This window comes from Lampetra fluviatilis, chromosome 40 (genome assembly GCF_964198595.1).
Source record: "Lampetra fluviatilis chromosome 40, kcLamFluv1.1, whole genome shotgun sequence".
NCBI lineage: Eukaryota > Metazoa > Chordata > Hyperoartia > Petromyzontiformes > Petromyzontidae > Lampetra > Lampetra fluviatilis.
In genome coordinates this window covers 1,528,160-1,672,338 of record NC_136314.1, presented here as the reverse complement: position 1 = coordinate 1,672,338, position 144,179 = coordinate 1,528,160, and the positions used below count along the sequence as shown (strand labels likewise).

Here is a 144,179-nt window from a genome sequence, read left to right as displayed (position 1 = left end):
ACACGAAAGGCCCTCTGAAATGATGTGGTGCCCCCTAGTGCGCCTTAGTGTTTACTCGAAGCGTTGACCTTTGAATTAAATCTGCAACCAGCAATGAGTTCAGAATTATAAATATGTTTTTTGTTGTTGTTGTTTCTTAATCAGCTTCGGTGCCACCGTGGTTAGGAGTGCTTGACTCAAATCCTGGCTGTTAATTAACTTAGCCTATAATCCCCCTGGGGCCCAAACACCACCAACTCTGCTGAATGTTGACAGTGGTTATCCTATATATCTATTACCCCACCCGCCATAGTAATATGGAATTGGCACCGTTGGCTCAGGCTTGCCAACAGAGATGATCATTTACCCATTATTTTCTTGGAACGTTGAAACACTTTTGAGTTGATTACATGTTTTGTTGTTGTTGTTTTATTACTCGAACAGACGCAACAAATGAATGCACGACGACCTTTGTGTGTTTACATTTGCAGTTTGTAACTCGAAGACTTAATCCAAGCATGGTCGGATTAACGCAGCAGAGGGCTTAATGGGGCTGTAGTCCCACATCTCGGATTTTGAGCACCAGCCCCCCTCCCCCTAGGTAAAGAAAACAAAGACAAAGACCCCCCGTAAAGCCTTAACATACTTTAGGGGCAAGTGCTGTTAGCGAGCACGTAGGAAGGCCGGAACGGTACACGAGGTGGTGGGTGGCCAGCACCACGCTCGACTGCCTTTGTCTCCCCAGTAGCGATGTTTACTACACACCGCACAAAGTACTCATTTGAGGCTGAGTCGACCTAGGGGAGGCCCAGGACCGGTTCAGATAATCGTCACCAGGGTTGGCTGTGAGCGGGAATCAAACTCGGATCGCCAGGTTCTTAGCGCAGCGCGCTAACCACTACACTACCACTCCCCACTACCCCCCCCCACACACACAAACATTACTGGTTTACAATGGTTGACTGACAATACCAAATGAACTGATCATTCCTATTGGCGATGTGACATTTAATGCCAGTTACGTGCCAATATTCAAATCGTTGTTTTGTTTTGAGTTCAATTTAGATTCACAACCCATATTCATCCCATTGAAAAAAACTCCAGCTGACAGGGCTAAGGTGGTCAATAGCGGTGGAGTGTTTGGCATCGTCGGGCATGGGCTCGCGGTAAAACGGTAAATAATGTCTATTGTAATCGCTTCGTTCATGCAAAACTGCATCTCACAAAGCTGTACAAGACAACAGCAATACAACAAAATTAAAATCCTTACCCTTTACGACAGGCGGCAAAGGGTAAGGATTTTTTTTCTCAATTTTGTTTTATTCCACATCCTCCCTCACGTCATACATTGCAACATCCTGACATTCTGGACGGCATTACCAGTTGCATCGACGGTATCAGGCACCACACCTGACTCATCAGAGCAGGCGATGGTGGGGGGGGGCAGGTCATTGCCGTTCTGGGCTTAGGTATTTTAGACTGTTCTCAGGTTTAGGAATGGACCCCATGCACGTGCCGTGTTCTTCTTCCTTGTCTCTGAGCTCAAAGCTCAGATGCTGCAGTGCTGTATCCACCGTGGTCTCGTTTGTTGCTGCTGCTGCTGTTGTTGTTGTTGCTGCTGCTGTTGTTGTTGTTGCTGCTGTTGTTGTGTTTGCGCAACGTGCTTGGCGTTTCCCTCCCAGCGCGCGGATCGCTTCATTAACGGCACGTGCCGATGACGCGTGCCGATGACGCGCCAATGGTCGCCCACCGCGGGCATACGCGGGGGACCGGCAAAGAGGGCCCCTCCCGCAGGGACACCACCTATGACGTCGACGCGCGGCCCGTGCGGCGGAAGAAGACCGGTGGCGTTTTACCAAAAAAACCACTGCGCATCCCCCGCACCGCCACCGCTAACGGCTGTCCCCAAAGGCCACGCCGAAAGACGACGGACAGGGGACTTGCATTGCAAATCCCTGCCCGCACCCCCCGCCCCTCTTACAGTGCACATCCATCGCGTTCTCGTAGCAAAGTCAAGCGGCAAAAAACCCAGCGCGCAAAACTCCGGTCAACCTCGCAGCAGCAGCAGAAGCAGTGGCAGCGGCGGCGGCTTGCGGGTCACCGTCGAACAAAAGGCGGCGGCCAACCGCATCGCGCGCGGTCAGATGCGCGCTTCTGCGGGCCGTCTGGAACGCTCTTTTTTTCCGAAAAAAAGGAAGCCGCTGGAGCTATGCGCACTTAAATGTAGACTGAAAACGCATTTATTTGCAACTGCTTTGTGTGCTCCTCTGCTTGCCAGAACCACAGGGAGCGCTTTGAGTTCGGGCTTACCATGCTCTTGTGAAATATATATTTTTTAAACGAATGAAATGGTGTGTGTTTAGTTTGTTGTCTTTTCCCCACACCCCCGATTGGCACGGTTGCCTACGTACGATGCGAAAGAAGTCCAACGTGCGTACGTCACACAGGCGGCGACGTCATTCTTTGACAGCGGCAGTCATAGATCAAGAGCAAGGCAAAGCAAACAGCATGCCACCTGAAAGCTCCCCCCAAATTCGGCCCACCATTCTCCCCGTACCCTCACCACGAAAGTGATTCCGCTCAGCGTCACGCACAGGGAGGATGAGCGCGAGTTATTGCACGCGAGATGGCGAGACGGCGATTTAACGTGGACTTTTTGTTTGCCGTCGTTGTGCGTTCAATTGTAACCCACCGCGTGAGGATAGAGTTCGAAATGAGCCTTGCCCAGGACTCAAATGAACACGTGTTAGAAGCTCACGCACTTGGTGAACTCAATTATCGACCGACGCTTGTGCGTCCTTAAATCGACTGCGCATTTGACGTCGCTGTGCTAATACAAGTTTTACGAATTCTAAATAGAAAACTTATTTTACGCACAAAATTAACGGACATGTTACCATCATTTGTCATTTTTAAATGTAAAAAAAAATCACTCAATCCGGCTATAGCGAGAGTGAGTTTCCTTGTGCGTGTCTGTGTTGCTCATGGCCAACACAAGTGACGATTGTGTGAATCGGTCCTGGGCCTCCCCTACGTCAACTCAGCCTCAAATGACCACCGGGTGTGACGTATCAGCATTGGTATTTGGAGACAAAGGCCGCCAGGCGTGGCGCTGACCACCCACCCCCTCGTGTGCCGTGATGCCCTTCACAGGTGCTACTCCGCTAACAGCACTTGCCCTTACAGTCCGTGAAGGCTTTAGAGGGGGGGATCTCTGTCTTTGTTTGGAAACACAAACACTGCGAAGGTAAATCACCTGGCCGTGGTGCCGGCCACACCACACACCCCGTGGTGCGCCATTCCTTAAACTTAAGTCATTGGTGTAAATTGTACACATCGCCACACGGGAGACAAAGGCAGCCGGGCGTGGTGTTTGACACACAACACCTTCGTGTGCTGTGCGGGTCTTAGAAAAGTAATCTCAAACAGCACTAACAACCAGCCACCAAAGGTGGATATTTGTTTTTTTGGTAAAATATCGGTGAGCGTCCATGCACATTACGCGACAAAAACCCAGAGAGTTGAGTTCCGTTACCAGACGTGGAAATGCCGGTGGCGAGTGAAAACTGATTTTGCCCTGGACCTCCCTGCGGGTTAACTCAGCAGCCTGCGACGATGAAGACATTGATCGTCGTGCAGGGTGAAATGGCTGGGCTATTTAAGAGCGCGTTCGCTGCATGCCGCAAACGTCCGTGGTTCGAACACCGTGGCTACCCTGGTTAATACTACATATCTGTCAACCCCGTACCAGTGCCTAACTTATTACTGACCAATTCAGACTGTATTGGTCACCCCGTGCCTGATACATCTCTACGTTCATCCTGCAAAGTCCTACCACAAGGAAGAAACACAAAATAGACGTAAAATCTGTTACTAAATAAAAACAGTGTGATGTATCCATTTTAATAATTGGTGTCAATGATGCAACTTATGCTATTGTATGTGATCTTGCATGCTGATGCTGCTGTTGCTGCTTGCTTGATACGGGGATCCCTACTCACCACAGTAAAAAAACAAAAAGCTGTCCCTCGACTTTTTTATATTTGACCGTACCATTCTTTTTGTTGCCCGTATTGAAACGGCTGTACTCCGTATAGAGCTGACAACTCAATGTCCCTGTACAAGAATACGGGCTGTAAACCGTGTGGGTTGACAACGTGCACATAGCCTGGCACAAGCGCCGTGGTGACGTCGCCGCCACTTAGTGGCGAATGGCGGTTGTTGTTGTTGTTTTTGGAGGCGGGGGGGGATTGTGGAAACAGGTACCCCAAATTGCTCACTTGGGAAAAGGACATCGCAATGAGCATCATGGCTAGCAGAACCCCTCCTTAACAAGTGTCTCGAGACCCTTGTGGGTAATTACTCAGTGTAAGCGTAATTACGTAGGCAGCGGGAGTAATGATAACCTGCACAAGGATACATCTCTGCAACCTGGGCTAAGCGAGCACCCCCTGCTGGAGCAAAGCCAACCTCACGGACAGATGCCTTTGTGAGCTCGCAAATCCCTCTCGCTTCGATGCCGACCTTCGTCTAGCCTTAAAGAGAACTCTAAAGAATGACAATATGACGTGGTTGTTTTTTTTTGTTGGGGTGGGGGATGTACAAGAAAATACACTGAAGCTAGCTTGCAAAGAAAAATCTATATACAGGATGTCATTTTTATAAGTTCATGTTTTAGTTTTGTTTGTTATTCAAGGTTGCTGAAATGTTTTGTTGTTGAAAACAAGAGGACACGTGTTTGATCTAGTCTGCGTGCAAAAAAAAAATCGCTGCAATCAAAATGTGTTTCATCTGAGAGGGCACTAGCAACCTTTACAGTAATCATTACGTATTTTCAGTTCTGCCAAATCGACGCCTCAAGCCAAGCTGCTATCACACTTAAGAGCTGAGATGGCTTATTTGGTAGCACGGCATTACCTTACTGCCTGCTACAAGCAACCCCCTACACCACAATGCCCTGGCATGCCCACGCGACTCAGGATAATAAATCATACTTTTAATGCAGGCGCAAAGCTATAGACATTACAGAGAGGATGACTGCGCTCCAATGTGTTCTTCTCTCGAGGGATTATACCTCCCCGTGGCTTGAGAGCACACGGGCCCACACCGCTATCATCCGAAACAGGTGCGATGCACATTAGTCTAAGCAGATATGAATGGGCATTCCGAGGTCAAGGGAACTGGTGCGCGCATGATTAATGGCGCTGTGCTTCACGAAGAAATAAATAAAATGCAAACGTGGTGGGTGCCGCGGACACAAATCGTGCACGTGGAAGAAAAGTGGGCAACATCGTTCCAGCCCGTTACGGATTATGTTACACGTTGGAACATGTAATTAACGTGTTTTTTGTTGTTGTTGGTGCAGCTAAGAGCAAATCCAAAGGGCGTTTTGTCCAAGTTTACATTTTTCACCCCTCACAAAAAACGCAAATAAAATTAATGGTAAAACAATTATAATAGAGCAATATGATATTGGAGTGTGCAATTTTGGTGTAAAGTCACATCAGGCATCATTAGACCTCCTTTGCCAGTACCAAAATATAATAATATGGGTTTTCCCCTTTTTTATGGCAACAAAACTAAAACCTTTTTACAAGGATTCATGTCTGCATTAAGCACAATACTTGCAGTCAAAATGCACACAAAGACATACTATGATAATATATGCATTGTCCTTGAAACTGATTGGTCCACACCAATATTATCATAGTAATATTATCATAGTATGTTTTTTATTTGCATTTTGACTGCAAGTATTGTGGTTAATGCAGACATGAATCCTTGTAAAAAGGTTTCAGTTTTGTTGCCAGAAAAAAGGGGGAAAACCCTATTATTATATTTTGGTACTGGCAAAGGAGGTCTAATGATGTAGATGCTCACCCCGAGCCCTCATTACTTTGATAGTGCAGCATTGTCTTTGAGCTGTACGCCTTTTGGCGTCCTCTGGTCGAGCACCAATTGAGTCGAGGCTCAAAAGAAAGCCGTCCCTTGGTGTGGACCAATCAATTTCAAGGACAATGCCACTATATTATCATAGTGTGTTTTTTGTTGGCATTTTGACTGCAAGTATTGTGGTTAATGCAGACATGAATCCTCGTAAAAAGGTTTCAGTTTTGTTGCCAGAAAAAGGGGAAAACCCCTATTAATCATGTCAGGTATTTTGGACTTCGATAAACTTTCGCTTGAAACATTACAGCCGCGCAAGGAAAACTTTAACTTTTTTGCCGACTGAATTAGAAATGTCAGCACTGCAAAACAGTTTACATGAGGAATCTCTCGGCGATGACGAATGCAACTCGCAACAGACTCAATTTATATCAAATCCTTCCAGGAATTTTTTTTCTTCTCCTATTTTTTCAAGCCGTGACAAGGTCAACACGCAGGGTCGTGGCATTCAAATTCCAAAAGAAAGTGGAAATCAATAAGGCACATTCCCAGCCGCCCTCAAGTTTCCGTTATCAAGATGGCTTCAGTGACCACACATCGTCTCGGCCATGGAAGGAAAAGCTATCCATCATCTTTTTTTCGTCTGAGCCAGCCACTGCTTCAACAGCAGGAGCAGATTTATCGCCACAATGCAGCCTTTTGTGCTAAAAGCTTCTACTGGAGATTTCTAACGCGACAAAAATAAATGCTCCTGTCATTGCAAATGCGTACCTACCTCTTGTTAAAATTGTATGCCTTACGTGTTAAGCGATACATTTGCAAAGGGGTGGTCACAACTGCCTTAAGAAGTGACATCATCATCATTGTAGTCGTCGTCAGGCCGTTCCATCCACCAGCGCAATCAGACTATCCTGTCATTACAAGATCCTTCACACTGGCATATGGAAACTGATCTCATGTATTACAAAGTGCATTTTATATGTTGCTCTCATTATTATAGTTTTGCTTTCACATTTGAGGCGTCTTGAAAAGATATCATAACCTATACACACAAACACACACGTATATAAATAAGATAATCCATGCCGCCTTCATAAGGAAACTTCACAATCTACTTTTGATAGTTGGCATTGTATTTTCTCTCCAAATGTGGCCACACATTAAACCGAACAATTCACCTTTTTTTGCAGACTTCATCCACTTTTCTCAAACAACAACAACATCGGAACTTTTCAAACAAAATCCTACTTTTCCGGAACAATGCTATTCCGTCCGTCATGGAGTTTCTTCACTGCAGCGTCGATGGCAATGCAATGTACTGTGTATCCCTCTTGGAAGTTAGCGCAATACGCGTTGTGCACATTCGCTCATCGCCAAATTCGGTTCACGGCCGTGGTGGAAAAAAAAAACATTAACGGCCATTAGCTTCTTCCACCTGTCCTGAACCCACTGTCACCAGCCGGTGAAGCATGGTGACAGTGGGCTTGAACCCACTGGCTATGAAAAATCGTCATTGTCTTTGCAGTCAAACGTGGTTTTCTTTCTTAAATTAGCGTTGATGTGTGGTGCCCTTCTCCGATTTGTCAGCGCTGAGGAAGTGATAGGAAAACAACGTTCCAATTGTGGGCGAAGAGTCCATCAAATAGACAAGCTCTGTTAACTTCCTCACACAGTGGCACTCATTATATCGAATCAGAGGGATGATGATGATGATGGACTGATTCAACCCCCAAACCAGGATTTGAATTCACGACCTTACAATTTGCGAGCCGCTGCCTCTACTGTTGAGCCTTCTGGCAGGTTATGATTAAACCAACAGAGGTACGTAAGAATATCTGTAATATAAATTCCGATTTAAAGCTTCGTGACTGCAGGGATTCATCTTCTTGGTTCTTTCGGTAAAGTCACGTAGAAGGGAAGTAATAAAATAATAAAAATAAAACATAATAAAATAATTCTCACGACGTTTCGGCCACAACGCAAGCAGCCGTCCTCAGGTGAAGACCAGGTCTGTCGGGGAGAATTATTTTATTATGTTTTATTTTTATTATTTTATTACTTCCCTTCTACGTGACTTTACCGAAAGAACCAAGAAGATGAATATAAATCCCCTAAATTATTTGACTTCCTTTCATTTTTTTGCTCTCCGATAATGCTCTCCGATTTTACACGGCTGGCTACGTACGGTGCGAAAGAAGTTCAACATACATACGCTATCATAAATGTGCTACATATATACTTAGTTACCTATATCATGCTCCAAGGAGCAGGTAAGACACTGCACAACTATTCTATCGAAGGGCTCTGTGAGCTCTATGCCACTTTACCGTTATACAACCGATGACTTGCACGTGAAACAAGTCCTGTAATTAAACAGCAGAGACCTCTCTCCACACATCCCTGAATGATAATCAGCAGGTGCCCAGTGCCCTCTCTAAACACCGTCCAGCTTCTACTAAAACAACGCGGCTCGAATATGACAAGGGAATATCAAATCAAAACCTCGCACCTCAGACCGACATATTTGTTACAATATCACTGTTGTGTTGCTGTGAAGTTAGCAAGCCTCATTCGAGCTCCCTGTCTCCCCCCCCCCCCCCCCACAAAGACAAAGATCCCTCGTGTAGCCTTTACAGACTGTTGGGGCAGGTGCTGTTAGCGAGCACCTATGAGGGCCGGCACGGTGCTAATAGGGGGTGGGTGGGCCAGCACCACGCCTGGCCGCCTTTGTCTCTTCAGTGATGATCTTTTGACACTCCACACCAGGTAATCATTTGAGGCTGAGTCGACCTAGGGGAGGCCCACCACTGGTTCAGATATAATCGTCGCTGTTTCCAGTAGCCGTGAGTGGGAATCGAACCCGGGTGGCCTGGTTCGTAGCGCAGCGCGCTAACCGTTACGCCACCGCTCCTCACACAAACCAGACAAAGATCCCCCATGTAAACTTCCACACTGTTGAGGCAGGTCCTGTCAGCGAACACCTATTAAGCCCGAGGAGGTGGTGTTGCCGGCAATACATCGTGTCGTCGTCGCCTCTCGAGTGTGGACGAATAGAAATCGCACCAGTTACTCACTTGAGGCTTCGTTGGCCCGTTTGGAGGCACAGGACAAATCCCGAAACGTGGCTTAAAATAAACCTCATGTCACTGGGTTCCTAGCGCAGCGTGCTAACCACTGCAATCCTTCTACCCACCCGCTCCAACACACAATCTATTTTCCAAGCCAGCCCTCGCAGTGTTAACCTACTGTTCGGGGAAGAGCTGTGAGCGAGCACCTGTGAAGGCCATCGTTGTACACGTGAGGGTGGGTGGTCAGCACCACGCCCGACCACTGTTGTTCTCCAAGTGGCGGTGTTTACACATATAACGCGCCAGGTACTCATTTGTGGCTGAGTCGACCTAGGGGAGACCGATTCAGATATTCGCCACTGGTGTTGGCCGTGAGTGGTAATCTAACGATGGTGGCCTGGGTTTGTAGCGCAGTGCGCCAAACCGCTACACACCAACGCATGCACACACGAACATTAGCCAACTTTTAATATTGGATTCTGTGTCCGAGATTGCACATGCTAGCTGGAGACTGTTTTATCCCAAAGGTGTGCCGCACATGCTGACCAACCTGCCTCATTGATGATAACCTAATAGAGTTCTGGCAACGGAATCTATTTAAAAAAAAAGATGAAAAATCAATCTGGCATCGTACTGTCTGAGCATCTTGGCTTCACAATAGGACAGCGGCATTGTTTAAAGGCCCCGCTTCCCTCCTCCAGTGAAAGGCCACCATCTGCCTCGTCCACATTCTAAGGAATATACAATTTGACGGTGTATGAATTATTATTTTTTATTATTACTGAGCTAGGCTAAGACCGCTCTTAGTTTTTAATATGTGATGCAGACCAAATTCGAAATTGATGAAATTAATTTTGGCGATATGAACCGAAGTCATTTTTTTTCATAACTCTCAAGTCGAGTCTCTTATGGCTGTCATTTAAACATTCCACGAAAAGGGCAGAGATTGGGAACCGACTTTAAAGGTCATAATTTCATCGCGGAAGCGAGCACCTTTTATGCGAATCCTGAATAAAAACCAATCCGTCTTAGGGAATCGCACATTTCTGCACTGGTAGCAAACAAAGAGAGCGGGGATGCACGGCCAAAGCTGATGAAAATAATTATAAAAAAACTTCCCTGCCTTTTGTGCAAGGCTGCATCATAGTCAACTTCCCCATGGGGATCGGGGTATAAGGGCCAGATGTTGCTATGGTAACCGCCCCTCTGGGATACATTGTAAGCCATGAATTGAGGTAGGCTGCTTTGGCTCGCCTGGTGAGAGAGGCATGAAGTATACAGTAATTTTTACATTTTAGAAATTATTGCATTACCTTTCATTAAGGTTAGACTTTTTTTTAGTCTATTTTTTCCTTTTTTTCTCACGTGCATATTACATAAAAATGAATGTAATGCTGCGACTGAATGGTAAGCATCTGAAATGCCTCTATTATATATTATTATTATTAATAATGTACTGCCCTTTGTCCATCCTCTGCTGAATAAATGACTCCCCACACTCAGTTATGGGTGTTGTTTGACCACACTTTATGCTTGAAATTGTGTTGACGAGTGCGGAGCCCAGATCCTGTTTAAATATCACTCGCCACTGATGATAGCCATGGCTGGGAGCAGAACTCGGGTTGCCGGGTTGGTAGTGCAGTGCGGGAACCACTGCGTCAATGCATCTCCACCCATATCATTATTTTTGACACTTTGAAAATCATTGTTTTGAGTTGAGTAGAAAATACTTCATCGCAAGGTAACGTTTTAATAATCTCTGATTAACTGTTCATTTGTGTTCTTTCCCCGGTAACGCAGGTGTGCTGATATACGTCATCTCTACTGCTTGTTCCAGTGTCAGTCGGAGAAGAAGAAAAGGGGAACCACATTTGTTTGAATGATCTTGTCATAGTTTGTAATTGGCTTCCAATATCGAGGGTTCTTTTATGGTTTTTGACAACGATGATAGCTCCATCGTTGGGGTGTCAGGGAATCATACGTGATTTGCATAATTACTGTCTGCTTCATTATGAGCTCCTGTTACAAGTCAGTGGGCACCCATTAAAACGTATTAAGAATTTTAGCAACTGAATCGAATAAATTAATACATTGCAGCAGGCTCCATTAAATTAATCGCCTCACTTCTTGCGGGCGTACGAGAGATGCAATCACATCGATGGCACATATTACGTTCCAAACGCCGAAGTGAACTTGTCGAGATGAAGATTTAATGGGGGAGGGAAAAAAGCATCTGGTTTTTTTGTGTTCAACATTATGTTGCATTTCCAATGGTTAGTTACATTTGTATTGAAATAAAAAAAAGTAGGGACTATTAAGAGGTAATTTGAGTTGTGGTTTGCAGCTGCTTCTAAAATGTACGTTTCAATTATGACATGGATAGTGAGATATATATGTTAGTTGGTTAATGATAACTGCATTTTAATAAAAAAAAATTACCTCGTATGTGGGCATTTTTTTGAGATATTCAAACGTTTCAGATTTAACGCCCACTGCCTACGATGAATTGTATGAGAAGATGTTTTCCATTAATTAGATTGGGGAAGCCACGGCATTAACATGTACACGAGGAAAGCATTATCCAGTCGCTCTATATCGTCCGATTGATTGAACCACGAGTATATATCAGCAGAGGTGTAGAAGCTGGTTGTGCTCGGTGCAACTGGGGACAAAACAAAAACCACGTACAACACGTTCACTGAACAATCCGAGAAACCATACTTCGCCGTGCTGGTTACTGCTGGTTGGTGAAGTGTTGGGAGGACTAGCACCGGTTTAGGTATTGCTCATGAATGATGTGAGCTGTGGGCAGAGATTTGGACCGAGTTTCCTGGTTTTAACTGACCTTCATCCAACATTGGATAGATCTCGATTTAAAGCTTGTGTGACTGCAGGGATTCATCTTCTTGGTTCTTTCGGTAAAGTCACGTAGAAGGGAAATAAAAAAATAATAAAAAAATTACATAATACAATAATTCTATTATGTAAAAAAATAATTATATTATATTTAATTTTTATTATTTGATTATTTCCCTTCTACGTGACTTTACCGAAAGAACCAAGAAGATTGGATAGATCGTCGATGGATGTTGAGGATGATCTGGATGTATGAGAAGCAGCAACTTCAAGTGTTTAGCATTATTCACTGTCACCCCCGGCCTACAACCCATTGTTTAATATCTCAAACTCACTGCAAGTTGATTCGGCAAAATAATGAATGGTCTGTTCTGTAAAAGTGCAAATATTTCAAGTTAATGTCAATATAGTTGAAGTAAAAATGTCAACGGATTACAGCTAAACGTTCAACTGTCATTTTGTCACACGTTCAACTCAAACCCATTAAATATCTCAAAGCAGTCAACATCTGTACGCTTCAGCCCTGCAATCGCTTGCTCGTTCTTCTGCTACCAGCACGGCCTCCACAAGCGGGGGTGCCTTAGAGAGCTCCTACAGAGGGCACTTGACCCCCACTTCCACACTGACAACGCATCTTGGAAGAGGTGGCCGTACCCACACTTCACCCCGCTGCACGTGACGCCGCTGATCGGCTCTTCTGGCTGTACAGAGGCGGGATTTGATGAACCTGACCGCGTTATTTTAACTACCACGCCAGGAGATAGAATCGAAACCCGACGATCTCTGCATTGTTCCAAACCAGCACCACCACGGCATTACAGTATTTGAAATGTAAAAAAGAAAGCTACCACGATGCTTCGAAACCATTATGGGATGAAGATGGAAAAAAAAACACCGGAGCCAGCTTACATTTAACGTAGAGCGTGTACTGTATGTCTTACACACCACTCACAAGTGCAACGGAATAAACCAAACAAACAAGCAAATAACCACACTGATGGTAGCGAAGGTATTTATAGATTAGTGTTTGATAATGGGTGCAATGCGGTGTTTCCTGTGCGGGTTTATAAAGGCAGCGCGTATTCTATGCCGGAATCGTCAGGAATGCTGTTCCTGGAATAATGTTGGCAAGCCACGTCACCTAGAATTATTTTGTCCTCCAACCATCCATAGGCTTGTAGCAATACAGGATACAATAACGTTTGATTTGTATGGGTAGGCGTACCGTGTGGTCTAGTGGCAGTGCCCTTCGCCGATAATTATCCGCATTCCAGCCTCGCATCATTCCGGAAACTATGGGGTGAACAATGTAAGCCTTTCATGCAGCACAAACTCTACAATTGCGTGATTGATCTCTTCTCCGATAACGTTTTGCACGATAGTGAATTAGTCTTCATATTCATGGTCGAAAACGCCTCCCCGATCCATTCATCACCAGCGCTTGAACAATGAGACAAGAGCGAGTGAGTGTGTGTGTGTGTCCAAAGCTTTCTTCAACTATGCATTTCATATGATTGTTTTCGTCGTGTTAGTATAAATAAACGCGTGGACAAGTTGCGCCGTTTAGCTATTTTCCCGACTTAATTACAGTTAACATATGTGTCCGTGTGCTTATTTTAAATATGCAGTACAGTATTTATGCTGTGTGTGTTCCCATTGAGATACATACAAAAAAAATATTTACAGAGATGTCTGGCTCCCATAAGTAGCACACGCATTAAATATATTTACCACGTCGCGAAATGTGTCAAAGCAATGATCTCGATGACTTGTAAGTGGGATTATCGGATGCAACGCTAACACCCTGCACTTATCAAACGCCGGCGAGTGATGTTGAATGTCTACAAGGCATCCCCCGGACCTGGCTTAGTTGTCTCATCATCACAAGTACAGGCACCTCCTACAGATTCGTGCCCTTTAAAAACACACCGAGACAGCTCAACTCATGCCAAGACGGTAGAGTATCCCGTGGCGAGTATTTGATGTTGTTCATGCACAGCGACCTGGCTTAAACCAACAACAACAACACAAATGTATTGCTGTGGTTGTCACACCTGATGAAGATTCATCTTCTTGGTTCTTTCGGTAACGTCACGTAGAAGGGAAATAATAAAATAATAATAAAAACATTAGCCAGTATTTATGCTTTCTATTATGTTTTATTTTTATTATTTTATTACTTTCCTTCGACGTGACTTTACCGAAAGAACCAAGAAGACGAATCCCTGCAGTCACGAAAGCTTTAAATCGAAATTTAACTGATGAAGAGTGTTTGTGTTGCAATCAAAACGTCGTGATATGTTTTATTTTATTTTATTTCTAACTACGCTACTTTACCGAAAGAACCAAAGAGTATGGATTCCTGCAGTCACGAAAGCTTCAAATCAAGATTCAACAACAACAACAACAAGTTTGGCGCTCTCACCGGGGACATTGGATTGATCGACGTTGGGTCGCCTTGCTCATGACATTTGTTGCGGAGTCTCCGCATAACGGGGTGGGCCCTCGCGAGAAGGCTGCAGAAGCCAACCCGCTCACGAGCGGAACAAGTCGACGACTCTGCCTCGTGTGCGACCGCGGCTACGGACTCCATAGCACGCATTCATTCTAGATTCGAAGTTTGCGTGACTGCAAGGATTCGTGCTCTTTGTTTTTTTCGGCAAAGTCACGTAGGTAAAACATTTTAATAAATTAAATCACGACGTTTCGGGCGCAACACAAGCGTCCTTCTTCAGGTGGGGACAACTTAGCGAAAGCACAACCGCACTGCCCCCAAAATGCAAACTTGAAAGGCGCCCCGGGATGGGTGGGTGCATTTGCAATTCATCGACTCTCAGGCATAGCAAACTGAACACGCGATTTCACTCAAAAAGTCACCCTGTAATAGTTGCTCTCTTCGTAGGCCACGTGTGTGAAGAGGTGAAAACCTCCGGCACGGGAACACTTTTCTTCTTTGGAGGGTGACTCCCTGACCGTTGGAATAGCCAGGTGTGTCCGCAGATATTTCTCGCATTCCAGATTTCACGTCTAGCTGCAGGGTGGTGCTTGACCGTGAGCGTGCGCGAAATTCAAACTGCAGGCTGAGTTCACCGCCCCGCTGTGGGCGAATTCGCGACGGAGGGCCGGCCCCAGAGCGTCTCTTGTCCCGCTTGCCGAGGAAATTGCGTCGTTTAAAAGGGCGATCCCATCTCAACTACCTTTCCCCAAAAATGATAGGCCTTAGAACAAGCGAGAGTGGTTTTGGGTGGGATAGAGAGGGAGCATGGGCAATGTGACCGTAACCACAGGGCATATCATTTGAGCACTTGAGAGAGCACATCATCGGGCGAGGGTGGAGCGGTGGCCCAACGGTGAGTGGATTGTGCTATGAATCCGGATACCTGAGTTTTCATCACTGGCCATGGGCTAACACCGGTGGCGAGCGGTATCTTCAAAGTTCAAAGTTTATTTATTAGGTATAGCCCTGTGAGCCACTCGGCTCTTGAATCGGGTGCAACCGCAACAAACAAACAAAAAACATGAACAAGAAAACATCTTAAAGTGACTATGTGCAAACAGAAAATCCAAGAAAAGACAGCAAAAATTGCAGAAAAAATCACCGTACACCAACCCTGTGCAAATATGTCAGTGGGATGCAAGTCAAACAACAACCACAAGACAACTTAAATTAAGGCCATGAGTCTAACTCACCAGTTCCACCAGCACCCCCCGAACCCAACCCCAAGGCACCCCTCGCCCCCCCCCCCTTTTCCTCACAGCCGTAACTCGTACAATGCCCATCCTCGACCTGCGAGCTTGTACACGCATCCCGCCCGGAACCCAGCCTTGGCTTCCTTCGGCATCCCAGCGCACGTAGCCAAACCGCCACTCCCGCAGCACGGCACACAGTTCTCACGCGTGAGACTCACGGGGGGATTTAGGTGCCAAAGTGACATCGACGCAGGATGTCTCACGGACGCAGAGGGGCACATCGTACAATGAGGGGGGGGGGGTTAGGGGGGGGGGACGAGGGGGGGTGGATGACGTCACTTGCCATTGAAATGTACTCGGGAGATCGGTTGTCACTTTTGATTCATGTACACTTTCAACGACCAAGGTATATCTTAAGGGTGGAGCATGGCTGGCAAATATGCACCTCGTGAGCAATGCATCAGCGACGCAATTGTATCGCCGCCGGCAACAGAATGGTCGAATATGTATAATAATGACGATATTGATTTGATTTTATTATTTACCGTAAGTCGTACCAATTGCACCTCCGCACGTGACAGGAATTGAAGCGGGCACAGAAATGTCAGACGGAGGCGCCGAAGTCCACCGACAAGAAGCAATGCAGCCAGAACCGGTTTGCCGACAAATTGCCCAAGCTCCCGTGCTCCTATTGTGGAAGGTTTGCCCAACTCCATTATTGAGAATGTGTGGGAGGGAAACGCCGCACCAAGGAGAAAACTCACGCGTGCCAGGAGGGTAACACATACATGTCCGTCCGATACATATCGGACGGACATGTACGTGTTACCCTCCTGTATTCATATCGGATGGACATTTAAAAATATAAACATCAATCTCTATGCAGGCAGTGCCGCGACGATCATTACACAGTCATGTGACAGAGAAGCAGGCTTCAAAGGGGGCTTCACTTTTCCCGTTCGCTTAAAACGAAATTCTACATCTGCCCATCACAGCATCTCCAAAACTAGCCAGGGAATAGATGCGGGAAGGCAAAAAAAAAATTGTGAACAAAAAAAATAGACGCAAACCGAGAGAGCCAGAACAAAATTGGGAAATGTAGTGCAGTGGCAGACGGATGCAACAGATTGTAACGCCAAGCAAGCAGACATCTGCAGATGCCCTCCTGGTAGACTCTAATATCAGCCAAGGTAATCCTATATCTACCACAACAGTGCCTGCTGAAAAGCATTGCAAGCACTTTCGCAGTGAAACATGCATCTCGAAGCCAGGGTGCCCTTAATGAATGTGGGTTTTTTTTATTTTCCCGCACAGTATGCATTGCATGTATGACGGATGAAAATGTAGTATAATTGCATCTCGTCTGCGGCATTCTTAACTCTTTAGGTGTGCGTGCACGCGCATGTGTGTTCGGTCAGCTTTCACACGTCTTGGTGGATAGTGGCTGTAGAGTTGTTCGTGCACTGTGCTACGATCCTGGTGACCTCAAAATCAGAATATGTATTTACACCGGATAAACCCGATGAGCTATAAAGCTATTTTTCACAGATGTCCAGTAGAGGCAGGTCAGAACGTTACACCAATGGGTTCAATTTTCTAGCCCTACACAACATCAGTGGTAAGTAGTTGCTGCACCTGCCCTGGTCTTTACAAAGGTCAACTCAGCATTGAAATGTGCACCTGATCTGGTGTGCCACCACCACTGAAGAAGCAGAGGAAGACAAAGGTGGCTGAAGTATGGTGTTGGCAACACCACAAGCCAGTCTGAGTAAGTCGTCACGCACAGCATTTGGTCATATTTTGTCGATTCAAACATTTCTTGAATATTATATGAAACCATCTTGGTATTGATTGTGCAGCATCATAGTTTGCTGTGCATAAACTAACTGGAAAATACAGGTAAAAATATATCAAACAACCATATCTCCAAAAACTGTAGCTCCAATCATAGCGTCAACAACCATAGCTCTAACATAGCTCCAACAACCATTGCTCCAATCATAGCTTCAACAACCATAGCTTCAACAACCATAGCTTCCGCAACAATGGCTTCAACAACAATAGCTTCAACAACCATAGCTCCAACAACCATAGCTTCAACAACAATAGCTTCAACAACAATAGCTTCCGCAACAATGGCTTCAACAACAATAGCTTCAACAATCATAGCTTCAACAACAATAGCTTCAACAACAATAGCTCCAACAACCATAGCTTCCCATATTGATGCAGACTAGCAAGGTTGGCTACGAACGGTGCGAAATAAGTTTAACCTACATACAAACCTATAGGCTAGCGAACATGCCATTTTGCTGAACTGCTCCGCACACACTGTAGGATGCTAAGTTTCAAAGGCAACACCGCACACTTATAGAGTAGCAGCAGCCATTCAAACCAGTGGGGTGTGCGGGAACCTTTCAGAGGGGGGTTGCAGGCCGCAGCACGGATTTGGCGCAGGAGAAATTCTGAACATCTGCCTCACATCGCCGGGCCACACAATCCACGAAAACATGAAATAAACGCCTCGCAGACATGGTGTTGACGAAATGCATTGATGTCATCTCTCTGTGTATTGTGTCATTAGTAACCTGGAGTGGGTTGGGAGGAAGTGCAGTGGCTGGGAGAATTCAGGATCCAAACTATACTGAGAACCACTGTTGTACTGCCATGTGACCTTTTGTTCATCACTGCTATTTTGACCACTTCATATACCATGGACTTTCAGGCAGAACCGTGTGAACTATGAGACGTGACCGTGTATCCAACCGGCCAAAACAATCCAGCACGGAGGATTAGACGAGCCCATTGTCCCGCATTACTTAAAATGTACGTCAGATTGGGAACAAAAATAATGAATACTTCGGCGCTGTTATATTTAATTTCAACGAACATATTGTGACATGGAAAAATTAGATTTCACTTAAACCAGGAGCACCGTAGTGAAGTTACAAATGATAAAGCACTCTTCACATGTAGATTTTTTTTCAAGATTTAACGATTGGCAGTGGTTTTCCAAGGAAGTAAGTACCAAACTAATTAAAAATTAAAAATGTTTTACAAGTGAACCTATTTGTCATTTTTAGTCTTCAGATCTCTCGCTAAGGCTCACATTTTTGAAACCGTAATACCCCTCACCTTTGTGTAATATGGCCATTCCTGCACTCTGGCTTATCGAAACGATTCCAATTAAGTGTCCTCATTTACAGGGAAATTCAAATTGCCTGCGCAGTGAAATGACTGGTGTGTTTTACCGTTCCTGTACAGTGATGTGCGAAATCTCATTACAATGAATGGATTTTTTTTTTCCCTTGTAGAGAGCGAAACAACAGCCTGGGTGTTAGTGATCTTAATTGTGTTCGTAATGAGTCACAGACTTTTTCTGCTTGACAACTTTAGCGAGAGAGAGAGGGGAGAGAGGAGGAGTGGGGGGGGTGAGAAGATTGGGACACGTAACTGTGGTTAAGGTCATCCTGAAGCCACACTTGGATGCGCTGTAACAGGCTGTACACTTGTTATCGTAATTGTGCCATCCCCACTCCCACACCCCCTGCATCCACTCACCCCTTCTCTCTCTCTCTCACCTCCGCCCCCCCCCCAACTCATTCTGTAAATACAAACGATTGGGTTCTATCTTGACTTAAAGTTTTCGTGACTGCGGGAATTAATATTCTTGTGTCTTTTGGTAAAGTCACGTAGATAGGTTCAAAGAAAATAACAAGAAAATAACAAAAAAACTACGACGTTTCGATCGCAAAACAAGCGATCGTCACCAGGAAAAAAACACACACACAAATGTGACCCTTAGGATGTAGCTGTCATTGTAGAGTTTTACAAAAATGTATATAATTGGGGCCTCTGTGAGGATCATTACTGATGTGGTTTTGCGAAGCAAGTCGAAGGATGTGTCACATCTTCACAGTTCATAATTACCCAAAGAGGAGGTTGTTTAATTCATTATTTTAACTCTTTACACAAAAACGCCAAAACTACTAATAAGCACACACACGGACATGTTATTTTTAATATTATATATTTGCTAAATATTTCACAGAAACCTCAGCAAGGCTTTCCTGGGTAATGTGGTGAGATGTTATCTTCCTTGCCTGGTATCCAGGATGCCGGCACTGACTCCCACCCATTCCAAGATGCCATGGGCCAAGGCGAGGAGTCAGGCCAAAATATCCTCTTAGAGGGGACGGGGTAAGGGGGGGGGGGCTCTCTAAAACTACCTCTGGAGGCGAACCCAACCCGATCCTCAGCCATTGCATATAATCAAATAATTGCAATTTTATGCGGATGAACACATAGGTAAGGGGCCGTCCATAAATGACGTCACTCACCTAGGGGGGGGGGGTCAGACATTTGTGACGCCGTGTGACGAAGGGGGGGAGGGGGTCGAAAAATCGTCCAAAATCGCGTGACGTCATTTATGGATGGCCCCTAATGAGTCCACCAGCTCCGCTCCAAATCTCACCAGCAAGTGCCCCGATCGCCCCGCCTCCCCCCGAGACATCACCCCCCCCTCCTCCTCCTGGGCGTTCCCTCTCCTCTCTCATGCCCCGCCTTCTCTTTGTTTAAGTCCGTGACGTCATCGCTGACAATAATCTGGGATCCTTTGGGCATTTCAACCCCAGGATCGCGTAAGCATTAAAACTACACACATATAGGGGACCCTTTACTTACGAACATTTCACTTATGAACTTTCAGAAATACGATCAAACCTGTCCCAGTTCGTCCAGTTGCCTGTTCGAACCGAGAGTGTTAAGTTGAACCGCCGCGCAATAGATGGTGGTGGTGCAATCTACATCAGCAGGACATGAACAATCGGGTGGCATCTACAGCTACAGGAGATGATACAACTTTTAAAGCCACCCCCCGTGTTTAGTGTAGATGCCGTACAACACGTTTGGAATCGACAGGCGTAAAGTTGGACTTACAATCAATATCGACTTACGAACAGACCTCTGGAACCTAATTCTAGATTTGAAGCTTTCGTGACTGCAAGGATTCATATTCTTAGGTTTTTTCGGTAAAGTCACGTAGGTAAAAAATTAAAATTAAAATTAATAAAAGTAAAATAAAAATAAAATAAAAATCACGACGTTTCGGAGGCAACACAAGCCTCCGTCTTCAGGTGGAACCGTCACAGCACGATAGCTGTATCAAGTAAGAGAAATTCCAAGAAAACAGTCCTTGTATATATACTGGTTGAGGGTGGAAGGAGCCAAGGTAGGCCCTGAATATTATTATTGTGAGGCTGAAGCACGCTGTTAGGAATGAGCCTTTGTTGTGTAGACTGGTTGAAAAGAGTTGTTAAGGTGAGGCTGATGTAAAGGTGCGTGTAAATGGGACTGAGCCTTTTGTTATGTAGAGGTGGTGAGGCTGAGACCGCTGCCAGGAATGAGTCTTTGTTGTGTAGACTGGTTGAACTGGGAGGTTCTAAGAGTTGTTAAGGTGCGGCTGATGTGGAACCTAACTCATTCGTAAGTAGTCCCCGTACGCGCAAGTCGCGTGCGTGTGTGTGTGTGAGCAACATACACAGGCGTGCGAAGCGTGTTGTTTTAGTTAGCACGGTGTGGCAGGTGTGGCATTTGGAATTGCTGACCCACAGTGGCACGCGAGCTGATTAACAGTTATGATGGCGTACCTCGATGGGATGGGAGGGGGTGATTTGGCTCCTCGTGAGCTGCCCACCAGAAAAGGTTGCACTCGCGGCTTCAGCTGATTAACACCTCCCGTGCATTAATCATCGTTTCTGCTTCGCGCCCCGAGGGCCACGGGGAAAGTTGACGTCGCGTGGAATGCGACCGTTTAAATTGCCATTATGGGTGGCAGCCGCCAACGAAAGGTGCGGCATAGGGTGTGTGTGTGGTTCGAGCGGCCAAACACAAAACGCGACAAAAAAAAATACAAATACACAAATCAACGAAGACACTATATTTCCTTGAGTAAAAACCGAAACGGGCTAAGTGGGTGCGAAAACTGTTTTTTACGTGGCCAAAAAAAACATCTTCTATTACCAAGAGCGAAAGCGTTTAAAAAAAAAAACAGAGACAGTGCATTTATCCGTATGACAGCTTGCAGCCAATGTGTTGAATAGACTGGACTCTTAAAGCAGTGGCGCAGTACATCAAAATGATTGCCCATCACTCACGACGCGTTGTTGCTGGCTCGTCGAAAAAGGTACGGTGGGTCATTAGCAAGAGTACCACCGTCAAGCCCCGCAGCATTGTGCCAGGTGTCGTCTCGCACAGCCCACGCTCACATTGCCGCGTGCGTTTATTTAAAATGGCTCTTCAACGTGTGTTTACTGACGTGCGTTGCGGTGAACGACGATGCAATTAAATCCAAAAGAGCGCGCGACAAGTTCCCATTTGATCATTATTATTATATACGCCGGGATGAAACGTTATGACGAGTGAACAGCGAAGACACTGATGTGTTTCATCAGTTGCCTACCTCGTGTGAGTTTTTTTTTGTCACGAGCGGACCACTGTTTGATGCAACTTTTCGGCTCGTGTTTGAAACAAAGAGAATGTGTTGTGATGTGCGTGGCTTAGCATGTGCCATGCACTTTTGCACTGAAATTTCCCAAAGTTATCTTAACAAGTACGTGTCCACCTGCTAACAATATTAAATAATGACAACTCATTATTCGGGAAGGCCTCACTTGGTCTAAATTTTTATGAGGGTCCAGAATTTAGAAGTTTGGCCAATATCGTGGATGAATGTTGGGTATCATGTGGAAAGAACATGGGTACCCATGCATAGACGAGAATGTCTTCAAACTGGAAGAACCCGATGAGCTATGGAGTAAATTAATGAGATAGATAACTAAATTAATCATACATAGACTCGAACAAAACTAAATAATTAAAAAAGACAAAAATATATCACAGCAATTGTCACATTATATATACACATTTACTGGTAGGAACCCACTGGTTCCACCAGCCCACAGGGGATTATTGTGTCCGTCCGTCGTGCAGGGAGGGGCTGGGTGGGGAGGGAGGGGCTGGGTGAGGAGGGGAGGGTGGGGAGGGTGAGGCTGGGTGGGGAGGGTGGGGAGGGGCTAGGTGGGGAGGGTGGGGCTGGGTGGGGCGGGGCTGGTCACCCCGTGGTGCCCTTATAAAACTCAACGTTTAACCTACTCACGCCGGCTTGTGCCAGCCCTCACAGTCGGCCATATTTGCGGAATACACCACGCCGCCGTTGACCCTGGCCATTGACCGAGCAACACAACGTTCCTACCAGCTCCCTCCGCAGGAATGTGTTAGAAGGGATACGTTGCACATGCAACTTCATATCACAGATTGCAGGTCACAGTTGCGAGTCACAGTTGCAAGTGTGCCTGCAGTTGCCATCAACAGTCGGTGCTGCAACAGAGATTCCCAAGAGGGAGTTGGCAATGAGCATTGTCATCACCTGGCCACGTGACATGGCCCCACGCCTACAACGCTGGGAAATTAGCGGTGACCACCCATCCACGTACTCACCAGGGTCAACCCTGCTTCACGTCTGCGACCTGAACACACTAGATGAGGGTACGCTGAGCGTGATCATGTGCTAATTTATAAGTTCACGTTACGAGTATTTCCTTCCTGCTAAGTTGCAATATATAAAATGTCGAAGAATTCAATCTCCCTTATCCATCTTGCAGCAGCTGTGACCTGATGGCGAACAGTGAAAGATAAATGGATTTGGAGAGAAAAAAAAACGATTTTCTCTTCGTCAAACTTGCGAGTGGTTACAGGCATCAGATGGACTGTCATTAGCAAACCACAAGGCTTCATCAGCGTACAGTGTAATTATACGAGCCATTTGTTGTTGGCAAGGCGAAATGAATGTTTAACCTATTAAGCACGTTCGTTTGCAATTCACACACGTTATAACCACCGTCAATTTCTGATTATAGAACACATGCTGCAGTTGCGACCTACGAAGACCGTTCATATATATACAAACATGCTCAGTTAATTTCGTCTAGCATTAAACATGAAAAACACAACATTGTTATTTTGTTATGGTGGTAGTTTGTCACGCAGCATAATATAATGTGGATCATAACTGCGTGTAATATTTTTTTATCTCCATACAACTGACATTTAACTTAGCATTCATGAACAGGTCTACTTGTACATATGCAGTTTATATATCCTATGTGAACACTCTAATTTGTGTAATATATCAATGCATTTATCTTTTTTTTTTAACATACAACATAGATTGTATTGTCTCTACTCTATGCCCTATAGTACAGCACATTGAGAGAAGGAGAGAGAATATTAATGCAATGTTGCCCTCTATGGGAACGGTGGCAAAATGCATGGGCGGTTACACTGGTAGGAACCTCCTGGTTACACCAGCCCACAGGGTATTATTGTGTCCGTCCGTCCGTCGTGAATCCAAAAATGGGAGGGGTGGGGCTGGGTGGAGAGGGGAGGGTGGGGAGGGGCTGTGTGGGGAGGGTGGGGCTGGGTGGGGAGGGGCTGGGTGGGGAGGGTCTGGTCACCCCGTGGTGCCCTTATAAAACTCAACGTTTAACCTACATACGCCGGCTTGTGCCCACCCTCACAGTCGGCCATTTTTGCGGAATACACCACGCCGCCGTTGACCCTGGCCATTGACCGAGCAACCCAAAGTTCCTACCAGTTTCCTCCGCAGGAATGTGTTCTTGCGTAAGAGAGAAACACGTGTCAACAATTAGGAAATCTGCATTGATAAGGTCCAATGCAGGTTTCCTAATTGAAGCAAGTCTGCCAAGTTTTGTTACTCAAATATTATCTGCGCTTGTCAAACGTATTGCATCTCACTAATATGTGTAGTACAGTTATGGTAAAGCTATTCATTCTAATAATGCAAAACAATGCGTGCTAACCGCTTACCTGCAATGCGAATTGGGGACAGTGTAGTGCACACACACCGTACTTAGTGCCGGATGAAGCAAGTGAGGGGCCTGTAGCAAATGTTATAAAGGAGCCCTAAATACAAAGCGAGGGAAATGCAATGCCTTTGCCGATGGCTACAATTTGAACGAATTCACCTGTGCAAAATTGAGGGGCTACAAAAATAATAAAGAAGAGGAAGAAAAAGCAGCAATATGTTGCTCTGCAGAGCAGTGATGTGGTTGCTCATCTCCTGGCGCTGAGCCAGTGGTGGGCAATTCTTCATTCATCTGGCAGAGGCGAGTCTCCACAGAACAGCCAGTGTTTGACTTCATGACAAAGCGATACCTATTTTTGTTCAACCCCAGAGGCACGATGGGCTCAGTAAACCCCCACCCCACCGCCAACTAGGATTTAAACTCACATCCCTTCCGATTGCGAGCCGCTCATTTCTACAGCCGAGCCACCCGACCGCTTGATTCATAAATTGCGAGCGTGGCCACAGTCACAAAGAGACGTTGAATAGAGTGCATTTATTGAAATGTCAACATTGCTTTTACGGCAAGCGTCTTAATCAATATGCATGCGTGCCTTTCGTTAGTGATTGAGACTGCTGTAGGCACGCCAACCAATAATTGCCACAGATCACGGGCCCTCTCTCTCTCTGTCTCAATTGCCACGGAGTTTAGAGTGCAGGGCTTGGATTTTTCCAGCAGGCAAACAACAGATGGGACCGCACAATGTCGAGGACAAATTAGCTCTATCTTGAAAAACCCACAGTTGTGCACAAAGTGCCAATAGGTAGAGCGATAATGTAAAAATTATACCATGCTGTTATGATTTTTTTTGTATATATATGACTCATCGCAATGGGATTGAATCACGGTGTTATGCGAAGCGTGTCAGCTACGAGACGTGTGTTCAGTTTCTATTTTATTCGTAACGCATGGAAAGTGCCACGGTGAAGTTCATTTTAAAGTTGCTTAAAAGGCATATTTAATATTGAAATACGACCGCTAAAGTTCGCACGTTTCTCCCTGCTGCGTTTGAAAGCGAGATCTGGGGTCACGCATCTTATACTTGAGGTGTGTGTGTATCATCCGGTAGGTGTGTGTGTGCGTAATCAGGTAGGTGTGAGTGTGAAATCCGGTTGATGTGTGTGTGTGTGTAATCTGGAAGGTTTGTGTGAAATCCGGTAGATGTGTGTGTAATCCGGTAGGTGTGTGTGTGATCTAGTAGGTGTGTGTGTGTGTGTAATCTGGTAGGTGTGTGTGTAATTGGTTATATGTTTGTGTAATTGGTTAGATGTGTGTGTGTCTGTGTGTAATCTGGTAGGTGTGCGTGTAATCTTGTAGGTGTGCGTGTAATTTGTTAGATGTGTGTGTGTGTGTAATCCTGTAGGCGTGCGTGTGTGATCTAGTAGGTGTGCGTGTGTTATCCGTCTCAATCGTCAGTGAATAATAACTAAATAGTTGCCCAAGTTGCACTTGTTTTTGTCCCAATAATACTGTTTTATGATTTAAACAACCGTATGTTGAATTGGAAACGCCGCAACGTCACGGTATTCTCTGTTTTATCACCAACTATGTTTCTCTGTGTTCTAAAGTAACAGTTCGCAGTGAGTCCGATAATCCGCTATCTGTGTGCGCGAGTGATACCAGACTTGTGTAACTTTATTGACACCGGGCACCCGCTTGGGATGTGTCTTACATTCCACAGTGTCTTATAAGCCGGAGAATGTGGTAAACCTGATGGTGTAATTTTTTGCTCGTTCGTAATTAAAATCTAAATATGAATAAAATATAACTATTTCGTAAAAAATCACGAACGACTGAGATGAACAAACGTCAACAAATCACGTCTTTGCAAAGACTTTGTGAGGAGAAAAAAAAAACCCATCCGCTTTGTTATTTATGAAATAAGTTATTAATTTTTTTTATTAAAGTCAGTAAGTGCTGCATTTAATTGCAACAGGAGATTGCAGATCTAAATAACTCAAGGGACCCTGACAAAATTACACTCGTGGGATGCAGACTGACAAACAAACGAGACGTGGCTTTGGCACGGGATGCAACAAAACAGACGAGTTCACATTTAGTTATCGTAACAACATTCGGCCTCACACGGCTACATTTTATATTCTATCGGACACAAAGGCGACCTTGACACACGCTGTTAATTCAATTGCACACGAGGAGGCTGAACGCTAACACACTTTACAGAAACAATCGCAGAATTATACCTGCATTCGCTAAAGAACAATAACAAACTCAATAAAGAGGCCAAGGAGAAAGTGTATATATGGCTACGTAATTGTTGATGCTTTGGCTAATGGACGTCCTTCATAGCAGAGAGACAGGGAAGTCAGGTGAATGGAGTGCGTCATAGTCGGAGACTCCAATATACATCATGCGGCCCTGATAATACATTATCTTTGAATAATCTTTCTAGATGAACTTAACTTCAAGTGCACGTGAAAAGTTGCCCAATAGTAAACAAACCCGTACAATTGTCAAAAACTTTAGAGCGGACACTCATTTGCCGGAAGAGTACAATTCTCTGAATTTGTTGACACATTGAACTCTGGGTGCCCATGACGTGTTATGGTATCTTATTGCAGATAGGCCCATTGTACAATTAGTGATGCATTCCTGATGCCAAGCCACCATTATCATCAGCCATGGTTAAGCCACTGCTGGATGAAGGCCTTACCAAATCCGTCGCTACTTTTCACGATCTTGCATCATAATAATCGACCGTGCACCTGTGCACAAACCTAATTTCATCACTTCATCTCCTCAGTGGAACGAGTCATACCGAACATATTAGTTGGCCAAATTATTTGAGGGAAAAAAACGTACAGTCCACTAAATATCCCACCACAAATTACACTTTTTTTTGGATGACTCATTGCAGTCACATTTCCCGCACCTCCAATAAGCACGGTGTGTGAAAGAAGTTCAACATCCATACACACGTTAATTTTTTTCTATCACAGCTTGGCAAACCACCAAAATAACTATGCCCAGGGTTTAATTTGCTGCTCCCTGGAAAGAGAAGAAAATGTGCAGCCGATCACGAAAACACGAGATGATGTTGAATATATTTTCTTATTCGATGTAGCACTGAGCTTGCTGTTGCAAAACAAGGGGGCTTGATTGCCTTATGAAGCCGAGTAGCTAGGGGGGCACTCGTGACTGTCATGTACTTGGCGAGTAGCGAGACAAAATTAGTTCTCTTCAGAAACTCGCAGTGACCGGCATGCAGAAGTGTGGTCAAGCCCCCCACCCCCATCCCTAATAATCATAATACAATGTGACTTGTTGGGCCAGAGACAAACTGACATTGGCTCCTCCCCCCTCAACCAGTATATATACGGGGTCGGATCTCTTGGAATTTCTCATTTACTTGATACAGCGAGCGTGCTGTGACGGTTCCACCTGAACAAGGAGGCTTGTGTTGCCTCCGAAACGTCGTGATTTTCATTATATGTTTTATTTTATTTTTATTAGTTAATTTTTTTTACCTACGTGACTTTACCGAAAAAACCCAAGAATGTGAATCATTGCAGTCACGAAAGCTTCAAATCTAGAATTGACATTGGCAAATGAGAATAAGAAATGGCGCTGTGCTGCGTTTACATCCGTAATGGCATCCTCCCATACTCTTCCATTGGCGGTCGGAAGGAACGCGAACGCACCAAGTACGAATGTATCCACAGCTTGAGCGCTAATAGCCTGCAACTCAAATGTGTTGTTGGGCGCAGCATTGAGCACAGCGCCATCATCAAACGGGGCATTATGCATGCTGTCCCATCTGCTTGCTTGCGAACAAAGTGCGTCCCTCGATGCACTTTACAAAAGTGAGCCATTGCGACATCCCGCGACGATTGGCGTCATACACCGAACTTAATCCGCGCTACCAAGAATTCCAAAACGAGTGGATTGTCTTTTTCTCCGGAATAATGCACTAATCCCAAGGAATAATAATAACAACCATGTATACATGGAAGGCCAATTTCGTCCATAGATCCCAACGTGCCGTGGCATGGAAAACAGGACATGTTAGAGAACCGGCGTGAACGGCAAGCGATGGGGGGGGGGGGTCGGTGGTTAAATGGCAGTTGTGAAATGGGTGAAGTTTGAAGAATAGAACGCGTCTGCGTCTGACAAGAGATGGCGCAATGACATCAGTTCTCGTGCAGGTTGCGAGGTGGATCACTGTGATATGGGGGAAGTTTCATCCAGCAGAGGACTGACCACGGCTGATGACCAGAGACACTGCGAATGTGTTGAATAGGTCTCGTGTCCTAGACAGTGGGGATTTAATAGTGGAGGTAGTGGGGTGGGGGGGGCTCTCATGGCCCATTTAAGAACAGCTGTGTGCCTCCCCCACGTGTCCCCCATTCAAAGGCCACTTACGTTCAAGGTGAAGACGTAATTACGCCAACAAATTATGACACCTTGTCATAACATCAACTGAGACTAAAGTAAACCATTTTAGTTCTACCAGATAAGGCTCCACTGAGCCATATAGATATTGTTGCAGAAGTGAACCTGGCCACAGACGATTGCTCAATGAAGCGGCTAATCATGTGGAAACGTTTAGAAGCCAAATACTCTAAATGCATGTTTATAAATGTGGAAGGGAAAACCCGGAGAAACATCCACACGACCATGGGGAGAACTGGCAAACTTCCAAACATATAGGCGTCAGGGACGGGATCGAACTCATGACTTCCTGCAAACCCGACGAGGGAGTTAACATCTCGCCACTGCAGCGCCCGACCATTCCTTGCAATCGCAGCCTTCATTTTGGTCAAGGGCAATTTTAGGGACATTTTCAAAACCAATTGCTGATCACTATTTTTTATCATCATTATTTTGAAAAAATGCAGTTGACCTAATTTGGAAAAAATAAAATCTGGTTACATCTCTCCGACATGCTCTCAGGTTTCACGGTATGTTTTTTTTTTATTCGGTACGATGTCCGACGTTTCAGTTCACGTCCCACGTGGTTTCTTTACGTGTAGCACAACGTCAGCCAGTCTCACCGTTGCCGGACAGCACGCGGTGTGGCCCGAGGGTGCAGCATCAGCATCAGCAGCATCAGCAGCATCAGCAGCAGCAGCATCAGCAGCATCAGCAGCAGCAGCGCAGCTGTGAAGACCTTGCACAGTGGAGCCCTCCCTTGTGGGCAACTGGGATAGCCACTTCCACTCAGATCGCACAGATCACACGACTACCCTGTGGTGTGCGTTCTGTAGATCTGGATCACCCCTCCTCCCATCCCGCCCCCCAAAAAAACATATGAATGGGTATACCTTTGAACAAACTGTGCTTTTATTGGTTTCAGATAACTCCGTTAGTTCACGCCGCTCCTATAACACGCTGCATGGTTGTGCATAGTAAAAATGCGTTGCTGGTGATGATTGCCCTAAAGTTACCTGAGCGTAGAGCCATCATTACAGCCTGCCACTTAATGAGTGATACCTATAGCCTCTATCCGTGCCCTTCCATGATTAGGCTGTGTTCCTGCCTTTTTACTCTGCCCAAGAACCATCACTGGCTCAGAAAATAGTTTTCTAAACTTATACTATGTTGTTATTGTTGTTGTTGTTTTCGCATTGGTTTAATATCGAGTTTCCCAACTACTCAAACCGTGGGTTGCAACCTCCCACCCCCCTAGGGAGGATGGGATGGGGGGTGGGCACAGCCTGCGGCGTGGTTACCGTGCAGGAATAATTTCGGAGTTGCGATGCGAATAGCCGGTGCCGTGTTGTCGCGCGCGACACAACGCGCGAATACAGAATACGAAACACATTTCACAACATTCCCGCTGACACCGCGCTGCACAGAGCTGCGGACATGCGATATGCGTCTGTGTTGTGGCCTTAGTAGCCACCGTTATGTTTCGGGTGGATATGGGTGGGAGGCACGGATCCCAGTGGTCTTGGCTGGGGAGCTGCCTCGCCAAACAGATTGAAGACCGCTGAGTTCTCCCTCTCCCAGAGGTCGCAACCGGGTACCCGATACCCGTACCCTACCCGATACCCGTACCCTACCCGATACCCGTACCCTACCCGATACCCGGCTACCGGCCGGGTACGGTACGGGTACCCGTTTGCGACCCTGTTGCGGCCGGGATACGGGTAGGCTGTGAGTCACTGGTGAGTCACCGTTTGTCACTCGTTTCCCAACGTCTTGTCTCTTCTCACAATTCAAGTTCCTAGAATCAACCCACCAGCGCCTGCAACATGGCTTCATCCCAGAGGTCGCAATCAGGTACCCGATACCCGTACCCTACCCGTACCCGGCCGGGTACGGGTAGGGTACGGGTACGGCCGGGTACGGGTACCCGTTTGCGACCCTGGTGCGGCCGGGTACGGGTACGGGTAAGGAATCAAAACCCGTTTGCGACCTCTGCCCTCTCCTAGCGTCCACGCAACGCTCCCCTCCCCCTTCCCACCTCCCTTGCCCCTGCCCCCTCTCTTACCTATATAACCTCTTACCACGTATCTCTCTCCCACTTCAGCAAAACATTGTCTTGCTGTGGTTTTCCCACCTGATGATGATTTGCTTGTGTTGCGATCGAAACGTCGTGATTTCATTTATTTTATTTTATACCTACGTGACTTTACCGAAAGAACCAAAGAGTATGGATCCATGCAGTCACGAAAACTTTAAATATAGGTTGACTGCTGGGTTATTTGTGTGTTCCTGCTCATTACAAATACTGTACCGCATTCTAAGTCGAGGCTGCAAACAGCATTAGCCTGGAAATGGGAAAGCATTGGTATTGACAGCGCCCAGTCGAGGTTTATTGGCTACACCTTGATTCAAGAAATGTGGGGGGGAAAACATTTCCGATTCCATTAACTGGAACATAATGTCATAATAAACAAGCCTGATTAACGAGGTTATAATAAAGTCAGACAGTCCACAGTTTGACTCTAAAAGTAAACAAACAGAAATACATATAACCACACACACACACGAGGTAATAAAAACAATCTTTAAATAAATTTCGATTTAAAGCTTTCGTGACTGCAGGGATTCATCTTCTTGGTTATTTCGGTAAAGTCACGTAGAAGGGAAATAATAAAATAATAAAAATAGAACATAATAAAATAATTCTCAATAATCCATTGAGGATGTAAAGAGAAAGTGGTTGATGGCCCGGTGCTTTGAGCCAGTACCTCTAATCGGGTTTCAACGACTTATTACACATTCTTGCGGAGGGAGCTGGTAGGAACGTTGGGTTGCTCGGTCAATGGCCAGGGTCAACGGCGGCGTGGTGTATTCCGCAAATATGCCCGACTGTGAGGGCGGGCACAAGCCGGCGTGAGTAGGTTAAACGTTGAGTTTTATAAGGGCACCACGGGGTGACCAGCCCCTCCCCACCCAGCCCCACCCCTCCCACCCCCCACCCAGCCCCACCCTCCCCACCCAGCCCCTCCCCACCCTCCCCTCCCCACCCAGCCCCTCCCTGCACGATGGACGGACGGACACAATAATCCCCTGTTAGCTGGTGTAACCAGGAGGTTCCTACCAGTATTATTCATCTCTCAATAAAGTTGGCACCAGTTCTGGTTTTTCCATGCTCCTTTTGGGGGGTCAGCTGGCCTGGGAGATCGGTAAGGGGTCTTGGGCAGGTCATCTCGCTCGCTGGAAGAAGCCGATGGCCAAAGGATGGAATGCATCCAAGGAAGAGGTCATCCATGAGGATATGGAGCAACAGAAATTCGCGCGTGTAGAGGTGCTAGGCGGAATGAGACATCGCAGGATCGTGACAGATGGCCAACGGCTCGGGGGTTGTCTTAATCCAGCAGCGGATCGAGCACGGTTGAGCATTATGATAAGCCACCGACGGTGATCGGAAACTTATGATAAGTAACGTGCGGGCCGGATGATGAGATGACGCTATCAGACGCGCTGCTGAGGCCGATATTAGGAAGCCACTGGAGTTAGGCACTTTGAAAATGTAGATTGAAAACTAATTTATTTTAAACTGCTTTTTGTGTTTTAGTTCTCTCCCCCCCCCCCGGCTGTCTACGTACGGTGCGAAAAAAAAGTTCAACATAAATACAGACATGACGTTCAGAGCGGATGTCCCATTTTGACCCACAAACACCGTCCCATTGCCCGCATGCCTGTGCAGTGTTTGTCTGGGCATTGGCACACACGACACACACAGCATATACCCATCGTAAACAGTCTGCGTGTTTATACTCTTTGGTTCTTTCGGTAAAGTCACGTAAGTATAAAATAAAATAAATCACGACGTTTCGGGCGCAACACAAGCGTCCGTCATCAGGTGGAAACGCGACGGACGCTTGTGTTGTGCCCGAAACGTCGTGATTTATTTTATACCTAGGTGACTAAAACGAAAGAACCAAAGAGTATGGATTCCCGCAGTCACGAAAGCTTCAAATCAAGTCTGTGTGTTATTTACATAACCCTAATTAATCGATTAGTGGGCTAGCGATTCGGCTCTCGTTACGATGACTCACCCTGCAATGCATTCCATGTGTTTGTACCCCTACATACATTCTTGATTTGAAGCTTTCGTGACTGCAAGGATTCATACTTTAAGGTTTTTTTCGGTAAAATCACGCAGGTAAAAAATTAAGTAAATAATAATTTATAAAAATAATAATAGAAAATAAAATAATAAATCACAATTATTATTTTTATTTCTAATATTTACTATTTATTTAATGTTTTACCTACGTGACTTTACCGAAAAAACCTCAGAGTATGAACCCCTACATACAGTCATCATCATCGCCATCATCGGCGATCTGCATGTTCGTGTCCACTGCGCAGTGATCGTGTTCTATGTTTACTTGTTGGATACTGCCACCTAGGGGTAAAGAATGGAAGCTTTTTTTTAAAGGCCGACAATTACATCACGTGGCTTATGTCAATGTCATAACGAAAGTCTTGAGACTGGACTTGAACAGTGCCAACTCGGCCATTGAGAGCACAACGTTCTGAGAGTAAGGGCATGTCCAGACTTTGTGGGCAGCAGAAGAGAATGAGCGACCTTCCACCAATGTATCAGTCACCAATGCAGGAGTATTATCTCCGTCCAGCTACTTGATATTAAACGACGTAGCCAACGGTGCTAATCGGAGGCGCGAGGGCGGTGGGGAAAAATTCGTATAGTCATCTAATTGCGTTGATTGGCTGCGCGTGCCGTGCGTCCTATTCGCCACCGTGCCAGATGTTTCGCTCAACTTGTTGCGCAGGAGCCGAGTTCTCGTCAATTCCTCGAGCGGCGGGACAATTCAAGAGGCCCATCGGAGAGCCACGCAGCCCGACTGTCGCAATCCACTCAGCAACTCGTGCAGAGTGATTTTGTGTTGACCGACCCAATATTGTTTTGCAAGAGCATCGTTCATCTCTTTCAACGAATCGCGCTTCTGGGCGAGGGAATATTGCTGAAACCGCTGTTTTTATTCGAACGCGGTGAGTCAGAATATAAAGGTTAATAGCGAGCGTACGCGAGCGCTGATGGCAGTTACAAATGCCACGAGTGCACGCACACAAACACACGCAGACTGAAGTCTTGAAGCCAATTAACATGCGATATGCACTTTATAACAACGGAGGGAAGAGAGAGAAAAAAAACCCAACTTCCACATCACGGTCAAATTCTCTGCTGCGGCTGCAGTACACCAACAGCAGAGGCATTTGTTTCCATCGAATAGCTTTTTTTTCCCCCCCTTTTCCAAAAGGTCTTCTCGACACGCCGAAAACAATTGCTTATTTTCAGAGATTGTGTCGGCTGCCTGGGAACCTCTGTTGTTGTTGTGCGGTGAGATGCGGTGGGGAGCGAGAAGAGCGGTGGGGCGCTTTGACTGCTTGGGAGTGCGCAGTTGCCGAGAGGATGCTGTGGTTTGATTCTATTCATGAGCATACCTAGAGGGCAGCCCTGTGTGTGACAGTGATGGATGGAGTTTAGCTCCGGTTCAGAGCCTCTGAAAAGACCCACGCAGGTGCAAAGATGACCACCGAAAGGCAGGACGCCGGAGTGAATGTGACCTTGGTTTTATTGACCTTTGGTTTGTTGGCAATATTTTCAGCCCACAGACCATAGCTTCGTAATTGTTGACTTTCGTGGGGGTTTGCTTTTGCTACTTTTGAAATGCGGTAATCGTTTATTTATATGTTGTGGGTGGTACGCTGCGTCCTATAGCGTCTTTGGAATTCGTCTTTATGAATGTCAGCCTAATTCTAGATTTGAAGCTTTCGTGACTGCAATGATTCATATTCTTAGGTTTTTTTTTTTTCGGTAAAGTCACGTAGGTAAAACATTAAAATTAATGAAAGTAAAATAAAACAAAACAAAAAAATAAAATTCACGACGTTTCGGAGGCAATCTTGATGCAGCTAATTCGGCTGTGACGGTCCCACCTGATGACGGAGACTTGTGTTGCCTCCGAAACGTCGTGAATTTTATTTTTTTGTTTTGTTTTATTTTACTTTCATTAATTTTAATGTTTTACCTACGTGACTTTACCGAAAAAAAAAAAACCCTAAGAATATGAATGTCAGTCTCTCGTAAAATACTAAATCGTTTTCACACCGTGTAGAAATGTAACTATATAAGCGTACAGAGAAAGCCATGCAAAGGGTGCAATTTGTTGATATTCATAAACAAGTCGAATTTTAAAATGAGAGCAATTCACAGCGCACACACACACACACGTTCACCTCCTAACAGCGTAGCCAGCAGGTGGCAGACCAAACCTTGACTTGACACTCAATCCATTGCTTAGACGGTGTTAAAATAACATTGTTTTAGCATAATGGAAATACTATACGAGCTGCAATGTCCTAACAGCAACCCACTGCACCTCAATTATTAATTGGGAAATGCATTTAATTTTAGTGCACATATTCAGCAGATACGCTATGAATGGTTATTGCATCTATATTATTATTAGTTTTGTCCCCAAACATTTTGTAATGTTTTTATACAAGGCTCCACCAGTTCCAATGCATTGTTGTGCAAAGCACACACACACACATGCCGGACAAGATTAACAATGCGATGTAATAGTACACCGTTGCCCAAATACCTTCGTGAAAGAAAGAGAATAGTGGAGAATACCTCTCGGAGCGTGTAGCATGTCCCCGCGTGCCCTACAGATCATCGCACGTGCGTTATTGCAGCAGCAAATCACATTATTTCCAGCATTTTACTCTGTCGCCTGCCATGAGGCGTCCATTTATAATGCATGCAGCTGAAATGCTGTCGATTCAGCAAACGTCCGAGCTGATGGTGCGGCGGATGTAGATTGTAGATTAGCGATCGCTGGAATACTGGCACACCGATTGAGATTTGAAATGTTACTTCCAATAATGAAGGCGCTGTACAGTGACAATAATTGAGAACACTCCAGGATGTCTTTGTACACTTTGTGCACCGGGACCCAAAAGCCTCGCTCCAATTTCTTCATTTGGCTTTTTTTTATAATTGCCCCCAAATTATATTCCAAATTATATTCCAGGCCCAAATGCCCAATCGTCAGATAAAAAATGCTCATTCGGAACTCGACATCGAACCTTGTATGAGAACGGCCTTTGAAGAGGCTTTGACAGAGCAATTGTTGAATTAACTCGGGCCCTGTGGCATCTTTTACAAATCTTACGATGGCACACCCAAGCCATGGCCTGATACGGTTGGATGTGTTTTCCCATTTTCTATTTGCAGAGCAAGAAGCACATTGTGAACCTGTGGCCTTACAAGACATCTGCATCTGGCTTCGGGCCAAGCTGGGCCAAGAGCAGCATGGCTCAGGTTCTGTAGTGGAAAAAAAAACCCTGGCAACACCACCGTTGTACAGTGGGGGAAAAAAAGAGGGATTTGTCTGCACCAGGGTCACACTATTGTAATGCCCTGTGGAATTAAACCACATCTTAAGCCACAGAGTTGCTATAAACCAAAATTGAGTGACAAAAAAAAAACTAATTTAAAGTGGATTTGTTTGTGTGTGTGCAGACATTGGTGACTATAAACTCATTCCACTTGAGAACCCGGGTTAACCGCCTGGATTTGAATCGAGGATCTCAGATGCGCCGGTTCAGGGCTCTCTCACCGCTGAGCCAACCGATCACCGCCAAAAGTTGGCTGTGAGTCGGAGATTTTTTTTTTAACTCCCCACAATCCCAACAAATCCTTTAAATCCTATATTTGTACAACACCCCAGAAGCAAGGACGGATGGGTTGGGAGCGGTGGTGTGGAGGGTGGAACAGCTTTCAATATTTTTTCTTCTTACAGAAATAAGAAATTGTGTTGATAGGCACATATTGAGAAACAAATCAAAAGTATTTTTCCATCACCCACTTGGCTCCCCGTCTTAAAATATGATTAAACCCAATTTGTGCGGCGCAGCATCGCGCACACACACAATGCAGCGTCGGCCATCGAGACCGTGAAATTTACATTTTCACCTGCATTTGCATTCACAGCTTGTGTCAAAACTCGCAGCTGTGCCTATGAGTCGTTAACCTTCTTCGAGCACATCGTCGCCGCTGCCTTGTCTTGCGGCGTTATGACATTGCGATAGCTACGACATGAGTCGCCCCCCCCCCCCCGTCTCGCATGCTCTTTCCGTGCCCGCTTTATCGATGCAACATAGCAGCAACAACAACAAAAAATGCCGCCCACGTTAGTCCAACGAAAGACAGGCGTCGAATTCGGCAGCAAAAAAAACCGGACATCTCTTAATGAGTCGCGGCCTCCCTCGATGTCAAAGTCACGAGCCGCGCGGCCGTAATGGAAACGGTATGTAAACCAAGTCCAACCCGGTGTGACAAGCCTCCTTTCACCCAGGCGGAGATATGCCCAAGGACACTGTACAATAGATTTCTATTAAGGGCCTAGTTAAAAATGTATTACGTTTCTGTCACCGAATGAGTAAATCTCTGTCACCTGCTGTGGGCTGAAACAAAAGGCTTCACTTTTAAATATCCAAGTGCACCGTTTGTAATCAAAAAGTCAAGGTGTTTTTTTTTTGCTCAAACGGTCATTGGCTCTCTGAGCCAGTGGTGGAAATTCCACATTTCTGTGACAGGGCCAAGTTTATCCACGGGACAACCACTGTTGACTTACACACAAAGTGGTGCTCATGTTATTGACCCTGATGGGATGATGGGCTGAGACATCCCCCAACCAGGATTTGACCTAACAACCATCCAATTCCAAGCCCCACTCACTCAAGTTTATTAAAACCTCCACCTGCCCAGCAATACAATTTGCGTACACCACAGTTAAGCCTATTGGCAGGCGGTGTTGCGTTGGCGTAAAAAAAACAATGTGCCTCCTCCCACCTCTTCAAAGATGTTTGGCCAGTTTTCAAGTTTTCAAGTTCATTTATTAGGTATAGCCCTGTGAGCCATTCGGCTCTTGAATCGGATGCAACCGCAACAAACACAAAACAAAAACATGAACAAAAAACATCGTAAAGTGAATATGTGACTGAGTGCAAACAGAAATTCCAAGAAAAGACAGCAAAATATTGCAGAAAAAAACACCGTACACCAACGCTGTGTGCAAAAATCCCAGTGGGATGCAAGTCAAACAACCAACAACAACCACAAGGCAACTTAGATTAAGGCCATCAGTCTAACTCTGTACTACAACAAACAAACATGGCCAAACCAATACACTTTTCGAAATCACCAAAATAAAGCCATGAAACCAATGAAACAGTGATCATAGGAACTGTGACGGAATTTTCACAATAAATGGCATAAACAACATGTACTACCAAAATCCTGCAGCCATAGCTGGCTGCATGAGTCACTCCACAACAGCAGGAGCATCAATCGGAGTATTATAATTTTTCAATGCACCAGTGAGGAAGAGTCGGCACAAATACCGTGTTGAGGTGCTCTCTAGGCCTCCCTATAGTCGAAGCCCTTCTGCCAGCAGCTGCGTGAATAAACAATTTCAGGGCTGCACATTTCCCTCTCTATATATACTTACAAGCTAGAAAATTAAAATAAATCATTTGGTTCCATTCCACTTTGCATATTCGTCTCAGGTAAATGAGGTATGCATCGCATATCATTATTATTATTGTAATGCAGCTTTAATTTTTTGGCAATGACCTTTCCTTTTTTTTGGTGACATTTGCAATTATTTTCCTCTTTATTGACCATATGCAATTAACGAAGGGATAGAAATAACCACAATGGAAGCTCATTACCAAGGCTAAATGCTGACGAGGATTGACGGAATCTACTAAAGAAATCAATCATTCCAAATGATTTTGCTTTAATTAACGAGAAATTTTCTCTATCGGATGGGTCGCACACCCGTGACGTGGCAGCATACCGTTAACTGCGTGGTTCCACACATGCGTAGCTCTACAATCTGACGTCCAACTAAAACAAATATATATATCACGACCGCTGTGGATATTATACACGCTAAGCAATGCACTCGGAAATTGTATGTCGATGCAACGCGAGGGTGGTGACTGAAGTCACGAGCTGTGGAAACGATCGTCCCTTGATGCCAGACCGTGAAACCGTCCCCAGCGTTGGCGCATTGAGGAGACCTTTAGAATGCGCGAAGCGGTGAACGGAGCTGACAATGAAACACCGTTAACACGAACACTTTCCATCCACGGTGTGTCTAGGCGCGTATCATTTCGATCTTTAGTTATTGTACTCGTTTCATCATTAGGCAGAGACTAAAATTGACTGCGTCCGTAACAAGTGCGGCGAGCGCATGGAGTCCACGCGCAGAGCATTGCACGTACGTCTGATGAACTTCTTTCGCACCGCACGTAGCCAAACGTGCTAATCGGAGGTGCGGGGGAATGACATTGCAACTCATGCCGTTGTGAAAATTTCTGAATCCTGCTGAAATCTCATGGCTTCGATGCCTGGGCAGTCTGGAGTTGGGTGGGCTGGAGTTGAAGCGTCAACTTGACCCACCGCTATTGTCAGCATCACAAACATGCTCACATCCTGATCGAAACCTTGTAAAAGTCGCCACGATTCGTCCAGCTGCCACCACAACGCAAACTTTCTTCTTCAATAAATGTCGCCTGTGTTATACTCTCCGAAGACAACAACAATAATAACAATAGTAAGATGTCACTGCTTTTCTAACGTACATTTGTGCAAGCGGTACCACCATTTATGATTATGTGATACATCTGGCATTTACCAAAATTGCAGCAACCTGGGTTACAGAATTGTAAAAAATTTCATTTAGTCATTGAAGCAGCGTTACGTTCATACTTGTTACGCTTTTCTACAAAGTAATGTCAAATCTTTATTGCCAAATAACACATTCTCATGCACACGGATGTTCTTTTTGCCCAAACAAAGATGCAGTTAAACCTGTGTGCTGCACTTAAATGTATTGCCCCCCCCGCCCCGCCCCCCCTCCACGTGATCGTCACTGCGCTATATCAACGCTCCAGTGTTCATTCGATCATTCAAAAGCGAGCGCTGTTGGACATTTGGAACCTTCCATGGTACCGTTCTAGGCTGCACCAAGGGATTCGCGAGATTGCGGCGTGCGATGCACTTAAAGTGTTACAACAAGTTTTAATCTTAACATAATAGATGGCGATCTGGTGGCTGGCTCACAAGCAAAGACGCAAAAATAAGGTAAAACATTATTTTGCTGTTGCATCCTCCAACAGCATCTCATCTCGATTGGCTTAAAGGGCACCCGCCAGTGACAGCTGTCCCTGTGGGCACAATGTGGCTGAGCACGTGACCTGCAAACTAAACTAAACTATTTATTTTTTATTTTACCAGGTAGGGCTCAATGCACAATATAAAGCTCTTTTTCAGAAGCGACCTGGCCACAAATTGTAGCCCAATGAAGTGGCTTATCACATGGAAATGTATAGCAGCCAAATACTCTAAAACGCACGTTTCTAAATGCAGAGGGAAAAACCGGAGGAGCTGGAGAACAGTTCACGCAACCGCGGGGGGAGAGACACGCAAAACTCAAAATACACAGCCGACGTCAGGGTCGGAATCGAATCCACGACGTCCAACATACCAGGCGAGGGAGCTCACATCTCGTCACCACTGCGCCCCGGGCATCATTCTGGCAGTAGGGGGCGATGATTGCTACGTATGATCTCAATTTAGTAATTTGTACAATGCCACACACTATATGATGCCAGACACCTTAACTCAATGTAACATAATGCACAGGCTTATATCAATAATATAATAATTATTTACCAAGAAAAGCCACACTGATTCTATTATATTTTTTTACAGGAGGACCCTGCATTTGGATGTCTGACCAGCATCAATTACATTGCAAGTCTTTGGTTATAGGAGGAAACCAGAAAACACAGAGAGAACCCATGCAGAACAAGAGGAAACATTCACATGCCAACGAGAAAGCCTCCCGAGTTAGGATCTGAGCCTAAGTGGTCCCACTCTACGCAACCCTGCCACCCTAAATCTACTGCTGGATGATTGCCTCCCCACACCTTTAGGTCATGGGGGTTGTTTGACTGCACAATACACCCTTGTTAATTCGGCATATATGGGGCTCTTGCCGAATTATCCAATATTCCGAATTATGTACGATCGTACTCCCCAAATTTGTTTTCCAAACTCTTCACACACCATACGCGTTGATGTGCCGACATCAATTTAATCAGAAACTTTTAATTTGTCTCGCAGACTAAGGACTGCATACTTCAGTCCCCTATTACGTCTTGATGTAGGTGTAGACGACATCTCTGCCTGCACGGAGTGCATGAACAAAGCGGCAGGTCTGCACTACCGCTGACCACACGCCCAGCCACTAGACTGAGTCATTGTCTTGGTCGTGGCACGCGACGTCGTCCCACGTGCTATGCCGAAATTGGACCATTCGGTTCAGCAATTCGGCTCATGCCGAATTATCCCCAATTACGAATGATCAAATACCGAAATAATGAGGTTTAATGTACTTCAAAATGCTAGGCAATGCATGTTAGTGTGTGGGAGGCCCAGAACATGTTCATATACATATATCACTCACTATATTCATATATACCACACAATACTTGTGTTATCCATGGCCTGGAACTGAACTCAGATCGTCAGTTTTATAGTGCAATAACCACTGCGCCACCACTCTAAATTACATTTTTAATAAATGTTCCACCTAGACTCATGTCCATATGTATTCATTGCACCACAGCAAGAGAGAGATAGAGCCCAGCGTGCTATGCTCACAATGAGGAAACGCCTATCAACGACATTGCATGCCACCCACTATTGCGCATGGAACACATTAACAGCGGATGTGACGCTATAGCATTCTATACATTTGCCATTGCTACAATATTGAGAACAAAAATGAAGACCAATAGGTCGGAGCGTTAAGCAGGTATCACTGAATGCATTGGGCTCGCATCTGGGCATCCGCCGGTGATTAAACCGAATTCTCAAGTGCAGTCAGTCGATGATTTCAGTCCAGTTACCAATGAGTGCACACAAGAAATGGCGTCATTAAGTTTGTTGTTTTTCTTCACGTAATTGAGCCAAATCCTAGCTCTTAAAATTGTTTTGACTTTCATGTAACATTTCACTGGAGGAAGGAGGTTGGGAGAGTGCTGTGGCCGTTGTTTAGGTGAGGGTTCCACTTGATGGGATCTTTCGATTTAAAGCTTTCGTGACTGCAGGGATTAATCTTTTTGGTTCTTTCGGTAAAGTCACGTAGAAGGGAAGTAATACAATACTAAAACAGACGCTGTCTCCCCGACAGACCTGGTCTTCACCTGAGGACGGCTGCTTGCGTTGTGGCCGAAACGTCGTAAGAATGTTTTTATTATGTTGTATTTTTATTATTTTATTACTCTTCTTTGGTTCTTTCGGTAAAGTCACGTATAAAGATAAAATAATAAATTAAATAATAGCATACGACGTTTCGATCGCAACACAAGCAATCATCATCAGGTATAATGAAATAGCGACATAAAATCTAACCAGAAAACTATAGACAGACATATAAGCAGACAGATATCACCAAGATACATGGAGCGAGCAACACAGGTACAGAGAGGGGTGATCGTCTCTGTGGGGTGGCCTTAAATAGACAGAGGGGGGCGGAGGCAGCGAGAGGGAGGGGTTAGAGACACAATTTACATGTCACTGAGTACGAGGAGACGCGTAGAGAAGTACGCAGGCTTAGAGGGAGAAAGAAACACACTAAAATTAAATAACCTAGCAAAGTATCGAAATGTTATGTATTACTTCCCTTCTACGTGACTTTACCGAAAGAACCAAGAAGTTGATGGAATCTCAGAAGGAGTTTCATGATGTCTGCTTCTGCTCTCTAACACGGGAGGGGGGGGGGAGGTTGCACTGCTTTGTGAAATTTCCTAACAGAATTGTCTCATTGCATGAAGCCAATAGTTTAATTGGTAGAATTTGTATAAAACTAGCTGAACATATATTTCATTTGAGTGTTCTCCAAGTCCAATATCTTAAGGTGCACATTCGGTAGATTCAGCACGTAATTGGTATACAGCATTCTAAACATACATTGGCCTTTCGTTAATGATGTTATACAGTAAAATCCCTTTCATAAGCGTCCGTTTATTGATAATTCGGTCATTGTGAGTATGTGTGGCTAAACCACAATAGTTAAACCATGGGATTCTGTCATCATTAAGCCCATACACTGCTCTATAATAATGATTAATCCATTTGTCAATTAATTCACTAAAATCAATTCCAATGCTCTTCATATATGAATTGAAAAGTGGTACTAATCAATATATTTTATTGATCCATAACCTTTACCGCATATAATCGACATGGTCCAGGGGTGATGAACAAAAACAAATATATAAAATATTTTTTTAAATCTATATATTTATGAATCGAAGTAAAGCGCATATCGTGATCGTCACACAGAATCATTGAGGTAGTGAATCTTTACATAGGCCGCCAGCTAACGCCCTCCGGCGCCGATTTGTCTTCATATATTTACCTTTTCCCAGCATTGCGAGAAACACAAATAATTCCGCTTTGCGGTGGCATAGCCGTGACATGTAATAAATATGACACGTTTCAATTGAGTCAAACAAAAGTTACGTGTAGCAACTAAGCCTCAAGAAGCGACCATGTTTGTTGTTGTTTAATCTCCCAAATAAATTTGGACTTTAAACTTTCGTGACTGCAGGAATTCATATGCTTTGCTTATTTCGGTAAAGTCACGTAGACATAATAATAAAAATAAAGTGAATACAAATAAAATCAGGTGCATTGTTGAAGTCTTCCGAATGACATTTGCATCGCCTTGCGCCGCATATTGAGTAACGAGGAATTCTGAGAATGGGAAGCTCGCATCTTGCATTTATATTATCAGTGTTTTATGTCCAGTGCGGGCGCTTGGACTAGTGATACGTGTGGAGCCATTACTCATGTGTCAACATGGCCAGGGCTGATTTATGGGCTACCAAGCTTTTCCTTGTTCTGTACACTTGCGTTGTTATCTCTTTAAAAGGAAGCACACTCGCCGTACCGCTGTCTTGATTCATTCCATTGTCCTTTTTGGTCATCTGCAAATTATGCTAATCAGCTGTACGTACGAAGCTGCTGCATCTTTATGTTCTGCGTTGATGTAACTCTGGGCTCCTACGTAGGGAGAAGCTCATTGTTTTTTTTCTTCCAAACTCTGTAAAAAATACATAAAGGAGTCTCCGACGGCCGACTGCGCGCTACTGCAAAGGCAATAACCATTCGGCATATTTCACCAAACCCAATTAATTTTGGCAGAGTGACCAGCAATATTTCCGTCCCATTAATTGGGATGGGAACGCTCTCCGTGCGCAGTTCTGGGTGGTGACGAGCGGAACCTAAACATCATTACAAGCCGAGAAGTTATCCCAAATAAGGCAGAGCCTCAGAACCCTGCTCTGATTGATGAATGGAGTTTATACAATGTCACCCATTGAGATTAATTTCCTCCCACATGTGTTCAATCCATCTTGGCCCTTGCGAGCGTATGAAGGTCAGTACAGCTGCCCGGACGACGTGGACCCCAAAAACTAGCTTCACATTCCCTTTGAGTCACAAACTCTTATTCACAATGTGACCTCACCTCTCAATGACCTGCCTAAATCCGTCCATTTTTCTGGTGGGTGATATTTGTTTATGATGACGGGGCCACGTTGTTGTTGTTGTTGTTGTTGTTTTTGCCTCCGAAAGACAGCAAATGATTTATATATATACTAAACATGTATGCCTCCCACACCACCACCACCACCCCAACCTTGTCTTTCCAAATGTCATCTGTTTGCATTAACGGTTGGCTGGAGTGTGCTTACAATGTCAAGGTTCATTTCATTTCCGACAGAGCCTTGCAAACATCCAAACAAACACACACACACACTTTGCATGAGCAAACAAGGCGCTCCTCAAGGTGTTCAAATAGGCATTGCGGGCTTTGTTGTAAATTAGTTCGGTTTGTTAAGTGCAGTTTAAGGATGATGAATGTTGGCCACTGTGCTATCTTGTGGGCACGTGCAACCCATGTTAATCGCAGACGGGGAATTATTAATTCGATAATTCTCGCAGCAGAAGCCACGGGAGAGGCCTGTGCCTTGCATTTCAACGCGCGAGATGGGCAAGTAATTCAGTTTACAGCTGATCGCCTTCATGGCACACATCAGCAAACATGTAAAGGTGCAGCTCTGCAATTTCTCGCTCGCACCACTGCCGGTGGATAGGCCTCCACCAGAGGGAGCTCTGGAGAGCCTCACAAACTGTGGACGTACGTTTAACTTATTTTGCACCGTACGTGGCGAACTATGTTCATCGGCGTCATTGATTTTCCGTGTGTTTAACAACCTAAAGACAAGAGCTGTGTTTAAATCGCAACGCACCCATGCCACAAGCGCCATTGTGATTTTACTTCATTTTAAGTAATAAATGTGGTTTTTTTTGGTCACAGCCTTCCGCTTCACAGATTAACCCGCATTGCGTGGTATTTAATTGATGTTATGGAAAACCACCTGGGATCCACCAAAACAATGGAATTAATTGTTGGTAATTAAAGTAAGGTCCCTTTGGAATAAAACCAAAAAATGGGCTATGCATTATTCCATAGCATAATACTGATTACCCTAATTACACGAGAGTCCACATGAGATGCGTACACAGAAACTGGTCCGTGCTATATTAAATAAACGTTCGATTTAATGCTCAAAAAAGCAACGCATATAACTGAAGGTGTGGTTTCATGTTTATAATACGTCGTGGTGATAATAATAATGAGGGCAATTATTTGCCCCGGAAAGCTTCACCGAGTAATAAGGAGATGCAATGGGAAGGTGCGGACGATACCAATAACGAGTTTCACGCTTGGTGAGAGAGGACACCAGAGGAACCCGGTGACAACGGCAGGTGCGGGAGGTGACGCACATCACTTTGCACACCTGGCCATCCCGACCGATTTCAGGGGTAGGCTTCCACTTGTTTTTTTTTTTACACCATTGTACCGCGTATCACTTTTATGAGCGAACCATTTGGGTGAAAAAATATATCTTTATTTTACTTTCATTGCATGTTGTGTGATTGTTGAACTTTTTTCGCACCGTACGTAAACAACCGTGCAAATGATTTAAAGTTGGTACATTGTAAAATGGTTTCAGCATTAGCAGCCTAGTGCTTTGCTTAATCATAGCTTCAAGCATACTACACTTGGCAAGCGTTGGTGGGTCACCCATCCAAGTACTAACTGGGCTTAACTCGGTTTAGCTTCTGAGATCTGATAAAATCGGGTGCATTGAATTGCGATTTGATAATAGTATGCCGACATTATATGTACCATCTTCTATGTGAAAACACGGTTTGGAGCCAAAGACAATGTTCGGCTGGTGAACGGCTGTGCATTAAAGAAAGCATTTGTGAAGGTTCATATTCCTATTTAAAGCTTTCGTGACTACATGGATTCATCTTCTTGGTTCTTTCGGTAAAGTCACGTAGAAGGGAAGTAATAAAATAATAAAAATAAAACATAATAAAATAATTCTCACGACATTTCGGCCACAACGCAAGCAGCCGTCCCGACAGACCTGGTCTTCACCTGAGGACGGCTGCTTGCATTGTGGCCGAAACGTCGTGAGAATTATTTTATTATGTTTTATTTTAATTATTTAATTACTTCCCTTCTACGTGACCTTACCGAAAGAAACAATAAGAAGTTCTTATTCCTGTTCAGATAGTAATTCGCTACAAGCAAAATGGGGGGGGGGGGGGGAATCAATATGCTGGCAACCACAAGATGCCTCTGTGCCATTCTGCGATATCTCATTGTGGGCATCTGTTTATGCTGGAGGCGATTTGCTGCTACATCTAGGGCAGACGAAAATGCTGTCTCTTTTTCAACAAGAGTGGTAGGTTTATATAATCCCAATGCACGTTCAGCGTCTTATAAGTTACGCGAAGCGGTGAAGTCAGTGCTCACAAAAGAATGCATCGTGTAGAGCTAGACATTGCTTGACATTCAATGTGCGTTGTTTATCATGAAGCGTTACCGTGGACTGTAGAGCACTTATTTGGTATTTTTTGATTTCTGAGTGGGGATATTTGTGTGAACTGTGCAAACATAATTTTGAATTAAACAGCATTATACAAAACATGGATTTTATTCAAATAACTAATTTTGTTCTGCATATATTTATAGAGCTGAAAATTACTTAAAATAAACCATAAAAAAATGTCCAAAGAAGCAAATAAAAAATAAGCATGAACATGTAAAGAGATGGCCGTAACTTTCCAGCTGTGAATGGCCGATTTATTACAGCTGCCGCGGTGCGATGAAAATTGATTTTGCCCGTTGCATTGCAAGGCATCCCACCAAAGCATGTCAAGCAAGTGCTAGCCCGGTAATTGATTCGGTTAAAACAAATCCTCCTCCGATTTTCCACACTTTAATTGCCACGTTCTCACTGGGAGAGATGACGCACGTCTGCCATTTCAAGACGATGGCAGGGGTTAGCTGTCACCCCCGTGACAAAGAAAGCACTTTGACCTGTGACAGAAGGGCCTGTGTTCTTGTTATCTGAGGGTTTGTATATCCAAGAAGCTGGCTTCTGCTTTGAGCCTGCCTGCCAATTAGCGGGTATAATGTCACATTACATGTGCATCAGATCGTGTGTGCTGCCTGCTGCATCATTAGAATTTCCGGCACAAAAAGTGTGCAGTGCTTCATCGGTGGCAATTTTTAATATCTATAATTACCTGCAACACTATGAAGCATGCAAAAACAAAAGTAGCCCGAATTTGGATTGTGTTTTACACTACATAACAAGAATGCAAGCTTGGAATTACTTTGAGAGATGGTGAGGCGAAACACGTGGATCAGATCCAATGTGCAGGTTACTGACATCATGCCATTCGAAAAGACGTTTGCTCAGAGATGGAGCGATGGAATTGCCTCGTGCAGGTGCTGGGTGGATCGCTGCATCATTGTAAGAGGTGCTGGTGGCTTGGGTAAGCCTCAATCTGGCAGTGTACTGACCATGACTGATGATTTTGACTTAAAAAGTGAATAAAATAATAAAAAAATCATGAAAATTAAATATTTTTTATTTTATTTTTATTCTTTTTATTCACTTTAGTTTTATATCTACATGACTGTACCGAAAGAACCAAAGAATGACTGATGATGATTATGAGAACAAATTTAGTAGAACGAATTAGATATTTGTTTCTTTCGTGCACAAACTGGCAAATGCTGCAGTACATTTCTTTTGGCAGCATTGTCATTTTAATATCTCACACGCTAACATATTGTACTGGATATTAGTATTCTTGGTTTTTTCGGTAAAGTCACGTGGAAGGGAAATAATGAAATGATAAAAATAAAACATAATACAAATTCTCACGACGTTTCGATTGCAACACAAGCAATCATCATCAGGTGTGAAAACTACAGCAAGAAAATATTGTACTGGACTCATTTAACTTGAAAACATATATTTTAATCTCCTACTTTATCGAACACTAAATTCGTCATTTATTTTGCGTGGCATTTTTACTTTTACCACCATTCCTCCCTCCCTCCCCCCATTGGTCAATTAATTCTGACGACATCCTCAACGCATGCAAGTGGACACACTAGAGCGAGTTTAGCCTCCCCCCGCCGTTGGCTTTGCCACCGTGACGCAAGAGTCGTCACAATCGTTACCTAGGCTGCAGGAGGTAGGAATCCGATGAGTCACTAAGCTCTTCTTGTGCCACAGCTGTCCAGTACGGGCTGCTTCGGCGGCTTGTGCCGGGGCAGCAGCCGTGCGAGAACTCCGGATGAGAGCCCGCGTCTGCTCGGCAAATCCCTTGGCAATGTTTCCCAAACGGTTTCACGAGGACACTTTTGAAACTTTGACTTAAAACTTTCGTGACTGCATGAATTCGTATTCTTGGTTCTTTCGGTAAAGTCACGTAGATAGAAAATAAAAATAGTGAAATACAAAATTTTAAATGTCAAATAAATTAATATTTTTTTATTAAAACATTTTTTTTTTATCTACGTGACCTTACCGAAAGAAACAAGAATACTTTTGAAACTGTAACGTTGTCCGCGTCGTAAATGCCACAGGCACTGGGTATCCTCTGCGTGGCCGGGTGACACAGTCGTAACACTTGTGGCCTAACAGCAAAAAGCAACGGGGATCGTACTCTGAGTGTTCTCGGTAAAGTCGCGTAGGTAAAAACATGTAAATTTAAATTAATAAAAAATAAAATAATAAAATTCACGACGTTTCGGAGGCAACACAAGTCTCCGTCATCAGGTGGGACCGTCACAGCCAGATCTGCTGTAGTGGGCAAAAAAAAAAAAAAAAAAAAAAATTGCTGGGGTTGTCCCACCTGATGACCGAGACTTGTGTTGCCTCCGAAACGTCGTGAATTTTTTATTTATTTTTTATTAATTTAAATTTCATTTTTTACCTACGTGACTTTACCGAAAAAACTAAGAGTATGAATCCTTGCAGTCACGAAAGCTTCAAATCTAGAATCAACGGGGATCGATTTCAAACTCGAGCTCCATCTCTGAGCAGAGGTTTATGTTCTGCCCTGTTCTGTGCAGGTTTCCTCTGGGTTTTTGTAGTTTCCTTCCATAGATTTGTTTTACGTGCCATGTATTTGCCAAACATCCTAATGCTGAAAGAAAAATGCATCTAAAAATTACTCAACTAAGATTACAGGTAGCAACATGGCCCCCTACTGGGTAAACTTGGCAGGACTCTCCTGAAAAATAAGTTTGAGTCTCTGAGGATTTCCCGGCTAAAACAGCATGAGCTAAATTTAACACGTAAGGCTTTTCGCAACCAACATTATTCATGATATTGTTTTTGTTTGTGTTAGATCGTGTTAATGTAGATGTGCCGTGAACCCACCTCCACCCGGCGCAGCCAATTAATTTGGTTTGTCACCTGACCAAAACGTGCCGATTAGTCTGCACTGCACGTGACAAACCTTACTAAGGTGGGTTCATGACAAATGTACGCGATCCAACACACACACACAAACGTGATCATGAAACAGAAGGAAAGGTAATGGCTGCAGATTATAAATTGTGCAACACGTCTCTCCTCCCCTTGACTAACATTTGAAGGGTATGGGGTGGGGTCTCATGTTAATTGACACTTCGCTGTGGATTATTATAATTATTGGATTACAGGTGTACATCGTGAAACAATGCTGCCCATGTTTTGATGTTTTGGATCAATACGTGCCTAAATTAGGCTGTAGGAAATGCTTGTTATAAATAAGGGTATATACTTCACTTTCATAAAAACGTATACATTATTTGAACATAAAAGTGTGTGTTTGATGTAGAAATCTGCTTGATTTAATATCAGATAATTTTTACTCCAAATATTCTAATATTCCAAAAAGCTCATGGGGCAAAATCAAAATCTTCAAATGAATGTTTATAATCTCAATATTTTTTTGTTATCTAAGATATTGCCATCGCAGGTGTGTGCAAACTGTTAAGCATATGCTTAAAATGCACATTTTGAACAGAAACTTGCTATACGCGACACATGAAATGCATTCAAACGGTTTCAAACATTTGCGTAGCAAATGCATCAGAACTTCTGAGACCCATTTCTTTCTTCATGAAAAGAACTCATCTTTTAAAATAATATTCTTAGCTGGCTGTCACATATAGAGTATATAGTTGTGAATATGATAACAAAAATCCCTACTGTGACCAGAGAAAAATGTTGAAATGTCCCATTGTTCTCAGGAATGGGCTTCCCTTTTTACGTGAAGAATATGCGAGAATCACCACAAAGGAAAGTTAAGGACTCGGCTTCCAGATGTCCACGTGACTCCCGAGGGAGTTAAATAATGAGGTGTGAGAGGCGTCGTGGAACACATCTCAATAAACAGACACACTCTGTCTGCGGCAGCCCGAGCCTGTGACAAGCGCGACGCTTGATGGATTCCGGCAGGGATATCATGCAGCTTGGCCATCATTGGATAGTAATGGTAGTTTCCAGGTCACCATTTCATCTCTCCTTCAAATAGCCGAGTAGAATCAATGCTGCAGGCATAAACTCTATGTTTTTTTCATCTCTCTCCTGCATTATCCAGAGGAAGGAAATCTGCGTGACCTATCAATGCCCCAATGGCTCAATCACCAACGCAATGCCTTTAATCTGTCACGAGTGTTCATTATTTGAAGAGAGGCACACATACAGACAAACGAGCATAGATAGGTGCTGTCATATATATGTCCTTTAAAGCACTGCATAGATATAATGCTCGCGTGGGCTATCTGTACTTTATGCTGGTTTAAGGAACGTATACGCATAACCTAAGCACTCTTACATGTTGATTTCATACAGCATCTAGAGATGCTGTGGCATTGAGATGGTGCATTCATTCAGAACGGTGTTGTATATTCCTGGAGATTCATTTTCGACGCCAGTTTTTCACGAGCAAAAAAAGCAGGCACTCAGAAAGAGGCTGATAATATTTTAAATGAGGATTTCTTTTCACCATATGTATCCCCATGTTTTTGTATTTTAAGACGAGTATGATACAGGTGAAGATTAAAATGTCACTCAAATTGGCAACCAAAATATACAATCTAGATTTGAGCATGATGCGTATGCATACTCACTAGTAAAGAAATCTCGTAGTGAAATTCTGGATAACATGGATGTGAAATTAGAATGACATTTATTTATTGTTTCCTTCTCACGAGGGCAGAACTTTAATGATTAGCATGCATAGGCGGTTGAGTGGTGGAAGAGCGGTGTGCACAATGTGACTATGAGCCCATTGGCCTGAGTTGAGTTCGATTTCAGGCCATGGCTAACATCACCAACCCACACTGACCGGCATGGTTCAGTATGGTTTAACAAACCCTTCATGACCGACACAGGATGGGCAGGCCTTCAAGTAAAACATTTAGTATGTTTAACATTTGACCCAGACTGTGTGGGCGTTGGCATCTGTGTTTGGGTGGCAGAAATCCATCTGTAGCAAGCTCTGGTACAGCTATTGTGTTGAACTTTCTTGGATAAGGTGGAAAACCTCCATCGCAATCATTTCACAATGGTGCTATGTTTCCTAGATTCCCTGCAGTGGCCTTGCAGTTAGGGTGATTACTGCCATGTGTTTTCCAAATTGAGTTATTTGATTGACAAAGCACCGTAAATTGTTATTATTATAGGATTAAACGATACGTAGCAAGCAGAAAGAAATTACTTTCAAGGATATCAATGAGCGTATAAGATGTCTACAACTGCAGGAACATTCAATGCGACACAGAACAAACTCACGAGATATACAGGCCCCAGCGTGCTGGCCTGACCAGGTCCACTTTACAAAGGAGAGGCAGTGGTGCATCTCAGTGTATTTTATATTTACTTATTTATTCAAGAAACCCTGAAACACGGACATCACAGAGGTAGGGCTCTCACCTGCTTTCTAAATAGAGACCATTCACTGACTGACAGGATAATTGACCACTTCACGCATCGGAAATGTTTGCCGCACGGCGTTCTACCGCCATTCTTACTATCACCCAATTACCCAACAGTTTTTTTTGTTGTTATCGAGAATCAACACCCCTTCATATGAGCAGCCGATACATTTATCTCTCTCTCTTCAAATCTGATACCGGCAACAACAAACTCTGACACGTGTGATACACCGCGGTAAGCTGCGAAGGGGGAAGAAATGCAATCATTAGCAATGTGCAACGCTTCTAAATCGCTCGCCTGTGGAAATGATTCCAGAGCCGTAGTGGTTAATGCAGAGAGGTCAACGCAAAAAAACACCCCCAGAATCCAGTCACACTGACGGCGTGGCACCTAATCTCGGTGACTTTAAATGATATGTGTGTTGGAAATGACAAAGCACTCACAGATGTACGTTTATTTTTCTAGGACTTAAGCAGATCAACCAGGTTACATGAGACGTTGTTAAGAGAGTAGGGGTCGCTGGGGAGAAGGGATGGACTCTGGATACTACACCACCTCTGATAACATACGATCACTAACCATTTTTTGTTACCGGTTTTTTTTATTTTATACCAGAAGCGACCTGGCCACAAGTGATAGCTCAACGAAGTGGCTTACCACGTGGAAATGCATAGAAATAAAATGCTAAATGTGGAGGGAAAACCCGAAGGACCCGGAGAAAAATCCACATGACCACGGGGAGAACATGCAAACTCCAAATATATAGACGTCAGCGTTGGGATCGACCCCACAACCTCCTCTATACCAGGCGAGGTAGTTAACATTTCGTTACGGGAGCAGCGATAATTGTTGCTTCTGGGAGAAAACAAGAATGACAAATTTTGACTTAAACCTTTCGTGACTGCAGGAATTTTTATTATTTGTTTTTTTTTCGGTAAAGTCACGTAGATTTAAAAAGAAAATTATTTTTGGGGTTTTTAATTTTTTTATCTATCTACGTGACTTTACCGAAAGAACCAAATAATAAGAATGCCAAACTTGGATTTTGCGTTCATCTTATTTGTTGCTGCGTATGTTGTTATTTTATTAGATTGTTGTTTTATTTATGGTTGTGTTTAGCTGCATTATTCTCCCCCCCCCACCATTCTCCCAATCTTCTTCTCCCCTTAAACAGCCCGCTCCCGATCGCTACCCCTGTCGCTTCAGGGCACCAAGCCCACACGTGCCCTCCCTGCCCAGTCGGTCCCTAATTTAGAGTGTGCATCGCTCCGGGTTTGATACACGCGATTTGCGATGTTTCCCCCACCACCCCCCTCTTCTGTATGTAGCCAACCAAACTAATCGGAGGTGCGGCAGGGGGGGGGGGTGCTTGAACAAATTTACAAAACAGAGGCAACATCGCGGAGGTAAGTCAGCATCACATTGAGTACTGTGTAGATTTCCGTGGTTGTGCTGCTGCATATTTATCCAATGCGCTGAGGTTTAGGTGTCATGGACATGGGGGGGGGGGGGGGGAGGGTTGACCATACTTCACCATCCTACACAAGCGCCTCCGAAATGATGCCGCCAAGGAGCTGGAGCAATGGCACCAGTTCGCGTGCAGGTCGGCTGGGTGGATTATTTACTCCGCAGGATCGTGGGCAGTGACAGCCGCTTGGGGAGGACTTCGCCCAGCAGTGGATTGACCACGGCTCGTGATATGAGGTTTAGTTTATTCCCTTGTGGGTGCGTGACGCACAAGAGATGTTGGAGCGCTGAATAAGGATAGGACAAAGAGCTCAGAGCCTAAATATAGAAGCCAATATCAGAGAACATTGATATCGCTGCTGCTTATTAATCCACGTTGGGTCTCGCCAAACGGCAAGGGTACAATATTTCAGATTGCTTGCTTCCTTATTTATGCGTTGTCCTTTGCGAGACAGACCATGATGGATGCTGAACTCCAGGTAATCAAGCAACGTGCTCGCGTAGAGCGTCTGACGCGGGAGAAACACCAAACCGAATTGCATTTTGTGAACGCGTGAAAGAAAACTAACAAACAACAAACGTATGTGAATATCTCAGCCTCTCTTCTCGGACAATATTACGAAGCCTCGGCTACTGATTGTCAACATAGATCCGATCCCTACTTCTCCACTCAGCCAGTGTAATCGCGTGTTAATAATGGGACTGGCAGTAATGATAATTAATGTCATGCAGCCGACCCATTTGGCCTCGCGTATGCTGTTTGCGATGTCACGTCACTCACCCATCCATTGAAACAAGATTTTTTAATGAGCTTCATCAGCCAATGGCTTTTCAGACCACTGCCGCTCTATTCCAGTTGAAGTGCTGCGTACGTGCCGAGCCGAGACAATTAGTCAAACAATTCTACGATTAATTCATTGACACAGCATTTGCAGTCTACTACGTTGTTCTCTTGTCATTAACGCGGGGCCCTATTAAACGCTGCAATTGCCCCCCACAACCTGCCTTACCGAAGGCAGGAAACCTCCCCACAAGCCACTCCCAGTGTGGTGTGGCTTATGATGCCGACGGTGCCACGAGCTCCGCCCATCACCTCCCGTTCAGCGGCACACATCTATAGAGAGGTGACAATCGGCCGACTATTAGAGTATTCAAATGATCAGAGATGCCAGCTTTATATCTGTGAGTACAAGTATGCAACAATAAGTTGCTCATAGTGTAATTAAATACTGATGTGCATCACAATCGACAGCACGCTTTCAATTCACTTTGTCCATTCATCCAGCAGTGAATTTGCCAATTCACTGCTGGATGATGGCTTACCCTCGCCACGATGGTTATGGATGTTTGTTTAACCATACTTCACACCTCCCATTAGCATGGTTGGCTATGTGCAGTGTGACAAAAGTTCAACATACATTCATACATAAGTAGTGTCAGTGATTCGGAGACAGAGTTTGTAGGAGGCACCTTCTTTATATAAAAAATTCCATGGTCTCACCCACACACTCTCCACAGTTGCTCAGCCTCGCCTGTACACAACACTAGCAGTCTAACACTGACGGCGCTGACTGAGAACGCCAACTACTATCTTGTAGCGCAATATCTAGCGGAGACGTTTAGCGACGACGGCGATGATACGACAGCGACGACGAGATGAGTCCACTCCCAGAACCGGCAGCCCCGAGCTCCCCGCTCTCGGCTCCTTTTATGCTCCCAGCGTGGCCTGGCTCCGCCCTGACCGCGCCTCCCTTCTCGAACCCACGAGCAGGTTCCAGGGGCCTCCAGATGGGGTCCTCTGTGACCCTTGCCCCAGTTCCTCTGCCCTGCCAACACACCCGTGCCCACCCTCAACAGCGTGTGTGCTGTCTGTCCACCACAGTTGTCACTGCTGTCCACCAGCCGGTGCTATTACACTACACATACATACTTCACTGCGCTGGTCAATGTAGGTTGATGAAGTGATAGCATCAGATAACACTCACCACTCATATTAGGAATCAAACTAAGGTCACCGGGTTCGTAGTGCAGTGCACCAACCACTGCATCACCACTCCACACTCAATATGTGTTGATAAAAACAAATACCCCCCGTATAGCCTTGTTGGTACAAGTGACTGTTAGCGAGGGTCAGTGAAGGCCAATACGGCACACGGGTGGCCATACCATGCGCGGCTACAATTTTCTCTCTAGTGGCGACGTTAACACATCACATCAGGTGACCATGTGAGGCTGAGTCCACCTAGGGGAGGCCCAGGACCGGTTCAGATAATCATCACTGGTGTTGGCTGTGAGCGGATTCGAACTCGGTTCACAGGACCCATCGCGCAGCACTCTAAGCACTGCTCCACCACTGCCCATCCTCATATGCACAAACACAAAGACAATGATCTCCCCTATATCCTTAACAGACTGTTGGGGCAAGTGCTGTTAGCGAGCGCTTATCAAGGCCAGAACGGCACACGAGGGGGTGGGTGGCCAGCACCACGCCCGACCGCCTTTGTCTCCCCAGTGGCGATGTTTACACACCGCACCAGGTAATAATTTGAGGCTGAGTCGACCTAGGAGAGGCCCAGGACCAGTTCAGATAATCGTTACTGGTGTTGGTCGTGAGCGGGAATCGAACTCGGGTCGTTAGGTTCGTATCTCAGCATGTTAACCGCTACGCTACCGCTCCCCACCTTAACACACACTCACACACGCACACACTTGCATACACACGCTCAATAATAAAAGGGGGGGGGGTAAAAGAACGAGGAGCCTGGCAACCCGTGATAAACCGCCCCCTTCCTAATTAATTACCGGCTTGTCAATCGAGACCCATCATCGGCATATCTGTGCGCTCCCTCTGTCATTTTTTGCCCCGGCTCAATATTGACTCAGCCATGTCACGGGCCACACGGCCTGAGATTCCAGTGTTCGGTTTCACGGCTCCTTGTCAACGGGCGCTTGTCTGACAGATCCCCACGCCGAAAATCAATTTCTTTGCTGCACCCTTTCCCATGCGACGCAGCAAAAAAAAACCCACATCGCCTGCATTTGGCTGACAAAGCACCTTCAGATACCTGCTCAATAATAACGTATTTACAGCCCCCCCCCCCCAACACACACACGTATAAAGTTGATCTCGCGTTTAAACGAGGACAAGAAAGTTCCCGAAGGAGACAGAACAACTCTCAGATATTATGATCATAATTTGCATTGTTTTTTTTATCAGGTGTGAGGCCCACTGAGCTATACAGCTCTTTTTCAAAAGCGACCTGGCTGTTACAAATTCTAGCAAAAGCGACGTGGATTATCATCGTGTGGACATTTTATAGCAAGCAAATACTCTTAAACGAGTGTTGATTCGAAATGTCGAGGAAAATCCACACGAACTCAGAGAGAGAGAGACACGCATTCTCCAAATATACAGGCGTCCGAGTTGGGATCGAACCCACGGCCTCCTGTATACCAGGCGAGGTAGTTAACATCTCGCCACCGTTCACTCTGGCTTCCTGTCATTGTCAAAATATGCCACACTCAAGAAATCGAACAAAAATTCCAGGAAGACCTTGTTCAAGGATCACAATGCGCTTTGTTTAACCAGGAAAGCCTCGGGACTTTCTTATTTTTTTGAGTATCCGGCATTGGGATGTTTCGCCACTTCCATTCATGAGATTTCACCATCATTAAGATCATCAGTTATGCTCAATCCACTGCTGGACAAGGCCTCCCTAAGCAGCCGACATCGCCTCTGATGATCATGCGATGCAACAATCCGCCTAGTAGCACTACACGAGCCGAATTCATCGTTTCATCTCCCTGCTGAACGTCATTTACAAGAATGTTGATCTCCCCAAGCATTATCACCATCAAAGTGCACACCAGGCTCAACCTGATGAGCTTCCAAGATTTTGACGAGATAACAAAACATATCCAGGGCTATTGAATTGTATGACATGCGTTCCGTTGGATACTTTCCTGGGTAAACGTCGCGTTGTGAGATTATATACCCCCGAAACCGTAGCACGCATTTATACATGCAGATATGCCACGCGGAAATTGCCACAAAGCCTACTGTCGTCAACCGTTCGATCGCAAAAAGTGAGCAATCGGGTCGTGAAGATGCACTTAACACAGTGCTGGATGAAGAAAGGTCTCTCCACTTCTGTGCGAGTCCTGGAGGCTTGTTTGAACCGTACCTCGCCACGCCCGTCATCATTATGTTGGTGTCGTTTGAAACTTAACGGTGGGAAGACGACGACGAAGAAGGAGGCACCCCACGTCGGCGAAAAGAAACCAGAGCCGGGGGGAATCGGCAAAAAAAGGGCACCGAATCTTCCCGTTAAAAACCGTCGGCCACGTGATGAGTGCTTTAATTAATAGCAGCCGAGATGGTGCTCCTACGAGCTCTGGTAAAGCTTGCGGGGTTTCGCGCTGCGAAAGCGGCGAACGGCACTCCGCAAACACAGGGGGGGGGACGCGAGAGCCCGGCAAAGGCGGCGAGCAGCATGTTTACTCTGACTTGTAAGCTGTGCATTAATCTTTGACCCTTTTTTTTCATACTCCGCCAAAAAAGAAGAAGAGTGGTTAATGTCCCCGTCATTGCTCGGAGTGAATGATGTGACACGGCCTGGGATTGGACAGGCTCCAAAGCACTCAGTCCTGCTGTGACACTGTGTAACGGAGCGGTGCTCTCTTTAAAGAGACCCATTTTGTCAAGCTCCACACTCCCCTCTCTCATCTCTCTCTCTCGCGTATTTTGTCTCTGGGCATCGCCGGATCAGTCTGAGAAAGCTGGTGATGCGAGTGTAAGATGTATGAGTATTATTTTATGACGGTATATTGTTTTCCATGAAAGCCTTAGCGTGTCTCTTTGCAGTCGCAGCAACAAATGCTCTGTTTCCCAATTAAGCAATTTGCAAGTCTTTTAGTTTTTACGTGTTGACATTTAGAGCGTGATGCCAGAATGAATTGGCCTACTTTTCCCGGAATGATGTCACGGGATCGGTAACGTCCACTGTGAAGCAGGTGGCGCTAATGTTCTGGGCAATTCCACCTGCGGTGTTAACCAGGGCGGCCTTCCAGAGTTCAGACGCGAGACCTCTGCCGCAAGCAGTGAATGCACCACCCCTGGGCCGTGGCAAATCGACTCCAGCCGAGATGTCAACGCTTTGCCCAACGTCAACCGTCACCAGGTGTGCCGATGTATCACGATACCCATTAATGTGCAGGAACATGCTTTATGTATTTACTTGTATGATTTCAGACACTTTAACCCACACAGTGCCTTGAGATTGGCACGACCCGCTTTGCAAGAATGTCGAGGGCGGCAAGTGAGGCGTGCGTAGCAAACTCGCAATGCCACGTGCGCAGGCATTTTAAAATCTACAACTTATCGAGGCTGCGTTGATACAACGTCACGCACATTTACATAGAGGCCACGACAGGAACGAGACAGCCAGGGCAGCGTGCATGATTTCGCACCTCCGATTGGCACGGTTGGCTACGTACGGTGCGAAAGAGGTTCAACATGCATACGAGAGCATCACTCTGCGGCCGCACACGTGGATGTCACACTGCGGTCACACGCATGGTCATCACATCGTGGTCACACGCATGAGCATCACACCGTGGTCACACACAGAGAAAAGCGGTGCACACCACCGGCTCGTGTAGAATGTTCTCTCAGCCATAACGGTTGCGAATGTCGTGCAATTGATTTCTAATTAAAGACTGAAATGCATTGCGACTGCGGGTAGATTGCAGTGCGTGTGTGCGAGCAGCTGCTACTTTGTGACCACGTTATCAGTCGCTTAAAGCTCAGGCTGGAGACCCATCAAGTGTCGCAATCCAAGGTACAGCCCACATCGCCCCACGCACAAAAAACATCCCCATTTAAATGAAGGATTATCCAATAGCACCTATTAAAAAAAACCATATCCCTAGCATTAAGTAAATAATGTCATGTATTTAATGCGCGTATCGCTTGAGAATGTACAGCCTATGAATAATCAGCAGCCAGTCTCTAGATTACGGAGTCACACATTCTGCAATGCGATCATTCACTGCGGTGAACTTTTCATACTGCTGTGTGGACAGAGGTTGGTGATTAGTCAGTTTAACACGTCGGCTTCTGCGACCAATATTATCTATAATCGAAGGTGCAAATTCGTCACTAGTTCAGGACACCAGCGTGTGTTGGAGAGTAAACCCACAATAGTAAATTGTAAATATCGTGGGTTTGCTCACCAACACACAACCGGTGTGTTGTACTCGTAACATATTGGCATGTTTCGTTTGCGTGACAAACCTTCCTGATTGGCTGTGTCGGGTGGTGGCGGGTTTCACGATGCATTTTTGTTGACACGCTCTCACCCAAGAGCCTCTATTGTGGCGAGGTTGGGAAATCTAAGCAACTCAGCCAAACGCCGAGGTTTGTGTTATTTTATGCTGGGCTAACGATTCGGGAGCTTCGCGTTTTCCGTTTGAAATTCGAGACTCCGCCAAAGCAGTGCAATCATTGGACATTTCCGTTGCTGTGAGTTGGCCGCCTTTGTTGTCTAATAGTTTTGCTTTTCATCGCATTGCACTCCATGCATCCTTTAAAACAGAGCAGATAAAACAATTATTGTCCCGACATCCAATTGTATGCGATATTTTCCCAATCACCTGCAGTGTGCTACATTTGTCGTGTTGTATTTTTTACATTGCATTCCTTTGTAGTCTATGTTATCATGTCATGTTTATGTAATGCATGTTTAATATGTATGCCAGTATACCCACATGTAATGGTGTTTGACGATGTGATGTCCTAAACAACCCACCGTATACTCATGGGTTTGGAATTTCAGCTGCATGTTATTAAGTAAATATATAAACTGAAATCTATAATGAATAAATTTCAAAGGTGCATATGCCATTAAACACAGAGCATCGGTAAACAGACATTCACATGAAGACAGACATATTTGCTGCATTCATTATACATCATATGCAAAGCAATAGCGGCGTTTCCTTCGTGTATAAGCCAAGAAATGTTTTAAATTTAACAAACGAATCTTATTACATCCCCATGGTGCAACGTCAACAACAAGGTGCAACCCAGCAATAGCCCGCTCACAACACCGCTGGCGGAAGGCCTCCAAGGAAGTGCATTTTGCCCTGCTCAGCCTTGCCCATCAGACGTCTCGGAAGACGTGGCAGAAGACAGCGCGCTCGTGACGAGCTGGGTTAAAAAAAAGGAGTGTCGCGTTCACGAATGTGCTCGCTCACCTTCCCACACTTTCGCCCAAGCCACACGCGGCCGTCCAATCGACTCACTGTGGTGTGCCCATTGAGACTGCCGGGTGGACAGATGCGGTGGGGGATTGAGAAACCCGGCGCCGCTGTCGTCAACCGGTGTGCCTGAAGACGCGAACCGGCGAAACTCGGTAATTGGAAGTCCAGTGTGCTAATCGAATTAGTACGTAATAAGTTGATTAAAATAAACACTGCTCCATGTTCGTACAATTTGTTCTGCCACCTCATTTAAAATCCACTGCAAATCCTTCCAAGAAGGCTCGGCAAGCTAAACGGTTCAAATTGCACGTTTCAAGATCACCCGGGAGAGCCATGGGTATGATACATCGGGTGCTGCAAAACATTAATGGCAATTGCATGACACGATTAAAGTCTCGGTGGGATCCTGCACACCACCTCCTACTACGAGCGTGGTATTCTCGGTAGTAACCTGCAAAATCACCACACAGGCGCATTCGGTCAAGCAGTGCCGTCTATTTCACACGGAAGAGTCCACAGTACTGCTCCGGGAATTCGTTTGCCTTTATGTTTCAGTTTCAATGCAACAATTTGAGTTTTTTTTATTGCGATCATTAAATTTCGTTGAACAGTACGATTTTGTTTTTCCTTCGTCTCTCCAACCCAATCCAGTTTTAACTTTCGTTCGCGAAAAAAACAACACACGGACCATAACTGTGGGTCCTTGCGAATCGATTTTTTTTACGAAGACGTTCATAGGATTATACGAACAGAGGGCAAAATTATATCGGAATATTATAGACGGCTGTATCTTGTACTAAAGTGTTAGTGCCGTATGCCAACAATCCAAGGCAGCCTAGCAGAGTTCTGGAAAATACCGAGTGACCAAATCAAGCCCCTAGTGTAGGTAGTACACACTGTTAAACCAGAGAAGTGAGCAATAGGGCTAAACCACTTAATCTTCAGATACATAATTGTCTTATTTGTTGTTCACGGAATGTCGGCGCAGATGAATAATCAACAACAGTAACAAGAGAGGATCGTAACATCTTTAAGTGTGAACACAAGGTGAGAAAAATTGAAAGATCGGTATTTGGGTCAACCCTAAACGAACGTCGAGATCACGTGCGCACATTGTGCTTTGATAATAATTTGCGCGGCATAATGCTTCAGAACATTATTTCAAAATTAGCATCATCTCATTTCCCCGGGGGCAATGTTACCATGGGCCTCCTTGCGGCCGAGTAGTGCTGCAGAAGAATATATCCACATTGTATCCGTCTCTCTCCTTTGATACATGCTTTTCTCACGAGGGAATACTTTTAATTAAATGAATGGGATGTGTAAAACAAAATATCGAATTGAATGTTTTTTTTTTTATGCGGTTCGTTCGGAATGTCAAAAGGCAGCTAACCTCCCTTCAGGCAAATTCCATTTTTGCTTGCCACAAAAAAGATATTGGATTTTTCATATATTTTGATTCCCTTCTCTGGAACACAACGCCAGACACGCACCCAAAAACGCGCACGAGTGCCAGGAACCCGTGCGATGAAGTACGTGATGTCGCCGCACGTGACACTATCGTTTCTGCGACAAAACCAAGCCTCGTGTCATTGACTCGCTGCCGCGAAATGGCGAAAAGGCAGAGAGAGAGAGACAGAGAAACAAGCAGCCAGATGGATAAAATACCGAAGCCGGGGGACTAAGTCTCGGTGTGAAATTTCGACACACGGGCCAAGGGAGCTGGAACTTATCGCATGACAGCCAACAAAACAAACGAGATCGTTCATTCTGCTGAGCGCTGAACGTTTGTTTCAAGTTTGCCCAACATCGCCTGTGTCGTGCCCGCTCTCCCCTCTCTACCCTGACTTGTTGACCCCCTTTCAAACAAGGTCATGGTACAGAGTTGTGTGTGTGTGTGTTTTTTAAATGTTTTTTAATTGAAGAAGCGATCCAACACAAAAATGGGATACTCCTGCTGTTAACTTGTAGATGCTTACCCTGCTGTGGCTGCGTGTCTCGTTCCGTCCGGTGAGATTTGGAAGCTTCGCGAAAAAAGCTTTAGAGCCACAACGATGCCCTCCTACTGTGTATGTTGTGTTGTTTGCTGTTGCAACGTTCTGACCCGCCCCCACCTGGACATTTACGAAAGAGAGCTTTATAGCTCATCGGATTCCTCCAACATAAATGCATATTCTGATTCACTCCTACTGCATCGCCAGCGACTAACCGTGCTTTGTCCACTGCTGGATGAAGGCTTCTTCAAGGTCATCGCCACCCCTATGTATGTATGTCTGTTGAGCTTCTTTCACACCGCGGGTAGCCAACCGTGACAGCCGATCCATCATGTAGCTGCTGCCCATCAGCTGATCTCATCACCAAGCTGGGTATCCACGAAGGCAAGTTCCATCCTTTGACTGCCACTCCATCCTCAGTCTCAGACATCGGTGAAAAAAGAGGAGCTTCATAGCTCATCGGATTCCTCCTGTGTAAATAAAGAGTCCGATTCTGAACCATCGCCGTTCTCTTCAACTGAATGGGGGTGAAGTCATTGAGATGGCACGTTAGCGTGGACCACAATGCAATGCTCGCTGTGTAAACTTCACACAGCTACTTTATGATAAACAAACCTGCTTAAATAGTTCCTTCACTGTGCGATAGTCCAAAAATGTGTTGGACTTGTCGGAGGTGAAGGAAGTCGAATGAGTTTTTTTTGTTCGCGGTTATAAAAACTCAACCTGTTCTTTGTACTCTGACAATGTATTAGCAAGTGGAGAGCCGGTATCTCTTGCTGGAAAGAATGGGTCTGTGAACCGAGAGCAATAATGTATTCAAGATTTCTAAGTGAGCCATCCTTCACCCAGTCCACGTGCAAAGGATACATTTTGAGCTCTATATTGACTATTTGTCACGTGCTTGTTTGTTGAATGCACGGTCTTTATCAAAGCGGTTACTCTCTGTGAATATTAAAATATTTACAAAAAATTGTCCAAGCGGGTTTGTGATACAACTTTCGCATTGCAATCCAGCATTGTGCCTTCCGCAGCAGTGCGATTGATGCACGCGGATGTCTAAATGCTTGCTTTTGTCCGTCGCCGGGTTTAAGGAGATGAGGTAAGGAATCTATACATTTTCTCAGAAAATAACGGAGGCCCTTACACTGTTCGGCGCCAGTAATTCACCCCTGCGTGCAGAGCGTGCAACGCCGCCTCTAGTCGACCACGCCGGAGGACAAACATCGCAACAAGCTCCGGCAGTCAGACAGAACGTTTGAATTGTCAGATTGTGGAATTTTGAATTGTCAGATTGTGGAATTTGTTATTGTCAGATTGTGGAATTTTGAATCGTCGCATGTGGAATTCGGTGACATTAAGTAACGAAAACCTAAATTGGTGCTGCGCATCGGGGGCGGGGCTGAGACAATCGACTCATTACTCAAGAACGTGGTTTGATGAAAATGTGGTTTCCCGGAGTCGAGCCCAGGTTTTCAGCAGTGCCGGCCCAACTCTCCGACCACTGAGCCACCCGGCCACCTGGAAATGTAATCCTCAAACTGATCACGAGTTTGACTTAACAAGCGGACCACCTCGAACCCAATTCACTGCCCTGCATTCAAATGGCCAACATCGGAGGCAGGTATTGCTCTATGCACTGCTGGATTAAGGCCATCCCTCACGCTCTTGGGCACCCAAGTTTCCTCCTTCCCCTCTGGCTGCCACTCCATCATCAGCGATGACCCCTTCTCGTGAAGCCTCCTTTCCCTCCCAAAGCCGACCTTTGCGATTATATTCTCATCAGCGTCGCATGCAATGCACGGTGAGATCGATTGCAAGTTCAATCCAGTCGTGTGCGACTAGACTGGCTAGGGTCATATCTTCGGATACGCGAGAGAGGCGTGGGACCATGTCGAGACAAGCCGAAAGAAACATCCACTCGGTTGGCAACGGTGCGCGTCGTAGCACGAGATGACATCCAGACTGGAAGGAGGAGGAGAACGTGGAAGCACCAGGAGGGGGGGGGGGGGGGGTGGGGGGTACCCCGAGGAAGACCCAGAGAGAGGTGGCTCCCAGTGTTGACCCAGCATTGTGAAGGTCTCTGGGGCAGTGGACGTGAAAATGGCCCAGTCTGTGAGCTCCTTAACGTGCGGCGGCTTCTCTGCAATCATACCGAGACGATTAAAAAACTACACAGACAAACAAAGGCCACAGTTGTACGTTCCTGCACTTCACTACATCGGAGGAATCTGTGTTTCTTTTTTGTGGTCTGCGTGTGTGTGTGTGCTGCTTGAATTCCTGTAACCGAGTGAACTAGACATCCGTTGGAAATGCCCCAACGGTTTGGCTAAGTGAGCGGAACCGCGCACAGTCGTAGGCCTAGTTGTGTTGCGAGCTTGAATGGGCTGTCGCACACTTGCCGAACGTTAAAGAAGGGGCGACTTCCGATCACCCTTTCGTCCATTCTTCATTGGTGAGGATGCAGGGCAGTGCATTCGTCTGGCTAACTTCTTTCGCACCGTACGTAGCCAAGCGTGCTAATCGGAGCTGCGGTAGAAGGGCAACAAACTAAACACACCAAGCAGTTCTAAGCAGACGAGTTTTCAATATAGACGTCAAAGTGCACGACTTCAGTGGCTTCCTAATAGCGGAAGGAAGAGCGTTCCAGACGGCCGCAGAAGCGCATCTGAAAGCGCGCGATGCGGTGGCCGTCTTTGTTCGATGGTGAGCCAAAAGCCGCTGAGATGTCTCTGCTCCTCGACTAGAAACACATTCGGTGTGCCGTGGCAGTTTATGCATTTAATCAATAGCCACGCGGACGATGAAACGCAATTATTCACAAGCAGATAGAGGAATCAACATAAAGCAATTAACTGGATGGACACGTAGACAATGAAATAACAGACAGACGCACAGTTAAATTAAACAATTAACAGAGAAACACACACGCACACTGACACACACGCACACAGAACGTAAACTCCCCCCTTAGTTAATTGGCTGAGCCAGTTGCCCCAGGTGAGTAATTAAAACCGAGCCTTGCGCTTCTGCAGTTCTAATTGAGTCACGACCTGACGCCTGATGGACACGTGGTGATCGCGGGGAAAACGGACACACACGCTTGTGGAAATTCCACATTTCCATGACTGTACAAAGTCCATCCGTTGCGACTTATCGCTTCACAGAGACGTACACACACACACATCATCGTCGTCATTGGCAGTGATTGATCCTCTGCTGGATGAATGGCCCACGTGGATATGTCTGTTCAGTGTGCTACGAAGATTGATCAAGCTCAATACTGAGTGCCGTGAAACTCAAGAGGTTGGGAAGATAAGCGAAATTGGTTTGATTTTGGTTCAATACTTAAAGGATGCAACGGCATATTATTTTAAATTGTAGCCAATTGTAAAGAGCATTATTTAATAAAATAATCGCCAGCTGTTGTCTATCGACTGCTGGGTGAAAGCCTCCTCATAGAGTCACCATTCCACACAATATAGAACAGGCGTCAGGGTCGGGGATCGAACCCACAACCTCCTGTAGACCAGGCGAGGTGGTTAACATCTCGCCATTGGGGCGCCCAAAAATAGAATTCTCTAAGTCCAAAAAAATATAACTACAAGACGAATTAAATGCCATACCAGAGTAATATTGGTAGGAAATAATACACACACAGAATTGTACATTTCCACATAACCATCTGGTAACTCAGGCTTAGTTCTGTTGAGGAGACAATGAAAGTTGAATCCAGTGCAGGCGTTACGTGCTCAAACAAATCCTGCTTTAAAAATCTGATGATGGCATTAAATTAAATGAAATCTTCTTTTTACTTTGAAAAATAAAAAGATGTGTCTGTACATTTGCTTTGGACGCGCAAATTGACTTTACTTTCACCAAATTGTACGATGAAATCAAGGTGGTATCAAAGCGCGCGTCGTTATTCAATGACTTTCACTGACCGAGCTGAAATACATTTCAACACACGTAAAAAATATATCTGCATGTAGCAATAATATGTATGTAAATTTTGGTCAAGTGCGGTTTTTCGTTTGCAATGTGTGCAATTCCTTCACATTCGCAGAGTGTTAGGGGGAGGCGCACACGATGTGTAGGGCAGTGCATTACAGCTCATTCCTCATGCCAGAGATTTAACAAATGAGACCTGTCAGCAGAGACAGCCCATTACGTTGTCGCAGCACAAGAGTCTGATTAAAGGAATCTTCTGTTGGCACCAGAGGGTGGTGGTGGTGGTGTACAATGTGGTGGTGGTGTATAATGTGGTGGTGTACAATGTGGTGGTGGTGTATAATGTGGTGGTGTACAATGTGGTGGTGGTGTATAATGTGGTGGTGTACAATGTGGTGGTGGTGTACAATGTGGTGGTGTACAATGTGGTGGTGGTGTAGAATGTGGTGGTGGTGGTGGTGTACAATGTGGTGGTGGTGTATAATGTGGTGGTGTACAATGTGGTGGTGGTGTATAATGTGGTGGTGTACAATGTGGTGGTGGTGTAGAATGTGGTGGTGGTGTACAATGTGGTGGTGGTGTACAATGTGGTGGTGTACAATGTGGTGGTGGTGGTGTACAATGTGGTGGTGTACAATGTGGTGGTGGTGTAGAATGTGGTGGTGGTGGTGGTGTACAATGTGGTGGTGGTGTATAATGTGGTGGTGTACAATGTGGTGGTGGTGTATAATGTGGTGGTGTACAATGTGGTGGTGGTGTACAATGTGGTGGTGTACAATGTGGTGGTGGTGTAGAATGTGGTGGTGGTGGTGGTGTACAATGTGGTGGTGGTGTATAATGTGGTGGTGTACAATGTGGTGGTGGTGTATAATGTGGTGGTGTACAATGTGGTGGTGGTGTAGAATGTGGTGGTGGTGTACAATGTGGTGGTGGTGTACAATGTGGTGGTGTACAATGTGGTGGTGGTGGTGTACAATGTGGTGGTGTACAATGTGGTGGTGGTGGTGTAGAATGTGGTGGTGGTGGTGGTGTACAATGTGGTGGTGGTGTATAATGTGGTGGTGTACAATGTGGTGGTGGTGTATAATGTGGTGGTGTACAATGTGGTGGTGGTGGTGTACAATGTGGTGGTGTACAATGTGGTGGTGGTGGTGTAGAATGCGGTGGTGGTGGTGTACAATGTGGTGGTGGTGTACAATGTGGTGGTGTACAATGTGGTGGTGGTGGTGTACAATGTGGTGGTGTACAATCTGGTGGTGGTGGTGTAGAATGTGGTGGTGGTGTACAATGTGGCAGCGATTTTGGTGGCAAATTCGAGCAACGAGTTTGTTCGCAAAATCCGCGATGTTCATCGGAACGACGACGACAAAGACGATAAACTCGTGCCGCTGTTCATTTCCCAGCCAGCTGCTCTTAGTTCATCTCTTCCGTTTGTGTCCCTCACTCCCTCCTCCCATCGTTTCCTCTCTCCTTCCCTGTGCTCCTTGTTTTCCTCCTACATCACACCTTGGGGCTGTAGGGGGGAGGGGCACGTATTGCCGCGTGTCTTGTGCGTGTTATCCTGGTCGCCTCGACACATCGTACTCGTTGCCACGTTTTTGCCTTTGAAAATGAAAATACGAAACAAATGTCACAGCAAGCCGGCGTAAAATGGCATTGAATGTGGCGTCGGAAAGCGGCGAAGAAATGCTGCACATATCGTATAAGATTTAAATGATTAGCCGTGGCTCTGCGACTGTGCGCTTGACAAAGCTCGCCATCGCTCACGGCAGATTTATTCGGAATATTCCTTTCTATATATATAGCTCCTAATTATCTCCAAATGTGTGCGTTGCACCAATTGCTGCATTAATATGAAATACTTTGAACGTAATGTACGAAACGTTTACTGTATTAACGGGGGAGCATATGTGTACACATCCCAGAGTGTTTCATGGAGGTTCAATTGTCCCAGTTTCAAATGAATCGGAAGCAAACCGTATAAACATTCTGACCCTCACGCATCCTCGACTTCCCGTGAAATAGAGAACACAAACTCAACTACATTTTGCATCAGGTGGGACAACCCCAGCAAAAAAAATGTTTTACTGTAGTGGGCAAAATAAAATAAAATATAAAAATAAAATAAAATAAATAAAAATACAAATTTGCTGGGGTTGTCCCACCGGATGACGGAAGCTTGTGTTGCCTCCGAAACGTCGTGATTTAGTTATTTTATTTTTATTTATTTATTTTTCATCTACGTCACTTTACCGAAAGAACCAAAGAGTACGGATCCTTGCAGTCACGAAAACTTCAAATCTAGAATCAACTAGATTCTTAATAGGGCAGCACATGTGTCTGCGAGAATGAGAGTTAAGAGCAATACATCGCATCGATGCACAGGCCCAATGCGATAAGGAAGCTAATTGTTGTAGTTGGTATGACTATGCAATGGGAACTCACGTGTTGTTAACCAGCTTAAAGGCAATCTAGCATAGCGGATCTGAAGAATTGACATTGCTCATGATAAAGGGCTTTGGGTTAGATCGCGTAAGTATAAATATGTCGTAACCCTCCACCACCCAACGCAGCGAGTGAGGTTTGTCACGTAAACAACGCGCGCCAATTAATGACCACTTCAGCCCACCGGTGTGTTGGAGAGAAAATCCACAACATTTACAATTTGAGTAGTACGACGTTTCGCTGGTAATTACATCCCAGCATCATCGGGCGATTTGCCAGAACAATACTGCTGGATATAATTACCAGCGAAACGTCGTACTGCTCAAGTTGTAAATGTTGTGGTTTTACTCTCCAACACACCGGTGGGCTGAAGTAGTAACTAAACGGCGCGTTGTTTACGTGACAAACCTTACTGTCTGTGTCGGGTGGTGGAGGGTTACGACACATTTATACTAACGCGATCTAACCCATGAACCCTAATTGTGAAAAATATTGGACGCGAAAGCCTACGTGTTAAATATGGCCTTGCATTACAGATGTTTTAAAAAAAACACTCGTGAAAATGATTAAAGAATTGCGTGAGAAATCTCACCTAGCCTAATGATAACAATATGTACAGGTGATTAAATATAACTTTTTTTTTTTACAGAAAAAAGAAAAAAAATCCACGTGTATTCGCATGTTCGATTTTATCAAGGCTAAACATGATAATTTGATTTTTACCCTTCTATCTGGCAACAAAACTGACACCTTTTTACAAGGAGTCATGTTTGCATAGACCGCAATACCTGCAGTCATAATACAAACAAAAGACATAACTCTGATAATGTGCACTGTCCTTGAAGTTGATTGGTCCACACCCGAGACAGCTTTCCTTAGAGCCTAATCTCACATAGGTTGGACCAGATGACGCCAAAAGGCGCACATCTCAAAGACAATGCACCATCGGAGTATGAGAGCTCGGGGCAAGCATCTACACTATGGGAACCAATTATGATATTTTTACTGGCAAATGAGGTTCCCATAAGGCTAAACATGTTTTCTGTACCACCTCGCCCAGATGCATCAGTAACTCACTTGCGACGCTGCCTCTCGCCGACATCTCAATTGCTAGATATGCACGGCTTCTCGTGCACACGCTGGCTTAATCTCTGCGTAATCCATCAACTCCATCTCCCAAGTGGCTGATTGCAAGTTGGGGCTCGTGGGTAGCCTCAGGGTGAGAAGGACGTACCTTAACACGACGTTGAATGCAATACATTATATAGGTAGTCTAACCGTTATTGGTTTAGCGGTTACTTAACCGTTATTTCCACCTCTTTAAAGACGCTCAGCCAACATGGAATAGAAAGCCAAGTGCCCTTGGAGACGGGGGTGTCTCGATAGCTCTCGCGAGTGGAGGCCCTTTCCGTCAGCAGGCGTTGGAGTGAGCAATTGCGGGGCTGCACCTTGGCGTTCACTCTATTTTTGAACACCAGAATGTCGGCGGCCTTGTTCAAGCTCCATGCGGAGCACTTCTCGGTGCTTGGCGTTCGCCCGTCGCCCTCACTGATGTCCTCTTCCCTCCCCCCTCCTCCTCCAATGTGTGCAGATCCTACTGACTATATTGTGTGTCGGGTGTGTAGCTATATAGGGGCCGTCCATAAATGACGTCACGCGATTTTTGACGATTTTTGACCCCCCCCCCCCCTTCGTCACACGGCGTCACAAAAAGTCAGACCCCCCTCAAAGATGACGTCACAAAGCTCTGCACCCCCCCCAAAAAAAAAACATGCTTCAAATCGCTTTAAACTATTGTCATTGTCGTGCGTATTTAATGTGTATTAAAACGTATATTTAATTAAGTGGAACGTGTTGTTTATATTTATTTAAAGTTGCGTATGTTGATGTGACGTCACATTTCTCAACCCCCCCCCCCCCCATCGTCAACATCGTCACAAATGTCTGACCACCCCCCCCTAGGTGCGTGACGTCATTTATGGACGGCCCCATATCCCTTTCTTTGGGGGGGGGTGCAATCTTTTTTTGGGTGGGGAATAGACAATTGTTGGAAACCTATAACAGAAGATGCGCTGACCGTATCCACGATTACACAGGTCAACACATTTTTTCTGGTATAAGGTATTCCAATTGTTTTAAGGAAATTTTGGGGTGCTGATTCCAAATCTGGCATCAGTTTTTGTCTATCACATCAGGTTTTTGAGATATCAATATTGCATTTTCAATAAAAACTGCAGAAGAAAAATATTAAATAAATGTGGATATCTACATAAAATGATATTATAAACACACTATCCTAAAAATACAGCACCATATTTTAACACTAAAGCAGTCACTGACTCGCAACAACTTGCAATCATAAGTGACAGAGTTAATTTCGGGTAAAATCAATGAAAATGGGGTATGCCGATAGCATAAAAATGAGATGTGATAGAGCAAATCTGAAATCAGATTTGGAATCAGCACCCTGAAATTAGTCTAAAACAGCTGCAAAAGTCCAGGCCAGAAAAATGTTTTTTTTGTTGACCAGTGTTATTTTCCGTTCAATGACAAGGTATGACAGAAACTTTTATCTCTATCATTTTTTTGCCGTTTGCTTACCTTTCTCATACTCCTATCGTGTTGTTTTCTTTTGTACTGTTTGTTGTTGTAAGATTATGATTCTGGAAAACTGATTAAATTGCTTGCAATGCCTACTCTCTATCGTAACCTTATCCCAACATGAACCGTCACGCGCTCTTTGCGACCGGATCAATGTCCACCTTTTAACGACTCGCAGTTGACAGGCGGGATGGTGGATTCCTTTCGTTAAACCATTTCGTCCACTCTCCAAATCATAGCATGCTATCGTGCGTGTAAGTATGATCAAGTTATCGCCTGGTCGACTGACAAACAACATATTTCAATAAGTCGCCAGTATTAAGATGTAAGGTTGGCGCGTGTGGTTTTGGAAACGAGCCAATAATGATCAGGTTTGGCGTGCGGCCAAACGATGTAATTGATGTTAAGAGGTACAATTATTGCTAACTTCGCACACTTTGCACATGCGCAGGGAATGTATCAAAATGCAAATATCTGTCGAAGGAGAAAGTCAGCCTTTGGTCGCATATTTCCATTTTCTGGGTAATGTTTGCAGAACAGGGAAAGGTTTGTGTTTTGCCCTGACGTAATTACCCAGTATTGTGATAAAGGAAGACACGTATGTCAAATGTCTTCACGTAAACCTTTCGTGACTGCAGGAATTCATATTCTTTGGGTCTTTCGGTAAAGCCACGTGGATAGAAAAAATAATTTAAAATATATCACGACGTTTCGATCGCAACACAAGCAATCATCCTCAGGTGATAACATAGCGAGAGAGCTGCTGAGGCAGGATGTTCTAAAGGTTTGAGATGGGTGTAGCCCAAGGGTCATAAGTGAAGTGGGTGAGGCTAGTGAAGAAATTTGCATGTCAATGTAAGATCGGAGAGCTGAGCTACCTCCACGACGACGAAGCTGCGGAGGTGGCCATTGTATTGTGAGAGATTAGCATGTCAATGTTAGATCGTAGAGCCACCGCCACAGCAAGGAAAACGAGCAACGGTGGCTGTGTTAGTGAGACATTTAACCTGTTAATGTAACACCAGAGTGTCGAAAATAACTACTAAACACCGCAGCCAGTTATGACTTAACCTGGTTAATAACGTCCTTCCAATGATTGTTCAATTTGTACCCATCTTCTCGGTAGCATTGTGTCTGTATTTATATGTCTGGATGGCTTAACTGGCTGTGGTCTTTAGTAGTTATTTTCGACTCTCTGGTGTTACATTAACAGGTTACATGTCTTTACATTAACAGGCTAAATGTCTTGACAACATCCTGCCACAGCAGCTCTCTCGCTATTTTTTTGTCACCCGATGACGATTGCTTGCGTTGCGATCGAAACGTCGCGATATTTTTATTATTTTTTCTATCCACGTGGCTTTACCGAAAGACCCAAATAATACGTGGCAAATATATTTGTGATTTCGATTTTCTTTTTTGCAATGCATCGTGTCTGCATCAGCGCGTGCCACGAGTACGCGACATTTGTAGTCGAATATCAAAGCAACAACAACAACAACAACTTGCGACTTGTTATGTATTTAAAACTCTGGGCGTCTGGGCTGCTCGCTCTGCGGAATGAACCGTGAACAAGCCGCCAACGCGAGCGGCGATTCTTCACGCCGTGCTTCTTGCTGCTTCCAACAACAAGGCGAAGCTTCTAATCTGTGCTTCTTGCTTCCAACAACAAGGCGAAGCTTCCACGCCGTGCTTCTTGCTGCTTCCAGCAACAAGGCGAAGCTTCCACGCCGTGCTTCTTGCTGCTTCCAGCAACAAGGCGAAGCTTCCACGCCGTGCTTCTTGCTGCTTCCAGCAACAAGGCGAAGCTTCCACGCCGTGCTTCTTGCTTCCAGCAACAAGGCGAAGCTTCTAATCTGTGCTTCTTGCTTCCAGCAACAAGGCGAAGCTTCCACGCCGTGCTTCTTGCTTCCAGCAACAAGGCGAAGCTTCCACGCCGTGCTTCTTGCTTCCAGCAACAAGGCGAAGCTTCCACGCCGTGCTTCTTGCTTCCAGGGGGGGAGGGGCATCTCCTCTCGACGCCGGCTCCTTGCGCGCCGCAACGCAGCCTCGCTGTAATTAGTGCATATTCATCTATCACAGCTGCCAATTTACAGAATCCCCGTGGCAGGAATCATGAATAGTCAATGAGGGGCCCTCATCGCTATGCTTGAGGCGGAGTCTATATTTATATGTTTTTTTAAAAAGCGAGCGTCGGCATGAAAAACCCGCATCGGCGTCTTGACGCGTGGAATCTGGGGGCGGGTGCGTGCCGCGTGCCCTCCCCACGCGCGCGTGCGTGCTTACGTGCGCGCGTGAGTGTGTGCCGTGTGCCGCGTGCCCTCCCCACGCGCGCGTGCATGCCGCGTGTCCTTCCCACGCGCGCGTGCGTGCTTACGTGCGCGCGTGAGTGTGTGTGCCGTGTGCCGCGTGCCCTCCCCACGCGCGCGTGCGTGCCGCGTGTCCTTCCCACGCGCGCGTGCGTGCGCGCGCCACGCAGCCGCATCCTCAGGCGGCAGGGCGGACGAGAGAAGAGGGCGGGTGGGGGGTGGGGGGTGCTGCGAGGTAATGGTGAAGGACAGCGATTGGAAGAAGGCAACCTGCTGCTGAGCCCAGGCTCTGCCCTTCTGACGATCGAGTGCGCGGGAATTCGTCCGAAAGCGCCGCTGTGACTGCAGCAGGAACATTGTTGTCGGCGGGCGACGAGGCAACCCTATTTATTTATTTATTTACCTCCCCCCTCCCGCCCCCAAAGAAAAGACAAAAAAAATCTCGCTAGCCCGTTTTCAAAAATTATAGATATATTTCATTCCAATTTACTTAGATGTGGAAATATACCTTTTCGTTGCTGCTGTTAATGTCGTGCCTATAGCCCTGCGCGAAGGGTCTCTCTCTAATTGTGCCACTTCAACTGAGACCAAACATGGGATGCAATCTCTGCGGTTCACAGAAGCAGGATGAAAACTATAATTTGCTGTATGAAGTTTGCAAGGTAAGGCAATGCACTCCGTACATATTTTGCATTCCTCTCGTTGGCATGCGGCTGTTACATTTGCAGCCGTATTTATCACGTGTCTGCATGCGTGTTTGCTTGCCTTCGTATATTTCCTTTCGTCTCAAGCGATCGCTGGTTTCCAAATGCATTCTCTGTCACCGTGGAATTATCTGATATTTCCATGACACAAGAGCATCGCGTTGCTAAGGGATTCGTATTCAAAAATATTAAAAAAAATCCAGCGTCGTTGCTTAGCAATATGTGCATCTCACTCGGCACTTGCAAACGAGGAGAATTGAAACGGCTATATGCAATGGGTTTTGTTGTCAGCAGATTGGGTTTGGTTTCCAACGATGACCTTGATATGCTTTTCAGATCGGGTTGCACTCTGCATTACAAAACAAACAATTGCACGAAGGAAGTTTAATTGCAGGATAACACCGACGCTTTAATCTTTTACAAGGTGATCTGTGAAATGAACACTTTTTCACGTAGCGGAAATTTTCCTTTAATTAACAACCACTCAGTAAATGTTACGTAGGATAATTGTATAAAAATGTAATCATACACTTCAGTATCGACACACACACATTGTAGCGGGATCTAAGAAAATACAGAATAAGCCCAAGGGTAATGCATGAATCATATAATAGTCATGTGAAAAATAGAATTACTGAATGAAAAAAAGGAATCTTGAAATTGAACACAATGTTTGTCTTTCTTTGTGGATGATTGAACAAAAATAACAATTTACCAACAATGCCTAATTAAAACACCGATTAGGACATTGGGTCATTGTCGCGGGTAAAATACACAGTTAATCACTCGAGGTAATGTTTTCCTCTTCGAAAAATCAGTTAAGACGAGACAGAGGCAATTTAGGGGCCTGCAATTGGATCTATAAATTCGAAATTCCCTGCAGAAGCCCAAAATTAATTTTATTTTCTACATTGATTTTCTAGCTGTGAAGAAAGAATGGTGCAGAGCAATTGCAGTCCCCTTGTAGAACATGTCCTTGTAGAAGCTGTACAAGCACTTACACACTCAGTACGTGCATCCCACGAACCAAATCATTCATTAATCGCATATTAAATATCCTGCCCAGCAATATACTGTTCAATGACTCGCACAGGGATGGTAAAAATGATGCTCTGATCGTTCAGTGGACAGGAGCGCTCACGATTTACTGCTTTAATGCCACGGTGTAAATTGCTGATTCGCAGTTTTCTGCGTGCCTTGACCGCACACTTATTTTTGTTCGTCGGGTATCAGAAGGTGCAACGATTAATGTACCATCTTTATCAAACACTGCATACTTACACGAGCATCAACAACTATTTATGACCATGAGACACAAAGCAGCATTGAAATTTCTACAAATAGAAGACGGATAATCTCAGCGCTCAACCGAGAATAAAATCTAGCCAAGGCAGCATGCTGCCTCCCGAAATTTCATCAATGTGTGTCTATGTTGTGTGTCTCTCTCTCTCTCTCTGTGTTCTCTCTCTCTCTGCTTGTGTGTCTGTCTGTGTGTCTCCGTGTCTGTGTTTTGTCGCTATCAAATTTAGTTCTACCTGATGACGATTGCTTGTGTTGCAATCGAAACGTCGTATTCTATTATTTAATTGATTTTCTTTCTACGTGACTTTACCTAAATAACCAAAGAATAATTCCTGCAGTCACGTACGCTTCAAATCAAATGTGAAGTCTATTTTTAAAAGTAAATACGCCAATATATGGGGGGAGGTGTATAAATAAATAACATGTTGGTGAACAAGCAGCAAATTGCATTTTTTGTATTATTAAAGTGCAGTGCTACTATACTTTCCTTGTTTATAAAAAATATATTTAACACTTGAGGTCACATAATTGCCACAGACACTGATACAGGTCCTTTCATAAAAGGGCAACAGTTCAGTTCTCAGCTGGCAGTTTTAATAATCCCAAAAAATATATCTCATACATAATATATAAACAGCTCGCAAAAAAATGTGAGTGATTTTTATCTAAAAATTGAGCCAAATGTTCAATCAACTGGCGTGCTTTAATTAATCAGGTGTGAGTCCACTGAGACTCATTATTTCTTTTTCCAGGGAGATCCAGGTCTCCAGTTTGCCGTTGTTAAGTGTTTAAAATTCAACTGGGCTTCATTTGCAACATTGCACTTTAGGCTATAGCAGACACACGCACACGTTGACCCACTGATTGCAAATGCCGTTGATGGAAGTCACCAATTCCTCACAGTTTTTTCTTGTTGTTGCCAGAACGGCAGATGTCGTCGGTGGTAAATATAGAGGGAATTGGAAACAAGGCAGCCGACAGGGTTGAAATGGGTTCATCGCTCGCAGACAACCTCTTGCAGCAGCACAGCGTTGGGTGCGAGGGGAGGTAGAAACGTGGAGGAGGCACACTGAGAGGCTTCGATTGAAGCAGCCTTCCTCGGGAGAGGCGGGGGCGAGCTAAAATTAGCGTTGCGCACCTCTGCACGCCGCAAAAATCATCCCGTCGTTGCAAGGCATTGCTTCGAAGTGCATTGTCGCATTACGGAGAAAGCCATTTATGTTAATCTGTCTGTACATATCTTCCTATGGGAAACACCATCTGTTTGACCCCCCCCCCCCCCCCCAGAATCGTACCGTAGTTGCGTGACCAATTTGGAGAGGCACACCTGGGAGAGGTGGGTTGTGCCTGCTCTCCGAAATCGAGGCGCATGTCTCCCCAGTGGTCTTATTGGAGATGGCAGTCTATTGTCCTCGCGAGCTTTGCCAAGACTACCCCGGCCAGCCAGCTGCTGCGTGTACAGGACAGGTTGCTGCTCTGGGATTGATTCTGGAGAGCATACGGAGGAATGTGAAGGATTACACGAACGGGCACTGAAACGGTGTTGGCCACTGGCACAATTTTCACTGCTTGTCCGTGACCGAGCCACTTGGAATTGTCGGGTCGAGACGAAATGAAGCTGCACATTTAGCCTGCGTGACAAAAACAAAACTGCAGGCTATGCACGATTGTCCTTTGTCATGTATACACCAGCAAGCGTTGGCTAACATATCCTATGAGAAACACCCAGGGTGCCAAACACTAATGTGGATTTTCTTGAGTCATTTGTTTTAATCCCTGCATTGCATCAATGCGTGATAGCAAGGTCACAGTGTGGTAGCTTTCATGAGAAAATAAATTAACTGCAGTATGTTTGGAAGACACAGTTGATTTTGGAGGGGAAGGGAGGGTAAAACGCAACGTGATACTAACATCTACGGAATATGACAATAAATAGGAATCATGTCTACAACACAAACAGTGCACTGCCCATGGCGGACATGAGTAGCATTTGCCAATCCAGGTGGCACTGACAAACCCCCGAGGCTCGTGGGCTATCGCAAGCAGAAACGAAACGATACACACCTCGGTGTAGATTGATTTGTGGGCACAGTGCACATTATAATGTTGTTCTTGCGACAGAGGTTAAAGCAGCATATTAATAAACGGTCCGCTGGAATAATGGATCAATCGGTGTGATGCACAGCCTTCGACACCGTTAACTAAATTGTTAATGGAGCATGGCACTCTTCATTCCACTGTCATTTTGACATTCAATCGAGCCACAACAAAAATCAGCCCTGTGGTGGGAATTCGTGCCCAGAAGACGCACGGGTTTCTTAAAATTCCAAACATTTCTTACGTGAAAAATGAAAGGGAGACTTTGCTATTTTTCAATTAGACTTTGATTGCTTTTTTTGTGTACAAATAATTAGTGTCTTGTGTGTGAAGCAGCTTGGTTATTCCTCCAGAGAGGACTTCTTCAGTTAAATGGTAAACAGACGTGGTTTATACTTGCCCAGGATATAAAGTGTATTGTGCATCGAAATTATAAACACAAGAACAACATCACATGTATACACAGAAGACGTGGCCATCTGTGTATTTTTGGGGAAGTAATTATTCTTTGTGTAGTTTGTGAATAAATAATGTAATAAATCGACTTACCCATTTCATTTTGAGTTATTTTAAAATCGCAATCCATTGAAGCGTGAAAGCCAGGTTTGCACACGTCACATATGTCAGTTTTAGTATAAATAACATGTCCATGATTGGCTCCAGATACTACAAATAGCACGTACATTTGCAAGCTCCAAATTCAGATATGTGATTTATATATATACAAACTCATCATCTTAAAATTTCTAATACAATATCGTTTTGTAAATAATAATAATTACATATGCATTCTATTATTTTAAACATTATTCATTGTTGTCCTTGAGTGGATGTGTTTTATTACCATAATCTCGTCTCTCAATAAACACATATTTTATAAACCTGGAATAAAATAGCGTCCAGTAATATTAGTTATGGGTACTTCAATTACAATGTTATTTGCATGTGACTCAAAGTGTATGTGCACAGGTGAATTAATATATTCAACAATTCAAGCTGCACACACTCAGCCTGGCCGAGCAGACTTCTGCTTGGGATTTGAGATTACACAAGCGAAGCCCTGTCCAATGCACAGAACTCGTGTAGAATAAATAAATTAAATAAGCAAATTATATGCCTCCGACCAATATTTGTCTGTTTCCGTAAAAACATTTTTTTTACACATTCCATCAGCCACGAACATTCCGGGAGTGTGTTTATTCAGCATCATTGGCTTAAGCAAGCTTGCCGTTGAGACGATGAATTGTCAAAGCCAGCCCAGTGTGTTCTTGCATTCAACAACAAAACAACTGCCAGATGGGTGAACTGCCAGATGTTAACATGCAATGACTTTCTCCATTAGATAACGGTCCGAGTTCTACGTGAAACTGGATTCTACGTATCACAAAATGATCATGAACATGTACAATAGGGGAACTCTCACTAAAAAAATAGACTTTGAGCACGAGGTCAAAAGTTCGAAGTGATAAAACTGGGCGGATTGAGAGATCGTGCAGTGGCGAGCGCATGGTGCCCCCAGTTCAACTCTCAATCATGGCTAATGTGTTCATGTATACGTTTTCTTGGTTCTTTCGGTAAAGTCACGTAGAATGGAAATAATAAAATAATAAAAATAAAACATAATAAGATAATTCTCACGACGTTTCGGCCACAACGCAAGCAGCCGTCCTCAGGTGAAGAACAGGTCTGTCGAGAAGACAGAGTCTGATTGACACACCTCCGTCTTCTCGACAGACCTGTTCTTCACCTGAGGACGGCTGCTTGCGTTGTGTTTTATTTTTATTATTTTATTATTTCCATTCTACGTGACTTTACCGAAAGAACCAAGAAGATGAATCCCTGCAGTCACGAAAGCTTTAAATCGAAACATGTATACGTTGTGTATGTATGTTGTGGGAGCCGTGGCACAGCGATGACTCGAGTTTGATTCCCGCTCACGGCCAACATCAGCGACGGTTATCTGAACCGCGCCAATAGAGAGAGAATAAGGCAACTGAGCGTGGTGCTTGCCACCCACCCCCTCATGTGCTGTGCCTGCCTTCATAGGTGCTCGCTAACAGCACTTGCCCCAACAGTCTGTACAGGCTACACGGGGGACCTGTCTTTTTGTTGTATTTATTGTATTTACGTTAAACGCATTTTTCACCGTATCGGAGGTGCGAGATATCTGAACGATCTCCGAGCCCTCTGAGCTTCACTCAGCCTGCCCGAGCAGGGCAGTGCAGCATGACCAAACAACCCCCAAGACCACAGCGTTCAGAAAGACCATAATACAGAAATCGGTTGATAAATTGATATAAATTAATATTGTTATAAAAGAGTGTGACTGTAATTGACCCATGTAATATATCGATTTGTTTATTATTATTATTCTTTACTTTTAAGTAACAATCAAGAGCAGGACAATCAAAACCGATCATTGTCCGAAATGAGTGTAGTCAGTTGGCTCGTGTGGACTCACCCGCCCCTCCTGGACATCTCTGAAAAAGAGCTTCATAGCTCGTCGGATTCCTCCAGCATGAAGATTCCTCCAGTTTGAAGATTCCTCCAGTTTGAAGATTCCTCCAGTTTGAAGATTCCTACAGTTTGAAGATTCCTCCAGTATGAAGATTCTTCCACTATGAAGATTCCTCCAGTTTGAAGATTCCTCCAGTATGAAGATTCCTCCAGTATGAAGATTCCTCCAGCATGAGGATTCCTCCAGTTTGAAGATTCCTCCATATGAAGATTCCTCCAGTATGAAGATTCCTCCAGCATGAGGATTCCTCCAGTTTAAAGATTCCTCCATATGAAGATTCCTCCAGTATGAAGATTCCTCCAGCATGAAGATTCCTCCAGTATGAAGATTCCTCCAGTATGAAGATTCCTCCAGTTTGAAGATTTTTCCAGCATGAAGATTCCTCCAGTTTGAAGATTCCTCCAGTTTGAAGATTCATCAAGTATGAAGATTCTTCCACTTTGAAGATTCCTCCAGTATGAAGATTCCTCCAGTATGAGGATTCCTCCAGCATGAGGATTCCTCTAGGATGAAGATTCCTCCAGTGTGAATATTTCTCCAGTTTGAAGATTTTTCCAGCATGAAGATTCCTCCAGTTTGAAGATTCCTCCAGTTTGAAGATTTATCCAGTATGAAGATTCTTCCACTTTGAAGATTCCTCCAGTATGAAGATTCCTCCAGTATGAGGATTCCTCCAGCATGAGGATTCCTCTAGGATGAAGATTCCTCCAGTGTGAAGATTCCTCCATATGAAGATTCCTCCAGTATGAAGATTCCTCCAGTATGAAGATTCCCCCAGTATGAAGATTCCTCCACTATGAAGATTCCTCCAGCATGAAGATTCCTCCAGCATGAAGATTCCTCCAGTATGAAGATTCCTCCAGTATGAAGATTCCTCCAACATGAAGATTCCTCCAGCATGAAGATTCCTCCAGCATGAAGATTCCTCCAGTATGAAGATTCCTCCAACATGAAGATTCTTCCAGTATGAAGATTCCTCCAGTTTGAAGATTCCTCCAGTATGAAGATTCCTCCAGTTTGAAGATTCCTCCAGCATGAAGATTCCTCCAGCATGAAGATTCCTCCAGTATGAAGATTCCTCCAGTATGAAGATTCCTCCAGCATGAAGATTCCTCCAGCATGAAGATTCCTCCAGTATGAAGATTCCTCCACTATGAAGATTCCTCCAGCATGAAGATTCCTCCAGCATGAAGATTCCTCCGGTATGAAGATTCCTCCAGTTTGAAGATTCCTCCAGCATGAAGATTCCTCCAGTATGAAGATTCCTCCAGTTTGAAGATTCCTCCAGCATGAAGATTCCTCCAGCATGAAGATTCCTCCAGCATGAAGATTCCTCCAGCATGAAGATTCCTCTAGTATGAAGATTCTTCCATACTGGAGGAATATAAGATTCCTCCATACTGGAGGAATATTCAAACATATTTTCGATTTCCATTCTGAAATGCGTCGACTAAAATAGGCTAAGCGTGGAGAGAGAGAAATGTTTGGTTTTTATCGAGTGTTTGCCCAGGGAGCACAGACAGCCCAGTCCATTGACGGCATTACGATGGCGAGACTCACAGGGGCTCAAACCCGATGTCAAAAAAAAACGATGGGAATGACAGTGACCTGAGTGTGACCCTCTCTTAGCACGGGTCACCCACCTGTTACTAAGGAGAGAGATTTTGCGCGGATTTCTCTCGTGCGAGCTTCCCATGAAAGTGTAACGGTTGGGTGCTTTTAGACTCACTACTAACTGCCCCGGGGCTTAATATATTCGTACGCACACATGCGGTTAGCACACTGGACTTGCATTCCAGAGGTGCGCTTGTTTGATTTGATCTACTGCCATGGCAGCACAAAATATTGAGAATGTTTTTTTTTTCATCCCCATGCCTCTGTCCATCCAACAGTTTATAAAAACGACGACACCACAGCTGGTGGCTTGTTGTGGGGTAAAATGTGAGCACTCCCAACCCATTTCGGATGACACGGTGGCGAAATGTTAACTACCTCACCTTGCATACAGGAGGTTGTGGGTTCGATCCCGACGCCTGTATAATTGGAGTTTACAAGTCCTCCCCGTGTCCACGCGGATTATTCTCCGGATCCTTCGGTTTTTTCCCTCTACGTTTAGAAGCATGCGTTCAGAGTATTTGCCTGTGAAACATTTGCACGCGACAAGCCACTTGGTTGAGCTATCATTTGTGGCAAGGTCGCTTCTGAAAGAAGAGATACATAGCTCAGTGGGCCATACGCTGGAAGAATAACCATCGTTTAGTTAGTTGTATTGCAAGATGTCTGGCCAGAATGAAGGAGTAGGCCAAATACAGGACCACCTAGAGGGGGGGACTCTCTCGAGCTCGCTGTCGTGGAGGCTCTTCCACCAGCAGGGGTCTGAGCAAAAAATTGCAGAGCTGCACCTTTACCTTTGTATCGAGGAAATCCGGGGCTGGGTCAAGATTTGTTAATGGAGATCCCTGGCTGTGGATGTTTGTCCGCTGGATTTGTCGGGGAATATTTTGATCGTATTTTGATTGCACAGGGGTGCCGTGGTGGCGAGATGTTAATTGCCTCGCCTGGTACACAGGAGGTCGTGGGTTCGATCCCGACCCTGACGCCTGCTGCTGTATATTTGGAGTTCGCATGTTTTCCCTGTGGTTGCGTGGATTTTTCTCCCGGGTCCTCCGTTTTTTTCTCTACACATTCAGAATCAACGTGCATTCAGAGCATTTGGCTGCTGTACATTTCCACATAGTAATACGCTACTTCGTTGAGCCTTCAATCGTGGCCAGGTCGCTTCTGAACAAGAGCTACATAGGTCAGTGGGCTTTTACCTGGTAAAATAAAAATAGTAAAAAAGATATGTAAACTTATATATATTTTAAATAAGCGTATTTATATATTGCAGCAGAGATATGTTGCAGTGGTTTGTTGTACTGTACTCTAATCGTGGCCACAGCTAACATGAGCGGTAAGTGGCCCACACTGATCAGTCTGTGAGAGAACCCTCATGGCCAACATGGGTACTGGGATTGGCACGGGTCTGCACAGTATTGTGTTCATTTAGCAATGATTCCATACACTGTTCTATCCAACCTTCAGTTACGTACATGATGTTTTTTCCACGTGCGTAGCATTCAAACATGTCCTGGTTTTTTCGACGTAAAAACAAGTCACATTTTTTGCAACGTGCTACATTCTCCGCAGGACTTACAACATCGTTTTTGATTCTGAGTGTTGAAGCGTCAAAACATTTTGCGTGTCTATTTGTGAATTATTATTTATTAATGGAACCCGATTAAAAAGTAATGCTTCAGTGCAGACACACTTACATTAAGGGTTATTTACAGTCAGTCTGATCTCTGTCAGATGTAAATCAACTATAAATGTGAATATAACCCTAAGGAAGTGGATATCCATAATAGGGTTTTCCCCTTTTTTCTGGCAACAAAACAGGTGTTAAGATGTTAAAACACCAAACTGAACCCTTTTACAAGGAATCACGTCTGCATTAATGTGTGTGGTCAGAATGCAAACAAAAAACACACTCTGATAATATATGCATTGTCTTTGAAACTGATTGGTCCACACCAGAGACAGCTTTCTTTTGAGCCTCGTCTCAAACGGTGTTAGACCAAAGGACACCAAAAGGCTTTTTGGCCAGCCTAGTCTCTGGTGTAGACCAATCAGTTTCAAGGACAATGCATATATTATCAGAGTATGTTTTTTTGCATTCTGACCACAACTATTGTGGTTAATGCAGACATGATCCCTTGTAAAAGATTTCAGTTTGGTGTTTTAACATCTTAACACCTGTTTTGTTGCCAGACAAAAATGGGAAAACCTATTCTCATATATTGGTACTGGCAAATGAGGTCCCATGATGGATATCCAGAATAAATGTTGTTTTGGGTTAGATCGCGTAAATATAAATGTGTCGTTAACCCACCACCACCCGACAGCCAATTGGTGAGGTTCGTCACGTAAACTGAACGTGACGATTAGTCACTAGCTCAGTACAGCAGTGTGTTGGAGACAAAAACCCACAACTTTCACAATTTGAGTACCTCGCTCCGCCGGTGACTACAACCAGCTTCATCAGGCAAGTTGCCAAAATTGCGAAGAAAAAGATGTCCTGCTTCTGGTGTTAGAGTAACGTTGTTGTGATCACTGTGAGCCTCTCAGCGGCGAAGGCCAGAGGGGGGGGGGGGGGGATGAATGTAATCCTATTCATTACGTATATATATGTATGCATGAAGAGGATATCATTATTGTATGGAAGCTTACATTGGCCATGAAGCTGGTTGAGACTACGGTGTAGCACTATGCATGTATCCTGTTTACATTGGCTATTCATCACACGTAACATAGTCAAGCTTTCACTGCCTAGCAAAGCCTCAAATGATCCTCGTGTCCTATGATCGATGACCCCAAATACCCCCAAATCACGTCACATCCCGCAAACCAAGCAAGGTTTTGAGCCTGGACAGTAGTCAGCTGTGACTTGTAAATAAACAAGCAGGTACCAGCCATCGCGATACCCAGCAAATGGTGCAATCATTCACACGCACCAACATTGTGAAACGAAGCCCAATGCACAATCGGTTCAGCACGAGCTTGTATAGAGCGCAGTCAAAGGCGGATTTCTCCCCACCCCCCCCCCCCCAAAATAAATGGACAAAAGAATCAAACTAAAACATCAGACCAATTCACGCGCGTCCCGTCAGCGAAACGAGACCGTGGCTGTGTGTTTGTTCAAACGGGAGAGATGGGCATGAGGGTGAAGAACCATTGTTGCTGAACATCTTCCACCAGTGCGGATGCGCGCTGCCGCTGTACCTGTCACCGCAGCTCTGCAAGAGTTGCTGCTGCTGCCGCTGCTGCTGAAGCCAATTCCTCCCCATCACCCCCATTAGAATGCGTAAGCCACCGCTCTACGCCGAACGGGGAGCAAGGGAGTGGGGAGCTGTTGATGCGACTCCCCCCAGTGGGCCGTGCCACAAGGCTCGTGTGCATTAGCGCTAAGACGTATCGCGTCGTCCCAGTTCGCGGTGGAATTTGCCGGGGGTATGGGGATAGAATCAGGTCGCGGCTCCGAGCGACTGGATAATGACGAACGAGGTCGCGCGTGACGCCGTTGCCGCGTTCCTTTTGACGATCGCCCCTAATTCGAGCGCCGCATTGAAAACGAGCTGCCGTCGTCGATGGGAATATTTGAACGAATGTCCACGGTAAAATGTTATTTATTTGTCCGTGGTGTGCGAGTTGACAATTAACAATGTAACGACGTTGAAATGCGCGCACCGGAAATGGTACTGAAGGATCTTTTGATTGTTATTTTTTTTACATTTGAATGCTCTGCCTAATGAATTGTGAGCTTGCAAGAAAAATTGCACTTTAGAGCACTGCGTGGAAGCATTAATCATTCTCTGAAACTTAATACCAATAGTGCAGCAGTTAGCACAAACCCAGAAGTGCAAACTTGCAGCTTTCAAAGCAGCATGAACGGAGTAACAATGAACCCAAATTTGTAATCATGCATCAAAGGAAAGAACAGGCTTTGTCAATAAATATGCAGATTTTCAAGACTGTCCCAATTTAAGAAGCATAATTTCTAAATCATTTAATTCCTGTTCATTTCCCCCATCAGTACCATATAAAGCATGATATTTGGCAATATTACATATTGGTAATAATTTCACGAATTAAACATTTATGCTCATATGTAGATTTGTTTTCTCTGCTCATAATTTTTAAAATTCAAACATTCCCACTGTTACAGTGCTGCAGAAACTTATGTTGACACAACCACGTTGCAGCGTAATATTTCCTGCATTTATAATTCCAATGTTGCTCATAATGCAGTAATCTGCAACATTTACAATATTGATACGTGTAGGTCACCGATGCATTCTATTTAATAGCTTAAGTTGTAGTATTCTGTTAAATAAACAATGCACAAAAACACATCCAAGTATCCACAATTTGACCAAACAGTCTGATGGGACAATTTTCGTCAGCCGGCACCTTTTCAAGGCACGCCGTTTTCGCCGCAAGTGCTGATGTTCACTCACTGCGCCGGGTTTTCGATTCAGGCCGAGTAAACCTAAAGGCCGCACAGGACAGCTTCTGATGACACCTGCCACTGGCGTGTGACGCGGCTCGAAATGCAACTCGTGTTCAGTTTCATTTCATTTTCATGTATTAGGTATAACCCTGTGAGCCATGCGGCTCTTGACTCGGGTGCAACTGCAAAAAAAACATGAACAAGAAACATCTTAAAGTGATGAAACTCAACAGACAACATCCTGGAAAAAACAGCAAAGTCTTCCAGAAAAACACACCGTATTTCAACGCTGTGTGCAAAAATCCCAGTAGGATGCAAGTCAAACAATAACAACCATAAGACAATGCAGATTAAAGTTATCAGGCCGACTCTGTACTACAACAAACAAACATGGCTAAACCAAAACGTTTTCAAAATCACCAAAATTAAGCTATAAAAACAATGTAACAGTGATAATTGGTTTTTTACCCTTCTATCTGGCAACAAAACTGACACCTTTGTACAAGGAGTCATGTTTGCATAGACCGCAATACCTGCAGTCATAATACAAACAAAAGACATAGCTCTGATAATGTGCACTGTCCTTGAAGTTGATTGGTCCACACCCGAGACAGCTTTCCTTAGAGCCTAGTCTCACATAGGTTGGACCAGATGACGCCAAAAGGCGTTTTGGCGTCATCTGTTTGTATTATGACTGCAGGTATTGCGGTCTATGCAAACATGACTCCTTGTAAAAAGATGTCAGTTTTGTTGCCAGATAGAAGGGTAAAAAACCAATTATCATATTTTTACTGGCAAATGAGGTTCCCATGGTGAATGTAACAGTGATCATAGGAACTGTGATTCAGATGTAACAATAAACGTTGTACATAACATGGACGGGTTTCCAGCCTTTCCACACTGCGCATCAATCCGCGTGGACAAGGGCGCAAGGCACTTGTTAATTCGGGCGGCAGTGAGAGTGGCGTCAACAAAAGAAGCACGTGCCGAATGCCTCCACTGCGAGACGGCGAGGACAACACGGATTAGAGAACGCACCCAGCAGGTTGAATGCGTCACACTTCGCAGGAAGGGACGAAGGGCAATGGTCAAACATTATTTACCGAGTGGCAGCCAAGCAATGGGACGTGTCCGAGAGGAAGACCAGGATCGTGAGAGGCGTGAACTTATTTCGCGCCGTACGTAGCCTACCGTGCTAATCGGAGGTGCGTGGGGAAGGACAGCAAACCAAACACAAAAATCCGTTTTTAAGAAATTTGTTTGCGATCGAGATTTAAAAGTGGCACAGCTCCAGTTGCGTCCTAATATCGGGAGGAAGAGCGTTCCAGACGGCCGCAGAAGGCGCATCTTAAAGCGCCGCGCAATGCGGTGACCACCGCCTTTGTTCGATGTCTCAGCCAATAGCCGCTGCTGCTGCGAGGATGAACGGAGTTCGCATTGAGGTGGTTTATGCTCCTTGACGAAGCGACGGCTTGGGTGTAGGAGCCCCCCCTTTGGCCAGCAGTGGATTGACCATGGCATCAACGACAGCTCCGCTACCTATCAATAATCGACGCCTCGTGGGCGTGAGGAGGTTTGCCCAGGGATGTCAGCAGTGTTTCTGGGTGTCACCGTCCCGCACCATGAATCACGGTGCTACCTCCAGCAACCCCCACCAACCCCTCGGAATCGCCACACAATTACAGCGGGGCTTTATTTATTGGCTCGGCGGTGAAGCCCTGCTGCTGCAGCTTCCACATCACAGCCACTACCCCCCCCCCCCCCCCGTAGCTTCGTGGACGGCACCAGTCAACTGTACCGTCGTCGCAAGGGGCCGAATGGGTGCAAGGACGCCTTCTCCGCGTTTCCGTTTTTTTTATTTTTACGACCGTGTAATTAAGCCGTGATGGAATAAGGAGCACGTATCCCCCTGCTAGAAGACCCCAGCGGCGAACAACGCCTTACGGATACGAATTACGCAGCGGCAGAATTAAATTCTTACAAGGATTCCGCAGAAGCTCCTTCACGAATCCTGCAGAATTGCACGGTGGTTTATTCCAAGGACCAAAATAGAATTTGCGAAGGTCGCTTTGTTTTTTTTATTTTGGTTTGTCTTGCGATGTACGGTTCCATGCAGTGTATTGCCCCAGGATCATTTTTTTCCCTCCGCCACACTAATTACGGCATTCACACTCGCTGGATATGTTTTTTTTTATCTACAACAGGGATCGTGTGACATCACCACGTGTATATGCAGCAGCAACTGGATTTTGTTTTGGTAGCCATCGCTCATCTAAAACATCGCTATGGAATTGTTTACGCTTGTGATTACAGTTCTATTGATTGGTGTGCGTATTAACAATCTGCTATAAGCATCGTTCTTGGGTTGTGTTAGATATCGGCCATACTTGATCTTTCATTTGTTCTCAAGAAAAATGCAAATGAGCGCCCAATTAACATGTGGAGAGCTTCGGTGTTATTCCCTTGTACGCTTGGAATTTTCTTCAGACACTCGGCTTTCCCGTCGCACTAATGCGGTGCCAATAACGTGGCCAAACGTCTCAAACAACGACCTTATGTAAAAAAAAAACTGCCTTGAGACTCAGTCTGTTCTCGGTAAATTAATACTGTAATGTCTCTTTATATATCCTCTATATAAATGTCTCCCTGACACTGGGGTCTGCCAAGGGCATTTAACACGACTCGAACCACAACCTTTTGCCACCCAATACGTGGCTTCAAATCCCATTTGCTTCCACATTGATTGGTGGCGATGTGGAATTGGCATCAGCCGAATGATTTATATATTTATATAAAACCCACAAGCACAAACCCACATAGATTGCGCCTGAGTCAGCCCAAAGTGAGCTCTCCAAAAGCCTGGACAATTGTCCATCACTGCTGGTGTCAATCAGCATTCATTTAACACAGTGCCTCTTCCGATTCAAGGTGTTTGTGGAATACAGAGATCATTGGGAATCCCGTTCCAGAGAAACGGAGCAGCGAATGAAAACCAGTGCCTTTCCTCGCAGGCGTTGATTCATGCGCCATGGTGGCGAGATGTTAACTACCTTGCCTGTTGTGCAGGAGGTCGTGCGTTCGATCCAGACCCTCGGGCCTGTATATTTGGAGTTTCATGCTCTCCCCGTGGTTGCGTGGATTTTTTTTTCTCTGGGTCCTTCGGTTTTGCTCTCCCCATTTAGATTTTTTGTGCGATCATAGTATTTGGCTGCTATCAATTTCCACGTGACAAGCCACTTCGTTTAGCTATCAATTGTGGCCAGGTCGTTTCTAAACAAAGAGCTATATTCGCTCAGTGGGCCTTACATGGTGAAATAACACAGTTTAGTTTATACTCTTTGCGTCTTTCAGTAACGTTTAGTTTTTAGTAAAATTTGGTGGCTTGAGGAGGCCACACGGCTCTGATCAAACCCGGACAAGGGGCATTGCTATAGAGAGGGGGCATTGCTGTGAACAGGGGCATTGCTATGGAGAGGGGGCATTGCTATGAACAGGGGGCATTGCTATGAACAGGGGGAATTGCTATGGAGAGGTGGCATTGCTATGGAGAGGTGCATTGCTATGGAGAGGGGGCATTGGTATGAACAGGGGGCATTGATATGGACAGGGGGCATTGCTATGGAGAGGGGGCATTGCTATGGACAGGTGAATGGGGAGCCCAGGAGAATCGGCTTCAGAACTAGGGAGACGCGTTCCATGTTACGAGTGAGAGAGGAGTGAGGGGACAAACCGAACCAATTAGTCACGTGCGGAGTTGAGAGACTGAGGATTTAGACAATCGAGAGTGCAGGAAGTTGTAGGGATGAAGGTGACAAGCAAAGCAACCACGCATACCTTCTCCAGCAGAAGCCCGAAGCAAGGCTGAGCCTGGATAGTTCTTGAATGGTGACCACCATGCATAGAACAGGTGCAGTAGGCGTTGTGGGCAGTAGAGGACAGTGCGGCAACATCTATAGCAGTTCTATTTTTTTTATTATTTTTTTATTATTTTTTTATTATTTTATTACTTCCCTTCTACGTGACTTTACCGAAAGAACCACGAAGATGAATCCCTGCAGTCACGAAAGCTTTAAATCGAAATCTATTGCAGTTCTCTGCTTCCTCCACCTTCACCAACCCGCACTGACCAGCATGGTGAAGTGTGGTCAAATAACCTCCGCGACCCACATGGTGTGGGTAAGCTCCCATCCAGCATTGGGCTGAAAAACAGACTGTACGTGTAGGTGATACAACCTCCTTCTAGGGATGTAAGGAACGTCTTCCTTCACTTAACTGGCCACACCACTGACGCTTCCAGCCACTCGTTAAACACATTCCTGCGGAGGGAGCCGGTAGGAACGTTGGGTTGCTCGGTCAATGGCCAGGGTCAACGGCGGCGTGGTGTATTCCGCAAATATGCCAGACTATGAGGGCAGGCACAAGCCGGCGTGAGTAGGTTAAACGTTGATTTTAATAAAGGCACCATGGGGTGACCAGCCCCTCCGCACCCAGCCCCACCCCTCCCACCCCCCACCCAGCCCCACCCTCCCCACCCAGCCCCTCACCCTCCCCACCAAGCCCTTCCCCACCCTCCCCACCCAGCCCCTCCCCACCCACCCCTCCCCACCCAGCCCCACCCTCCCCACCCAACCCCTCCCCACCCTTCCCTCCCCACACAGCCCCTCCTTCCCCACCTAGCCCCTCCCTGCACGACGGACACAATAATCCCCTGTGGGCTGGTGTAACCAGGTGGTTCCTACCAGTGAAAGAGCAGCTGTGAGAGTGAATGTGAGAAAGTTGATTGAACCTATTATTGGTTTAATTAAGTTCAGGTCAAGATTGGTCAGAGTACAGGAGATTATTCCCTCTTTGAATCGTTGGAGCTTTTGAGAACAAAGGCTTTGGTAGATTACCGAGTTCAAACTATGGTAATCTTTAAAAAGTGCATTACACTTTAATTGAATTATAATTGGCCTCTCCTTTTGTCCGAGAAGTGAATAATGTATTTATTTTTTCACCTGAAAAAATATAAAGTGTTCACACTGTCATTATTGTACTCTGGATATGCAGTGGACCTCACCACGTGACAATATTGTATAAATGTTGCAAAAGCCCGTCTGGTATTTTAAACTATAACACATTAATTTATGGGGCATTTATAACGCTGCCTCAGCCTTGCAAGGACATCAATTGGTTCACGCTCATGCTAACTCGCATTTTTAGTGTACAACTTTGATCGTGCTGTTTTGTTGTTGGCCACTTGATATTTCAGGCCTTTAAACAACAGCAGCAGCCATTCGCCATTAAGTGGCGGTGATGTCACCTTAGAATTTGTGCCAGGCTAGGTTCACATTGACGCCACGTGTCCAATGCTCGCTAAGCGAAGGTCAAGGGACAAACCCAGGTGCGCTATGGGTTAACTTCCGAACATGACAGACACCACCTACCCTTCTCACTGTGCCAACCTGCTGCTCGTTGTTGTGAGCGTCACTCCTCTGCCCTCTGTTGGTGAAGCGTGACTGCCTCCAACTGCCCAGTATCATCCTTAATAAGCCTCCTCCGGAGGCCGAGCTTGCCACCACTGATATTAGTCCTTGGCAAATCCACTCAGCTCCACATCATCCTGTACCGCAACAACCCATCTCCTCTCTAACCAATGCCAACCAAATAAAAGATGCTTGAGCATGTGGTGGCTGGGCGGGCACATGGGCGACATGACCCAGCCAACACAGCCTCGCCCGCAGGAGGAGCTCATCGAATGGACTGTGTCCACAACTTTCAAGGATATGCACTCCTCATAAAAGGGCTGCATTATTTCACAAGCATAATTGTGGCCAAGAAGGCCCAAAGCTGTATATGGATTAATGGGCCAGGCACCTTGCACATGGCGTTATAGAGATGATGAAAAAAGAATGCTGCACGACTGATTCAGTGAGACCTCTGCTGCCAAACTGGAACTGGTCATAGGCGCACTGCCCAGGTATAGGAACTCCTCCACCTGTTCCACAGCTGCCCCATCACTCATGGGGCGTTTAGGGGATGCATAATGAGATTACATAATATACTCAGGCAGGTGCTTTGTTTTTATGGAGCTGATGGTAAGGCCCCATATCTTAGTGGCATGCTCCAGCTTCGACAGTAGAGTCTCCAACTACTTATTTAGAATGAACATCAATTACCTGATAATCAGCATGCATAACATGGTTGATCAATAGCGTGCCATCCCTTGACTGCACCTGGGCATCGATCATTATTCCATTGTATCTGTACAATCTGGAAATTCATCCGGTACAGCCATGGAAAGCTTCCCGAACTACGTGGTCAAACATATGTTCAGTAATGTAGGAGCCAGAGGACATCCCGTGAAAAAACATGAACACCACTTGCACTCAGCAGACGGTATGGAATGTTATATTTCCAAATGCAGTCAATGAAGGTAAAATGTATCTTAATGTTGCTTTCAAATCAAATCTCAATTCAGAGTTCGGTTGCCATCATTGCTACAGTGACATAAAATTCGCATAGCGTTTGGCAGTGTCCACTGATTAACGTTGGCTTTTATGTTGCTTTATAGATGTTCATGGCAAAATTAGATTCATAATTACAAGCGAGGGGGGTTAATGTCCCGGCAATAAGAATTAAAATGCATTTCGCACGAATGTAATATACAGCAGGCAGCGGTCACTTATTAATGTGATCCGGATTAAAGAGTGTGGTGTTTTATCTTTACACTGTAGAGTCGACAGCTTTATGTTGCTGTATATTTTCATTGTTTAAAAGGAAGTGTGGTGGAGCAGTTATATTTTCATTGGTTAAAAGGAAGTGTGGTGCAGCGGTTATTCCACAGCTCGTGTGCTCTGCCCACCATGTGGAGTTGCTGACCAACTCAGTTAATACACACACGACTGGCCCCTTGCGTGCACAAATTTAGAAAACGTGTTAATCGCTAATGCACCATCTCCAATTTCCATTAAAATGATGCAGATGCTTGCAAATATAACTACAAAGAAAACAAGATGACGAAGCTGATGAAGCTGATGCGCACACAATCGTGCCTGCAATGCAGAAAGTTATTTTCAACAAATACTTTCGTAAAAGCTAAAAAGAGAGGGAGGATAGTTATTCGTAAGTGGTCATCACGGAGTACGAATAAATATAAATACATATGTTTGTGCCGGTTCGACATAGCCATTCATAAATGCACCTACGTGGGAAAGCCTCACTGAGGCTCAATATTGTCCCAGGTGGGCCCTGCATTGTGGAATTTTTGACCAATTTCAAGATTATCCAGCTACCTTTAGAAACAAAAACAACGCATTTGTGGTAAAAAGGCATTGTTGCTCTGGTGTAATTGTTGACACATTCCAGAGGTTACCGGTTTGATCTCCCAGGCACAGCAGTTGCAACGATGGTGCAACGTTCTTAAACCCCCTCATCTCTAAAATTGTATTTAAAGCTTTCGTGACTGCAGGGATTCATATTCTTGGTTCTTTCGGTAAAGTCACGTAGAAGGGAAATAATAAAGTAATACAAATATAAAACAATACAATTATCACGACGTTTCGACTGCAACACAAGCAATCATCATCAGGTGTGAAATCCACCGCAAGAAAATTTGAAAAAAGTGGCGTTTTTTTTCTTAGCGTCAGCACCACGGACAGCGATTTGGCAGTTGGTCAGATGGACGAGTTAATCTATGTTCGGAAAAGAGGAGGGGGGGGAAGAAGAGAATGGAATGCGGTCTGAAAGTCACCGTAGGCGTGAACACAATCAATTAAGGCCCGAAATGGTTTATCAAATCCTTCCAATGATTGCTAAGCCAGAATCCATCTTCTCGGTTGAAATTGTCTCTGTGTTTGTATATGTGGATATTCTCAAGAACGAATCTCTCATGGTAGCCAGATGGCTTGCAGATAACCTCTGTCTTGGAGAAGTCAATGTCACGTGAGTCCCCTCATCTCTGTCAATCCAACAACGTACACGGGCACATTACGGAGCCATGTGTGTCTAACAGTTATTTTTTTTACAATTATTTTGGCAAGCATGGAAGAGTAGGCCAAAATCAGCCTCTCGAGTGGGTTCTCTAGTGCCACCTCGAGTGGAGGTCCTTCCGCCAAAAGCAATCGCAGAGGCTTGCACGTTTGAAAACGAGACCCCGAGTCTCAATGGACTCTTACCTGGTTATAAATTAAAGGTCACCTATCATACACTCGGCCAGAGCACATTCATTTACATTGGCCGCATTGTTTAATTCCGCGAGTCGCCGCGCGCTCGGCGTGGCCCCTGCTGCCGGTTGATGTATGGGTCGGCACAGCGAGCAAGTGCAGTACAGCAAGTCCCGTATGTAGAAGACACCTCTGGGGGGTGGGGGAGGTGTACGAAATAATGACCCGAAGTGCGCAATAATTGGGTGCCTTGTAAGCCGCGTGTGCACGTGTGTGTAGCGGGAGGGGTCCCGTTTCAAGGGCACATTCCAGGGCTCCGTGGCACATGTCAGGCCAAAGGGGGAATTGCCAGGAGCGCAGGAAGGGCTCCCGGTCCTAGGCCATTGCATGAACTTCATATTCCAATGGAATCATTAATGCTTAATGAGGTACGGTTATATATTCATCGCGCGGTCTGTAACCCCGAGGAAGCGAGTGCACGTGCGTCTCGCCCCGAGAGCCGAAGGGCTCCCTCGAGAAGAAGCCACAATACAATGATGCACTGGTGGGAAAAACCACGGACGTTAGGTCGGCGAATGGAACACGTGCAACCTGGGTGGTGTTTATTGATTTATAAAAGTCTGTCATTGCACGGGGCATGCAAATAGGTTTTTTTTTTTTTGGAGGGGGGGTGTTTCCACGGAGGGGAAGACCTTGGGAGCCAGGGCATGTTTATTAACCTTGCACCCACTTGTGTTGCAGCGGTCAATTGTGCACGAGTGCTGTTACCAAAAAAAAACATCTAGCCTTATTTACGACTGTATTCATGTTGCCTCATCCAGGGAGGGTGTGTTACACGTGAGCATTTTTTGCAGATGGTTACTGTGGCGAGAAGTGCCACGGGATGAAACCCCTGCCGACCTATCCAAGGGGGCCACTGGGAAGCTAAGCATACACGAGCCTTACTCTTTGGTTCTTTCGGTAAAGTCACGTAGGTAAATAAATTAAATTAATTAAATCACGACGTTTCGGACACAACACAAGCGTCCGTCATCAGGTGGGACAACCACAGCAAAAAGCAGTTGCTGTGGTTGTTCCCAATTGATGACAAACGCTTGTGTTGTGTCCGAAACGTCGTGATTAAATGTATTTCTTTTCTTTACCTACGTGACTTTACCGAAAGAACCAATGAGTATGGATCATTGCAGTCACGAAAACGTCAGATCTTAATTGAATGCACGAGACTTCCAAAGTGTTTCCCCCAACGCTGGCAAGATAACTGGGGTGGCCGTGTCAATGCCGAACGTACGGACAACAAACACACGCGAGATGACGATAGAGGGGTGACAGCCCTGTCGTTTGCTTGCTGACTCCACTGCTGTCGGAAGGAACTCGATCGGGGTGTGTTGTCCAAGAGAGAACCTCGAGTGGCTGTTTTTGGGCTACTCTTCCACGTTGGCCAGACGCCTTCCGTGCCCACACTTTGCCCCAACGCATACAACCTGCGATTTGGCTAAATGTGATGTACCAATGTATTACTGCTGGGTGGACAGAGGCGAGTGGGGGGGGGGGACGGGATCGTTAAAGAAATCTGCCCCTTAGTTTCAGCTGCCGCACGAGCAGATCGAACCGGTGACCTCCAGAGGGCGAGTCTGGTGCGCGAACTGTTACACCGCGAGCTAGTTATGTTCATATCAATAGCTGAGAGAGTGATCCGCATCCTCAATGAACAGAAGCAAAATAACAAATGGGAATAGCATGCAAATGTTTTCTTGCGTGGGCATTTGGCCGCGGTGGCGAGATGTTAACTAGCTCGCCTGCTATGCAAGAGGTCGTGGGTTCGATCCCGATCCCGATCCCGACCCTGACTCCTGTTGTATTTCTCTTTCCCCGGGGTCGAGTGGATTTTTCTCCAAGTCCTCCTGGTTTTTTTTCCTCCACATTTAGAATCAACATGCTTTTAGAGTATTTGGCTGCTTTAAATCTCCACGTGACAAGCCGCTTAATTGGGCTATCATTTGTGGTCAGGTCGCGTCTGAAAAAGAGCTACATAGCCTTACCTTGTAAAATAAAACATGGTTTTTATATTCTTTTTTAGTAGACATTCAAATTAAACTTCACTGTGCATATTCTCCATCAGCTCTCGATCCTCACACCGACGCACACTTGCGTGCAGGGATGACGCTCTAAATAATTTACGCCTCATCAGTATTCCAGTGATGATACGCAGTTGGTACATATTCCCAGCTGAGATCTGCATTCACTACCGCCGAGCAAGGAAGCGGGCAGCTACAAGGCCGCCGCTTGTAAAGCCATTAGGAGTGTCGCCAAGGAAAAGGTCAACAGATTCGTGACATCACGTCTACATCGTTAGGAGCACAACATACGGAGCCCTGTGCTACCTCTGCCCTGATGAATATGCGCCGAGTTTCCGCGCACCATCGCGTGAGTGTCAGCGGCGAGGGTTTCACGCGCGCGATTTGTTTTTTTTTGCTTTCGCCGCAAGTGATAATTTGCATTTACGAAAAATAGTTTGCACCTGGCGTGAGCTGTGAGAAAATATCACGAGACAGTACGGCCGACGAGACAAACGTTGTGCCGCAGAGGGATTAAGCGAGAGATTTGGCGTCCTTAGTCTTTTCATCGTTCCCGCGTTCCTTCTCTCCGCCGATTCTCATTCTGGCCTCAGTGCACGACGAGGTTCTTCACGAGAGCCATTCGGCTGTATCGGACGCGGTGACCTCCATTGCACCCTGGTTCCATTTGTCTACGTTTGCTCGGTTGATGATATCAATAAAATTGAATAAAAACCAGATGGATCATTAAAACCTCAGTGCAGAGATATGGTCTAGCGAGTGCAAACGATTAATTTAAAATCATCGTCGTGATTTGCTGCCCAATGGAGCGTTGAGGCGGTGCTCTACTTCCCGTTTAAACGCCGAGTCGATGGTGGCAATTCCACGTTAACATTGGCGGGGTCGAGTTTATTCATCGGGCAACCACCGATGATTTTCCCACAATCGGGTATTCACTTTTTAGACCCCCAGGGGGGATGATGGGCTGACTCAAACCCCAACCGAGGTTTTGAACTCCAGATTGCGAGACACTCACTCCACGTACAATAACGGCACGCAGCGCTTCTAACGTTCACACTCCACAGGGACAAACAATTACCCCCACATTTTTAGCAAAATATTCTACAGCCGAAAGTGAAACGTTTCATGGGCGAGCATTACAATGGAATCCTCTGAGCTTCGAGTTTCATGCAATCCTAGAAGATATGTTTAAATCCAACAAGGTAAAAAAAATTGCAAAGATATAAACAATTTTTGGTTATTTATGATGTGATAAATCTTTTGGGATGGGGTTTTTTAACACTGTAAGGGAGCTGCGATGTAACATTTCCTGGCTCAATTCCCCACGTGTTTGGAGTGTCATTCGAAATGTATTTTCAGCGCCTTTATAATACAAAGTGAACGGCTTACAACCTTAAGCATACCTTTCTCTTCCCACAGGCTTTGCCTTGCGATGATTCCACGAGGAATGCATTTTAAACGCGTACTCAAGTTTTTTTTTCTGCACGCATTCGCAAATTCGATTCAAAAAGATCTCTCCGACGAGAAAATTCGCTGGCCCCTGCTCTGCCACTATCTCGGTAAAATCCTCCTGCCCGATACAGAAGCCAACGCTGAAAGGGAAATGTCGCTTCGTGTTACCATCATGATGCGAATGCTCTACGAATTTTCATGAGAATGCTTCTTTGTACCTTGCATCGATGGTACAAAACATTATCATTGAGGGGTTTATTTCTTTTTCAACTTCAACACATTATCAGTGAAGGGTTTATTTTTTTTGTCAGAGCGACGGAAAATAATGCTGCCATTAACCGCACGTGAAATGAGGGGCATTTGTTAAGGGCACATGCTTAAAATGCACATTAATAATGCTAGCAAAAAAAACCTGACGTGTAAGTAAGAACATTAACCATATCAAATGTGAAAGTGCGCCCATGCCCAGCGGTATCCATAGGCTCTCAAGGCGCATAAATGCCACTGTTAACATTCTCCACAATGACGATTATTGTACAAAAAGGGTCCTTGCCTATTAACAAAGGGGTAGCTCGTGAGCACTGGTTCAGGTACGTCTGACTGCTGATGAGACACTGAAAGCCAACATCGACCCCAGAGTTTGCTTGCATCGAAACAATGATGCTGATATGACGCACACTCCCACGAGACGGTGTGGCCATTGGGGTTGGGCGAACGAAAAAAAGAAAATGATATTCACAGTTCGTGTGGAGAGACAAAGCTGCAACGTTGACGTTTAATTGTCTTTTTTTTGGGATTACGCATCACAATGTGAAGTGCGTTCTCCGCAAAATGTATTCTCTCCACTCCAACAACCGATGGGGGCTTCTCACCGAGCGGTGCTGGCAACGGAGATGACGAGAGCCCCACTTCCAGCTGTGTTCAGTGGTCGATGGGCAGAAGGATGAGGAACTCTTGGTGAAAGTGATGGCTTAACGGGGCTCTGGAGTCGGGCTGTGGAACCCCTGGTTTTCTACTCACTATACATTAAGGCAGATACACCTCTCAAGAGTCCAATGGCACCAGGCACGTGGTTTAAAGTGCACACCACTGCTCCACCCACGGTGGCATTCATTTGCAAAGCGGCAATATCTTTTACCGACTCTACAAGAGATGAACGGGCTGAGCTGATCTTGTTGGCTGGGATTTTAACTCCCAATATTTATGGGCCCTAAGCTCCGAGCGATGCCCGGCCCGATAGAATCTGCTACGGACAAACAGCCGGTGTCCCCAAATCTTCAAACGAGCGCCGTGCAGCACCCCGGGGAGGCTCCGAGCCAGCGCTCGAAATTCCTCGGCTAATAATTCACCACCGCCCGGAGAGATTTCTCGCTCCTAATTGCCACCTCGACCACCTCTCGCCGGCAGGTGAACGGGAAGGACCTGTCTCGCATTAGCCATGAGGAGGCGGTGGAGGCCTTGCGCTCGGCCCGAGAGCCGATCACCATGCAGGTGCGGCGGAAGGCCCCCCTGCGACCCCGAGCCCACGGGGGGTCACAGGTCACGGTCGGCGGAACGCCAACTGCGACGACGGCGGCGGCGGTCGGGACGTCGGCTCCCTCGCCGCGAGCGGACGCCGCCACGCAGACCGAGTGCCCCCCGGTCCCAGAGGGCGGCAAGCCGAGGGAGCAAGCCACGGTCGCCGTGGCAACGGAGACCGCGCCGACCGTCCCCGCGGTGACGCCGGGACCGCGAGCCGTGCAGCCGCCCGACAGGTGAGTGGCTACGCGGCGGCGCTGCTGCGGCCTCTCCACCGGTTGTTGTTTTGGTCGGGTTGAAAAATGACGAGGTTGGGGAGGTGGGGGGGGCGGTGAGGGTGGGGGGGCGGGGGGTCGTCTCTCGCTTGTAAGAGTAACCAGGGTGGCCCAAAAGGATGATTAATGTACAGCGAGCGATGAAGCACATCTAAATCAGAGGGAAAGTTGACCGCATTGTGGGGGGAATTGAAATTACTGTGTGAATCAATGACGAAGGAACGGCATTCCCGCAAGTCGGTTCGGACACATTTTCTCAAACTTTTCAGAGTATGATTATGTTCGTGAAACAATAAGCAGATTTAGGAAGATTACGGCACCAGTATATGAACCATGGGCGACAGGGTGGCGCAGTGGTACCACTTGTGCCTCACAGCAACAAGAACCTGGGTTTCATTTCCAACTCGGGTGCCTTTTTGTGTGGAGTTTGAATGGTCTCCTCCTGTACTGCATGGGTCTACAATTTGCTCCCATAGCTATGATAAAAAAATATATATATATAGGTAACTGATATTAGCCAAAACATCTCCAAGCTGCAAATATCACTTGCAAATTATTCAATGGGGATTACACACAGCAGCAGCAACGTCACGCTTTTACTGCGGAAACTTGGCAGGACCCTCCTGAAAAAGAAGAGTCTTGAGACTCAATGAGGCGTTCCTGGGTAAACAAGCATCAGAAAAAAAATATGCTACAGCCATTTTATAATCTATCAGGAATGATTGTATGCCACTTGGGCTATCGGAGGTGTGAGGAAAAAAAAAGTATCGCCACAATGCTCACACTCAGGGAATTGCCTCGGATAGAAATGTCACGGACGTTTTTTTTCAAAGGTCCCTTCTGTAAGGCTGTCCTTACCCAAGTATCTTTCTTCTTGCGGATGGCTGTGTTGAAATAGCAACGACCATAAATCTCAATCGAGGTTTTAGGCACGTCATAGATTTATTTTTGGTGACGCAAAGTGAGGACGTTCCATTCCTCCATCGAAAGATCTGAGGGGACATTTGTCGATGATGTGTTCTGACTCAATAATATATGAAATTTCCATAAATTGTGTAATTTTTTGTGAAACAATGAGATGGCATATTACAAATTATAGGTACGTGGGAATCCATCAATTAATCGACTTGAAGTGATTGTGGGTATTAAGTGATCAATTGCAATATATTCAAATGATATGCTAATGATAGAATAATTTGAACAAAAATGTACAGCACAAACAGGGCAGTCGAAACAAGGAATAATTACTTAATCAAATCGTGACCCAAAATTGTGACAATTCAGTCAATTACTCAGAGAAGCTAATCGTTGAATGCCTCCTACATTGAGGGAAAGCTCAGATTGTATTATTTAAATTTTGTGCGAGGTCATTTGTGACTGGACTGAAACCATCAACTAGCTGCACTCGATCGCCGAGTTGAATCGCAGGGTCTCAAGATTATTGGCTCCCTGCGATCCCTTGCCACGTGTCTGTCATTTAAAAAAAATAAACACTAGGCTCTAAGAAACGCTGTCTCTGGTGTGGACCAATGAGTTTCAAGGACAATGCATGAATTATCAGAGTATTGTTTTTTGTTTGCATTTTGACTGCAAGTATTGTCGTTAATGTAAACATGATTCCTTGCAAAATGAGTCAGTTGTGTTGCCAGAAAAGGAGGCCTCATGATGATTTCATTGAAAAGTGACGATTTTCATTGAGAACGGTGGGTCATTAAAGCCATCTGCTGAGACATGTTTAGAAGGTCCGTTTGCTCAAGAGACGATGTTATACGTTAGAGACGACGCACCCAATGAGATTGTTTTACGAATTGAAATAAATAAAAAATAAGGATCCATCCTGCAATATTTTAAGTTATGTTTACAATAATTCACAGATTTACGCGAGAATGTTTCATCTCAAAAGGCGTGCGGGGTCCTTCATCCAGCAGTGGATATACAATGGCTGATGATTGGTAAATGACGATTAAAATGATGATATAGAAACACCTTACCTGCCTAGCCTCAGCAGCTGGTGACAATTCAACGCTGCTTAACACTCTTAAGCTATGCATTAAGGGGTTAAACATCTTGAATTAATCATTAAACAATGTTTTGAATACTGATGCGCTTAACGACATGTAAATGCCTCGTGTGTGTCATCTGCTCATCTCTGCAGCCAAATCCTAGTGGAGGAGTGTAACGATGGACAGGAATACTTAACGAGCTTGCAGCAAGAGGCGGAGAGGGCGGCTGAAGTGGAATTTGAGGCAAGTGTTTCGTGTCGCACGGTTGATCTGATGCCGAGTGGTGTGCGTGCATTGGTGGTTGGGATTTGTGTTTTTATCAATCTCCACCGGGCACTCCTTATTCTAATGTTATTCTCGTGCTCGGTTGAATTTTCTCTCTGTTTCTATGGCAAGTTTGCCGAGAAAATTACTGAAACATTCTGAAATGACACGTTGCTTATATTAACCTGTTTTGGTGGCACAGCTGTGGAGCGAGCAGCTTGCAATCCATAGGCTGCAATTTCAGTTTCCTGTCGGGGAAAATAATCACCGATTGATCCCTCTTTGGTAATTAAAGTCAGTACCAACATTTTTTTTAGGGAAGTTAACAGTGGTTGTCCCGTGGATAAACTTGGCCCTGGCATAGTAATTTCGAATTCCCACAACTAGCTCAGGGCTTAACAGGAAATTGTTGCCATCCTATGCTCAAGCTGAGCCGGAAAATCACTTTGACTTTGACCTTGATATTTGTTGAATAACATTACAAGGTACGGTATATCTAAAGGCCAACAACTTTATGTTACTCTTAGCACATCCATATTAAATGTTCACAATGATTTGCGTGATTCAAATGTCAAATATGTTCAGGTTAAAGTTTGGCCCAGGGATTTTGATGGAAGCTGAATGCAGAGGCAAGAGATATATAAAGGTCAGCACACAGAGCAGATTGATGCCAATGCAAGATCATGGATCTCTGCTTTTGAAGCAAATGCATCTTAACGATTTTTCTGCATAGAAGAACACATATTTGGGGGAGTGGTGACATAGCTGTAAGCAGAGGTGGGACAAAGTCATTGTTATGCAAGTCCAAGTCGAGTCGCAAGTCATCAAATTCATGACTCGAGTCTGACTCGAGTCCAAGTCACATGACTCGAGTCCACATCTCATAGGTGGGACAAAGTCATTGTTATGCAAGTCCAAGTCGAGTCGCAAGTCATCAAATTCATGACTCGAGTCTGACTCGAGTCCAAGTCACATGACTCGAGTCCACACCTCTGGCTGTAAGTGTGCTGTGCATTGAGCTTTGTGATGTTAAGCCTGCCATTCTTAGGCGGGCCTAACATCAGTGGAAAGTAAACCTGAGTGATTGTCACGATTGCTAGCCACCGACTGTTATTCGACTCCTAGAATTGATTACATTTCCTAATAGGATAATGGGATTGGCAAATTTAGTCTGGGTATTGCATGGGGCCTGGCATTCAGGCAAGAGAAGGCCTATGGGGAATGCCAGGCCTAGTAGACTCTCCATTCAAATGTATGGCTGACATTTTAATACTTGCTCAAATACATTTTTTTCAATTCAGGATTTTTCTTGAAAATGCATCACATATTTATATTCTATTAATTAAAACCTGGGTAAAATGATCTCATTTGGAAATGTATTTGTTTCTAAATTCTGGTCAATACCTGTAATCAAGCCCAAAAGCAATTAGCCAGTATCTAACAGCATCAACATTAATTATGCTTCTGATAGAGACCCTAACCCGAAAGTTAAACCTTAATAAGCGGGGCTATATTGGTCAGGCCCACAACAAAAACTGCACTCGCGGTTAAGAACAGGGGAAACCTCACTCATCTGCCCCAGTGTCATCTGCTAGAGGAGATCGTGCACAGCTGACGATCTAAGTACTGCCAGCGGCCGTGCCAGGGCCTGTGCCCACACATGGTCGTCATTGGTGCGACACAGTTGGTATGTTGGACACTGAATGACGATGACCATTCAATGCATTCATGGCCAATGCCTAGTGCATACAATTGTCCAAATTTGACCCAGATTCTGGAATGACGTTCAGGAAACATTGTAAAGCTGGTGGAGGGGGCTGGAGAGCCGAGTGGAGGCTAGCCCAGGTACATCCCTTACCTACGTCCGAGCATGCCTGGGATGCATTAATTAATTCCTGGCAGGATCCCAGTTAGAATCCATTCAAATGATAAGAAACGGCATGTGGGAATCATAGCACACTGAGCTATGAACCCAAATCTGAACCCAGCAAGCCTCCACCTTAATCGTTTTACGGGCACTGAATTTTTAACAGGGAATTCTAATTCCATTGATGCGTAAACCAACCGCTAAATTTGCAGTGCATTCAAAGCTAAAATGCTTTGTGTAGTGTTGAGTTAAACTAAATATTGACCGAATAATCAATTGAAGTTGAAATGACATAGGGTCCCACGAAGCATAACAAATGCATTCACAAATTTAGTGTCCGTGCAATTGAGTTTTGCGAGAGAGTGAAAAAACTGACCCAAAGTAAAGCTCAGACAAACTATTTGGAGCAATTTATATTCATTGCATTATTATTACAAAAAAATTAATCTGTATATTCTTTGTGCTTTTTTTGGTCAAATAGTACATATATAAAATTGGTATGTTTATTTATTTATTTGTCATAAAACATGCTTTGAAAACGTGTTACATGAGAAAAATCCATTTCCCGTGCGGTGGAGAGAGAAACATTGGCGTGTTATTTTTTTTTCCAAACAATCTTTGAACCAGCTGCATCACTTTAGCGCAACACTATTGCATTTTGTAACAATTTATATTACATGAAAGGACAGAATAAATATAAAACAAACATTTATTAATACAATTAATCGTACCAAACAGTATTTAAATTGACGATCCACTCGAAAACCCCCACATTTCCTTGTGCTTTAAACATACACAACTTTCACGTCCATCCTGTGTCTGGTGGCAGAAGATTGTCCATTTTTTTTCTTTCTTCCTCTTCTTCTCAAAGATGCTTTGCTGCAAATTTATTCTAAGAAGCGTTTGGGGAACTTAAACTCGGGCACTTGGTATCATGATGCCGTCTGCCCAAAACAGGTGAAATTCTCGGTGGATTCGAAATAATTTCCTGCACATTGTCGTAACCGTCATGCCACAAGCATCTGGAGCTTAACCTCAGTGGGTCCCCCCCCCCCCACCGAGCCCCCAAGCGATAAGCATGGCTAATGAGTCATCTCCAGCACCTGAGGACTGTGCGTTGGTGTTTACCTCCGATGCCATATCCTGCCACCAGGCGTGTGACCATTATGAATATTATAAGTTGAATGGAGAGATGTTAAGAAAAATATCGTAGCGAATGTTGTAGTTTCCTCCACATTGTAAACACACACTTTCTCTCCCCTCCCTCCTGTATTTTGAAGCAAAGCAAAAGTTGGGGATGAGACGTAGCATCCATTAGGTGTGCGAATATGTGAAACCGTGGGGATCGGTGGCGCAGTGGTTAGCACACTTCGCTACGAACCTGGCGACCAAAGTTCGATTCCCGCTCACAACCAACACCGGTGACGATTATCTCAACTGATCCCGAGCCTCCCTTAGGTCGACTTAGCCTCACATTAGTACCTGGTGCTAAATACAAACATCCCCACGATTGAGGCAAAGGTGGCCATGTATGGTGCTGGTCACCCACCCCCTCGTGTGCCTTGAGAAGAGAGGACTATAAACATCGAAATGGAAGTAAAAATATAGCAAATATTATATACACATTCCGTGTTATTGTCAACTCATGGCAGATGACAGCATGGCCCTATTAAAATATATTTTTACGAAACACAGATGTACATAGTGTTCATCTACGAATCTTCTCCATTTAAATCAAAATTATTGTAAGCCATGACGTGCTGCATGCACCTGATGATTGCTAAACATGTCCCACGTGACACGGATCATCCTGTGTCTGTAGAGACAGCCCTGTTCATTTGAACATGCGTCGTCTACATCTTACGAGACGAGTGTAACAATCATCGGGCATGTGACGCATGTAACGATGCAACATTGTTTTAAGCCATCGAAGACTATATGAACCATGGAAAAGCATGAAGAATAGGACTGCGGTTGAGAAGTGTCATACACCGCGTCAGCTTTATTGCTTGACTGATGGCGAGACGTTAACTAGCTCGCCCGGTATACAGGAGGTTGTGGGTTCGATCCCGATCCCGACCCTGACGTCTGTATGTTGGAGTTTTGCATGTTCTCCAGGTCCTCCGGTTTTTCCCTCCACATTTAGAATCGACATAACGCGAGTAATTTGTCTGCGACAAATTTCCACGTGATAAGCCACTTCATGGAGCTATTATTTGTGGCGACGTCGCTTCTGAAGAAAGAGCGATATAGCCCAGTGGACCCTTACCTGGTAAAATAAAAATGGTAGTAAATAGTAGTATATTGACGGGAGTTTAACACAGACGCTGGAGTAATGGTGAGCACACTGGACTCTGGATCCAGACATCGCCAGTTCAATTCGATTTCTCGGCATGGCAGTTGAAACAATGGTGCGAGCCTCTTGCAATCCCCTCCACCTCTGTCCACCCAGCGTGACGATCGGCAGGTGCACGTCTCGTGGGGCTGTGTGGAAGATCAGCCCAAGCGGCGTAGGGAGGAGTAGGCCAAATGACCTTTTGAGGGGTTCACTAGAGCTCTCTCGAGTGCAGGCCCTTCTGCCAGCGGCGGCGTGAGCGAGACATTGCAGGGCTGCGCTCTTTTCCTTCACCTTTGGCAACACAAAAAGCCAACGTGGTTTCGTTGAACTCCATCCCACGAAGCCGTGGACCAGCTCACAAACAGCTGACTAAGGAGAAGCTGATAGGAAAAAAAATGGAAAAATGTTAAGGGAGGAAGGGGAGAGCTCACATTCCTGGTGCCCCCCCCCCACATACACAACCCACGGCTATGGCCAAGTCTGCAGTTTTGCCGCAGTCATTGATTTCTCTGAGCCTTCAGAGACAAGCAGCCAAAGATGAACGCAGCAACAACAACAACAAACCCATACGGGCTGTTTGTGTGAATGTGTGGGCAACACTTTCATCCCCCCCACTGTAGGAATGATTGACTTCTTTCTTTGCGTCCTTCTCAGCTGCCACTTTCGCTTAGCAATTCGCCCACCACCGTGGGTCGCCGTTAGTCGATGCGAATATTTGATTACGCAACCTTTGGACAGGGTGCTCCAGATGTCTTGTGACCCCCCCCGTCCCCCATTTAATAATGTTAAACTTTATATTTGTGCACACCAATGGGTGTGAAAATAGAAATGGGTAAACGATTTAAAGCTTTCGTGACTGCAGGGATTCATCTTCTTGGTTCTTTCGGTAAAGTCACGTAGAATGGAAATAATAAAATAATACAAAATAAAACATAAATGATTTTATTTTAATTATTTAAAAATAAAACATAAATGATTTTATTTTAATTATTTTATTATTTCCATTCTACGTGACTTTACCGAAAGAACCAAGAAGAAGGAAAATATGTTATGGATCAATTAATTGGGGGGGGGCGGGCGGGGCAGTAACAATACATCTGGACCAGCCAGTGTATTGTAAATTTTGTAGATATATAACGCACAGGCGATTTTGCACAACACTTGATAGGAAGGCCTCTGGGCGAGAATGAGTAAAGTGCAGGATTTAAACGGAATGAAGAGCTGCGTGCTTGGAAACATCGCACCGAGACAAGAGGGGAATGCACGGATCGGACAACGTACACGAATTCAACATCGTATTGGCCGACAAAAGTCTGGTGGATTTGAGTCGGGACCACGTCGCTCCAAGGGATTCATGGGCCAATGGTCAACATTTGCGACGGCAGTGGCAGCCAAAATACAAGAGGCCACGTGGTCCGAGAGGACAGCCACCACAGAGGCGGACGAATGAGGTCTGCTCCTGTGCCACCTGGCCAGATAAAACTCATCATCATCAACAACATCGCCACCATCATCAGCCATGATCAAGACACTGGCGGATGAAGGCCTCGCTCAGCCACTGCTGCCACCCCTCACGGCTCTTGAACGTACCACATCCACCCAGCAACTTGCACTGGGAGCTGATTCCATCGCTCCACCCGCTCAGTAGACGGCCTTTTCCTGAAGTCGACGGAACTAATAATAATACTGGTCTGGTCTGCATCAGGCTGAACTTTAGATTTTATTGAGACGTTTGAACAAAATCCAAATCGTATTTCAAACACTGAAAATGCACGTTGTCGTATTCGTTATAGTGTGCGCGATAATAATTTAATCACATTTGTATGAGCGCTCTTTACACACACAAAAAAACCAGACCTGTCCTTGCTTTCAAGCCGAGACAAATACAACGAATTTGAGACTTTTGCTTTTTTATATAAAGGGCACGACTCACAACACGTACCTGTTACAACCACCCTTTAGACCCTCGTATTCCTTGACAGCCTCTCCGAAACTATTATAATGTTAATTGGGCCCAGGAATCCATCACCGCGTTCATTATGTGAATGCTGATTTTGCAAACTTAACTGTAACATGTCTAACAATAATGCAATATGCCATTGTGTAATATTACTCTCAATACGGATGCGGTAATACATGTTCGATTATTTAAAATTATTGATCTGTGATAGCTGCTAATAGGTGACGATTATTAAGCGAATTTTAAGTATTCATCATCAATTATTTTTAAATGTAGTTCTCATCAAACCCCACGGTGTAAACTGGCGCCTCCAACTCTCATTATCCAATCGATCTCTCTGGCCACTAAAGTCATCAACAAGAAGAGCCACCGCCCAGCAACCGTGATATACTTCTGCGTCAAGGCCACGGCCACGTTTGGTGAACGTGTCGAGTTTTTGTTTTGTTAAGCGACGACAACCAAGGAGCTACTTCTTACAGCCTCATTCATCCAGCAGGGTCACAGCAGACGGCTTGTGCTTCTCCCCCCCATGTCCCACACAATGCACCTCGATCGACGGACCGAAGAGGATGTCGGGATGGTAAAGGGTGTAACCGGTCCTTCGTTCACGAGGTCCACACAACTCATCCTTTGTCTCATGATCTGTGCGCCCTTATCCCGTGAACTGATGCCACTCCAGAGAACCAACGAGTCTGGTGTGAGCAACATGAATCTCCCAAAACAGGTTTTGCTCTACTCGGATTCATGAGTTATCTTAATCGTGCGTGATTTGCATGACAAAAACAATTCTGGGGAATTTGGGACTCGTGAACCACCAGACACTTGAGCCGATCATTTCAACAGTTTCTGTTGTAGGCTATTTAATCCTATAATACTCTGCTGCATGTGCAGCGAACGTCATGTATGTTTGTGTCTGGATGTATCCACAGTAGCGGTGAGTGGAGCGGTTAGCGCGCTGCGCTATGAGGCCGGCGACACGAGTTTGATTCCTGCTTACCGCCAACAGCAGGAACGATTACCTTAACCAGTGCTGAGCCTCCCCTAGGTCTGCTCAGCCTCAAATGAGTACCCAGTGTGGGTGTAAATATCGCCATGAGGGAGATAAAGGCGGCAGGGCGTGTGCCGTGCCGGCCGTCATAGGTGCTCGCTAACAGCCCTTGCCCCAACAGTCTCGTAAGGCTATAAGAGGGATCTTTGTCTTTTGTATCCACAGTGATAAAAAAAACTAAAATCTCTCACAGCCAACTGCAAAACTATACTACCGTGTTTACACTTAAGACAGTAGCAATTGGATTTTAACAGATATGCAGGAATAAATTGAGCCTACTGGTTTCTATTGAGCAAAATCAACTTTACACCTGCAACAAAATAAACATTCGTTTCACTGTAGAGAATATAACAACGTTTTAAGTTAGACAATACCACCACTTCACATATCTGTCCCTTGACGAAAAACAATATATTTTGTAAACTATTTAGCAGTTTCACCATTCAGGGTCTCATTAAGAGAGTCGGGCTTGCTTGAACACAGCTGCCGGATTTTTATAGGCGTGATCCTCTGTTAAATATGGGTCCTAGTTCAACGTCAACCTATCAAATACGAAACACAAAATAATCATGTTCGCCAAAATAATTCTGACATAATGAAATCATTTCACAAGGCATCCCCCCTTTATTCAGCCTCGCCAATGCTCCGCACACCATTGTGGAGATTTCGCGATATCCTGCACCTCGAGAATGTCGAGAGATGACACAAAGTGAAGAATACAACAATGAGATAGGATGGCGGGAAACAAGTGTGAGATAAGGACTATAATGGCCAGATAAAAGATTAAATATGTGGATCCACAGGCTGAGCAAAAAAAAAATTGGCCCGCACAATTAAATTATATTTCTTTCCGCTTGCTTACTTCATCCCGTGACCGAAACCACCGCATTATAAAGAGCGTTAAAATTCCACTTACTAAAAATAAATAGCGCACAGATAAGCGAGCGCCGGCCTTCTCGGCAACGTGCGGGTGAAATTCACCCCCCACGCGTGCCACTGCCGCACTTGAAAAAAGACTTCAAGATCGTCGTTCCATTTCTGCATATCTTGATGGACCACATTCGCAACTAAAATGGTACCGAGCCCGCGTGCCACGCTTAAACATACTTGGATGACTCATTTCACTACATCTAGCCAGCGTCATCATTTTTATACAAACTAACATTTAGACGGTTTTATTTTGATTTTACCAGGTAAGGCTGACTGAGCTCGATACCGTACAGCTCTTTGTCAAAAGCGACCGGGCCACAAGTGATAGATCAATGATGTGGCTCATCATGTGGAAATTCATAGCAGACAAATCAAGGCCGAAATATAATAAATAATGGGACACATCCCCCCCCCCCCCCCCAATATTCAAATATTCTCAAAATGTCCCCTCCAATACATTTCTGTTTATATGATTGTGGTTATGGTTGTACTTTATTAATCCCTAATCTCTGGCATTACATACAATGAAACAGAGCAATGTAATACAATACACTATTAGACATTATTGTAAAAAATAAATACAAAGTCCATCCTGCGTGTTAGTGATATTTTTTTTATATTTTAGGCAGGAAATGACGGTAAATTAGTTTTTAAATTTAGATTTTTTTTTTCTGGGGGGGGATCCCCAGACCCCCTGGAAGATTTGGTCCCCCCCAATGTTGACTCCATGGCTACGTCCTTGAGCCATATACTCGAAACGCATGTCATCGTGATCGTCAACATTGTTTAGCCACTACTGGATGAAGACCTTGCCACATTCTCGTCATCCCTCATGCTACCACGATGCCACAATCCAGTCCATATCCTCACGTGCGAGCTAATCTCACCACTCCATCTCCTCTCGAGCACGCTGCCTCCTTTGGCTGGCATTCCATCGCCAGCCTCATCCCTCGCAAGCGGTGATGCGTCCGGGCTTTCACGGTCATTGGGATGTCCCCGATTTGTGATTGTTCCCCCGTTCCACGTGTTCCTCTCTCCGTATGTCAATGCATAGGTAGACAGGAGAGCGCGAGGTATCAGGTGGTTAGGCGAGCTCCGTCCACCGATTCATGAGGACCAAGTTGTTAGAGGTCCGTATGAGCACTTGCCTCTGAACCTCAATGCGAGTAAAATCTAAGCGCCCTCCGCATCCGAGTGAGTGTATGCCCACCACTCTGTACGCCTGCATCCATCGCTGGCGACGCGAAGCGTTCACGCGATGACTGCGGTGGCTCGTGCCTGTGATCCGGCACCGAAGCGGACCAAGGGGCTTGATGGATCACGCAACATTTGTGAAACTCTCCACTTCACTGGGCTGCTAGGTTGGCCGTGAAATACGAGGGCTGCAAATGGATTCTTCGAAATGTTGTTGTTATCTTTGTGTGCTCCGGTTTCTTCGCGAAGTTACCTCCAGTGTCCTCCCACGTGCCAAACAGCCAAATGCAAGACCCTCCTGAAGGAGAGGCCACTCGACACCCTTATCCTTACACAATGTCATGGCACGTGCAACAAATAACTGACGCTGCTCATTTTGTGTTATACAATAAAAAACAAATATATAGAAACATCGAGCACAGGTGACCAAAGGCTTCAATCGCCAAACGACCAGCAATAAACAGCACCAAATTTTTAACAGATACGAGTTGACGCTTTTCTTGAATGGAAAGGAGACGATGGGAAGGGAATTGCAAGTGTCGAGTGCCAGTATGAATGTATAACATCATCACAGTGTGTGGCGAGGTAGAATGTAGCCACTCCCACAACTCTTCCAATATATTTGGCCAGCGTGGAAGAGGAGGCCAATCATCCCCTCCAGAACACCATCCAGAGCACCATCTCTCGTGTGATTCATCTTGTGGAGGCCCTGACACCAGCAGCAGTGGTATGAGTGAGCAATTCCGTGGCCGCACTTTTACGTTCTTGTATTGTCGAAAGGCGCAACTTCAAACGATCCTTATTCAAACGTACGAAGCTAACATTGCCACCGATGTAAGTATAACAAAATAACACAAACCGGGAAAGCATAAACTACATAGCAGCTACCTTTGTTACAATTAAATCTCGTTGCAAGCATTCGGGGGGAATTGTGCGTTGACGAGTTCACAATTGGTCCTGATATCGTACGGAGGCAGCCATTGACAAGAAAGATGAATATAGTCTGTGTTGGGGACCTGGGTTTGCTCCTGTTCGCTCCCCCACCCCCCTACTCCATGGACTCGCCTCTCTCCCTCTGCCCATGCATTGTAAAGCAGCTCTGTGCCGTGACCTCGTAGCTCGTGATTAATGGGCCTGCCTGCCTTTGTGCGGCAGAGGGGAGGAAGCCAGGAGCCAGCGCTCGGCAGAGAGACTCCGCAAGGTCTCAAAGAGCTTCGCACGTGGCGCGCGGGGCGCCACGCGGGTTGTCCATGCCGTGTCCGGTTGGATTGTTTTTAATGATATAAATTAAAATCATCGATGAGTTCTGTGGGGTGCCGTTGAGCTTGGTGAAGGAGGCAATGGAGCAGTTCAATAGTTCGGGCAAGTCTCCAGAAATATTAGTTGTTACCAGCAGGGAGCACCGGGGGTCCTCTATTTGTTTGGTAATTATTAATTTTCTAAATAAGTTGCTTTAGCTGTGAAAATGTCCAGTAAATCTCTATTTTACTTGTTATTATTGCTATCATATTGCTGCCTCTTAGAGGGATGTTGGTCTTCGTGGCGAAGCCTGCCCCCACCTCTAACACCCCCCCCCCTCAACCACAACCAATGGCCCCAAATGAAACAAGCCCCGACCCTCGTGATCGGAGGAGTGGGCGGGGGCATGGGCGTGGCCTGCAGCAGAATAGGCGTGGCCTGCAGCAGAATGGACGGGGCTTGCAGCAGAATGGGCGTGGCCTGTTGCAGAATGGGCGGGGCCTGCAGCAGAATGGGCGGGGCCTGCAGCAGAATGGGCGGGGCCTGCAGCAGAATGGGGTGGGTCACGCACAAAAAATGGAAAGGCGCACGGAGCCCGACAGAGGGGGAAGAGACCAGTGGGGGGGAGGGGGGGCTCGTCAGCAAGGGGTGGGGAGTAAGGGGGGGGGGGGCTTGAAGAGGAAGGAGGTGGGAGCCTACAAAGGTTGAAACTGCCCTGTTGATTTATAGGACAGTGGTTGCTATACCTTTACTGCAGCCTTGCACCCCATTGGTTGATGAAACAAAGTAGGTGTACTGACGTGGCCGTACTTAATTAGTGTTTTCGATTATTTACCTGCTAAAAGAAAGTACCTGCCATGTTTCGCACTCCCCCAGAGTGTATTTCGCACCCCCAAGGGGTGCGTGTACTCCAGGTTAAGAACCACTGATACGTGTACGATCAAATACGTGCAGCAGGCAGCATAACTTCAGCGCTGCAGATGTGGCCACAGGGCAACTTTTTTTTCTTCTTCAAATGCGTGCGTTTATAGATCTTTCAGCAGTTGAAACAACGGGAAAGCTTCACGAATTCCCCCACTTCTGTCCGCCCGGGAGTATAAATGGGTAGCACCACATCTACCTTGTTCAGTAGATTGCAAGAAGAAGAAAAAAAGTTTGGCCAGCCTGGAAGAGAAGACCAACACATCCTCTAGATTGGCTTTCTAGAGCTCCCTCTAGTGAAGGACCATCCACCAGCAGTGGCATAAGCAGGCATTTGCAGGGCTGCACCTTAATCTTCATATATGCGTAAGAACAATATATAATAAGTGTACGTAATGCGTAACAATGTGCACACATTGGCACTTTTTCTCTCTCAAGAGAAATCTTCCGTGTGGCAAATGCGTGGATCAAAGGGGCATTTTCTTTGCAGGCAGGAGGCCTTGAATTCAAATCCCATCACAGCTCCGCACGCTCATGGAACAGAATATATAACGATTCATCTCCGTGATCTCCAACCTCTGTGAATGTAGCGGGTCACTCTTATTACAGTCCAGTTATTATATGCATACCCACAATTGTGACCGACTGGTGTGATGTCAAGTTTAATGATGTTCCAGAAGTACCACAGATTATCCTTACAGCTATAAAACAAAAACTTTCAAATGTGGGCACCCCCTTAAAGTATGTCCTGGCAGTTGATTGGTTCCACATATCGTGCAGGCTCAGACTTTTATTATTCGAAATCGCTGTAAGCCATCCGATGAAATCTTTAACAAATTGTATGATTCCCATCATCAGTGAACCGAGGAGTTGCATCCCATGGCATGTGATATTAAAGCCACTTGAAAATAGGAAAAGATTCATACTAGTCACAAGTAGACTGCATGTACAGTAATTCCTCGTTTAAAACGCGGTAGATGCATTCGTGAAAAAAAAAGTGCCACGTTAAGTGAAATCGCGTTCATAGAATTACCATATATACGCTACGGGGTATGAATAAATAATGGGAATTCGAATCACATTTGCACGATAAACTCAGCCTGCAATTTATCTCCTGGCGAGACAAAGCTCTGAGATGAGAGTACGGTGCTGCTACGTACAGTATCCTTCCGCGGACTGTATCGTCCCACATACTGTATCCTTCCGCGGACTGTATCGTACAGCTTAGCCGCGCAGCTCAGGAAAGTAGTTTGTCGTCGAACGCTCAGAAACAGGGGGGGGGGCGGGGGGGGGCACGTTCCGAATTGTTAAAAAAAATTGCCAAACTGAAGAACTGTGTTAGGGACCGTCCATAAATGACGTCACGCAATTTTGGACGATTTTTTACCCCCCCCCCGCTCGTCACACGGCGTCACAAAAAGTCAGACCCTCCCTCAAATATGACGTCACAAAGCTCTGCCCCCCCCCCCCAAAACCATATTACCATTTTGAAAATAAAACATGCTTCAAATCGCTTAAACTATTATCATTGTAGTGCGTAGTTAATGTGGCGCTGCACTCTGATGTTGTAGGAGAAAACACTTATAAGAAAGTATATTTAATTAAGTAGAACGTGTTGTCTATAAGTTGCACATTTTGATGTGACGTCACATTTCTCAAACCCCCCCCCCCCCTCGTCACACATGTCTGACCCCCCCCCCCAGGTTCGTGACGTCATTTATGGACGGCCCCTTAAGTCGACAACGCGTTTTGTGAACATGCTTTAAGCAATGCCTTGCCGCGTCGACACGTGTGTGTGTTGTTGGATTATTCCTGAAAGTCAGAATAATTGGAGTTTGATATGAAATGTCAGATGATCCGAAAATTGTCTTCGTTTGGGATTGATCCAAAACGTGATGTCACAATAGGTGACGTCACTTCCGTGATGTCACATCCACAATTCTCCTGTCAAAATAGGAGGATCATATGGCATTGCTATTGTCAACTTTTTAAAATAAAAAAGACACAAAAAATAACGTAATGTAAATGATCTGAAAATCCTAGAAAATCATACGAGATCCTAACAGTCCTTAAAACACCTATGAATCCTAAATATTTGAGTTTGAAACTCATCCGTAATATGTTTATCAAACACAAAATTAGTTGATACTGCATTGGCAATGGTGTACAAGGGACACATCGCAACGAACTAACACATTCGTCAAAATCATTGTGGCCTCAAGAGAACAAATAAATTATAGGTGACTTTTTGGGCAATGGACCTTCTTCATAGCACATATATAGAGAAGCCTGGGAGAGAGAGAAGATGATATGAGTTGGAGACTGCCCTTTACACCATGGGGCCTGAATTAAATACATATATACGTGTGTATAGCTTCATATGAAGTGATATAATTTATTACGTAATGTGATTTTTTAAAATTAATTTTACGTTTGCACATCCGTTCTGGAGGCTCTACTGCGAGACAGCTCATTTCGAGTAAGGCCCTCTTGGTGGCATTTTTGTATGCAATTAGAGGTACACACTGTGAATTAAATTCCATGAATACCAATATTTAGTTGTTGTTTTGTTTAAACTACTTCCGCAGCTTATTAGTACATGTACACACACAGAGGGTGAGCGAACACGTCTTGACAAACCTTGTTCGAGCTGCACGGCTGATAGTCGCGTGCCAAGGGGTTACGTATCACAAAACAGCCAAACTGGAAATGAATTCAGCCTCAAATCGTGTCCATTCAGATCCCATCACGCCACTGAGGATTAGGGAGTAAGATTGCCTTACAATGAGCCATCCATACATCTTTAACGACACTCGCCGGTGCAAAACGATTTTAAAACAGGATTGCAGTGGATTATCTGCTCTGGGGGTACGTGCGAGGCGACATGTCCCCTCCAGTTGTGCCTGGCCTGAACCCACGGTCACTCATTTAAGTCGTAACGCCGGAGAAAACACACAAGCACGACACCAGAACGCTTTCCTCGAATTCGTTCTACCTTTGAAGCAGCGTTACCACCTTTCTGCACCCCCCCCCCCACTCCACGCCCCCCCCACCTCATAATTCTATATCCCCCATGACACTGCCGCTGGAGATTACGAGCAACGTCGAGAATATAAATAAATAAGCAGATAAATAGATACATCCAGCGTACAAGGTCCCGCTTACTCCACCTTGCCACGGATTTTCGTGAAAAATGAGACCTGATGCATATTTAGCTATGGGTGGGTGACACAGGCTGTGGGTGAAGAACTCCACGTGCATCCACAATTTGCCCTACTTTGTATCGCCTCCCCGCGATGGCCCTACCAGGTCTGGCAATTGATTAGAATAAGGAACGATTTTATTTTTGTTTCACTTTTACAATCCCGACCGCGCGCGCGCCATCCATCCAGTGGCTCATTATGTGAATTCCCCAGGAGGTGGCTTTGTACCGGATCTTCAGGCAAGAAAAGCTGGGTCTGACTGTGTGCTACCGCACGGATGAGGAAGAGGACTTGGGAATTTACGTCAGCGAGGTGGGTGCTCGTCACAGCAACACTCTTTCGTTTCTTCAGAACTGCTTGTTGTCGCGTTCAGTTTTCTGTCCTTCCACCCCGGTACCTCCAATTCATGTACGAGAGGCGGCCGGGTGGCTCAGTGGCTCAGAGGTTTAAGAGCACGAAGCTGCTACTGATGAGGTCCTGGGTTCCGAATCCAGGCAGCTGCCTGTGATTCAAACCGGGTTCACAAGTGCAGTGACTTGATGGTCATCGGTTCGTCAATGGCGACGCAAACCCACCCAAAAAAACCCCATCACATTCAGTGTGGTACTTGCACAAAATTTGGCTAAATTAAAATATTTGTTCGACTGTGACGCAATGAGCATTGCTCTCGCGTAGCAGGTTGGGCTGGGCGAATGCTGCCCCCCCCCCGCCGTGCCCTACTGTGTGGACCAGAGATTCACGTGAAGGGATTGCAGAAGTAGCTCTGTGACATCCACTTACGTGGGTCATTCTCCACCAAGCAAGGCTTGCACTGCTCTGTGTGACATCCGTCTGGTGGCACGATGCCCATAGAGCGGCGTTTCTCAAACTTGTTTGGCCCGCGGGCCACTCAGCCGATGTAAACATTTCCCACGCACCGCCCATCCCTGGTGACACAACACATACACTTATCTATAAATACCAGCAATTCAGAATTAATAATATTCCTGGGACATAAACACAGCTTGAAGGTGTTTTTTTCGGGGGGGAGGGGGGGCATTTAGATCTTAGGCTTAGGGTAGGTTAATGGGTGTACTTTAGCTAACTTCATTTTGAAATTAAATATCACAAGTAAAACATTTCATTAACCTCCGAAACAAATGGCATAAATTCTAGATTTGAAGCTGTCGTGACTGCAAGGATTCATACTCTTTGGTTCATCTTGCGGATTTCTAATTTCCCCCCCCCCTCCCCCCGGCAGCATAACAAAAGGCTGCTTAATCTGAGCTTTCTTATCTACTTCCGCCCCCTGCATCACAAAGCTTCAGTTTGAGCTCCATGCGTTGCCTCCCAACGCCCTCCCCGTTCCTCACATCGTTGCCTCCCAGTCCACAGCCCGCCCACACACTCACCATGCCCCCCCCCCTCCATACCCCGCGACTATATAGTTCCTCGTCACAGCCATCTCTTAGACACACTTAAGCGGTTGTCCTTTCGCTACGTTGTCCCCACCTTAAAAAGGACGCTTGTGTTGGCGCCCGAAACGTCGTGATTTAATTTAGTTGTTTTCATTTATGTTATTAGATTTTTTTACCTACGTGACTTTACCGAAAACCAAAATGGCATAAACGTTGCCATTATTATTGTCCGGAGCACCCTGCGTTTGCATCACAGCCCCGCGCACCACCTGGAGGTGCGTGACGGACCACCACCGTGCTGGTCCAGGTACCGCCCTCTGAGACCAGCTGCTCAAGAAGAGAAATCGGAATAAATAAATAAAAATTGCGGGAAATGACAAAGAGGATTGCCAGTGTTGGAGCTGTCCATGGTAGGCTTGTGAACTCCCAATTCCTCGTAGACCTCGCTTCCCACTCCACTCTCCCCCACCCCTCTCTCCCCCACCCCCTCCCCACACACAATATAGCCCAACTCAAACTTTAAAAGGGCAGCCAATAGTGTCCATTCATACTCAGATGTAAAATCAATTGGCAAATTAATGTACTGACGCTGTACGTGGGATACCAATTGATTTGAAATTGGGGCACGGTCAAACATTTTCAAGCAGGGACAGATTAAACCACGTGTGTTAAGATTTTAGTATTTTCCAATTGATGCACGTTGTAACAATTCTGTTAAGTTTTAGATGAACAGTGTGGATAAAACGGTACTATTGAGACAAAAATGGTGTTTCTTGAACACCGACCAATGAGATGATAAAATGAGACACAATAAGACGTAATTCTTCAATCGTGAACCTGAATCGTGGCAGCTCATTGAATTTCTGGTGATTTATTGTTACACGCCTAGTTTCCAGTGGCAATTTTTTTTTATATATGCAGAATTCGAATTATGTTGATGCATATTTTTATCAGTACGGATAGACATTCTTAACACTCACTCAATCATACACACACTACTTGAATATTAAAGTACAAATTCGACTTCGTTAGACTTTGCCGAGTGTCTTGTTCTCAGAACGTTTGGACCACCTCCTGTGCATTACAACACCGACACCAATATTTCATCCCAAACGAGCGCATGAGGCGCCACGTGAGCTGATTGGCTGACGTGGAAAATCAAGACAGTTGGTGCGTCTGCGAGGACACACGTTGAAGAGCATCGTCGTTCATCGCGAGAGGGGTAGCGTTCGCGACCAAATTTTGTTTAAAATTAATCAGCGACGCAGCAAACTGCATTCGAGCATTTTAAATCCACGTGCTCCTAGACGAATCAGAGACGCAGTACGAGATAACTGGATAGCCGTGCGTGTCCGTTTTACGATCCCTTTGTGCTTTTGTTTGGTTTGGCTATGCCTTACGATCGCGAACACTCACCTGGAAATTGAGTGGGCGGACGCCTTGTTCATGCGACGTAAGTAGCACCGTGTGTGCACTTGCCCGTGACATACAGCGTTGCATCCGTGTGCTTCGGTGGAGCCAACGGTTAGCGACGTCACATAAATCATGCAAATGTCTCATTAAGGCAATTCAATACCAGCCAGACACCATCCACTCAAGGCATGTAACTAAACCTCCACTGGCTGGGAGCGTCCACACGTGTAATTGTGATGGGTTTTTGTGTGTTAATAGCAGCATTGGCTGTATTTATTTACGTAGCCCTCTCTCTTTCTCTCGTATGTGCTGCAAAACACAAACGAAATATTCGCTTGTTTTTCCGATATAAAATACATGTTTGAAATAAGATGCTTTTTCAGGCCGATGCGCGGCGGGAAATAAGTCACCGAACTGATATTCAGCCTCAAAGCAAGTAGAAACAATAGCGAAAATAAACTGCGGCTGGGAATTTTTACAGCCAGAAACAATACATCACCCGCAAGCCATGAGCAGCCAGCAATATATGCAGAATAGATATGTGCAATGTTTGCAATCCAAATGTCTCTAACGTTATTAATGCAAGCAAATCTATTTTTTGATAGCGTGACAATTTGTTGCCGTCGTATTATTTGATACACAGCAACTTTAAAATTAAATACTCCATTGCTTCCTTGCATAATGCCTCTGTGGGCATTTATATGTCTTCAGGGGGTCTCCTAAGACATCTGTGAAATACAAGAGGAGCGTTTCGTGAGCCTAGGACTGTAATAAACAACGATACGCTACCACACTTTCGTGAGCAATTTCAATTGATTACGGAAAGCCTCGATCTACACGAGAACACTTTCAATACATCAGTTGCTTTTCTTTTTTTGCCAAACAAGGGGAAATGGCCGTATTCTCTAACATCAAACACATTTGAAGCAAATTCTTGAGAGCATTCCCACTTATATATTTATATTTTTACAACCACCTCAAAATCAATGGCAACAAAGGCGTACTCTTGTCATTAGCGAGGCTCTATATGGGATGTTTACAATGCTCCGACTTTGTTTTTTTGCACCACTGCTTCCCCAGTTACATTTTTGGGGGATAGCCAAATGAGTGACGAAAAAAATGTTAATTGGGGTGTAATAAATTGCATGATTTACTAATTGGCATATTAGCCACTTGGTACTTAATTGGATATTTGAGTGTTTACTACTAATTTAGATTATGCCACTGCATCCACACTGGAATTTAGCAATTAAATTGATGAGCTTGTTATCCAAACCTTACTTCATTCAATAGCGAATATATATAAACACTCAATCACTTTATACAACACATACATGCAGTGCATCCACATAATCCTTTGATGTGAATTTTAGTAATACTGTGCTCTTATTTGGAAGCTATTGCATGGGTATATATATATATAATTCAAAGGCGCAGCCCTGCAATTGCTCACTCACGCCACTGCCGGCAAAAGGGCGTCCACCAGAGTGGACCCGAGAGAGACGCCCTCTATGAGGTATTTGGTCTACTCTTCCAGACTCGCCAGACACCTTGGGAATGGTGAGAGTACTCACAAAGACAAAATATCTCCCGTATAGCCTGAACAGACTGTTGGGGCAAGTGCTGTTAGCGAGCACCTATTGAAGGCCGCCACTGCACACGAGGGGGTGGGTAGCCAACACCACTCCCGTCCGCCTTTGTCTACCTTGTAGCGATGATTATGCACTGCACCAGGTACTAATTTAAGGCTGAGTCGACCTAGGGGAGCCCCAGAACCCAATCAGATAATCGTCACTAGCGTTGGCCATGAGCTGGAATTGATCTCGTGTCGCCAGGTTCATAGCGCAGCGTAGCGCAGCGTAGCGCTAACCGCTGCACACCTGCAGTGTACCCCGCCGCATGGATGCATCCTGCCGATGAACTGTGCTGCAGCTATTTATGCTGCTGGCTTGACAGATGTGGGAGATTTCATTGCCACTCTGGGAGATCGAATCAAACCGGTGACCTCTAGATTGGAAGCCCAGGGTGCTAACCATTCCGCCGCGTGTTATACGCGTGTGTGTTTACATATATCCAAACAATGCATTACCTGCTCCAAAATAAGTAATTTGTTAACGGTACATTTAATAAAGCGCTCGGAATGGTGCGTGTGTGTGTGTGTGTGCTGAAACGGTCTTTTGAGATTGATTACACAGCGCTGGAGGCAGGGCTGGGCTAGTCATCATGCAAGAGTGAACGGACATTTATCCATTTCGTTTTGAGTATCATTTAATTTGTGTGCCTGCTGCCAAGGATAACAAACACGTTCTTGCACAGCACGGAGAAATGAATTCAGGGTCATTGCAAAATGGGCTTTCTCTGTGGCATGACCACAAACTTGAATGTGAAATTAAAATAATATATTTAACAAAGATAACTTTTAGTCATCCGGTCAGGTGGCTCAGCGGAAGAGTGAGTGGCTCACAATCAGAAGGTTGTGAGTTCACATCCTGATTAGGGATTAGCTCAGCCCATCATCCTTCTGATGTAGATAAAAGTGGTTCGATGGGTGGATAGAGTCGCTGTTTCCACAAGAATGTGGAATCACCATCACTGGCTCAAAGCTGCTAACAGTCGATGACGATCACTGCAGAAATGCTCAGGAGGAAATTACATTATTTCCGCGCATTATTAGTCTATCATAGCAAAAGGAAATTCCGAGAGGCGAATATATAATTGTAACGTAAATTTAATAGATTTTTAACGAAGCTTTGTTTTCCATTATTACCAGTACTGCCTGCCATGGTTCAGAAATGTCGGGATTATCAATTTATGATAATTATAGAACACAAACTGACAATTGCACACTGAAGCGTGGAGAGATGCACGCTTGCAAGTACATTGAAAGACAAAAAGAGGAACACACGAATTAGAAGATTAAAACTCCTTCCAGTTCAGACGACGTATGTGTACATGTGCGTACGTCATCGTAACAGAACCCGAAACATTTTTAATAAAAAAGCTTAATCAGTACCGAGGCTCCCACAAGGCCATGCGGGAGGGCGTCTGGCACAGTTTGGCGACAGCTATCGTAGAGTGTGGTCGTGTCACTACAGCTATCTTCGGAGAGTACAATATATTTAAAAAACAACGGTGCCACGCCTCTCTAAATTCAATGTACCGCTGAACCGCTGGCGCGTTCCGTGATTCAGCGGTGAACGTGACCCCACCCTGCAGGAGGAAAGGATTAATGACGTAATTAAAACTGCTCAAAAAAGTAAGTGGGGCTTTGGCAGGACGTGTCGCTAGGGGGGACGATGGCTCTTGGTCAAGAATAGTGAGCGGCTGTCAGAGAATGGAACACGTCCACAAGTACGGCTACCGAGGAGATGGAGCGATGAAATCAGTTGAGCGTCCAGGCGCCTGGTGGATTGTTGCATCGCAGGATCGGGAGATGTGTTGGCGGCTCAGGGAGGCCTTCATTCAGCAGTGGATTGACCCCGGCTGATTATGACGATGAATTAACACGCTTCGCTGAAGAACACAAACCAAACACATATTTTTAAAGATAAATCTTTCCCATATGTTTATATATAGAATGTCAATTTCCCATTGACCTTTTGAGATTGTGAACTCCACAAATCATAGCGTGTGTGTGTGTATATATAAAAATATATAATGTGGGGTAACAGTGGAGGAGTGGACAGTGAACCGCGCTCTAAACCCGACAAGCTGCGTTTGATTTCCACCCCCAGCTAACATCAGTTTCAAGTGATATCTGAACCAGTCCTGGGCCTCCCCTGGGTCAACTTAGCCTCAAACGAGTATCGAGTGGAGTGTGTGATGGAGACACAAAGGCGGCTGCAAGTGGCGCTGGCCTCGCCTCCATCAATTCCTGGCCTTGATGGGTGCACGCGAACACCAGCGGCAACAATCTGTTAAAAGCCTGACACGGGATGTACGTGTGACCGTTTGGTTTGCCCTGTATATACACACAGCGGATGGTGCAACGGCTCGCACATTGGACTTTGCAATCCAGAGGTTACCGGTTCAATCTCCTGGTGCGGAAGTTGAAACGAAATGGAGCAAGTTTCTTCAATATGTGACCCCCCCCCCCCCCTGTTCCTCGCGTCTGTCCACTCTGCGAACGCCAGAGTCAGCCGATGGGCAGGTTGCGTGTCTGGCGGGGTCAGGGTTTGTGCGTGCCTGTCCAGTGTGTAAGAGCCACGGCTGAAGTCCTCTCCCCCAACAAGGGGGGCTCTTGTTGGGGGAGAGGATTTAACGCAGGTTTATCTTTCACACACAAAGTCAAATCATGTCTCTCCACGGTGGCGAGATGTTAACTACCTCGCCTGGTATACAGGAGGTCGTTGCTTCGTTCCGAGTTTGCGTGTTCTCCCCGTGGTCGTGGAGACTTTTCTCCGAGTATTTGGCCTTCAGTTGAATGTCCACGTGATGATAAGCCACTTTGTTGAGCTTTCATTTGTAATGGCCGGGCCGTTTCGGAAAACAAGAGCTATATAGCTCAGTGAGCCTTACTCCCACATTGTGCAAGAGCGCAGAAGCGTGGTTACCACATCTACGCCTCTATATAAGGAACGAAACAGTAAGACTTCTCCACAAATCTGTCTGTCGCCTGATGAAGCTAGTTGTTATTACTGGCGAAACGTCGTACTCAGATTGTAAATGTTGTGGCTTGGCTCTCCAACACACCGGTGTGCTGTACTAGTACACTACACTATACACTACACTATACACTAAACACTAGTGCTGTACTAGTGACGAATTGGTACGTTCTGTTTACGTGACAACCCTTACTAGTTGGCTGTGTCGGGTGGTGGCGGGTTTTAATGACACATATATATCTTGATTTGAAGCTTTCGTGACTGCAGGAGTCCATACTCTTTGGTTCTTTCGGTAAAGTCACGTAGGTATAAAATAAAACAAATCACGGCGTTTCAATCGCAACACGAGCGATCGAAACGCCGTGATTTATTTTATTTTATACCTACGTGACTTTACCGAAAGAACCAAAGAGTACACATTTATATATTTACGCGACCTAACCCAAAAACCTCTATCATGGATTTTGTTTTGTTTTAGTACGCACACCTGCTCCACAGTGGCCGACCAGGGCAAAGGAAAGTCACCGCCAACACATTACATTCCACCCAACCCCAACCCCCAGCGCGCACACTAACAACTACGGCCGCCTGCCACACGACTCCCTTTGTCTCGCACACGACCGTGTCTGCAGATCGACCCCAACAGCATCGCAGCCAAGGACGGGCGCATCAGGGAAGGCGATCGCATCTTGCAGGTGCTTCTTCACTCGCCCAACCCAACCCACCCGCGGCTGGGGTGTGGGGTGGAGGGGGTGTGGAGGGGGGGGTTGGTGTGGAGGGGGTGTGGTGTGGTGGGGAGGGGGTTTGGTGTGGAGGGGGGTGTGGTGTGGCGGCTGGGGGTGGTGTGGAGGGGGGGTGGTGTGGAGGGGGGGGTGGTGTGAAGGGGGGAGGTGGTGTGTAGGGGGGTGTGGTGTGGAGGGGGGGGTGTGGAGGGGGGGAGTGGAGGGGGTGTGGTGTGGAGGGTGGGGGGTGTGGTGTGGAGGGGGGGGTGTGGAGGGGGTGTGGTGTGGAGGGTGGGGGGTGTGGTGTGGAGGGGGGGTGTGGAGAGGGGGGTGTGGAGGGGTGTGGTGTGGAGGGTGGGGGGTGTGGCGTGGAGGGGGGGGGTGTGGAGGAATGGGGTTGTGGACAGCAGCCTGCCGGACTGCCGGCGCTGTCCCCATGCCCCGTGCGACGGCAGGCGTGGTGGTGGTGGTGGTGAGGAGGAGGAGGGAGAGGGGGGGGGTGGGCCCCGTGGGGTCTCCATGCGCGACTTTATCAGCGGCAGACGCGCGCGCGCGTGCCGTGCATGCGAATCACCGCCGGCCTCGGGAGGCGAAGTGGAAATGCGGGGCGCTCCGAGTCGCTGGCGGCAGTGACGGTGACGGCGGCGCAATGGAATTCGTCGATTTTGCTCAATCTTGCCGGGAGCGAGAAATAAGAGTAATAATAAGAATAATAATCAAATAACTCTACCGCACAAATAGAGACAAATGATGCACGGGGTTTTGCCATCGTGCATCGGCTGGTCAATTAAGGAGTCGTCACAAGCACCTAGGACATCAGGCAGTATTATCGCTGGAGACACACATTCCTTGCTGGATATGCGCGTACGGTACAGCATGTATGTTTACCATACTTCACTGTGGACTCTATTTTAGGGTGGCACTGCCTTCATCCAGCGGTGGATAGATCACGGCTGATGATTATGATGATGAAAAACAACGGCCAATCCTGTCCGTTTGCTATTCGGCAAACAAATGTTTTGCTAATATCGGCATGCGCTCCTCTGTTAATGACGTTAACAAAGGTAGCAGCATTCAAACGGCGCTTGATGTTTGCAATGTATTTTATGCAATTACAGCACCAACTTGCCATGCTCGCAGCAACACCTGGTGCAATTCACAACGCCCTTCGCTCTGGCACACTCTACCAGAGCATCGGAATGACACGCATCTAAGCTATAAACTAATTTCTATTTTACCAGAGTAATGCCCACTGAGCTATTGTAGCACTTTTTCAAAAGCTACCCGACCACAGATGAACAAAGTGGCTATTCACATGGAAATGTATAGCGGCCAAATGATCTAAACGCGTGTTTCTAAATGCGGAGGGAAAACCCGGAGAACCTGCAGAGAAATCCACGTAGCCACGGGGAGAGAGCACGTGCACACTCTAAACGTACAGGCATCGTCAGGTTCGGGATTGAACCCACGACCTCGTGTATTCCCGGCGAGGGAGTTAAGATCTTGCCACCGTGACGCCCCGACATTCGCGTTACTTGGGCGCACCTTGGAACATCCTTGAAATGCACGGCGCTGAACGTGTCCAGCTGACTGTCGTACGAGACCGCAATTCAGTTTTTGCGGCTCTATTTTTTAAACGTTGCGCGTACGGCAACGTTTCAAATTGCCGCCCCCCCCCCCAATTCGTGAAGCAAGGCTGCTGTTGCTGCTGCTGCAGCGACGGCGTCGTGCGAGCGTGACGCAATGCGTGCGCATTATGTTGACGCCACTTGAGTAAAAGTATTTACGGTGCAACAGCTCAACATTCACGCTCGATACAAGCAGCACTTACGGATACAACAACAACAACAACTCGAAGCAATGTTGCTCTGCGCTGCATAACAGGAGAGTCGAACGTCGTATTCACGCCGTGCTCATGTGCTGGATGGCTTTACACCATTTGTTGTTGTTGTTGCTTTTAGATCAACGGAGTGGACATACAGGGGCGGGAAGAGGCAGTGGCCCTTCTGACAAATGAGAAAAATCGGAGGGTGTCTCTTCTCTTGGCGAGGCCAGAAATCCAGGTAACGTCGCGCACACCTCGGCACAGTGACCTCATTAGGCACTGTACGGACCTATTCCACGCTGCAACATCCCACGCTGTCACTTTGTGCTGAATCCACCGGAGCCTGGGGTCATGGCGAGGCGTCGCTGCATGGCCTCCCGAAGCTTTTGCGTCTCACTCGGTGCTTTGACCACGCGAAAGTGCAAAAAAATCTGCTTCTGAGCAGCCGCCCAATTAGTGTTCTGTCTGCCTTCTACAAGCGCCATGGCAACGGCATGAGATGATAAGGGGGAAAGAAAGCAAAAAAACACAAACACACACATTTATGAAACACGCACAGGCAATTTAGACCATCTGGCTCATCCCTTTATGTATCCATTCTCGACATATTCGATTTGGTTTTTCTCTCTCTAAAATGTTGGCTGCTGTTGGGGACTGGACACAGTGGGGTGTGTGCATGAGCACAATCAGAGACCTTAACCTTCGGAACCTTCGGTTGAACTTGTAACGCCGTGCCACTGTGATCTGTAAAAAAAAAATTATACACCCGGCATAAACATGAGCATTTGCAAGAGGGATTGACCCACTTCTTCAGCTGCTTAATAGAAAAGATATATCTTATTGCATCCCAATAGACTGTGCATCCTGTGGGCCCGCCGCTCGCGGTATTGCGGTGTGAATTGATGAGCGGTTGAAGGCCAGCAGGCATCATTCTCCTGCATGGCACTAACAGTCGGAATGCCATTACGCCTGTGCAGGCTACGGGGCTGAAGAAGCCACCATTTTTTGCACAGATATTGCTTGTGGTTTTTTTTCTTTTTCGGGCGAGGTAAAAAAAAAACCGCACACGTTACGTACACCGCCAGGATGAATCACGGCATCGAGGGCTTGAAGGTTAACCCTTTCGTCTGCAAATCTCCCACATTGCCGGCACACCGTGGCTGCGTTGATGATTCTACTGACCAGGCCTTGGGAATTGTGGCGTTACACGGTGCCCCACGTGATTTTGAATGTTGTGAAACACAGCCGATTTAACAGTGCCTTTATAAAGTAATGTTTGAACGTGGAATGAAACGATTTTAGTGTGGACTGTGGATGGGCATGAGCAAAGTACCATGACAACACACATGTGAGTATATCGTGGATACATATGTAGTAAATATGCATTTTTTTGAACGAGAAATAGTATTCAATAATATCTAATCGGCGTGTATGAATTGTTCATGAAGATCACTGGAAAGGAACATGTGGGAAATCCAGAGGTCAGCAGAGCACATAAGCAAGACAGATTTAGGAAAATTTTCTGCCATCAACCACATTCGTACTATCAATAGTGTTCTGCAAATAAAAACGAAATGTCATCATGCCCAGGCTTTACAGGTTATGAAAGGGCATAAGACTCGGCGGAAATATATGGAGTTATTCAAGCTCTGACAAAACCTAGCCTAAAACAAACATAGTAACGATAAAACCTTTGACAGGGGTGCGACCGCTTTCCTGGGATTGCACAAAGTAATAAAACACCTACCAGCAGGTGAGTCAGGCCAAGGGAAAACGCTCTCGGCAAAGTTATTCGCAGCGACATAAACATATATTTTGCAAAAAATTGGACCGGACGGCTATGTCCTTAACTAGAAGACAATCCAGGAGCATTTACTTAACAGACCGAACCGTGCTGATGAGACTCAGAAAGTTGTGAACGGTCTAGAGTGTATGCTTATATAAATGTTCCCGTAATAAAAATATTGGTCCAGAGACTCATAAGCTGACAACATTGTGATTTTATTCTCATAGACAGGGTCTTGCCTTTTCAGTGAAATGTATATATTACCCACAATCCATCACTATGGCGTGTAATTCCTAAATGTGTTACGTGTACGCACTGCAAATATGCACAGCTGACGACGGGTGAAACAACTAAATCCTACAATATGTTCATAAAATACACCCATTACATTCACACGGAGGCCTATAATTCACTTCCAATTGTGCACTGTATTGTTATCCAACCAGTAGTCCTAGACCATAGCCAATAGAGTGTCAAAAGGTGATGAATTATAATGCCTTATCAATGCCTCCAGCGCAAAATTAATGCACGCGTGGAGAAACTGCGCTTTGGCAGGGCAGTGAGCGACTTACAATGTAGGTATTAGCGGATTAGTAGATCCGTTAAGAGGATGAGGGCTCAAAGCCACACCGTGCTCAGGGGAAAATGACACGGAACGCCCCAATGAAATTCACAGACTTTGCAACCGGAAGCAACGAGTGCTTAGGTTAAGTCATCGCGAGGTCATGGCCTTCTCCGCACACTGTGTTTGTTAGACTCTATTACAATGTGAATGCGTGAATGGGAGAAACCAACGTGAAATCGGCAGTGCAGGGGTGTAGTGGAGAATTGAAGGACCCCCCCCCCACCCCTACCGAGACGTGAAATGGAAGGCCCCATCACCAGCTCCCTCGGGAACTCAAACCTTTTTAGAATTCTAAGAATTAAGTGAAAATGCCTTTGGCTCAGAAACACATACTCAATAGACACAAGTGATGAAAGCAAGGAAGAAAACGATGCAATCGAGAACTTTCTTTCCTGGAAAGAGTCAAATCTTGGCTTAACGCTTTCGTGGCTGCAGGCATTCATATTCTTTGGGTCTTTCGGTAAAGTCACGTAGATAGGTTCAAAGAAAATAACAAAAAAAACTACGACATTTCGATCGCGACACAAGCGGTCGTCATCAGGAAAAGGGGCCCCTGAAAGACCCAAAGAATATGGAAAGAGTCACTCGGATATTATGGTATTTGTCAAACTTCAAAAAGACCATATTTTCCGATTAAAGTACGAAAGAAAGCAAATGACGCACAATATTGAAATGTATAGGATGTTTTTCTTTCTTCCGGTGACTGATGAATTCTTCTTCAGCATCTTTGCTTTGCAACCATTAGCAGAGTGATGTTCCATGACTGGGTTTGCACCAACAGAGCAGAAGTCATGCGCCACCACTAAAATTATAACGCAATGCGAGCTGTTGCAGAGCAATGGTTTCACGACCAAATAATTGAAATAAATAGGAACAATTTTTCCAACTTGCCACCTTGACGTCAAGGAAAGCTGCACAGCACAGCAGATGCCTTCAAAATTCTTTGGAGATTAACAGATAAGTGGAATCATGAAAGCACAAAATAAACCAAAGCCTGATTAGCCTCCTTTATTGTATATTGCATTTCTGGCAACTTTTTCTTCGCAAAGATCGTGTGGGGCCTAATGCAGAGGGGAAAGTCAATTGCGGGCAGTCGGCACACAAGACACGAACAACTTTCCGCTGCACTGCACGATCGCAACCTGTATCAGGTGTTAGTCCATCGGCCACAGCGGAAATTGAAGCCACCCGAGGTGGCAAAACTTTAACGATGCCAAAGTATTTATAACAAGAGTGCATTATTTGATAAGCCACTCGTGTAAAATAGCTATAACACAATCTGCCGTTATTGGCCACAAAATGTCACGCCACATCCGGTGTTACAGACGATGTAGCTTTTGTTAGACATTACTTTCCCATTTATATATGGATAGAAAACCTGATGTGTCCATCTGTGAATCAGTCAGTCAGTCGTTTTCAGGACTTACCTGAGCAATTGTCATCACACAGAAACAAGTGTTGACTGATTTTGACTGGAAGCCACCAGGGTGCTGTGGTTTTTGATGTTGCATATGCATGACCAATGATATTTCAAATTGATATGAAAAAAACTATAAAGACACATTTTGACTATGCTTATATTTTGAGAAATCAATTGGTTGTTTTCCCCCTTTGAGGTTAGAGAAAAGTTTGGTAAAATGAAGAATAATCTATTAAGTTTACGTATTATCTAGAATTCAACACCTTCCTGTTCCGAGATGTCTGCAATTGCTTGGTGGGTCCCATCCACCGCTGAATTTCGGAATGTGCGAGCGGCTCGCGTACATTTTAATAAGAAAGGCGTAACGCCATTGTTTTTAAAGACATAATACTCACCGTAGGGAACCGTAGCGACACGACCGCATTCTACGATGGCTGGCGCCAAACTGTGCCGCACGCCCTCCCGCATGGCCTTGCGGGAGCCTCAATATGTCTTCCGACTTGACTTTATTTTATTTTAGTTAGTCCGATGACGTACACTAAGCCAACGGAATGGGAAAAGGGTTAAGTGTGCTTATTTTCGTGGGAAGCCAGCGTGTGTAGGGTGTCGGGTGAATTATGAAATTCCAATATCCGTGACAGGTGGGAGCCGTATTGGGAGGCCTTCGTGCAGCGGTAGATTGACAACGACTTGATGATGAGAATATCAACAGCTGACTTCCCACTCCTATGTCCACCATGGTGGACTGCGTTAAACTGCCCTTGAACAAGGCAGTTTGTGCACGTCCGCACCGTGCACAGAGCTGACCTTTAACTCTCTTAGCAGCCTTGCTGACAGACGGCCTTGTCTTCTATCCGCTTGCAGCTGGACGAGGGATGGATGGAGGACGAACGCAGCGAGTATCTGGAGGACATAAGCATGGACGTTCTGGAAGAGCAGGACAACCAGGACTTTGAGGTCAACGCCAGCGTCCCTCAGCAGGTCAGCGCACGCCGACATGGAGCGTGTGTCGACGAGTCCGATCGGGCTCGGAGCACGATTGCCAGAGCGGGTTTTCGAGCAGCCCTTCTGCTTGCTTGCTTGTATGTATGTTGAACTATTTCGGCACCGTAGTAGCCAAATGCGCTAATCAGAGGTGCGCGGGAAGGAAAACAAACTAAACACAAAAAGCAGTTCTAAAGAAATTTATTTTCAACCTAGATGATTTAAAAGTGCATAGCTCCAGTGGCTTCCCAATATCCGAAGAAAGATCGTTCCAGACGGCCGCAGAAGCGCATCTGAAAGCGCGCTATGTGGTGGCCGTCTTTGTTCGATGGTCAGCCAAAAGCTGCTGCGAGGATGACCGGAGTTCACGTGATGGGTTTATGCTCCTTGACAAGAGCAGCAAGATGTCGTGGTTCATGTGTGGCGTGCACGTTGTGTATAATGAATGCGACCTCATGAAGTGCGTGCGCGCGCGCGCGTGTCTCACGCGAGCAGCAGATGAGAACCCCGGAGGACGACGGCACCACGGACAGCGCCCACAACGGGCAGGAGAAGGACAGCGGCGTCGGCCGGACGGACGAGAGCACGCGGAACGACAACGACGAAAACGAGAGTTCCGAACCCGAGCAAGAGATCCCTGCCGACGACGACAACCAAAACTTCGCGGTGCTGACGGACAGTTCCAAAGTCACCAGTCAAGTCGGGGATAAAAAGGGCACCGGCGACGCGTTGTGCGGGAACAGGACGGGCGATAGCACAGCGCGCTCAGATTTAAACATTCCTGAAATGCCTGAGCTCCTGGATTTTAAGTGCCAAATGACGAGTGCCAAGAGGCTCAGCCTGTACTACAGTGCCACGTCCACGCTCGGCGTGGGCGAGGTGGACGCGAAGATCCCGGGCGACACGGAAATCGAGCTGCTCAACGAGGAGCTCAGGAACATTGAGATCGAATGCCGCAACATCATGCAGGCCCACGGCAACAGCGCCAGCACGCATCCCCGCAACTACGGCGACCTGTGGCGGCTGCAGGACGGCGGCAACTTCCGCACGTACGGCCGCAAGCGGAGCAGGTGCCTGGACGTCACGGACGCGCCCGAGAAGTCCGACAAGGACACGTCGAGCGCTTACAACACGGCGGAGAGCTGCCGCAGTAGCCCCCAGTCGCTCAAGCTCACGGCCATCCGCTCGCTGAACCGCTCCATCGAGAGCACGGACAGCCAGCGGTCGGACAGCGGAGCCAGCCGCGCGTCCACCAGCGTGTGCTCCTCGCAGCCCGGCAGCCGGGAGGCGAGCCCTGCCAAGGGGAAGGTTTCGACGCTGTCCAGAAAGCTGCCGGAGAGCGGCGACGTCGCGCCGGCTCAAGCCGCGGCGAGCGCCGGCGCCTCCGGCAGCTGCGGCGGCGGCAGCGCCAAGCAGCTGTACCAGAAGCTGGGCCGGCAGCAGGCCCAGTTGCAGCTGTCGCCGTACCGCCGGGCCAACGCGCCGTCGCAGTCGCAGCACTACCAAAGCTACGTGCACCTGGTGCAGCAGGGCTCGTCCGACTACGGCCACAGCCAGATGAGCCTCCTGAGTGTGTGCAACGAGGCGTCCTTCTCCAGCCAGCAGGACTTCTCGCAGGCCGAGCCCAGGGGCGAGTGGAAGGTGAAGGTGCGCAGCGACGGCTCGCGCTACATCACTAAGAGGCCCGTGCGAGACAGGCTCCTGAAAGGTAACGTGCGGAGGTTCAATTGCTTTGTTGTGTGTGTGTGTATGTGTGTACGTATGTAGATTATCTGAACCGGTCCTGGGCCTCCCCTAGGTCGACTCAGCCTCAAATGAGTACCTGGTGCGGTGTGTAAACATCGCCGCTAGGGAGACAAAGGCGGTCGGGCGTGGTGCTGGCCACCCAGCCCCTCGTGCACTGTTCCGGCCTTCATTGGTGCTCGCTAACAGCACTTGCCCCTACAGTCTGTTAAGCCTATACGGGGGATCTTTGTCTTTGTCTTGTATGTATATCTAGTTGGCACAGTAGGGGGCACAGGTGGTGGATCACCGGTCATCTCAGTCAGCCAACCCATGGCACTTGGATCTGTCCCAAGAGCTCCTCCTGTCAGCGAGCCTTCGACACTTCACGTGGCCTCAAAGTGCACCTGGCCTGGCACAGGCGCCGTGGTGATGTCACCGTCACTTAATGGCGAATGACGAGTATTGGTGTGCATATTATTGGTTCTTTCGGTAAAGTCACGTAGATAGAAAATATAAATAATACAATTAAATAGAAAATTCTAAAATCAAAATAACAATAAAAATAACTTAAAAAGTAAAAATAATGAAAGCAAAAAAACACTATATGTATGTTGTATGTTGATAGAGGCAGTGAGATGAGAAGGAAACGGGCACTGTGTGTAGGGTGGACAGCGAGAGGACAATTAAAAGTGTTCTTTTTATTGGAAAAGTGGAAGGGACAGGAAAGAGGGAGACCTAAGAGAGAGAGAGTGGCTTGATGACGACAATAGAGATTGGTGCCAGGGAGATGTGGCACTACTTGAGAATGTCGGCACAAGACAGAGGAACGTGGAAACGAATGACGGAATGTGCAATGGGCACCTGACCATACATCGTGATGGTGTATATTGAACTTATTTTGCACCGTACATAGCCAACCGCACTAGTCGGAGCCACGTGCTCCGTTTCCGGTGCGTACTTTTGGACGTCGCCACCGTTTTCTGCATCTCTGTGGCTCTTCTGCCACCCCAGCGGCGACAACGTGCCACAAGAACCAGGGGGGGGGGGGGGGGGGACGCGATGACGACGTGTGGCCCGGCACAAGAACTTACAGTTCCTCGTCGCCATCTAGGAAGCAACAGCAATGCGTGAACAATGTAAAGGGAATGGGAGGAAGAGGGTGAAAGAAAAAGAGGGCAGAAGAGACGTTTAAAAAATGTTGTTTCTCCCACTTTAACACTTTGACGGAGCACACCAATTGGACCTATATGGCCATACTTAAGCTTTGTGTGCTGCATTTATATTGGGTGATTACCAAAGCATGGGGATGGTATGACAGTAGCATTCTCGTTCCCATGTCACCCCCCCCCCCCCACCGCTAATACAATCAATACGGTATAGAGTAAGCGTGCCCTGCTTCAAAGAAAAGGTCCCGCCAGCTGTTTAACCTTGTCAGCGAGTCTGTCAAAAGGTCGTCCGAAAAAAGTCCAATAAGTACATTGAGTCTATTGAATGCACTCGGTCAATTGTGCATATACTCAGAATTGAACTGAGACTGTAGAACAAAACAACTAAGCGCAGCCTAATAAGTTGCGCGGGGAGACACGGAAATTGTATACCGACCCCAAAACTTATTCCGGCGCAAACTTTTTTTGCTTCGGATTTCAGCTCCAGGCGGCGCTCATTTCCCACTGGTGGCTCTGAACCCAGCCGTGGAAATTCCACGTTCTCATAGCCTGGGGCCGGTGTTTTATTCCCCCCACGAAGTGGTGCTTCTTTTACGAACCGAAGGGAACGATGGTGCTGTTGATTCAGTCCTTCACCGGGTCGCTTTTCAGATGACCTTCCAATTGCACCAGGCGCTCACTCTCCCCCCAAAACGCCACCGGGCTGGGTACAAAAAGGTAAAAGTGCAGCCCCGAAAGTTCTCGCTCGTGCAACTGTTGGAGGAAATGTCCCCAATAGGAGCCCGAGTAAGACAAGGGATCAAGGGTCTTTGTCTTGGAAGGGGTGGGAGTGACCACTCTTTACTCCACCACACATGGCCTACCGATCGACGAGGCATGGCGAACACTTATATACTGATGGGTGGACAGAGATGATGAGACTGGTGGGGGGGGGGGGTTAAACAACAAAACGTGTTGATTGTTTCAATTGCCGCACCAGCAGAACAAACTGAACCGGTGACCTCTGGATTGAAAGTGCAATGCGGTTACCATTGCACCACAGCAGAATGATCCAGGCGTAGAAGCAGAATATGTATTTATGAGCCTTTTGCCCGTCCAAGGATGGGTGCATTGCAGTAAATCTGAAACTTGAAAGCGAAAATCAGGCCGTGATATTCATTGCATCAATGCGTGTGCAATTTGTAAGGGCGCGGTGACACAGACTTAGTTCATGTAAAGGTTATAATCCCTTGTTCATCATGACGTCCTTTTTACTTTGATGTCTCAACAGCGTCACGGAGATCACGTGACGTGGGGGTTGTGCCTGTGTAGGGAGGGTTGTGAGTTGGCGCCGAGAAGGGGGGAGGAGGCGCCTCGCTCCCCCATGTGGAGTGACGTCACCCGCTAATTATTATGAATGGGGGGGGTCCATTTAGAGGACGTCACCTTATAATGATTATTAATGAGGGGGCTGTTCGATGTGGAGTGACGTCACCTGCTCATGATTATTAATGAGGAGGGGTGGGGGGGGGTGTCCGTGTCCATTTGGAGGACGTCACCTGCTCATTAATATTCATGAGGGGGGGCTGGTCGACGTGGAGTGACGTCACGAGCGTTCAAGACATTATCGGGTGATTATAGTAGGTATACTGGAGGAATCCAATGAGCTATTCCAGTATGTTTCGCAAATGTCCATTAGTTTCACAGAAGTCCACAGGTAAAGGCAGAGGAGCGGTCTTGCATTTCGTTTCATGCCACTGCTGGGGAAAGGGCCTCGAAAGAGCCCCTGTCGGGGGTGTGTGGCCTCCTCTTCCGTGCTGGCTGACGTCATGCTGGCCGCACCTCCGATTAGCACGATGAACGATGAACTGACTAGAGCCATGAGCAATGGCAGGCACTTTTTTGCATTTTGATTCATGTCTCAAAGGGGGGGGCGATATTAATGTTGCATACGGGAAACTGTGGCTGACAGGTACGGTTATGTATACATACGATATATGAAAAGAAAATAGGATAATTCAGTGAAATTGTATGCCCATGTACGTACTAGGGAGGGTTTGGATAAGCATTAAAGCATGCAATTTACTAGTCTTCATGTTTCTGTGAATGGCTGGCTTTGTAACATCTCTCATTCACCAGACTTTACCATCTCAGGTGTACAATTGCAGTGCCATGATCATACGCGGTGGTAAGCTGTAACCAGCACAAGTTCAACGTGCATACATACAGACATTGGTAGACAGCCCGGGCATAACTGTAATAAAGTTTCGATTTAAAGCTTTCTTGACTGCAGGGATTCATCTTCTTGGTTCTTTCGGTAAAGTCACGTAGAAGGGAAATAATAAAATAATAAAAATAAAACATAATAAAATAATTCCCCCTCCAACCCAGCTTAAATATACGCTGCCAAGCGTGGTGGTGTTCATTCAGACTCTGTCTTTCCGACAGACCTGTTCTTCACCTGAGGACGGCTGGTTGCGTTGTGGCCGAAACGTCGTGAGAATTATTTTATTATGTTTTATTTTTATTATTTTATTATTTCACTTCTACGTGACTTTACAGAAAGAACCAAGAAGAAAAAAAAAAGTGTGAGTAAAGTATTTACTTTTTAATCCAATCTCGCCCGTCCTTTCATCCGTCCCAACAGAGCGAGCGATGAAGATCAAGGAGGAGCGCAGCGGCATGACGACGGACGACGACGCACTCAGCGAGATGAAGATGGGCCGCTACTGGTCCAAGGAGCAGCGCAAGCAGCACCTGAACCGGGCGCGCGAGCAGCGTCGGCGCCGCGAGTTCATGATGCGCTGTCGCCTCGAGTGCCTCAACGAGAACCCGCACGAGGGCGGCTCCACCGCCGGCTCCGGAGGCTCGGCCGCCGGCTCCGCGTCGGCCTCCGCGTCCGGCGCCGAGAGCCGCAAGGAGGTGAGCATCCTTGAGCTCAGCCACCGCAAGATGATGAAGAAGCGTGGCAAGAAGATCTTCGACAATTGGATGACGATTCAGGAACTTCTGGCCCACGGCAGCCGCTCCCCGGACGGCACGCGGATTTACAACCACTTGCTGTCCGTCACGACGGTGTGAACGTTGACTGTCGGGAGATGGGTCACCCCCGCACACCCCCCGAGGCTCGTCGCGCAGTGTGGATGTCGGCTTAGGTGCAAGAGCCGTCCTTATGACCTTTGGTGTTGTCGGAGGGTTTAATAACACTTGCCAATTCCAGGTGGTGCCATGGCATCTGTAACCCGCTGCCCTGACTTTTTGTCACTGTTGAAAAACGATACGAGATGGAAAGCAGTTTTAACTGACGTGTATTTGGAATAAATTGATGTTTTTTTGCCATTTATGTACTGTATATTATTCGGTTTGTACTCCACGTATCGTCGATGACTACTCTTGGCAGTTCCTTTTGCGGAACACTCACTTGTGTGAGAACCTGCTCACGCTCACAACAACTGAAGGTAAATGGGGCACCGTGGTGACGAGATGTTAACTACCTTGCCTGGTATGAAGGAGGTGGCGGGTTCGATCCTGACCCTTACACCTGCTGAATATTTGGAGTTTGCATGTTCTCCACGTGGTCGTGTGGATTTTTCTCCGGGTCCTCCGGTTTTTCCCTCCGCATTTCCAATGAACATCAAGCGTTCAGAGTATTTGACGGCTATAAATGCCCAGGTGACGGTGAGCCACTTTGCCGCGCTATCCACCTTTGGCCAAGTTGCTTCTGACAAAGAGCTACGTAGCTCAGTTGGGCCTTATCTGGTAACAATAAAAAGAAGAAAAAGACGAAAAACAAGTCTAGCGGACGTGATGTTTGCAAAGAAAACTTGCTCCTTGTGTACGGTTTACGAAAGTGTTTTGGGTAGACATTATTTTAGTAAAAAAAAATACAGAAAAGGGAAAGAAAAACGAGGTGCAAAATGAATGCGGTGTTTGCTAAAATAGAACAAAACAAAAAACAGTGCCAGCTTATTTCAGCAATCTTGAAATACTAAACGAGGTCTAAACACACTGTACGTTTAAACATTAGTGTTATCGCAGCCATCGTTCATTCTGAACAAAAGTACTTTTTTTTTCAATACAAATGATTACACATGCTTTATTACGATTGTCAAATCTAAAGTCTCTTCCACTGTTCCTACTCACGCTCCTCTCAGGTCAAATCGCAGGATTTAATAACGCTAAATCGACCAAGAAGAAATCGCTGGGTGACCTATTTTGTATTAGATATGTAAAACTAGAGGCCTCACTCATAGATTCTGAAACCGATCTAGACAATGTTGTATTATATCCCACAGTATGTATTCATGTTACCGTATATCAGTATGAAATCCTCAACAAGAATACAAAGTACTTCACTGATACATAACTAGTGTGTGACGTTTGGTTTGTGCCCTCTGGCCCATGCCATTAAATAAATATATGGTTCGCAGTGGATTCTACTGATCTACACGCATTGGAGTTACCAATCACACTGAAATAAGCACATTTTTGCCATTGTGCGAATGGAAATTTCAATACTGTACCATTTTCTATCGCAGTTAATAAAACACAATCCTGTATATATCACACGGCAATGGTTCACCAGCGAGCTCTTGAGAATTGCATGCAGGCAACCGCAGAATTTACATAGCGATGGGATTTACAAATATTCCAGAGTAATATTACAGCAGCATCTGTGTTATACAGATCTTCATTAAAGTAGCAGGTGTAATCAGCGTCAACCAGTTAACTTTAGCACCTAAGTAGCACCTAAGTAGAATAGTGCTCCACTTGCAAAGCAATTTGAAATTTGCAAAGCAATTTAGCACTCACTTATTTAATTAATTTATTTAAATTCACTTGTTCACTTCTGATTTGCATGTTTTGTAGCGTGGCGGGATTGATCTTATTCAGTCCGTAGAGGATTATCTTTGTACATTCATCACGTCACAGAGTTTAACTGCTTTTGGCATGTGTGCCATGTAAGATAACATTAAAAAACAGTCGTAATAGTCAGTCGTGCTTTTTAGGAATACATTAAAACGAATAAATTATTTGTGCGATAGGACAAAAAAGAAGTGACGCATTTGTTGCTAATCATTTTTGCTGTTACGCGTCAGAAATCTATGGTGGATGTTTTTTTGTTTGTTAATCAGATGCTCATTTCGTTCAACCAAGGTCAACGCAACAGGAGGATGAATGAAATTCGCGGACGGCATGAAAACGGCGCATTGTGGACTTTTTTCTCCCATAGTGATTGCTGGTAATCGCAGGTGAATGCGACATTGTCACGATTGCTAATTAGCATATTTTCAACAAAATACAGTGATTTTTGGTTTTTGCGGCTGGAAAAAATTGAAGAGCAGTGGTCAAGAATAGCTTGCACAAAAAGAAAGCCCTACTCGGAAAAGATGCAACGGACAATTAATAAAACTGTCAAACCGTCTGACACGTTGCCACTGACTGTAGCCATGAGCAATGGCAGGCACTTTTTTGCATTTTGATTCATGTCTCAAAGGGGGGGGGGGGGGGGGGCGATATTAATGTTGCATACGGGAAACTGTGGCTGACAGGTACGGTTATGTATAGATACGATATATGAAAAGAAAATAGGATAATTCAGTGAAATTGTCTGCCCATGTACGTACTACTGAGGGTTTGGATAAGCATTAAAGCATGCAGTTTACTGGTCTTCATGTTTCTGTGAATGGCTGGCTTTGTAACATCTCTCATTCACCAGACTTTACCATCTCAGGTGTACAATTGCAGTGCCATGATCATACGCGGTGGTAAGCTGTAACCAGCACATATGTGAACAATACGTTAATAAATCCAATTAGAAATGTTCAAATCTTTGTCATTGTGTGTCTGTTATATGTTTTTTTTCAGTTTTGCCACCCATCATCCGTGACTTTCAGGTACAATGAACCAACACACATCCTGATTGAGTCTCCACCAGAAAATTACTTCGTGGGAGATGCTTCGAAAGTTTATCTCCATCGAATTGCCAGCAACTCTTTTTTTATGAATCTCGAAATCTCAGTCAAAGTGGTTTAATGTTACTGGGCATAACAAAGAAAGCAATGCCTGTTCCATCAACAGCTGTGTGCATCCATGATTATTGTTAGTGGAAAACATTGCAATGTTTGCTGCATGCTTGGGATCACCGTCGACTTCATATTTTTCTGATGCCAGATTTTTGGGGGGGATTTTTAGGCCCAATTTCAGATTGTTTTAGTATTTGGAAAATGTCTGGGGGGTGGGGGATTGGAATTAAACGTGTGACATTTAATAACTTTCATTATTAAAATGTCATAAATTTCCATACTGTTAAATATGAAGCAATTCATCTTAATAGTTATCAAAACGTTCCATCAAACGTGTTCATAATTGTCTAATTGAAGGCAAACACGATGGCACATGTTGTAAACGTGTCGTCCTGTTGGTGTCGCACTTTTTGGCGGGAAAAGCGAGGATGGTAACGTCATGGAATTGACACCGCGTCGTGTCGTCATTCCCAAACAAAACACTTTGGGGATCACCCCAAAGCATTGTATCTAGTCCCGAATGTTGTGTTTTTGGGAATCATTCAAAATGAGAAACACATTCCCTACTCAATGCTCTCTAGCAAAGGTGTAAATGGCAGTGTGCCACTTATAAGGACGTTGAAAGGTGTTATTTTTTTACATGTAATTTATTTTAATATTATTCTTGTCATCAGGTAATATACGCCTGTGGGCTTATGTGAATTAATTTTAGATGAGTACAGTGATAATAACGTTTTACAGTTGCTGCAAGCAATTATTTAATTACTTTAGTCCATAGTCCTCTTTACCTATAATTATTTTGATCTTGTATGCTTTTTTGGCTTTTCCACAATGGCATTCGAATTTTTTGCTATCAGCATGATGTGACAAGACAAAGTACCCATTTGAAGCTCTTGCAGAAGAGTACAACCACATGTTAGGGAATGGCTTGTGGAAGGTGATATCACAGAAGTACTGCTGAGATCTTTTCACGTGACGTCTCTTAACCATACGCCTAAGAGGTGCTGTTCTTCCCCACACCCTGGTTAGAGAGATATGTCTGTCGCATGACAGTCAAAGTGATGTCATTTTTTTGTCAGAGCAGGAATTTTGCCAAATGACGGTGAAAAGAAAATGTCACGTCATTTTGATTGTCGTGTAGCTATTGGTGACCAGGTTGAGACAATTAACTCACTTTCACGTTAGCATGGTTGGCTATGTATGGTGAGAAAGACGTTCAACATACGTACTCACACATGAGAATCTAGTTTATTCGTTGGATGGCTGAAACCCAGTATTTAATCCCAGGATCTCAGCAGTGCTCAATGCGTGCTCAGATCTCTGAGCCACCCAGCCTCCTCTTGGACTTACAATTCTGAAGACGACTCTCTGGCTTCGGTATTTGCATGCTATTAACAAGGGCCATTGCTCAAAACGCCTAGCTGTAATATATCTGTTTCCTCTTAAGGCAGTGTTATTGACGAATGTGTTGAGTTTAATTTTTGTCTATAATTATTAATGGATGGCACAGCTGCTTCGAGAAAAATGTGTGTTTTAAAGGTGCTATTTATATCCCTAAAATTGAAATGTACTTGGCTGAGACTCCTCTATCGGTTAGCACAGTTGCTTACCTACGGTGCGAAAAAAGTCCAACTGAGCAGCTCAATTAATTTCTGTTCCAAACAGACACATATTCGGTTGGAATTGCCATTTCTCCTTCCGAATCAGAGAACCAGGATCCTCTTATCCAGGTCTCCCTTCAAAAAGAGACTTGTAACCGGTAGAGGCTCTCCATCTGGGTAACACATTCCTGTGGAGGGAGCAGGTAGGAACGTTGGTTTGCTCGGTCAATGGCCACGGTCAACGGTGGCGTGGTGTATTCCGCAAATATGCCCGACTGTGAGGGCGGGCACAAGCCGGCGTGAGTAGGTTAAACGTTGAGTTTTATAAGGGCACCACGGAGTGACCAGCCCCTCCCCACCCAGCCCCACCCCTCCCACCCAGCCCCACCCTCCCCACCCAGCCCCTCCCCACCCTCCCCTCCCCACCCAGCCCTCCCTCCCCACCAGCCCCTCCCCACCCTCCCCTCTCCACCCAGCCCTACTCCCATTTTTGGATGCACGACGGACGGACACAATAATCCCCTGTGGGCTGGTGGAACCAGGAGGTTCATACCAGTATATCTCTTGCTTTGTTATCCTTCCAAATAGCAAAAGTTTTACTCGACTTGCTGTGGCCAAACACATTTACGAGTATCACTTTCAATGCTAAAATTCTTGCTACGTAAGGAATTTTATGTGACGCTCATTTAAAATGGGACAATTAATCATAATCGTGTGTAGAGCCACGTTTTAGGTTACGGTGGCGGTGGTAGTGATGATGATGATGAGTCAGTGCGTTGACTTTATACAATGGAAATTCAACTCACTTGCCCTCAGCCTATCGAATACCGCTTAATTTACATTCCGTGCGCGGAAAATATTAGGAAGCGTAATTAAAGTCGCCCACAATTGGCCGCGATGACTTGAATATTAATTGAACATTACTGGTGAGTTACGCTAATTTTGAATGCTACGCCGCAGCATATGCTATTCAGGGATTACATTTACAATTTGTGTAAAGCTTAAAACATGATATTCACGTAAAATAATATATGAAGATTTCCACTCGGCTCACCACGCAGCGGCGTGCGCCCGCAACGCACACAATGCGCCGATGCTCTGTTCAGATTAATATTCATATGGCACGCTCAGTGAAGATTATTTATCGCCTTTTTGTGTAAAACAACAAGGACACCGGAGGACACCCTAACTGTATAATTTCCCATCAGATGCTAAAATTTAGATTAAATAACTGAAGTGCGCAGACTGTTAATTATGAAACACAGCTGTGTGTGCGCTGTTCGAATAACGAGTGTAACGATGCATTGGAGGCATGGAAATATATATGCAAAATTAATGTGAGCCAGTCACGTTCATTTATTTACTTGAAATGTCATATTGTAGCATTCACATCGCTCACATCCTGAAACTACTCATTCTGAAGTTATCCGAAGTGCGAATACAGTACGTAACTAAGTTTACTG

The 144,179-nt window shown here is 45.6% G+C and overlaps 1 protein-coding gene across 2 annotated transcripts; it reads left to right on the top strand.

The window, feature by feature from the left end:
• The first annotated feature begins 74,561 nt into the window (after positions 1–74,561).
• Positions 74,562–139,476, top strand: LOC144946111 (E3 ubiquitin-protein ligase PDZRN3-like). Of its 2 annotated transcripts, none has more exons than XM_078874853.1 (9): positions 74,562–75,004; positions 100,091–100,437; positions 102,632–102,722; positions 117,657–117,755; positions 125,490–125,552; positions 127,541–127,642; positions 132,100–132,216; positions 132,718–133,927; positions 137,737–139,476. In XM_078874853.1, the coding sequence occupies exons 1-9, from the start codon at positions 74,936–74,938 to the stop codon at positions 138,168–138,170; spliced, it is 2,532 nt and encodes an 843-aa protein (XP_078730979.1). In that variant the 5' UTR covers positions 74,562–74,935; the 3' UTR covers positions 138,171–139,476. The 2 variants fall into 2 exon arrangements, with proteins under 2 accessions (XP_078730979.1, XP_078730978.1); XM_078874852.1 differs by having other exon boundaries at positions 132,715–133,927.
• The last annotated feature ends 4,703 nt before the right edge of the window (positions 139,477–144,179 follow it).

Bases quoted from the DNA above. Each gene is read 5' to 3' on its own strand.
- LOC144946111 (XM_078874852.1), top strand. From the start codon at position 74,936: ATGGGATGCAATCTCTGCGGTTCACAGAAGCAGGATGAAAACTATAAT. The intron at 100,438-102,631 runs GTGAGTGGCTAC...TCATCTCTGCAG, and splicing joins GCCGTGCAGCCGCCCGACAG to CCAAATCCTAGTGGAGGAGT. The intron at 102,723-117,656 runs GCAAGTGTTTCG...TGAATTCCCCAG, and splicing joins CGGCTGAAGTGGAATTTGAG to GAGGTGGCTTTGTACCGGAT.